The sequence below is a fragment of the Vicugna pacos genome, unplaced genomic scaffold, assembly GCF_048564905.1.
Source record: "Vicugna pacos unplaced genomic scaffold, VicPac4 scaffold_20, whole genome shotgun sequence".
Classification (NCBI taxonomy): domain Eukaryota; kingdom Metazoa; phylum Chordata; class Mammalia; order Artiodactyla; family Camelidae; genus Vicugna; species Vicugna pacos.
Window position 1 is genome coordinate 23223408 of NW_027328741.1, and position 144179 is coordinate 23367586.

The following is a 144179-nucleotide window of genomic DNA, read 5'->3' on the forward strand; positions in this document are numbered from 1 at the left end:
CATACCTATTAGGTGGAAATCGCTCCAGAAATATTTTTTTGTGAAAAATGCACGAATTCGAACCTGGTTTTAGGGAAAGCTTGTGAAAATGTGTACACGTGTCTAGATGAAAATAGTACATTTATAGAGGAGGAAAGATAAGTAATCCAGATGGCCTCAACTCAGGAATGTATATTTGTCGAATCCGTCATGTATGTAGCATGTACGGAACACGTAATATCATGTAGATGGAATCTATGCAAATTACATATGTCTAGGGAAGAATTCGCTCCAAGAGGGTTTTTGTGGGATCAAAGTGTGATTCTTGAAACTGGTGATAGGAAGAAGCTTCAAAGTCAAAGTAAATATTTCAGAGTGCATAGGTAACGTGTTTGGTGGTTGAAACATCAGTCATGCGCATGTTCAAAACTCAGTAATGCATGTTTGAGGAATCCGTGATGCATGAAACATCCTCGTAATACGGAATTCCATGGATATGTAAACAATGTAAATTACATGTGTATTGGTGAGAATTCGCTCAAAGAGTGTTTTCTGGTGCCAAATGTCCGATTTTAGAACCTGGTGATAGGAAAAACCTATGAAGTCAGAGTAAATAGTTCTAAGTGTATATACGCATTGTTTGGTGGATGAAAGGTCAGTAATCCACATGCTCACAAGTCAGAAACGCATGATTGCCAAATCCGTCATACATGTAGAATGTACGGAACCCGGAATGTCATGTTGTTGGAAAACATGTAAATTATATATCTGTTAGGTGGAAATCGTTCCAGAATTATTTTTCTGTGAAAAATTCACGAATTTGTACCTAGTTTTAGGGAAAGCTTGTGAAAATTTCTACACGTGTCTAGATGAAAATATTCCATTATAGAGGATGAAAGATTAGTAATCCACATGCTCTCAACTCTCGAATGCATGTTTGTCAAATCCGTCATACATGTAGCATGTACGGAACCCGGAAAGCCATGTTGATGGAATTCATGTAAATTACATACCTATTAGGTGGAAATAGCTCCAGAACTATTTTTCTGTGAAAAATGCACGAATGCGAACCTGCTGTTAGGGAAAGCTGTGAAAATATGTACACGAGTCTAGATGAATATATTCCTTTTATAGAGGATGAAAGATTAGTAATCCACATGCTCTCAACTCAGGAATGCATGTTTGTCAAAGCCGTCATGTATGTAGCATGTACGGAACACGGAATAACATGTAGATGGAATCTATTCAAATTACATATGTCAAGGGGAGAATTCGCTCCAAGAGGTTTTTTGTGGGATCAAAGTGTGATTCTTGAAACTGGTGATAGGAAGAAGCTACAAAGTCAAAGTAAATATTTCAGAGTGCATAGGTAACTTGTTTGGTGGTTGAAAAATCAGTCATGCGAATGTTCACAACTCAGAAATTCAAGTTTGAGGAATCCGTGATGCATGAAACATGTTCGTAATACGGAATGCCATGGTTATGTAAACAATGTAAATTACATGTGTATTTGTGAGAATTCACTCCAAGAGTGTTTTCTGGTGCCAGATGTCCGATTATAGAACCTGGTGATAGAAAACTCTATGAAGTCAGAGTAAATAATTCTAAGTGTATATACGCATTGTTTGGTGGATGAAAGGTCAGTAATCCACATGCTCACAAGTCAGGACTGCATGATTGCCGAATCCGTTATGCATGTAGCATGTACGGAACCCGGAATGCCATGTTGATGGAATTCATGTAAATTACATACCTATTAGGTGGAAATCGCTCCAGAAATATTTTTTTGTGAAAAATGCACGAATTCGAACCTGGTTTTATGGAAAGCTTGTGAAAATGTGTACACGTGTCTAGATGAATATAGTACTTTTATAGAGGAGGAAAGATTAGTAATCCAGATGCCCTCAACTCAGGAATGTATATTTGTCGAATCCGTCATGTATATAGCATGTTCGGAACACGGAATATCATGTAGATGGAATCTATGCAAATTACATATGTCTAGGGAAGAATTCGCTCCAAGAGGGTTTTTGTGGGATCTAAGTGTGATTCTTGAAACTGGTGATAGGAAGAAACTACAAAGTCAAAGTAAATATTTCAGAGTGCATAGGTAACTTGTTTGGTGGTTGAAACATCAGTCATGCGCATGTTCACAACTCAGAAATTCAAGTTTGAGGAATACGTGATGCATGAAACATGTTCGTAATACGGAATGCCATGGTTATGTAAACAATGTAAATTACATATGTATTGGTGAGAATTCGCTCAAAGAGTGTTTTCTGGTGCCAAATGTCCGATTTTAGAACCTGGTGATAGGAAAAACCTATGAAGTCAGAGTAAATATTTCTAAGTCTTTATACGCCTTGTTCGGAGGGTGAAAGGTCTGTAATCCACATGCTCACAAGTCAGAAACTCATGATTGCCAAATCCGTCATACATGTATAATGTACGGAACCCGGAATGCCATGTTGTTGGAATACATGTATATTACATATCTGTTAGGTGGAAATCGTTCCAGAACTATTTTTCTGTGAAAAAATCACGAATTTGAACCTGGGGTTAGGGAAAGCTTGTGAAAATTTGTACACGTGTCTAGATGAAAATATTCCTTTTTTTAGAGGATGAAAGATTAGTAATCCACATGCTCTCAACTCAGGAATGCATGTTTGTCCAATCCGTCATACATGTAGCATGTACGGAACCCGGAAAGCCATGTTGATGGAATTCATGTAAATTACATACCTATTAGGTGGAAATAGCTCCAGAACTATTTTTCTGTGAAAAATGCACGAATTCGAATCTGGTGTTAGGGAAAGCTTGTGAAAATGTGTACACGGGTCTAGATGAAATTATTCCTTTTATAGAGGATGAAAGATTAGAAATCCACATGCTCTCAACTCAGGAATGCATGTTTGTCAAAGCCGTCACGTATGTAGCATGTAAGGAACACGGAATATCATGTAGATGGAATCTACTCAAATTACATATCTCTAGGGTAGAATTCGCAACAAGAGGGTTTTTCTGGGATCAAAGTGTGATTCTTGAAACTGGTGATAGGAAGAAGCTACGAAGTCAAAGTAAATATTTCAGAGTGCATAAGTAACTTGTTTGGTGGTTGAAATATCAGTCATGCGCATGTTCACAACTCAGAAATGCATGTTTGATGAATCCGTGATGCATGAAACATGCTCGTAATACGGAATTCCATGGTTATGTCAACAATGTAAATTACATGTGTATTGGTGAGAATTCGCTCAAAGAGTGTTTTCTGGTGCCAAATGTCCGATTTTAGAACCTGGTGATAGAAAAATCTGTGAAGTCAGAGTAAATAATTCTAAGTGTATATACGCATTGTTTGGTGGATGAAAGGTCAGTAATCCACATGCTCACAAGTCAGAACTGCATGATTGCCGAATCCATCATGCATGTAGCATGTACGGAACCCGGAATGCCATGTTGATGTAATTCATTTAAATTACATACCTATTAGGTGGAAATCGCTCCAGAAATATTTTTTTGTGAAAAATGCACGAATTCGAACCTGGTTTTAGGGAAAGCTTGTGAAAATGTGTACACGTGTCTAGATGAAAATATTCCTTTCATAGAGGATGAAAGATTAGTAATCCACATGCTCTCAACTCAGGAATGCATGTTTGTCAAAGCCGTCATGTATGTAGCATGTACGGAACACGGAATATAATTTAGATTTAATCTATTCAAATTACATATGTCTAGGGAAGAATTCGCTCCAAGAGAGTTTTTCTGGGATCAAAGTGTGATTCTTGAAACTGGTGATAGGAAGAACCTACGAAGTAAAAATAAATATTTCATAGTGCATAGGTAACTTGTTTGGTGGTTGAAACATCAGTCATGTGCATGTTCACAACTCAGAAATTCAAGTTTGAGGAATCCGTGATGCATGAAACATGTTCGTAATACGGAATGCCATGGTTAATTAAACAATGTAAATTACATGTGTATTTGTGAGAATTCACTCAAAGAGTGTTTTCTGGTGCCAGATGTCCGATTTTAGAACCTGGTGATAGAAAAATCTATGAAGTCAGAGTAAATAATTCTAAGTGTATATACGCATTGTTTGGTGGATGAAAGGTCAGTAATCCACATGCTCACAAGTCAGAACTGCATGATTGTCGAATCCGTCATGCATGAAGCATGTACGGAACCCGGAATGCCATGTTGATGGAATTCATGTAAATTACATACCTATTAGGTGGAAATCGCTCCAGAAATATTTTTTTGTGAAAAATGCACGAATTCGAACCTGGTTTTAGGGAAAGCTTGTGAAAATGTGTACACGTGTCTAGATGAAAATAGTACTTTTATAGAGGAGGAAAGATTAGTAATCCAGATGCCCTCAACTCAGGAATGTATATTTGTCGAATCCGTCATGTATGTAGCATGTACGTAACACGGAATATCATGTAGATGGAATCTATTCAAATTACATATGTCTAGGGAAGGATTCGCTCCAAGAGGGTTTTTGTGGGATCAAAGTGTGATTCTTGAAACTGGTGATAGGAAGAAGATACAAAGTCAAAGTAAATAATTCAAAGTGCATAGGTAACTTGTTTGGTGGTTGAAACATCAGTCATGCGCATGTTCACAAATCAGTAATGCATGTTTGAAGAATCCGTGATGCATGAAACATGCTCGTAATACGGAATACCATGGTTATGTAAACAATGTAAATTACATGTGTATTGGTGAGAATTCACTCAAAGTGTGTTTTCTGGTGCCAGATGTCCGATTTTAGAACCTGGTGATAGGAAAATCTATGAAGTCAGAGTAAATAGTTCTAAGTGTATATACGCATTGTTTGGTGGATGAAAGGTCAGTAATCCACATGCTCACAAGTCAGAAACGCATGATTGCCAAATCCGTCATACATGTAAAATGTACGGAACCCGGAATGTCATGTTGTTGGAATACATGTAAATTATATATCTGTTAGGTGGAAATCGTTCCAGAATTATTTTTCTGTGAAAAATTCACGAATTTGTACCTAGTTTTAGGGAAAGCTTGTGAAAATTTCTACACGTGTCTAGATGAAAATATTCCATTATAGAGGATGAAAGATTAGTAATCCACATGCTCTCAACTCTCGAATGCATGTTTGTCAAATCCGTCATACATGTAGCATGTACGGAACCCGGAAATCCATGTTGATGGAATTCATGTAAGTTACATACCTATTAGGTGGAAATCGCTCCAGAACTATTTTTCTGGGAAAAATGCACGAATTCGAACCTAGTGTTAGGGAAAGATTGTGAAAATGTGTACACGGGTCTAGATGAAAATATTCCTTTTATAGAGGATGAAAGATTTGTAATCCACATGCTCTCAACTCAGGAATGCATGTTTGTCAAAGCCGTCATGTATGTAGCATGTACGGAACACGGAATATCATGTAGATGGAATGTATTCAAATTACATATGTCTAGGGGAGAATTCGCTCCAAGAGGGTTTTTGTGGGATCTAAGTGTGATTCATGAAACTGGTGATAGGAAGAAACTACAAAGTCAAAGTAAATATTTCAGAGTGCATAGGTAACTTGTTTGGTGGTTGAAACATCAGTCATGCGCATGTTCACAACTCAGAAATTCAAGTTTGAGGAATACGTGATGCATGAAACATGTTCGTAATACGGAATGCCATGGTTATGTAAACAATGTAAATTACATATGTATTGGTGAGAATTCGCTCAAAGAGTGTTTTCTGGTGCCAAATGTCCGATTTTAGAACCTGGAGATAGGAAAAACGTATGAAGTCAGAGTAAATATTTCTAAGTCTTTATACGCCTTGTTCGGAGCGTGAAAGGTCTGTAATCCACATGCTCACAAGTCAGAAACTCATGATTGCCAAATCCGTCATACATGTATAATGTACGGAACCCGGAATGCCATGTTGTTGGAATACATGTATATTACATATCTGTTAGGTGGAAATCGTTCCAGAACTATTTTTCTGTGAAAAATTCACGAATTTGAACCTGGGGTTAGGGAAAGCTTGTGAAAATTTGTACACGTGTCTAGATGAAAATATTCCTTTTATAGAGGATGAAAGATTAGTAATCCACATGCTCTCAACTCAGGAATGCATGTTTGTCAAATCCGCCATACATGTAGCATGTACGGAACCCGGAAAGCCATGTTGATGGAATTCATTTAAATTACATATCTGTTAGGTGGAAATCGCCCAAGAAATATTTTTCTGTGAAAAATGCACGAATTCGAATCTGGTGTTAGGGAAAGCTTGTGAAAATGTGTACACGGGTCTAGATGAAATTATTCCTTTTATAGAGGATGAAAGATTTTTAATCCACATGCTCTCACCTCAGGAATGCACGTTTGTCAAAGCCGTCACGTATGTAGCATGTAAGGAACACGGAATATCATGTAGATGGAATCTACTCAAATTACATATCTCTAGGGTAGAATTCGCAAGAAGAGGGTTTTTCTGGGATCAAATTGTGATTCTTGAAACTGGTGATAGGAAGAAGCTACGAAGTGAAAATAAATATTTCAGAGTGCATAGGTAACTTGTTTGGTGGTTGAAACATCAGTCATGCGCATGTTCTCAACTCAGAAATGCATGTTTGAGCAATCCGTGATGCATGAAACATGTTCGTAATACGGAATGCCATGGTTATGTAAACAATGTAAATTACATGTGTATTTGTGAGTATTTACTCAAAGAGTGTTTTCTGGTGCCAAATGTCCGATTTTAGAACCTGGTGATAGAAAAATCTATGAAGTCAGAGTAAATAATTCTAAGTGTATATACGCATTGTTTGGTGGATGAAAGGTCAGTAATCCACATGCTCACAAGTCAGAACTGCATGATTGCCGAATCCGTCATGCATGTAGCATGTACGGATCCCGGAATGCCATGTTGATGGAATTCATGTAAATTATATACCTATTAGGTGGAAACCGCTCCAGAAATATTTTTTTGTGAAAAATGCACGAATTCGAACCTGGTTTTAGGGAAAGCTTGTGAAAATGTGTACACGTGTCTAGATGAAAATAGTACTTTTATAGAGGAGGAAAGATTAGTAATCCAGATGGCCTCAACTCAGGAATGTATATTTGTCGAATCCGTCATGTATGTAGCATGTACGGAACACGTAATATCATGTAGATGGAATCTATGCAAATTACATATGTCTAGGGAAGAATTCGCTCCAAGAGGTTTTTTGTGGGATCAAAGTGTGATTCTTGAAACTGGTGATAGGAAGAAGCTTCAAAGTCAAAGTAAATATTTCAGAGTGCATAGGTAACGTGTTTGGTGGTTGAAACATCAGTCATGCGCATGTTCACAACTCAGTAATGCATGTTTGAGGAATCCGTGATGCATGAAACATGCTCGTAATACGGAATTCCATGGATATGTAAACAATGTAAATTACATGTGTATTGGTGAGAATTCGCTCAAAGAGTGTTTTCTGGTGCCAAATGTCCGATTTTAGAACCTGGTGATAGGAAAAACCTATGAAGTCAGAATAAATATTTCTAAGACTATATACGCCTTGTTCGGAGGGTGAAAGGTCTGTAATCCACATGCTCACAAGTCAGAAACTCATGATTGCCAAATCCGTCATACATGTATAATGTACGGAACCCGGAATGCCATGTTGTTGGAATACATGTATATTACATATCTGTTAGGTGGAAATCGTTCCAGAACTATTTTTCTGTGAAAAAATCACGAATTTGAACCTGGGGTTAGGGAAAGCTTGTGAAAATTTGTACACGTGTCTAGATGAAAATATTCCTTTTTTTAGAGGATGAAAGATTAGTAATCCACATGCTCTCAACTCAGGAATGCATGTTTGTCAAATCCGTCATACATGTAGCATGTACGGAACCCGGAAAGCCATGTTGATGGAATTCATTTAAATTATATATCTGTTAGGTGGAAATCGCCCCAGAAATATTTTTCTGTGAAAAATGCACGAATTCGAATCTGGTGTTAGGGAAAGCTTGTGAAAATGTGTACACGGGTCTAGATGAAATTATTCCTTTTATAGAGGATGAAAGATTTTTAATCCACATGCTCTCAACTCAGGAATGCATGTTTGTCAAAGCCGTCACGTATGTAGCATGTAAGGAACACGGAATATCATGTAGATGGAATCTACTCAAATTACATATCTCTAGGGTAGAATTCGCAACAAGAGGGTTTTTCTGGGATCAAAGTGTGATTCTTGAAACTGGTGATAGGAAGAAGCTACGAAGTCAAAGTAAATATTTCAGAGTGAATAAGTAACTTGTTTGGTGGTTGAAATATCAGTCATGCGCATGTTCACAACTCAGAAATGCATGTTTGATGAATCCGTGATGCATGAAACATGCTCGTAATACGGAATTCCATGGTTATGTCAACAATGTAAATTACATGTGTATTGGTGAGAATTCGCTCAAAGAGTGTTTTCTGGTGCCAAATGTCCGATTTTAGAACCTGGTGATAGAAAAATCTGTGAAGTCAGAGTAAATAATTCTAAGTGTATATACGCATTGTTTGGTGGATGAAAGGTCAGTAATCCACATGCTCACAAGTCAGAACTGCATGATTGCCGAATCCATCATGCATGTAGCATGTACGGAACCCGGAATGCCATGTTGATGTAATTCATTTAAATTACATACCTATTAGGTGGAAATCGCTCCAGAAATATTTTTTTGTGAAAAATGCACGAATTCGAACCTGGTTTTAGGGAAAGCTTGTGAAAATGTGTACACGTGTCTAGATGAAAATATTCCTTTCATAGAGGATGAAAGATTAGTAATCCACATGCTCTCAACTCAGGAATGCACGTTTGTCAAAGCCGTCACGTATGTAGCATGTAAGGAACACGGAATATCATGTAGATGGAATCTACTCAAATTACATATCTCTAGGGTAGAATTCGCAAGAAGAGGGTTTTTCTGGGATCAAATTGTGATTCTTGAAACTGGTGATAGGAAGAAGCTACGAAGTGAAAATAAATAGTTCAGAGTGCATAGGTAACTTGTTTGGTGGTTGAAACATCAGTCATGCGCATGTTCTCAACTCAGAAATGCATGTTTGAGCAATCCGTGATGCATGAAACATGTTCGTAATACGGAATGCCATGGTTATGTAAACAATGTAAATTACATGTGTATTTGTGAGTATTTACTCAAAGAGTGTTTTCTGGTGCCAAATGTCCGATTTTAGAACCTGGTGATAGAAAAATCTATGAAGTCAGAGTAAATAATTCTAAGTGTATATACGCATTGTTTGGTGGATGAAAGGTCAGTAATCCACATGCTCACAAGTCAGAACTGCATGATTGCCGAATCCGTCATGCATGTAGCATGTACGGATCCCGGAATGCCATGTTGATGGAATTCATGTAAATTACATACCTATTAGGTGGAAATCGCTCCAGAAATATTTTTTTGTGAAAAATGCACGAATTCGAACCTGGTTTTAGGGAAAGCTTGTGAAAATGTGTACACGTGTCTAGATGAAAATAGTACTTTTATAGAGGAGGAAAGATTAGTAATCCAGATGGCCTCAACTCAGGAATGTATATTTGTCGAATCCGTCATGTATGTAGCATGTACGGAACACGGAATATCATGTAGATGGAATCTATGCAAATTACATATGTCTAGGGAAGAATTCGCTCCAAGAGGGTTTTTGTGGGATCAAAGTGTGATTCTTGAAACTGGTGATAGGAAGAAGCTTCAAAGTCAAAGTAAATATTTCAGAGTGCATAGGTAACGTGTTTGGTGGTTGAAATATCAGTCATGCGCATGTTCACAACTCAGTAATGCATGTTTGAGGAATCCGTGATGCATGAAACATGCTCGTAATACGGAATTCCATGGATATGTAAACAATGTAAATTACATGTGTATTGGTGAGAATTCGCTCAAAGAGTGTTTTCTGGTGCCAAATGTCCGATTTTAGAACCTGGTGATAGGAAAAACCTATGAAGTCAGAATAAATATTTCTAAGACTATATACGCCTTGTTTGGAGGGTGAAAGGTGTGTAATCCACATGCTCACAAGTCAGAAACGCATGATTGCCAAATCCGTCATACATGTAGCATGTACGGAACCCGGAATGCCATGTTGTTGGAATACATGTACATTACATATCTGTTAGGTGGAAATCGGTCCAGAACTATTTTTATGTGAAAAATTCACGAATTTGAACCTGGGGTTAGGGAAAGCTTGTGAAAATTTGTACACGTGTCTAGATGAAAATATTCCTTTATAGAGGATGAAAGATTAGTAATCCACATGCTCTCAACTCAGGAATGCATGTTTGTCCAATCCGTCATACATGTAGCATGTACGGAACCCGGAAAGCCATGTTGATGGAATTCATGTAAATTACATACCTATTAGGTGGAAATAGCTCCAGAACTATTTTTCTGTGAAAAATGCACGAATTCGAACCTGCTGTTAGGGAAAGCTGTGAAAATATGTACACGAGTCTAGATGAATATATTCCTTTTATAGAGGATGAAAGATTAGTAATCCACATGCTCTCAACTCAGGAATGCATGTTTGTCAAAGAGGTCATGTATGTAGCATGTACGGAACACGGAATATCATGTAGATGGAATCTATTCAAATTACATATGTCTAGGGGAGAATTCGCTCCAAGAGGTTTTTTGTGGGATCAAAGTGTGATTCTTGAAACTGGTGATAGGAAGAAGCTACAAAGTCAAAGTAAATATTTCAGAGTGCATAGGTAACTTGTTTGGTGGTTGAAAAATCAGTCATGCGAATGTTCACAACTCAGAAATTCAAGTTTGAGGAATCCGTGATGCATGAAACATGTTCGTAATACGGAATGCCATGGTTATGTAAACAAAGTAAATTACATGTGTATTTGTGAGAATTCGCTCAAAGAGTGTTTTCTGGTGCCAGATGTCCGATTTTAGAACCTGGTGAAAGAAAAATCTATGAAGTCAGAGGAAATATTTTTAAGTCTATATACACCTTGTTCGGAGGGTGAATGGTCTGTAATCCACATGCTCACAATTCAGAAACGCATGATTGCCAAATCCGTCATACATGTAGCATGTACGGAACCCGGAATGCCATGTTATTGGAATACATGTAAATTACATATCTGTAAGGTGGAAATCGTTCCAGAACTATTTTTCTGTGAAAAATTCACGAATTGAAACCTGGTGTTAGGGTAAGCTTGTGAAAATGTGTACACGTGTCTAGATGAAAATATTCCTTTTATAGAGGATGAAAGATTAGAAATCCACATGCTCTCAACTCAGGAATGCATGTTTGTCAAAGCCGTCATGTATGTAGCATGTAAGGAACACGGAATATCATGTAGATGGAATCTATTCAAATTATATATCTCTAGGGTAGAATTCGCTCCAAGAGGGTTTTTCTGGGATCAAAGTGTGATTCTTGAAACTGGTGATAGGAAGAAGATACGAAGTCAAAATAAATATTTCAGAGTGCATAGGTAACTTGTTTGGTGGTTGAAACATCAGTCATGCACATGTTCACAACTCAGAAATGCATGTTTGAGGAATCCGTGATGCATGAAACATGCTCGTAATACGGAATTCCATGGTTATGTAAACAATGTAAATTACATATGTATTGGTGATAATTCGCTCAAAGAGTGTTTTCTGGTGCCAAATGTCGGATTTTAGAACCTGGTGATAGGAAAAACCTATGAAGTCAGAGTAAATATTTCAAAGTCTTTATAAGCCTTTTTCGGAGGGTGAAAGGTCTGTAATCCACATGCTCACAAGTCAGAAACGCATGATTGTCAAATCCGTCATACATGTAGAATGTACGGAACCCGGAATGCCATGTTGTTGGAATACATGTAAATTACATATCTGTTAGGTGGAAATCGTTCCAGAAATATATTTCTGTGAAATATTCACGAATTTGAAACTGGTGTTAGGGAAAGTTGTGAAAATTTCTACACGTGTCTAGATGAAAATATTCCTTTTATAGAGGATGAAAGATTAGTAATCCAAATGCTCTCAACTCAGGAATGCATGTTTGTCAAATCAGTCATACATGTTGCATGTACGGAACACGGAATATCATGTAGATGGAATCTATTCAAATTACATATGTCTAGGGAAGAATTCGCTCCAAGAGGGTTTTGTGGGATCAAAGTGTGATTCTTGAAACTGGTGATAGAAAGAAACTACAAAGTCAAAGTAAATATTTCAGAGTGCATACGTAACTTGTTTGGTGGTTGAAACATGAGTCATGCGCATGTTCACAACTCAGAAATTCAAGTTTGAGGAATCCGTGATGCATGAAACATGCTCGTAATACGGAATGCCATGGTTATGTAAACAATGTAAATTACATGTGTATTTGTGAGAATTCACTCCAAGAGTGTTTTCTGGTGCCAGATATCCGATTATAGAACCTGGTGATAGAAAAATCTATGAAGTCAGAGTAAATAATTCTAAGTGTATATACGCATTGTTTGGTGGATGAAAGGTCAGTAATCCACATGCTCACAAGTCAGGACTGCATGATTGCCGAATCCGTTATGCATGTAGCATGTACGGAACCCGGAATGCCATGTTGATGGAATTCATGTAAATTACATACCTATTAGGTGGAAATCGCTCCAGAAATATTTTTTTGTGAAAAATGCACGAATTCGAACCTGGTTTTATGGAAAGCTTGTGAAAATGTGTACACGTGTCTAGATGAATATAGTACTTTTATAGAGGAGGAAAGATTAGTAATCCAGATGCCCTCAACTCAGGAATGTATATTTGTCGAATCCGTCATGTATATAGCATGTTCGGAACACGGAATATCATGTAGATGGAATCTATGCAAATTACATATGTCTAGGGAAGAATTCGCTCCAAGAGGTTTTTTGTGGGATCTAAGTGTGATTCTTGAAACTGGTGATAGGAAGAAACTACAAAGTCAAAGTAAATATTTCAGAGTGCATAGGTAACTTGTTTGGTGGTTGAAACATCAGTCATGCGCATGTTCACAACTCAGAAATTCAAGTTTGAGGAATACGTGATGCATGAAACATGTTCGTAATACGGAATGCCATGGTTATGTAAACAATGTAAATTACATATGTATTGGTGAGAATTCGCTCAAAGAGTGTTTTCTGGTGCCAAATGTCCGATTTTAGAACCTGGTGATAGGAAAAACCTATGAAGTCAGAGTAAATATTTCTAAGTCTTTATACGCCTTGTTCGGAGGGTGAAAGGTCTGTAATCCACATGCTCACAAGTCAGAAACTCATGATTGCCAAATCCGTCATACATGTATAATGTACGGAACCCGGAATGCCATGTTGTTGGAATACATGTATATTACATATCTGTTAGGTGGAAATCGTTCCAGAACTATTTTTCTGTGAAAAAATCACGAATTTGAACCTGGGGTTAGGGAAAGCTTGTGAAAATTTGTACACGTGTCTAGATGAAAATGTTCCTTTTTTAGAGGATGAAAGATTAGTAATCCACATGCTCTCAACTCAGGAATGCATGTTTGTCAAATCCGTCATACATGTAGCATGTACGGAACCCGGAAAGCCATGTTGATGGAATTCATTTAAATTACATATCTGTTAGGTGGAAATCGCCCCAGAAATATTTTTCTGTGAAAAATGCACGAATTCGAATCTGGTGTTAGGGAAAGCTTGTGAAAATGTGTACACGGGTCTAGATGAAATTATTCCTTTTATAGAGGATGAAAGATTTTTAATCCACATGCTCTCAACTCAGGAATGCATGTTTGTCAAAGCCGTCACGTATGTAGCATGTAAGGAACACGGAATATCATGTAGATGGAATCTACTCAAATTACATATCTCTAGGGTAGAATTCGCAACAAGAGGGTTTCCTGGATCAAAGTGTGATTCTTGAAACTGGTGATAGGAAGAAGCTACGAAGTCAAAGTAAATATTTCAGAGTGCATAAGTAACTTGTTTGGTGGTTGAAATATCAGTCATGCGCATGTTCACAACTCAGAAATGCATGTTTGATGAATCCGTGATGCATGAAACATGCTCGTAATACGGAATTCCATGGTTATGTCAACAATGTAAATTACATGTGTATTGGTGAGTATTCGCTCAAAGAGTGTTTTCTGGTGCCAAATGTCCGATTTTAGAACCTGGTGATAGAAAAATCTGTGAAGTCAGAGTAAATAATTCTAAGTGTATATACGCATTGTTTGGTGGATGAAAGGTCAGTAATCCACATGCTCACAAGTCAGAACTGCATGATTGCCGAATCCGTCATGCATGTAGCATGTACGGAACCCGGAATGCCATGTTGATGGAATTCATGTAAATTACATACCTATTAGGTGGAAATCGCTCCAGAAATATTTTTTTGTGAAAAATGCACGAATTCGAACCTGGTTTTATGGAAAGCTTGTGAAAATGTGTACACGTGTCTAGATGAATATAGTACTTTTATAGAGGAGGAAAGATTAGTAATCCAGATGCCCTCAACTCAGGAATGTATATTTGTCGAATCCGTCATGTATATAGCATGTTCGGAACACGGAATATCATGTAGATGGAATCTATGCAAATTACATATGTCTAGGGAAGAATTCGCTCCAAGAGGGTTTTTGTGGGATCTAAGTGTGATTCTTGAAACTGGTGATAGGAAGAAACTACAAAGTCAAAGTAAATATTTCAGAGTGCATAGGTAACTTGTTTGGTGGTTGAAACATCAGTCATGCGCATGTTCACAACTCAGAAATTCAAGTTTGAGGAATACATGATGCATGAAACATGTTCGTAATACGGAATGCCATGGTTATGTAAACAATGTAAATTACATATGTATTGGTGAGAATTCGCTCAAAGAGTGTTTTCTGGTGCCAAATGTCCGATTTTAGAACCTGGTGATAGGAAAAACCTATGAAGTCAGAGTAAATATTTCTAAGTCTTTATACGCCTTGTTCGGAGGGTGAAAGGTCTGTAATCCACATGCTCACAAGTCAGAAACTCATGATTGCCAAATCCGTCATACATGTATATTGTACGGAACCCGGAATGCCATGTTGTTGGAATACATGTATATTACATATCTGTTAGGTGGAAATCGTTCCAGAACTATTTTTCTGTGAAAAAATCACGAATTTGAACCTGGGGTTAGGGAAAGCTTGTGAAAATTTGTACACGTGTCTAGATGAAAATGTTCCTTTTTTTAGAGGATGAAAGATTAGTAATCCACATGCTCTCAACTCAGGAATGCATGTTTGTCAAATCCGTCATACATGTAGCATGTACGGAACCCGGAAAGCCATGTTGATGGAATTCATTTAAATTACATATCTGTTAGGTGGAAATCGCCCCAGAAATATTTTTCTGTGAAAAATGCACGAATTCGAATCTGGTGTTAGGGAAAGCTTGTGAAAATGTGTACACGGGTCTAGATGAAATTATTCCTTTTAAAGAGGATGAAAGATTTTTAATCCACATGCTCTCAACTCAGGAATGCATGTTTGTCAAAGCCGTCACGTATGTAGCATGTAAGGAACACGGAATATCATGTAGATGGAATCTACTCAAATTACATATCTCTAGGGTAGAATTCGCAACAAGAGGGTTTTTCTGGGATCAAAGTGTGATTCTTGAAACTGGTGATAGGAAGAAGCTACGAAGTCAAAGTAAATATTTCAGAGTGCATAAGTAACTTGTTTGGTGGTTGAAATATCAGTCATGCGCATGTTCACAACTCAGAAATACATGTTTGATGAATCCGTGATGCATGAAACATGCTCGTAATACTGAATGCCATGGTTATGTAAACAATGTAAATTACATGTGTATTTGTGAGAATTCGCTCAAAGAGTGTTTTCTGGTGCCAGATGTCTGATTTTAGATCCTGGTGATAGAAAAATCTATGAAGTCAGAGTAAATAATTCTAAGTGTATATGTGCATTGTTTGGTGGATGAAAGGTCAGTAATCCACATGCTCACAAGTCAGAACTGCATGATTGCCGAATCCGTCATGCATGTAGCATGTACGGAACCCGGAATCCCATGTTGATGGAATTCATGTAAATTACATACCTATTAGGTGGAAATCGCTCCAGAAATATTTTTCTGTGAAAAATGCACGAATTCGAACCTGGTGTTAGGGAAAGCTTGTGAAAATGTGTACACGTGTCTAGATGAAAATAGTACTTTTATAGAGGAGGAAAGATTAGTAATCCAGATGCCCTCAACTCAGGAATGTATACTTGTCGAATCCGTCATGTATGTAGCATGTACAGAACACGGAATATCATGTAGATGGAATCTATTCAAATTACATAACTCTAGGGAAGAATTCGCTCCAAGAGGTTTTTTGTGGGATCAAAGTGTGATTCTTGAAACTAGTGATAGGAAGAAGCTACAAAGTCAAAGTAAATATTTCAGAGTGCATAGGTAACTTGTTTGGTGGTTGAAACATCAGTCATGCGCATGTTCACAACTCAGAAATGCATGTTTGAGAAATCCGTGATGCATGAAACATGCTCGTAATACGGAATTCCATGGTTATGTAAACAATGTATATTACATGTGTATTGGTGAGAATTCGCTCAAAGAGTGTTTTCTGGTGCCAAATGTCCGATTTTAGAACCTGGTGATGGGAAAAAACTATGAAGTCAGAGGAAATATTTCTAAGTATTTATACGCCTTGTTCGGAGGGTGAAAAGTCTGTAATCCACATGCTCACAAGTCAGAAACGCATGATTGCCAAATCCGTCATACATGTAGCATGTACGGAACCCGGAATGCCATGTTGTTGGAATATATGTAAATTATATATCTGTTAGGTGGAAAACGATCCAGAACTATTTTTTTGTGAAAAATTCACGAATTCGAACCTGGTGTTAGGGAAAGCTTGTGAAAATGTGTACACGTGTCTAGATGAAAATATTCCTTTTATAGAGGAGGAAAGATTATTAATCCACATGCTCTCAACTCAGGAATGCATGTTTGTCAAAGCCGTCACGTATGTAACATGTAAGGAACACGGAATATCATGTAGATGGAATCTACTCTAATTATATATCTCTAGGGTAGAATTCGCAACAAGAGGGTTTTTCTGGGATCAAAGTGTGATTCTTGAAACTGGTGATAGGAAGAAGCTACAAAGTCAAAATATATATTTCAGAGTGCATATGTAACTTGTTTGGTGGTTGAAACATCAGTCAATCGCATGTTCACAACTCAGAAATGCATGTTTGAGGAATCCTTGATGCATGAAACATGCTCGTAATACGGAATTCCATGGTTATGTAAACAATGTAAATTACATGTGTATTGTTGAGAATTCGCTCAAAGAGTGTTTTTTGGTGCCAAATGTCCGATTTTAAAACCTGGTGATAGGAAAAACCTATGAAGTCAGAGTAAATATTTCTAAGTCTATATACGCCTTGTTCGGAGTGTGAAAGATCTGTATCAACATGCTCACAAGTCAGAAACGCATGACTGCCAAATCCATCATACATGTATCATGTACGGAACCCGGAATGCCATGTTGTTGGAATACATGTAAATTACATATCTGTTAGGTGGAAAACGCTCCAGAAAAATTTTTTTGTGAAAAATGCACGAATTCAAACCTGGTTTTAGGGAAAGATTGTGAAAATGTGTACACGTGTCTAGATGAAAATATTCCTTTTATAGAGGATGAAAGATTAGTAATCCACATGCACTCAACTCAGGAATGCATGTTTGTCAAATCCGTCATACATGTAGGATGTACGGATCCCGGAAAGCCATGTTGATGGAATTCATGTAAATTACATACCTATTAGTTGGAAATCGCTCCAGAAATATTTTTCTGTGAAAAATGCACGAATTCGAACCTGGTGTTAGGGAAACATTGTGAAAATGTGTACACGAGTCTAGATGAAAATATTCCTTTTATAGAGGATGAAAGATTATTAATCAACATGCACTCAACTCAGGAATGCATGTTTGTAAAAAACGTCATGTATGTAGCATGTAGGGAACACGGAATATCATGTAGATGAAATGTATTCAAATTACATACGTCTAGGGAAGAATTCGCTCCAAGAGGGCTTTTGTGGGATCAAAGTGTGATTCTTGAAACTGGTGATAGGAAGAAGCTACAAAGTCAAAGTAAATATTTCAGAGTGCATAGGGAAATTGTTTGGTGGTTGAAACATCAGTCATGCGCATGTTCACAACTCAGAAATGCATGTTTGAGGAATCCGTGATGCATGAAACATGCTCGTAATACGGAATTCCATGGTTATGTAAACAATGTAAATTACATGTGTATTGGTGAGAATTCGCTCAAAGAGTGTTTTCTGGTGCCAAATGTCCGATTTTAGAACCTGGTGATAGGAAAAACCTATGAAGTCAGAGTAAATAATTCTAAGTCTTTATACGCCTTGTTCGGAGGGTGAAAGGTCTGTAATCCACATGCTCACAAGTCAGAAACGCATGATTGCCAAATCCGTCATACATGTATAATGTACGGAACCCGGAATGCCATGTTGTTGGAATACATGTAAATTACATATCTGTTAGGTGGAAATCGTTCCAGAAGTATTTTTCTGTGAAAATTTCACGAATTTGAACCTGGTGTTAGGGAAAGCTTGTGAAAATTTGTACACGTGTCTAGATGAAAATATTCCTTTTATAGAGGATGAAAGATTAGTAATCCACATGCTCTCAAGTCAGGAATGCATGTTTGTCAAATCCGTCATACATGTAGCATGTACGGATCCCGGAAAGCCATGTTGATGGAATTCATGTAAATTACATACCTATTAGTTGGAAATCGCTCCAGAAATATTTTTCTGTGAAAAATGCACGAATTCGAACCTGGTGTTAGGGAAACATTGTGAAAATGTGTACACGAGTCTAGATGAAAATATTCCTTTTATAGAGGATGAAAGATTAGTAATCCACATGCTCTCAACTCAGGAATGCATGTTTGTCAAAGCCGTCTTGTATGTAGCATGTACGGAACACGGAATATCATGTAGATGGAATCTATTCAAATTACATATGTCTAGGGGAGAATTCGCTCCAAGAGGGTTTTTGTGGGATCAAAGTGTGATTCTTGAAATTGGTGATAGGAAGAAGCTACAAAGTCAAAGTAAATATTTCAGAGTGCATAGGTAACTTGTTTGGTGGTTGAAACATCAGTCATGCGCAAGTTCACAACTCAGAAACGCATCTTTGAGGAATCCGTGATGCATGAAACATGCTCGTAATACGGAATTCCATGGTTATGTAAACAATGTAAATTACATGTGTATTGGTGAGAATTCGCTCAAAGAGTGTTTTCTGGTGCCACATGTCCGATTTTAGAACCTGGTGATAGAAAAATCTATGAAGTCAGAGTAAATATTTCTAAGTCTATATACGCCTTGTTCGGAGGGTGAAAAATCTGTATCAACATGCTCACAAGTCAGAAACGCATGACTGCCAAATCCATCATACATGTAGCATGTACGGAACCCGGAATGCCATGTTGTTGGAATAAATGTAAATTACATATCTGTTAGGTGGAAATCGTTCCAGAACTATTTTTCTGTGAAAAATTCACGAATTCGAACCTGGTGTTAGGTTAAGCTTGTGAAAATGTGTACACGTGTCTAGATGAAATTATTCCTTTTATAGAGGATGAAAGATTAGAAATCCACATGCACTCAACTCAGGAATGCATGTTTGTCAAAGCCATCATGTATGTAGCATGTAAGGAACACGGAATATCATGTAGATGGAATCTATTCAAATTACATATCTCGAGGGTAGAATTCGCTCCAAGAGGGTTTTTCTGGGATCAAAGTGTGATTCTTGAAACTGGTGATAGGAAGAAGCTACAAAGTCAAAATAAATATTTCAGAGTGCATAGGTAACTTGTTTGGTGGTTGAAACATCAGTCATGCGCATGTTCACAACCCAGAAATGCATGTTTGAGGAATCCGTGATGCATGAAACATGCTCGTAATACGGAATTCCATGGTTATGTAAACAATGTAAATTACATGTGTATTGGTGAGAATTCGCTCAAAGAGTGTTTTCTGGTGCCAAATGTCGGATTTTAGAACCTGGTGATAGGAAAAACCTATGAAGTCAGAGTAAATATTTCAAAGTCTTTATACGCCTTTTTCGGAGGGTGAAAGGTCTGTATCAACATGCTCACAAGTCAGAAACGCATGATTGTCAAATCCATCATACATGTAGAATGTACGAAACCCGGAATGCCATGTTGTTGGAATACATGTAAATTACATATCTGTTAGGTGGAAATCGTTCCAGAACAATTTTTCTGTGAAAAAATCACGAATTTGAACCTGGTGTTAGGGAAAGTTGTGAAAATTTCTACACGTGTCTAGATGAAAATATTCCTTTTATAGAGGATGAAAGATTAGTAATCCACATGCTCTCAACTCAGGAATGCATGTTTGTCTAATCCGTCATACATGTAGCATGTACGGAACCCGGAAAGCCATGTTGATTGAATTCATGTAAATTACATTCCTATTAGGTGGAAATCGCTCCAGAACTATTTTTCTGTGAAAAATGCACGAATTCGAACCTGGTGTTAGGGAAAGCTTGTGAAAATGTGTACACGTGTCTAGATTAAGATAGTACTTTATAGAGGATGAAAGATTAGTAATCCACATGCTCTCAACTCAGGAATGCATGTTTGTCAAAGCCGTCATGTATGTAGCATGTACGGAACACGGAATATCATGTAGATGGAATCTATTCAAATTACATATGTATAGGGAAGAATTCGCTCCAAGAGGGTTTTTGTGGGATCAAAGTGTGATTCTTGAAACTGGTGATAGGAAGAAACTACAAAGTCAAAATAAATATTTCAGAGTGCATATGTAATTTGTTTGGTGGTTGAAACATCAGTCTTGCGCATGTTCACCACTCAGAAATGCATGTTTGAGGAATCCGTGATGCATGAAACATACTCGTAATACGGAATTCCATGGTTATGTAAACAATGTAAATTACATGTGTATTTGTGAGAATTCGCTCAAAGAGTGTTTTCTGGTGCCATATGTCCGATTTTAGAACCTGGTGATAGGAAAAACTTATGAAGTCAGAGTAAATATTTCTAAGTCTATATACGCCTTGTTCGGAGGGTGAAAGGTCTGTATCAACATGCTCACAAGTCAGAAACGCATGACTGCCAAATCCATCATACAAGGAGCATGTACGGAACCCGGAATTCCATGTTGTTGGAATACATGTAAATTACAAATCTGTAAGGTGGAAATAGTTCCAGAACAATTTTTCTGTGAAAAATGCACGAATTCGAACCTGGTGTTAGGGAAAGCTTGTGAAAATGTGTACACGTGTCTAGATGAAAATATTCCGTTTATAGAAGATGAAAGATAAGTAATCCACATGCCCTCAACTCAGGAATGCATGTTTGTCAAAGCCGTCATTTATGTAGCATGTACGGAACACGGAATATCATGTAGATGGAATCTATTCAAATTACGTATATCTAGGGAAGAATTCGCTCCAAGAGGGTTTTTGTGGGATCAAAGTGTGATTCTTGAAACTGGTGATAGGAAGAAGCTACAAAGTCAAAATTAATATTTCAGACTGCAGAGGTAACTTGTTTGGTGGATGAAACATCAGTCTTGCGCATGTTCACAACTCAGAAATTCATGTTTGAGGAATCCGTGATGCATGAAACATGCTCGTAATACGGAATTCCATGCTTATGTTAACAATGTAAATTAAATGTGTATTGGTGAGAATTCGCTCAAAGAGTGTTTTCTGGTGCCATATGTCCGATTTTATAACCTAGTGATAGGAAAAACTTAAGAAGTCAGAGTCAATATTTCTAAGTCTATATACGCCTTTTTCGGAGGGTGAAAGTTCTGTATCAACATGCTCACAAGTCAGAAACGCATGACTGCCAAATCCATCATACAAGGATCATGTACGGAACCCGGAATGCCATGTTTTTGGAATACATGTAAATTACAAATCTGTAAGGTGGAAATCGTTCCAGAACAATTTTTCTGTGAAAAATGCACGAATTCGAACCTGGTGTTAGGGAAAGCTTGTGAAAATGTGTACACGTGTCTAGATGAAAATATTCCGTTTATTGAGGATGAAAGATAAGTAATCCACATGCCCTCAACTCAGGAATGCATGTTTGTCAAAGCCGTCATGTATGTAGCATGTACGGAACACGGAATATCATGTAGATGGAATCTATTCAAATTACGTATATCTAGGGAAGAATTCGCTCCAAGAGGGTTTTTGTGGGATCAAAGTGTGATTCTTGAAACTGGTGATAGGAAGAAGCTACAAAGTCAAAATTAATATTTCAGAGTGCAGAGGTAACTTGTTTGGTGGTTGAAACATCAGTCTTGCGCATGTTCACAACTCAGAAATGCATGTTTGAGCAATCCGTGATGCATGAATCATGCTCGTAATACGGAATTCCATGGTTATGTAAACAATGTAAATTACATGTGTATTGGTGAGAATTCGCTCAAAGAGTGTTTTCTGGTGCCAAATGTCTGATTTTAGAACCTGGTGATAGGAAAAACCTATGAAGTCAGAGTAAATATTTCTAAGTCTTATACGCCTTGTTCGGAGGGTGAAAGGTCTGTAATCCACATGCTCACAAGTCAGAAACGCATGATTGCCAAATCCGTCAATCATGTAGAATGTACGGAACCCGGAATGCCATGTTGTTGGAATACATGTAAATTATATATCTGTTAGGTGGAAATCGTTCCAGATCTATTATTCTGTGAAAAATTCACGAATTTGAACCTGGTGTTAGGGAAAGCTTGTGAAAATGTGTACACGTGTCTAGATGAAAATATTCCTTTTATAGAGGAAGAAAGATTAGTAATCCACATGCTTTCACCTCAGGAATGCATGTTTGTCAAATCCATCATACATGTAGCATGTACGGAACGCGGAAAGCCATGTTAATGGAATTCATGTAAATTACATACCTATTAGTTGGAAATCGCTCCAGAAATATTTTTCTGTGAAAAATGCACGAATTCGAACCTGGTGTTAGGGAAAGCTTGTGAAAATGTGTACACGTGTCTAGATGAAAATATTCCTTTTATAGAGGGTGAAAGATTAGTAATCCACATGCTCTCAACTCAGGAATGCATGTTTGTCAAAGCCGTCATGTATGTAGCATGTACGGAACACGGAATATCATGTAGATGGAATCTATTCAAATTACGTATATCTAGGGAAGAATTCGCTCCAAGAGGGTTTTTGTGGGATCAAAGTGTGATTCTTGAAACTGGTGATAGGAAGAAGCTACAAAGTCAAAGTAAATATTTCAGAGTGCATAGGTAACTTGTTTGGTGGTTGAAACATCAGTCATGCGCATGTTCACAACTCAGAAATGCATGTTTGAGGAATCCGTGATGCATGAATCATGCTCGTAATACGGAATTCCAAGGTTATGTAAAGAATGTAAATTACATGTGTATTGGTGAGAATTCGCTCAAAGAGTGTTTTCTGGTGCCAAATGTCCGATTTTAGAACCTGGTGATAGGAAAAACCTATGAAGACAGAGTAAATATTTCTAAGTCTATATACGCCTTGTTCGGGGTGTGAAAGGTCTGTATCAACATGCTCACAATTCAGAAACGCATGACTGCCAAATCCATCATACATGAATCATGTACGGAACCCGGAATGCCATGTTATGGGAATACATGTAAATTACATATCTGTAAGGTGGAAATCGTTCCAGAACTCTTTTTCTGTGAAAAAATCACGAATTCGAACCTGGTGTTAGGGAAATCTTGTGAAAATGTGTACACGTGTCTAGATGAAAATATTCCTTTTATAGAGGATGAAAGATTAGTAATCCACATGCACTCAACTCAGGAATGCATGTTTGTCAAAGACGTCATGTATGTAGCATGTAGGGAACACGGAATATCATGTAGATGGAATGTATTCAAATTACATACGTCTAGGGAAGAATTCGCTCCAAGAGTGTTTTTCTGGGATCAAAGTGTGATTCTTGAAACTGGTGATAGGAAGAAGCTACAAAGTCAAAGTAAATATTTCAGAGTGCATAGGTAACTTGTTTCGTGGTTGAAACATCAGTCATGCGCATGTTCACAACTGAGAAATGCATGTTTGAGGAATCCGTGATGCATGAAACATGCTCGTAATACGGAATTCCATGGTTATGTAAACAATGTAAATTACATGTGTATTGGTGAGAATTCGCTCAAAGAGTGTTTTCTGGTGCCAAATGTCCGATTTTAGAACCTGGTGATAGGAAAAACCTATGAAGTCAGAGTAAATATTTTTAAGTCTTTATACGGCTTGTTCGGAGCGTGAAAGGTCTGTAATCCACATGTTTACAAGTCAGAAACGCATGATTGCCAAATCCATCATACATGTAGAATGTACCGAACCCGGAATTCCATGTTGTTGGAATAAATGTATATTACATATCTGTTAGGTGGAAATCGTTCCAGAACTATTTTTCTGTGAAAAATTCACGAATTTGAACCTGGTGTTAGGGAAAGCTTGTGAAAATGTGTACACGTGTCCAGATGAAAATATTGCTTTTATAGAGGATGAAAGATTATTAATCCACATGCTCTAAACTCAGGAATGCATGTTTGTCAAATCCGTCATACATGTAGCATGTACGGAACCCATAAAGCCATGTTGACGGAATTCATGTAAATTACATACCTATTAGGTGGAAATCGCTCCAGAACTATTTTTCTGTGAAAAATGCACGAATTCGAACCTGGTGTTAGGGAAAGCTTGTGAAAATGTGTACACGTGTCTAGATGAAAATATTCCTTTTATAGAGGATGAAAGATAAGTAATCCACATGCTCTCAACTCAGGAATGCCTGTTTGTCAAAGCCGTCTTGTATGTAGCATGTACGGAACACGGAATATCATTTAGATGGAATCTATACAAATTACATATGTCTAGGGGAGAATTCGCTCCAAGAGGGTTTTTGTGGGATCAAAGTGTGATTCTTGAAACTGGTGATAGGAAGAAACTACAAAGTCAAAATAAATATTTCAGAGTGCATATGTAATTTGTTTGGTGGTTGAAACATCAGTCTTGCGCATGTTCACCACTCAGAAATGCATGTTTGAGGAATCCGTGATGCATGAAACATGCTCGTAATACGGAATTCCATGGTTATGTAAACAATGTAAATTACATGTGTATTTGTGAAAATTCGCTCAAAGAGTGTTTTCTGGTGCCATATGTCCGATTTTAGAACCTCGTGATAGGAAAAACTTATGAAGTCAGAGTAAATATTTCTAAGTCTATATACGCCTTGTTCGGAGGGTGAAAGGTCTGTATCAACATGCTCACAAGTCAGAAACGCATGACTGCCAAATCCATCATACAAGGAGCATGTACGGAACCCGGAATTCCATGTTGTTGGAATACATGTAAATTACAAATCTGTAAGGTGGAAATAGTTCCAGAACAATTTTTCTGTGAAAAATGCACGAATTCGAACCTGGTGTTAGGGAAAGCTTGTGAAAATGTGTACACGTGTCTAGATGAAAATATTCCGTTTATAGAAGATGAAAGATAAGTAATCCACATGCCCTCAACTCAGGAATGCATGTTTGTCAAAGCCGTCATTTATGTAGCATGTACGGAACACGGAATATCATGTAGATGGAATCTATTCAAATTACGTATATCTAGGGAAGAATTCGCTCCAAGAGGGTTTTTGTGGGATCAAAGTGTGATTCTTGAAACTGGTGATAGGAAGAAGCTACAAAGTCAAAATTAATATTTCAGACTGCAGAGGTAACTTGTTTGGTGGTTGAAACATCAGTCTTGCGCATGTTCACAACTCAGAAATGCATGTTTGAGCAATCCGTGATGCATGAATCATGCTCGTAATACGGAATTCCATGGTTATGTAAACAATGTAAATTACATGTGTATTGGTGAGAATTCGCTCAAAGAGTGTTTTCTGGTGCCAAATGTCCGATTTTAGAACCTGGTGATAGGAAAAACCTATGAAGTCAGAGTAAATATTTCTAAGTCTTATACGCCTTGTTCGGAGGGTGAAAGGTCTGTAATCCACATGCTCACAAGTCAGAAACGCATGATTGCCAAATCCGTCAATCATGTAGAATGTACGGAACCCGGAATGCCATGTTGTTGGAATACATGTAAATTATATATCTGTTAGGTGGAAATCGTTCCAGATCTATTTTTCTGTGAAAAATTCACGAATTTGAACCTGGTGTTAGGGAAAGCTTGTGAAAATGTGTACACGTGTCTAGATGAAAATATTCCTTTTATAGAGGAAGAAAGATTAGTAATCCACATGCTTTCACCTCAGGAATGCATGTTTGTCAAATCCATCATACATGAAGCATGTACGGAACGCGGAAAGCCATGTTAATGGAATTCATGTAAATTACATACCTATTAGTTGGAAATCGCTCCAGAAATATTTTTCTGTGAAAAATGCACGAATTCGAACCTGGTGTTAGGGAAAGCTTGTGAAAATGTGTACACGTGTCTAGATGAAAATATTCCTTTTATAGAGGGTGAAAGATTAGTAATCCACATGCTCTCAACTCAGGAATGCATGTTTGTCAAAGCCGTCATGTATGTAGCATGTACGGAACACGGAATATCATGTAGATGGAATGTATTCAAATTACATATGTCTAGGGAAGAATTCGCTCCAAGAGGGTTTTTGTGGGATCAAAGTGTGATTCTTGAAACTGGTGATAGGAAGAAGCTACAAAGTCAAAGTAAATATTTCAGAGTGCATAGGTAACTTGTTTGGTGGTTGAAACATCAGTCATGCGCATGTTCACAACTCAGAAATGCATGTTTGAGGAATCCGTGATGCATGAATCATGCTCGTAATACGGAATTCCAAGGTTATGTAAACAATGTAAATTACATGTGTATTGGTGAGAATTCGCTCAAAGAGTGTTTTCTGGTGCCAAATGTCCGATTTTAGAACCTGGTGATAGGAAAAACCTATGAAGACAGAGTAAATATTTCTAAGTCTATATACGCCTTGTTCGGAGTGTGAAATGTCTGTATCAACATGCTCACAATTCAGAAACGCATGACTGCCAAATCCATCATACATGAATCATGTACGGAACCTGGAATGCCATGTTATGGGAATACATGTAAATTACATATCTGTAAGGTGGAAATCGTTCCAGAACTCTTTTTCTGTGAAAAAATCACGAATTCGAACCTGGTGTTAGGGAAATCTTGTGAAAATGTGTACACGTGTCTAGATGAAAATATTCCTTTTATAGAGGATGAAAGATTAGTAATCCACATGCACTCAACTCAGGAATGCATGTTTGTCAAAGACGTCATGTATGTAGCATGTAGGGAACACGGAATATCATGTAGATGGAATGTATTCAAATTACATACGTCTAGGGAAGAATTCGCTCCAAGAGTGTTTTTCTGGGATCAAAGTGTGATTCTAGAAACTGGTGATAGGAAGAAGCTACGAAGTCAAAGTAAATATTTCAGAGTGCATAGGTAACTTGTTTCGTGGTTGAAACATCAGTCATGCGCATGTTCACAACTCAGAAATGCATGTTTGAGGAATCCGTGATGCATGAAACATGCTCGTAATACGGAATTCCATGGTTATGTAAACAATGTAAATTACATGTGTATTGGTGAGAATTCGCTCAAAGAGTGTTTTCTGGTGCCAAATGTCGGATTTTAGAACCTGGTGATAGGAAAAACCTATGAAGTCAGAGTAAATATTTTTAAGTCTTTATACGGCTTGTTCGGAGCGTGAAAGGTCTGTAATCCACATGTTCACAAGTCAGAAACGCATGATTGCCAAATCCGTCATACATGTAGAATGTACCGAACCCGGAATTCCATGTTGTTGGAATAAATGTAAATTACATATCTGTTAGGTGGAAATCGTTCCAGAACTATTTTTCTGTGAAAAATTCACGAATTTGAACCTGGTGTTAGGGAAAGCTTGTGAAAATGTGTACACGTGTCCAGATGAAAATATTGCTTTTATAGAGGATGAAAGATTATTAATCCACATGCTCTAAACTCAGGAATGCCTGTTTGTCAAAGCCGTCATGTATGTATCATGTACGGAACACGGAATATCATGTAGATGGAATCTATTCAAATTACATATGTCTAAGGGAGAATTCGCTCCAAGAGGGTTTTTGTGGGATCAAAGTTTGATTCTTGAGACTGGTGATAGGAAGAAGCTACAATGTCAAAGTAAATATTTCAGAGTGCATAGGTAACTTGTTTGGTGGTTGAAACATCAGTCATACGCATGTTCACAACTCAGAAATGCATGTTTGTTGAATCCGTGATGCATGAAACATGCTCATAATACGGAATTCCATGGTTATGTAAACAATGTATATTACATGTGTATTTGTGAGTATTCGCTCAAAGAGTGTTTTCTGGTGCCAAATGTCCGATTTTAGAACCTGGTGATAGGAAAAACCTATGAAGTCAGAGGAAATATTTCTAAGTATTTATACGCCTTGTTCAGAGGATGAAAGGTCTGTTATCCACATGCTCACAAGTCAGAAACGCATGATTGCCAAATCCGTCATACATGTAGCATGTACGGAACCCGGAATGCCATGTTGTTGGAATACATGTAAATTACATATCTGGTAGATGGAAAACGCTCCAGAAATATTTTTCTGTGAAAAATGCACGAATTTCAACCTGGTGTTAGGGAAAGCTTGTGAAAATGTGTACACGTGTCTAGATGAAAATAGTAGTTTTATAGAGGAGGAAAGATTAGTAATCCAGATGCCCTCAACTCAGGAATGTATATTTGTCGGATCCATCCTGTATGTAGCATGTACGTAACACGGAATATCATGTAGATGGAATTTATGCAAATTACATATGTCTAGGGAAGATTTCGCTCCGAGAGGGTTTTTGTGGGATCAAAGTGTGATTCTTGAAATTGGTGATAGGAAGAAGCTACAAAGTCAAAGTAAATATTTCAGAGTGCATAGGTAACTTGTTTGGTGGTTGAAACATCAGTCATGCGCATGTTCACAACTCAGAAACGCATGTTTGATGAATCCGTGATGCATGAAACTTGCTCGTAATACGGAATTCCATGCTTATGTAAACAATGTAAACTACATGTGTATTGGTGAGAATTCGCTCAAAGAGTGTTTTCTGGTGCCAAATGTCCGATTTTAGAACCTGGTGATAGAAAAATCTATGAAGTCAGAGTAAATATTTCTAAGTCTATATACGCCTTGTTCGGAGGGTGAAAAATCTGTATCAACATGCTCACAAGTCAGAAACGCATGATTGCCAAATCCATCATACATGTAGCATGTACGGAACCCGGAATGCCATGTTGTTGGAATAAATGTAAATTACATATCTGTAAGGTGGAAATCGTTCCAGAACTATTTTTCTGTGAAAAATTCACGAATTCGAAACTGGTGTTAGGTTAAGCTTGTGAAAATGTGTACACGTGTCTAGATGAATATATTCATTTTATAGAGGATGAAAGATTAGAAATCCACATGCACTCAACTCAGGAATGCATGTTTGTCAAAGCCGTCATGTATGTAGCATGTACGGAACACGGAATATCATGTAGATGGAATCTAATCAAATTACGTATATCTAGGGAAGAATTCTCTCCAAGAGGGTTTTTGTGGGATCAAAGTGTGATTCTTGAAACTGGTGATAGGAAGAAGCTACAAAGTAAAAATTAATATTTAAGAGTGCAGAGGTAACTTGTTTGGTGGTTGAAACATCAGCATTGCGCATGTTCACAACTCAGAAATGCATGTTTGAGGAATCCGTGATGCACTAAACATGCTCGTAATACGGAATTCCATGCTTATGTTAACAATGTAAATTACATGTGTATTGGTGAGAATTCGCTCAAAGAGTGTTTTCTGGTGCCAAATATCCGATTTTAGAACCTGGTGATAGGAAAAACCTATGAAGTCAGAGTAAATATTTCTAAGTCTTTATACGCCTTGTTCGGATGGTGAAAGGTCTGTAATCCACATGCACGCAAGTCAGAAACGCATGATAGCCAAATCCGTCATACATGTAGCATGTACGGAACCCGGAATTCCATGTTGTTGGAATACATGTAAATTACATATCTGTTAGGTGGAAAACGCTCCAGAACTATTTTTCTGTGAAAAATGAATGAATTCGAACCTGGTGTTAGGGAAAGCTTGTGAAAATGTGTACACGTGTCTAGATGAAAATATTCCTTTTATAGAGGATGAAAGATTAGTAATCCACATGCTCTCAACTCAGGAATGCATGTTTGTCAAATCCGTCATACATGTAGCATGTACGGAACCCGGAAAGCCATGTTGATGGTATTCATGTAAATTACATACCTATTAGGAGGAAATCGCTCCAGAACTATTTTTCTGTGAAAAATGCACGAATTCGAACCTGGTGTTAGGGAAAGCTTGTGAAAATGTGTACACGTGTCTAGATGAAAATATTCCTTTTATAGAGGATGAAAGATTAGTAATCCACATGCACTCAACTCAGGAATGCATGATTGTCAAAGCCGTCATGTATGTAGTATGTAAGGAACACGGAATATCATGTAGATGGAATCTATTCAAATTACATATGTCTAGGGAAGAATTCGCTCCAAGAGGGTTTTTCTGGGATCAAAGTGTGATTCTTGAAACTGGTGATAGGAAGAATCTATTAAGTCAAAATAAATATTTCATAGTGCATAGGTAACTTGTATGATGTTTGAAACATCAGTCATGCGCATGTTCACAACTGTGAAATCAAGATTGAGGAATCCGTGATGCATTAAACATGATCGTAATACGGAATGCCATGGTTATGTAAACAATCTAAATTACATGTGTATTTGTGAGGATTCGCTCAAAGAGTGTTTTCTGGTGCCAGATGTCTGATTTTAGAACCTGGTGATAGAATAATCTATGAAGTCAGAGTAAATAATTCTAAGTGTATATACGCATTGTTTGGTGGATGAAAGTTAAGTAATCCACATGCTCACAAGTCAGAACTGCATGATTGCCGAATCCGTCATGCATGTAGCATGTACGGAACCCGGAATCCCATGTTGATGGAATTCATGTAAATTACATACTTATTAGGTGGAAATCGCTCCAGAACTATTTTTCTGTGAAAAATGCACGAATTCGAACCTGGTGTTAGGGAAAGCTTGTGAAAATGTGTACACGTGTCTAGATGAAAATAGTACTTTTATAGAGGAGGAAAGATTAGTAATCCAGATGCCCTCAACTCAGGAATGTATATTTGTCGAATCCGTAATGTATGTAGCATGTACAGAACACGGAATATCATGTAGAAGGAATCTATTCAATTACATCTGTCTAGGGAAGAATTCGCTCCAAGAGGGTTTTTGTGGGATCAAAGTGTGATTCTTGAAACTGGTGATAGGAAGAAGCTACAAAGTCAAAGTAAATATTTCAGAGTGCATAGGTAACTTGTTTGGTGGTTGAAACATCAGTCATGCGCATGTTCACAACTCAGAAATGCATGTTTGAGGAATCCGTGATGCATGAAACATGCTCGTAATACGGAATTCCATGGTAATGTAAACAATGTATATTACATGTGTATTGGTGAGAATTCGCTCAAAGAGTGTTTTCTGGTGCCAAATGTCCGATTCTAGAACCTGGTGATAGGAAAAACCTATGAAGTCAGAGGAAATACTTCTAAGTATTTATACGCCTTGTTCGGAGGGTGAAAGGTCTGTAATCCACATGCTCACAAGTCAGAAACGCATGATTGCCAAATCCGTCATACATGTAGCATGTACGGAACCCGGAATGCCATGTTGTTTGAATATATGTAAATTATATATCTGTTAGGTGGAAAACGCCGCAGAACTATTTTTCTGTGAAAAATTCACGAATTCGAACCTGGTGTTAGGGAAAGGTTGTGAAAATGTGTACACGTGTCTAGATGAAAATATTCCTTTCATAGAGGATGAAAGATTAGTAATCCACATGCTCTCAACTCAGGAATGCATGTTTGTCAAAGCCGTCATGTATGTAGCATGTACGGAACACGGAATATAATTTAGATTTAATCTATTCAAATTACATATGTCTAGGGAAGAATTCGCTCCAAGAGAGTTTTTCTGGGATCAAAGTGTGATTCTTGAAACTGGTGATAGGAAGAAGCTACGAAGTAAAAATAAATATTTCATAGTGCATAGGTAATTTGTTTGGTGGTTGAAACATCAGTCATGTGCATGTTCACAACTCAGAAATTCAAGTTTGAGGAATCCGTGATGCATGAAACATGTTCGTAATACGGAATGCCATGGTTATGTAAACAATGTAAATTACATGTGTATTGGTGAGAATTCACTCAAAGAGTGTTTTCTGGTGCCAGATGTCCGATTTTAGAACCTGGTGATAGAAAAATCTATGAAGTCAGAGTAAATAATTCTAAGTGTATATACACATTGATTGGTGGATGAAAGGTCAGTAATCCACATGCTCACAAGTCAGAACTGCATGATTGTCGAATCCGTCATGCATGAAGCATGTACGGAACCCGGAATGCCATGTTGATGGAATTCATGTAAATTACATACCTATTAGGTGGAAATCGCTCCAGAAATATTTTTTTGTGAAAAATGCACGAATTCGAACCTGGTTTTAGGGAAAGCTTGTGAAAATGTGTACACGTGTCTAGATGAAAATAGTACTTTTATTGAGGAGGAAAGATTAGTAATCCAGATGCCCTCAACTCAGGAATGTATATTTGTCGAATCCCTCATGTATGTAGCATGTACGTAACACGGAATATAATATAGATGGAATCTATGCAAATTACATATGTTTAGGGAAGAATTGGCTCCAAGAGTGTTTTTGTGGGATCAAAGTGTGATTCTTGAAACTGGTGATAGTAAGAAGCTACAAAGTCAAAGTAAATATTTCAGATTGCATAGGTAAATTGTTTGGTGGTTGAAACATCAGTCATGCGCATGTTCACAACTCAGAAATGCATGTTTGAGGAATCCGTGATGCATGAAACATGCTCGTAATACGGAATTCCTTGGTTATGTAAACAATGTAAATTACATGTGTATTGGTGAGAATTCGCTCAAAGAGTGTTTTCTGGTGCCAAATGTCTGATTTTAGAACCTGGTGATAGGAAAAACCTATGAAGTCAGAGTAAATAATTCTAAGTGTATATACGCATTGTTTGGTGGATGAAAGGTCAGTAATCCACATGCTCACAAGTCAGAAACGCATGATTGCCAAATCCGTCATACATGTAGAATGTACGGAACCCGGAATGCCATGTTGTTGGAATACATGTAAATTATATATCTGTTAGGTGGAAATCGTTCCACAATTATTTTTCTGTGAAAAATTCACGAATTTGAACCTGGTGTTAGGGAAAGCTTGTGAAAATTTGTACACGTGTGTAGATGAAAATATTCCTTTAATAGAAGATGAAAGATTAGTAATCCACATGCTCTCAACTCAGGAATGCATGATTGTCAAATCCGTAATACATGTGGCATGTACGGAACCCGGAATGCCATGTTGATGGAATTCATGTAAATTACATACCTATTAGGTGGAAATCGCTCCAGAAATATTTTTTTGTGAAAAATGCACGAATTCGATCCTGGTTTTAGGGAAAGCTTGTGAAAATGTGTACACATGTCTAGATGAAAATATTCCTTTTATAGAGGATGAAAGATTAGTAATCCACATGCTCTCAACTCAGGAATGCATGTTTGTCAAAGCCGTCATGTATGTAGCATGTACGGAACACGGAATATCATGTAGATGGAATCTATGCAAATTACATATTTCAAGGGAAGAATTCGCTCCAAGGCGGTTTTTCTGGGATCAAAGTGTGATTCTTGAAACTGGTGATAGGAAGAAGCTACGAAGTGAAAATAAATATTTCAGAGTGCATAGGTAACTTGTTTGGTGGTTGAAACATCAGTCATGCGCATGTTCTCAACTCAGAAATGCATGTTTGAGCAATCCGTGATGCATGAAACATGCTCGTAATACGGAATGCCATGGTTATGTAAACAATCTAAATTACATGTGTATTTGTGAGAATTCGCTCAAAGAGTGTTTTCTGGTGCCAGATGTCCGATTTTAGATCCTGGTGATAGAAAAATCTATGAAGTCAGAGTAAATAAGTCTAAGTGTATATACGCATTGTTTGGTGGATGAAAGGTCAGTTATCCACATGCTCACAAGTCAGAACTTCATGATTGCCCAATCCGTCATGCATGTAGCATGTACGGATACCGGAATGCCATGTTGATGGAATTCATGTAAATTACATACCTATTAAGTGGAAATCGCTCCAGAAATATTTTTTTGTGAAAAATGCACGAATTCGAACCTGGTTTTAGGGAAAGCTTGTGAAAATGTGTACACGTGTCTAGATGAAAATAGTACTTTTATAGAGGAGGAAAGATTAGTAATCCAGATGCCCTCAACTCAGGAATGTATATTTGTCGAATCCGTCATGTATGTAGCATGTACGGAACACGGAATATCATGTAGATGGAATTTATGTAAATTACATATGTCTAGGAAAGAATTCGCTCCAAGAGGGGTTTTATGGGATCAAAGTGTGATTCTTGAACCTGGTGATAGGAAGAAGCTACAAAGTCAAATTAAATATTTCAGAGTGCATAGGGAAATTGTTTGGTGGTTGAAACATCAGTCATGCACATGTTCACAACTCAGAAATGCATGTTTGAGGAATCCGTGATGCATGAAACATGTTCGTAATATGGAATGCCATGGTTATGTAAACAATGTAAATTACATGTGTATTTGTGAGAATTCACTCAAAGAGTGTTTTCTGGTGCCAGATGTCCGATTTTAGAACCTGGTGATAGAAAAATCTATGAAGTCAGAGTAAATAATTCTAAGTGTATATACGCATTATTTGGTGGATGAAAGGTCAGTAATCCACATGCTCACAAGTCAGAACTGCATGATTGCCGAATCCGTCATGCATGTAGCATGTACGGATCCCGGAATGCCATTATGATGGAATTCATGTAAATTACATTCCTATTAGGTCGAAATCGCTCCAGAAATATTTTTTTGTGAAAAATGCACGAATTCGAACCAGGATTTAGGGAAAGCTTGTGAAAATGTGTACACGTGTCTAGATGAAAATAGTACTTTTATAGAGGAGGAAAGTTTAGTAATCCAGATGGCCTCAACTCAGGAATGTATATTTGTCAATCCGTCATGTATGTAGCATGTAAGGAACACGTAATATCATGTAGATGGAATCTATGCAAATTACATATGTCTAGGGAAGAATTCGCTCCAAGAGGGTTTTTGTGAGATCAAAGTGTGATTCTTGAAACTGGTGATAGGAAGAAGCTACAAAGTCAAAGTAAATATTTCAGAGTGCATAGGTAACTTGTTTGGTGGTTGAAACATCAGTCATGCGCATGTTCACAACTCAGAAATGCATGTTTGAGGAATCCGTGATGTATGAAACATGCTCATAATACGGAATTCCATGGTTATTTAAACAATGTAAATTACATGTGTATTGGTGAGAATTCGCTCAAAGAGTGTTTTCTGGTGCCAAATGTCCGATTTTAGAACCTGGTGATAGGAAAAACCTATGAAGTCAGAGGAAATACTTCTAAGTATTTATACGCCTTGTTCGGAGGGTGAAAGGTCTGTAATCCACATGCTCACAAGTCAGAAACGCATGATTGCCAAATCCGTCATACATGTATTATGTACGGAACCCGGAATGCCATGTTGTTGGAATACATGTATATTACATATCTTTTAGGTGGAAATCGTTCCAGAATATTTTTTCTGTGAAAAATTCACGAATTCGAACCTGGGGTTAGGGAAAGCTTGTGAAAATTTGTACACGTGTCTAGATGAAAATATTCCTTTTATAGAGGATGAAAGATTAGTAATTCACATGCACTCAACTCAGGAATGCATGTTTGTCAAAGACGTCATGTATGTAGCATGTACGGAACCCGGAAAGCCATGTTGATGGAATTCATGTAAATTACATACCTATTAGGTGGAAATCGCTCCAGAACTATTTTTCTGTGAAAAAAGCACGAATTCGAACCTGATGTTAAGGAAAGCTTGTGAAAATGTGTACACGTGTCTAAATGAAAATGTTCCTTTTATTGAGGATGAAAGATTAGTAATCCACATGCTCTCAACTCAAGAATGCATGTTTGTCAAAGCCGTCATGTATGTAGCATGTACGGAACACGGAATATCATGTAGATGGAATCTATGCAAATTAAATATCTCTAGGGAAGAATTCGATCCAAGAGGGTTTTTGTGGGATCAAAGTGTGATTCTTGAAACTGGTGATAGGAAGAAGCTACAAAGTCAAAATAAATATTTCATAGTGCATAGGTAACTTGTTTGGTGGTGGAAACATCAGTCATGCGAATGTTCACAACTCAGAAATGCATGTTTGAGGAATCCGTGATGCATGAAACATGCTCGTAATACGGAATTCCATGGTTATGTAAACAATGTTAATTACATGTGTATTGGTGAGAATTCGCTCAAAGAATGTTTTCTGGTGCCAGATGTCTGATTTTAGAACCTGGTGTTAGAAAAATCTATGAAGACAGAGTAAATAATTCTAAGTGTATATACGCATTGTTTGGTGGAGAAAAGGTCAGTAATCCACATGCTCACAAGTCAGAACTGCATGATTGCCGAATCCGTCATGCATGTAGCATGTACGGAACCCGGAATGCCATGTTGGTGGAATTCATGTAAATTACATACCTATTAGGTGGAAATCGCTCCAGAAATATTTTTGTGTGAAAAATGCACGAATTCGAACCTGGTTTTAGGGAAAGCTTGTGAAAATGTGTACACGTGTCTATATGAAAATAGTACATTTATAGAGGAGGGAAGATTAGTAATCCAGATGCCCTCAACTCAGGAATGTATATTTGTCGAATCCGTCATGTATGTAGCATGTACGGAACACGGAATATCATGTAGATGGAATCTATGCAAATTACATATGTCTAGGGAAGAATTCGCCCCAAGAGTGTTTTTGTGGGATAAAAGTGTGATTCATGAAACTGGTGATAGGAAGAAGCCACAAAGTCAAAGTAAATATTTCTGAGTGCATATGTAACATGTTTGGTGGTTGAAACATCAGTCATGCCCATGTTCACAATTCAGAAATGCATGTTTGAGGAATCAGAGATGCATGAATCATGCTCGTAATACGGAATGCCATGGTTATGTAAACAATGTAAATTAAATGTGTATTTGTGAGAATTCACTCAAAGAGTGTTTTCTGGTGCCAGATGTCCGATTTTTGAACCTGGTGATAGAAAAATCTATGAAGTCAGAGTAAATAATTCTAAGTGTATATACGCATTGTTTGGTGGATGAAAGGTCAGTAATCCACATGCTCACAAGTCAGAACTGCATGATTGTCGAATCCGTCATGCATGAATCATGTACGGAACCCGGAATGCCATGTTGATGGAATTCATGTAAATTACATACCTATTAGGTGGAAATCGCTCCAGAAATATTTTTTTGTGAAAAATGCACGAATTCGAACCTGGTTTTAGGGAAAGCTTGTGAAAATGTGTACACGGGTCTAGATGAAAATAGTACTTTTATAGAGGAGGAAAGATTACTAATCCAGATGCCCTCAACTCAGGAATGTATATTTGTCGAATCCGTCATGTATGTAGCATGTACGTAACACGGAATATAATATAGATGGAATCTATGCAAATTACATATGTCTAGGGAAGAATTGGCTCCAAGAGGGTTTTTGTGGGATCCAAGTGTGATTCTTGAAACTGGTGATAGGAAGAAGCTACAAAGTCAAAGTAAATATTTCAGAGTGCATAAGTAAATGGTTTGGTGGTTGAAGCATGAGTCATGTGCATGTTCATAACTCAGAAATGCATGTTTGAGAAATCCGTGATGCATGAAACATGCTCGTAATACGGAATTCCATGGTTATGTAAACAATGTAAATTACATGTGTATTGGTGAGAATTCGCTCAAAGAGTGTTTTCTGGTGCCAAATGTTTGATTTTAGAACCTGGTGATAGGAAAAACCTATGAAGTCAGAGTAAATAATTCTAAGTCTTTATATGCCTTGTTCGGAGGGTGAAAGGTCTGTAATCCACATGCTCACCAGTCAGAAACGCATGATTGCCAAATCCGTCATACATGTATAATGTACGGAACCCGGAATGCCATGTTGTTGGAATACATTTCAATTATATATCTGTTAGGTGGAAATCGTTCCAGATCTATTTTTCTGTGAAAAATTCACGAATTTGAACCTGGTGTTAGGGAAAGCTTGTGAAAATTTGTACACGTGTCTAGATGAATATATTCCTTTTATAGAGGATGAAAGATTAGTAATACACATGCTCTCACCTCAGGAATGCATGTTTGTCAAATCCATCATACATGTAGCATGTACGGAACGCGGAAAGCCATGTTAATGGAATTCATGTAAATTACATACCTATTAGTTGGAAATCGCTCCAGAAATATTTTTCTGTGAAAAATGCACGAATTCGAACCTGGTGTTAGGGAAAGCTTGTGAAAATGTGTACACGTGTCTAGATGAAAATATTCCTTTTATAGAGGATGAAAGATTATTAATCCACATGCTCTCAACTCAGGAATGCATGTTTGTCAAAGCCGTCACGTATGTAACATGTAAGGAACACGGAATATCATGTAGATGGAATCTACTCTAATTATATATCTCTAGGGTAGAATTCGCAACAAGAGGGTTTTTCTGGGATCAAAATGTGATTCTTGAAACTGGTGATAGGAAGAAGCTATGAAGTCAAAATATATATTTCAGAGTGCATATGTAACTTGTTTAGTGGTTGAAAAATCAGTCATGCGCATGATCACAACTCAGAAATGCATGTTTGAGGAATCCTTGATGCATGAAACATGCTCGTAATACGGAATTCCATGGTTATGTAAACAATGTAAATTACATGTGTATTGGTGAGAATTCGCTCAAAGAGTGTTTTCTGGTGCCAAATGTCCGATTTTAAAACCTGGTGATAGGAAAAACCTATGAAGTCAGAGTAAATATTTCTAAGTCTATATACGCCTTGTTCGGAGTGTGAAAGATCTATATCAACATGCTCACAAGTCAGAAACGCATGACTGCCAAATCCATCATACATGTATCATGTACGGAACCCGGAATGCCATGTTGTTGGAATACATGTAAATTACATATCTGTAAGGTGGAAATCGTTCCAGAACTTTTTTTCTGTGAAAAATGCACGAATTTGAACCTGGTGTTAGGGAAAGCTTGTGAAAATGTGTACACGTGTCTAGATGAAAATATTCCTTTTATAGAGGATTAAAGATTAGAAATCCACATGCACTCAACTCAGGAATGCATGTTAGTCAAAGCCGTCATGTATGTAGCATGTAGGGAACACGGAATATCATGTAGATGGAATGTATTCAAATTACATAAGTCTAGGGAAGAATTCGCTCCAAGAGTGTTTTTCTGGGATCAAAGTGCGATTCTTGAAACTGGTGATAGGAAGAAGCTACAAAGTCAAAGTAAATATTACAGAGTGCATAGGTAACTTGTTTGATGTTTGAAACATTAGTCATGCGCATGTTCACAACTCAGAAATGCATGTTTGAGAAATCCGTGATGCATGAAACATGCTCGTAATACGGAATTCCATGGTTATGTAAACAATGTAAATTACATGTGTATTGGTGAGAATTCGCTCAAAGAGTGTTTTCTGGTGCCAAATGTCCGATTTTAGAACCTGGTGATAGGAAAAACCTATGAAGTCAGAGTAAATATTTTTAAGTCTTTATGCGCCTTGTTCGGAGCGTGAAAGGTCTATAATCCACATGCTCACAAGTCAGAAACGCATGATTGCCAAATCCGTCATACATGTAGAATGTACCGAACCCGGAATTCCATGTTGTTGGAATAAATGTAAATTACATATCTGTTAGGTGGAAATCGTTCCAGAACTATTTTTCTGAGAAAAATTCACGAATTTGAACCTGGTGTTAGGGAAAGCTTGTGAAAATGTGTACACGTGTCCAGATGAAAATATTCCTTTTATAGAGGATGAAAGATTATTAATCCACATGCTCTCAACTCAGGAATGCATGTTTGTCAAATCCGTCATACATGTAGCATGTACGGAACCCGGAAAGCCATGTTGACGGAGTTCATGTAAATTACATACCTATTAGGTGGAAATCGCTCCAGAAATATTTTTCTGTGAAAAATGCACGAATTCGAACCTGGTGTTAGGGAAAGCTTGTGAAAATGTCGTCACGTGTCTAGATGAAAATATTCCTTTTATAGAGGATGAAAGATTAGTAATCCACATGCTCTCAACTCAGGAATGCATGTTTGTCAAAGCCGTCATTTATGTAGCATGTACGGAACACGGAATATCATGTAGATGGAATCTATTCAAATTACATATGTCTAGGGGAGAATTCACACCGAGAGGGTTTTTGTGGGATCAAAGTGTGATTCTTGAAACTGGTGATAACAAGAAGCTACAAAGTCAAAGTAAATATTTCAGAGTGCATAGGTAACTTGTTTGGTGGTTGAAACATCACTCATGTGCATGTTCACAATTTAGAAATATATGTTTGAGGAATCCGTGATGCATGAAACATGCTCGTAATACGGAATGCCCTGGTTATGTAAACATTGTAAATTACATGTGTATTTGTGAGAATTCGCTAAAAGAGAGTTTTCTGGTGCCAAATGTCCGAATTTAGAACGTGGTGATAGGAAAAACCTATGAAGTCAGAGGAAATATTTCTAAGCCTATATACGCCTTGTTTGGAGGTTGAAAGGTGTGTAATCCACATGCTCACAAGTCAGAAACGCATGATTGCCAAATCCGTCATACATGTAGCATGTACGGAACCCGAAATGCCATGTTGTTGGAATACATGTAAATTACATATCTGTTAGGTGGAAAACGCTCCAGAAAAATTTTTTTGTGAAAAATGCACGAATTCAAACCTGGTTTTAGGGAAAGCTTGTGAAAATGTGTACACGTGTCTAGATGAAAATAGTACTTATATAGAGGAGGAAAGATTAGTAATCCAGATGCCCTCAACTCAGGAATGTATATTTGTCGAATCCATCATGTATGTAGCATGTACGGAACACGGAATATCATTTAGATGGAATCTATGCAAATTACATATGTCTAGGGAAGAATTCGCTCCAAGAGGGCTTTTGTGGGATCAAAGTGTGATTCTTGAAACTGGTGATAGGAAGAAGCTACAAAGTCAAAGTAAATATTTCAGAGTGCATAGGTAACTTGTTTGGTGGTTGAAACATCACTCATGCGCATGTTCACAATTCAGAAATGTATGTATGAGGAATCCGAGATGCATGAAACATGCTCGTAATACGGAATGCCATGGTTATGTAAACATTGTAAATTACATGTGTATTTGTGAGAATTCGCTCAAAGAGTGTTTTCTGGTGCCAAATGTCCGATTTTAGAACCTGGTGATAGGAAAAACCTATGAAGTCAGAGTAAATATTTCTAAGACTTATACGCCTTGTTCGGAGGGTGAAAGGTCTGTAATCCACATGCTCACAAGTCAGAAACGCATGATTGCCAAATCCGTCAAACATGTAGAATGTACGGAACCCGGAATGCCATGTTGTTGGAATACATTTCAATTATATATCTGTTAGGTGGAAATCGTTCCAGATCTATTTTTCTGTGAAAAATTCACGAATTTGAACCTGGTGTTAGGGAAAGCTTGTGAAAATTTGTACACGTGTCTAGATGAATATATTCCTTTTATAGAGGATGAAAGATTAGTAATACACATGCTCTCACCTCAGGAATGCATGTTTGTCAAATCCATCATACATGTAGCATGTACGGAACGCGGAAAGCCATGTTAATGGAATTCATGTAAATTACATACCTATTAGTTGGAAATCGCTCCAGAAATATTTTTCTGTGAAAAATGCACGAATTCGAACCTGGTGTTAGGGAAAGCTTGTGAAAATGTGTACACGTGTCTAGATGAAAATATTCCTTTTATAGAGGGTGAAAGATTAGTAATCCACATGCTCTCAACTCAGGAATGCATGTTTGTCAAATCCGTCATACATGTAGCATGTACGGATCCCGGAAAGCCATGTTGATGGAATTCATGTAAATTACATACCTATTAGGTGGAAATCGCTCCAGAAATATTTTTCTGTGAAAAATGCACGAATTCGAACCTGGTGTTAGGGAAACATTGTGAAAATGTGTACAAGAGTCTAGATGAAAATATTCCTTTTATAGAGGATGAAAGATTAGTAATCCACATGCTCTCAACTCAGGAATGCATGTTTGTCAAAGCCGTCATGTATGTAGCATGTACGGAACACGGAATATCATGTAGATGGAATGTATTCAAATTACATATGTCTAGGGGAGAATTCGCTCCAAGAGTGTTTTTGTGGGATCTAAGTGTGATTCTTGAAACTGGTGATAGGAAGGAACTACAAAGTCAAAGTAAATATTTCAGAGTGCATAGGTAACTTGTTTGGTGGTTGAAACATCAGTCATGCGCATGTTCACAACTCAGAAATTCAAGTTTGAGGAATACGTGATGCATGAAACATGTTCGTAATACGGAATGCCATGGTCATGTAAACAATATAAATTACATATGTATTGGTGAGAATTCGCTCAAAGAGTGTTTTCTGGTGCCAAATGTCCGATTTTAGAACCTGGTGATAGGAAAAACCTATGAAGTCAGAGTAAATATTTCTAAGTCTTTATACGCCTTGTTCGGAGGGTGAAAGGTCAGTAATCCACATGCTCACAAGTCAGAAACTCATGATTGCCAAATCCGTCATACATGTATAATGTACGGAACCCGGAATGCCATGTTGTTGGAATACATGTATATTACATATGTGTTAGGTGGAAATAGTTCCAGAACTATTTTTCTGTGAAAAATTCACGAATTTGAACCTGGGGTTAGGGAAAGCTTGTGAAAATTTGTACACGTGTCTAGATGAAAATATTCCTTTTATAGAGGATGAAAGATTAGTAATCCACATGCTCTCAACTCAGGAATGCATGTTTGTCAAATCCGTCATACATGTAGCATGTACGGAACCCGGAAAGCCATGTTGATGGAATTCATTTAAATTACATATGTATTAGGTGGAAATCGCCCCAGAAATATTTTAATGTGAAAAATGCACGAATTCGAATCTGGTGTTAGGGAAAGCTTGTGAAAATGGGTACACGGGTCTAGATGAAATTATTCCTTTTATAGAGGATGAAAGATTTTTAATCCACATGCTCTCAACTCAGGAATGCATGTTTGTCAAAGCCGTCACGTATGTAGCATGTAAGGAACACGGAATATCATGTAGATGGGATCTACTCAAATTACATATCTCTAGGGTAGAATTCGCAACAAGAGGATTTTTCTGGGATCAAAGTGTGATTCTTGAAACTGGGGATAGGAAGAAGCTACGAAGTCAAAGTAAATATTTCAGAGTGCATAGGTAACTTGTTTGGTGGTTGAAACATCAGTCATGCGCATGTTCACAACTCAGAAATGCATGTTTGAGGAATCCGTGATGCATGAAACATGCTCGTAATACGGAATTCCATGGTTATGTAAACAATGTAAATTACATGTGTATTGGTGAGAATTCGCTCAAAGAGTGTTTTCTGGTGCCAGATGTCCGATTTTAGAACCTGGTGATAGGAAAAACCTATGAAGTCAGAGTAAATATTTTTAAGTCTTTATGCGCCTTGTTCGGAGCGTGAAAGGTCTGTAATCCACGTGCTCACAAGTCAGAAACGCATGATTGCCAAATCCGTCATACATGTAGAATGTACCGAACCCGGAATTCCATGTTGTTGGAATAAATGTAAATTACATATCTGTTAGGTAGAAATCGTTCCAGAACTATTTTTCTGTGAAAAATTCACGAATTTGAACCTGGTGTTAGGGAAAGCTTGTGAAAATGTCTACACGTGTCCAGATGAAAATATTCCTTTTATAGAGGATGAAAGATTATTAATGCACATGCTCTCAACTCGGGAATGCATGTTTGTCAAATCCGTCATATATGTAGCATGTACGGAACCCATAAAGCCATGTTGACGGAATTCATGTAAAGTACATACCTATTAGGTGGAAATCGCTCCAGAACTATTTTTCTGTGAAAAATGCACGAATTCGAACCTGGTGTTAGGGAAAGCTTGTGAAAATGTGTACACGTGTCTAGATGAATATATTCCTTTTATAGAGGATGAAAGATTAGTAATCCACATGCTCTCAACTCAGGAATGCATGTTTGTCAAATCCGTCATGTATGTAGCATGTACGGAACACGGAATATCATGTAGATGGAATCTATTCAAATTACATATGTCTAGGGGAGAATTCGCTCCAAGAGGGTTTTTGTGGGATCAAAGTGTGATTCTTGAAACTGGTGATAGGAAGAAGCTACAGAGTCAAATTAAATATTTCAGAGTGCATAGGTAACTTGTTTGGTGGTTGAAACATCAGTCATGCGCATGTTCACATCTCAGAAATGCATGTTTGAGGAATCCGTGATGCATGAAACATGCTCATAATACGGAATTCCATGGTAATGTAAAAAATGTATATTACATGTGTATTTGTGAGAATTCGCTCAAAGAGTGTTTTCTGGTTCCAAATGTCCGATTTTAGAACCTGGTGATAGGAAAAACCTATGAAGTCAGAGGAAATATTTCTAAGTATTTATACGCCTTGTTCAGAGGGTGAAAGGGCTGTTATCCACATGCTCACAAGTCAGAAACGCATGATTGCCAAATCCGTCATACATGTAGCATGTACGGAACCCGGAATGCCATGTTGTTGGAATACATGTAAATTACATATCTGTAAGTTGGAAAACGTTCCAGAACTATTTTTCTGTGAAAAATTCACGAATTCGAACCTGGTGTTAGGTTAAGCTTGTGAAAAAGTGTACACGTGTCTAGATGAAAATATTCCTTTTATAGAGGTTGAAAGATTAGAAATCCACATGCACTCAACTCAGGAATGCATGTTTGTCAAAGCCGTCATGTATGTAGCATTTAAGGAACACGGAATATCATGTAGATGGAATCTATTCAAATTACATATCTCTAGGGTAGAATTCGCTCCAAGAGTGTTTTTCTGGGATCAAAGTGTGATTCTTGAAACTGGTGATAGGAAGAAGCTACGAAGTCAAAATAAATATTTCAGAGTGCATAGGTAACTTGTTTCGTGGTTGAAACATCAGTCATGCGCATGTTCACAACCCAGAAATGCATGTTTGAGGAATCAGTGATGCATGAAACATGCTCGTAATACGGAATTCCATGGTTATGTAAACAATGTAAATTACATGTGTATTGGTGAGAATTCGCTCAAAGAGTGTTTTCTGGTGCCAAATGTCGGATTTTAGAACCTGGTGATAGGAAAAACCTATGAAGTCAGAGTAAATATTTCAAAGTCTTTATACGCCTTTTTCGGAGGGTGAAAGGTCTGTAATCCACATGCTCACAAGTCAGAAACGCATGATTGTCAAATCCGTCATACATGTAGAATGTACGGAACCCGGAATGCCATGTTGTTGGAATACATGTAAATTACATATCTGTTAGGTGGAAATCGTTCCAGAACTATTTTTCTGTGAAAAAATCACGAATTTGAACCTGGTGTTAGGGAAAGTTGTGAAAATTTCTACACGTGTCTAGATGAAAATATTTCTTTTATAGAGGATGAAAGATTAGTAATCCACATGCTCTCAACTCAGGAATGCATGTTTGTCTAATCCGTCATACATGTAGCATGTACGGAACCCGGAAAGCCATGTTGATGGAATTCATGTAAATTACATTCCTATTAGGTGGAAATCGCTCCAGAACTATTTTTCTGTGAAAAATGCATGAATTCGAACCTGGTGTTAGGGAAAGTTTGTGAAAATGTGTACACGTGTCTACATTAAAATAGTACTTTATAGAGGATGAAAGATTTGTAATCCACATGCTCTCAACTCAGGAATGCATGTTTGTCAAAGCCGTCATGTATGTAGCATGTACGGAACACGGAATATCATGTAGATGGAATCTATTCAAATTACATATGTCTAGGGGAGAATTCGCTCCAAGAGGGTTTTTGTGGGATCAAAGTGTGATTCTTGAAACTGGTGATAGGAAGAACCTACAAAGTCAAATAAATATTTCAGAGTGCATAGGTAACTTTTTTGGTGGTTGAAACATCAGTCATGCGCATGTTCACAACTCAGAAATGCATATTTGAGGAATCCGTGATGCATGAATCATGCTCATAATACGGAATTCCATGGTTATGTAAACAATGTATATTACATGTGTATTTGTGAGAATTCGCTCAAAGAGTGTTTTCTGGTGCCAAATGTCCGATTTTAGAACCTGGTGATAGGAAAAACCTATGAAGTCAGAGGAAATAATTCTAAGTATTTATGCGCCTTGTTCAGAGGGTGAAAGGTCTGTTATACATATGCTCACAAGTCAGAAACGCATGATTGCCAAATCCGTCATACATGTAGCATGTACTAAACCCGGAATGCCATGTTGTTGGAATACATGTAAATTACATATCTGGTAGATGGAAAACGCTCCAGAATTATTTTTCTGTGAAAAATTCACGAATTTGAACCTGGTTTTAGGGAAAGCTTGTGAAAATGTGTACACGTGTCTAGATGAAAATATTCCGTTTAAAGAGGATGAAAGATAAGTAATCCACATGCCCTCAACTCAGGAATGCATGTTTGTAAAAGCCGTCATGTATGTAGCATGTACGGAACACGGAATATCATGTAGATGGAATCTATTCAAATTACGTATATCTAGGGAAGAATTCGCTCCATGAGGGTTTTTGTGGGATCAAAGTGTGATTCTTGAAACTGGTGATAGGAAGAAGCTACAAAGTCAAAATAAATATTTCAGAGTGCATAGGTAACTTGTTTGGTGGTTGAAACTTCAGTCTTGCGCATGTTCACAATTCAGAAATGCATGTTTGAGGAATCCGTGATGCATGAAACATGCTCGTAAAACGGAATTCCATGCTTATGTTAACAATGTAATTTACATGTGTATTGGTGAGAATTCGCTCAAAGAGTGTTTTCTGGTGCCAAATGTCCGATTTTAGAACCTGGTGATAGGAAAAAACTATGAAGTCAGAGTAAGTAATTCTAAGTATTTATACGCCTTGTTCGGAGGGTGAAAGGTCTGTAATCCACATGCTCACAAGTCAGAAATGCATGATTGCCAAATCCGTCATACATGTAGAATGTACGGAACCCGGAATGCCATGTTGTTGGAATACATGTAAATTACATACCTGTTATGTGAAAATCGTTCCAGAAATATTTTTCCGTGAAAAATTCAGGAATTTGAACCTGTTGATAGGGAAAGCTTGTGAAAATTTGTACACGTGTATAGATGAATATATTCCTTTTATAGAGAATGAAAGATTAGTAATCCACATGCTCTCAACTCAGGAATGCATGTTTGTCAAATCCGTCATTCATGTAGCATGTACGGAATCCGGAAAGCCATGTTGATGAAATTCATGTAAATTATATATCTGTTAGGTGGAAAACGCTCCAGAACTATTTTTCTATGAAAAATGCACGAATTCGAACCTGGTGTTAGGGAAAGCTTGTGAAAATGTGTACACGTGTCTAGATGAAAATAGTAATTTTATAGAGGAGGAAAGATTAGTAATCCACATGTTCTCAACTCAGGAATGCATGTTTGTCAAAGCCGTCATGTATATAGCATGTAAGGAACACGGAATATCATGTAGATGGAAGCTATTCAAATTACATATGTCTAGGGAAGAATTCGCTCCAAGAGGGTTTTTGTGGGATCAAAGTGTGATTCTAAAAACTGGTGACAGGAAAAAACTACAAAGTCAAAGTAAATATTTCAGAGTGCATAGGTAACTTGTTTGGTGGTTGAAACATCAGTCTTGCGCATGTTCACAACTCAGAAATTCATGTTTGAAGAATCCGTGATGCATGAAACATGCTCGTAATACGGAAATCCATGGTTATGTAAACAATGTAAATTACATGTGTATTGGTGAGAATTCGCTCAAAGAGTGTTTTCTGGTGACATATGTCCGATTTTAGAACCTGGTGATAGGAAAAACTTATGAAGTCAGAGTAAATATTTCTAAGTCTATATACGCCTTGTTCGGAGGGTGAAAGGTCTGTATCAACATGCTCACAAGTCAGAAACGCATGACTGCCAAATCCATCATACATGTAGCATGTACGGAACCCGGAATGCCATGTTGTTGGAATACATGTAAATTACAAATCTGTAAGGTGGATATCGTTCCAGAACAATTTTTCTGTGAAAAATGCACAAATTCGAACCTGGTGTTAGGGAAAGCTTGTGAAAATGTGTACACGTGTCTAGATGAAAATATTCCGTTTAAAGAGGATGAAAGATAAGTAATCCACATGCCCTCAACTCAGGAATGCATGTTTGTCAAAGCCGTCATGTATGTAGCATGTACGGAACACGGAATATCATTTAGATGGAATCTATTCAAATTACGTATATCTAGGGAAGAATTCGCTCCATGAGGGTTTTTGTGGGATCAAAGTGTGATTCTTGAAACTGGTGATAGGAAGAAGCTACAAAGTCAAAATAAATATTTCAGAGTGCATAGGTAACTTGTTTGGTGGTTGAAACATCAGTCTTGCGCATGTTCACAATTCAGAAATGCATGTTTGAGGAATCCGTGATGCATGAAACATGCTCGTAATACGGAATTCCATGCTTATGTTAACAATGTAATTTACATGTGTATTGGTGAGAATTCGCTCAAAGAGTGTTTTCTGGTGCCAAGTGTCCGATTTTAGAACCTGGTGATAGGAAAAACCTATGAAGTCAGAGTAAGTAATTCTAAGTATTTATACGCCTTGTTCGGAGGGTGAAAGGTCTGTAATCCACATGCTCACAAGTCAGAAATGCATGATTGCCAAATCCGTCATACATGTAGAATGTACGGAACCCGGAATGCCATGTTGTTGGAATAAATGTAAATTACATACCTGTTATGTGGAAATCGTTCCAGAAATATTTTTCCGTGAAAAATTCAGGAATTTGAAACTGTTGATAGGGAAAGCTTGTGAAAATTTGTACACGTGTATAGATGAATATATTCATTTTATAGAGAATGAAAGATTAGTAATCCACATGCTCTCAACTCAGGAATGCATGTTTGTCAAATCCGTCATACATGTAGCATGTACGGAATCCGGAAAGCCATGTTGATGAAATTCATGTAAATTACATATCTTTTAGGTGGAAAACGCTCCAGAACTATTTTTCTATGAAAAATGCACGAATTCGAACCTGGTGTTAGGGAAAGCTTGTGAAAATGTGTACACGTGTCTAGATGTAAATAGTACTTTTATAGAGGAGGAAACATTAATAATCCACATGTTCTCAACTCAGGAATGCATGTTTGTCAAAGCCGTCATGTATATAGCATGTAAGGAACACGGAATATCATGTAGATGGAATCTATTCAGATTACATATGTCTAGGGAAGAATTCGCTCCAAGAGGGTTTTTGTGGGATCAAAGTGTGATTCTTGAAACTGGTGATAGGAAGAAGCTACGAAGTCAAAATAAATATTTCATATTGTATAGGTAACTTGTTTGGTGTTTGAAACATCAGTCATGCGCATGTTCACAACTCAGAAATTCTAGTTTGAGGAATCCGTGATTCATGAAACATGTTCGTAATACGGAATGCCATGGTTATGTAAACAATGTAAATTACATGTGTCTTTCTGAGAATTCGCTCAAAGAGTGTTTTCTGGTGCCAGATGTCCGATTTTAGATCCTGGTGATAGAAAAATCTATGAAGTAACTGTAAATAATTCTAAGTGTATATACGCATTGTTTGGTGGATGAAAGGTCAGTAATCCACATGCTCACAAGTCAGAAATGCATGATTACCGAATCCGTCATGCATGAAGCATGTCGGAACCCGGAATGCCATGTTGATGGAATTCATGTAAATTACATACCTATTAGGTGGAAATCGCTCCAGAAATATTTTTTTGTGAAAAATTCACGAATTTGAACCTGGTGTTAGGGAAAGCTTGTGAAAATGTGTACACGTGTCTAGATGAAAATATTCCTTTTATAGAGGATGAAAGATTAGTAATCCACATGCTCTCAACTCAGGAATGCATGTTTGTCAAATCCGTCATACATGTAGCAAGTACGGTACCCGGAAAGCCATGTTGATGGAATTCATGTAAATTACATACCTATTAGGTGGAAATCGCTCCAGAACTATTTTTCTGTGAAAAATTCACGAATTCGAACCTGGTGTTAGGGAAAGCTTCTGAAAATGTGTACACGTGTCTAGATGAAAATATTCCTATTATACAGTGTGAAAGATTAGTAATCCACATGCTCTCAACTCAGGAATGCATGTTTGTCAAAGCCGTCATGTATGTAGCATGTACGAAACACGGAATATCATGTAGATGGAATCTATTCAAATTACATATGTCTAGGGAAGAATTCGCTCCAAGAGGGTTTTTGTGGGTCAAAGTGGGATTCTTGAAACTGGTGATAGGAAGAAGCTACAAAGTCAAAATAAATATTTCAGAGTGCATAGGTAACTTGTTTGGTGGTTGAAACATCAGTCATGTGCATGTTCACAACTCAGAAATTCAAGTTTGAGGAATCCGTGATGCATGAAACATGTTTGTAATACGAAATGCCATGGTTATGTAAACAATGTAAATTACATGTGTATTGGCTGAGAATTCGCTCAAAGAGTGTTTTCTGGTGCCAGATGTCCGATTTTACAACCTGGTGAGAAAAAATCTATGAAGTCAGAGTAAATAATTCTAAGTGTATATACGCATTGTTTGGTGGATGAAAGGTCAGTAATCCAAATGCTCACAAGTCAGAACTGCATGATTGTCGAATCCGTCATGCATGTAGCATGTACGGTCCCCGGAATGCCATGTTGATGTAATTCATTTAAATTACATACCTATTAGGTGGAAATCGCTCCAGAAATATTTTTTTTGTGAAAAATGCACGAATTCGAACCTGGTTTTAGGGAAAGCTTGTGAAAATGTGTACACGTGTCTAGATGAAAATATTCCTTTCATAGAGGATGAAAGATTAGTAATCCACATGCTCTCAACTCAGGAATGCATGTTTGTCAAAGCCGTCATGTATGTAGCATGTACGGAACACGGAATATAATTTAGATTTAATCTATTCAAATTACATATGTCTAGGGAAGAATTCGCTCCAAGAGAGTTTTTCTGGGATCAAAGTGTGATTCTTGAAACTGGTGATAGGAAGAAGCTACGAAGTAAAAATAAATATTTCATAGTGCATAGGTAACTTCTTTGGTGTTTGAAACATCAGTCATGTGCATGTTCACAACTCAGAAATTCAAGTTTGAGGAATCCGTGATGCATGAATCATGTTTGTAATACGGAATGCCATGGTTATGTAAACAATGTAAATTACATGTGTATTTGTGAGAATTCACTCAAAGAGTGTTTTCTGGTGCCAGATGTCCGATTTTAGAACCTGGTGATAGAAAAATCTATGAAGTCAGAGTAAATAATTCTAAGTGTATATACGCATTGTTTGGTGGATGAAAGGTCAGTAATCCACATGCTCACAAGTCAGAACTGCATGATTGTCGAATCCGTCATGCATGAAGCATGTACGGAACCCGGAATGCCATGTTGATGGAATTCATGTAAATTACATACCTATTAGGTGGAAATCGCTCCAGAAATATTTTTTTGTGAAAAATGCACGAATTCGAACCTGGTTTTAGGGAAAGCTTGTGAAAATGTGTACACATGTCTAGATGAAAATATTCCTTTTATAGAGGATGAAAGATTAGTTTTCCACATGCTCTCAACTCAGGAATGCATGTTTGTCAAAGCCGTCATGTATGTAGCATGTACGAAACACGGAATATCATGTAGTTGGAATCTAGGCAAATTACATATTTCTAGGGAAGAATTCGCTCCAAGGCGGTTTTTCTGGGATCAAAGTGTGATTCTAGAAACTGGTGATAGGAAGAAGCTACAAAGTTAAAGTAAATATTTCAGAGTGCATAGGTAACTTGTTTGGTGGTTGAAACATCAGTCATGTGCATGTTCACCACTCAGAAATGCATGTTTGAGGAATCCGAGATGCATGAAACATGCTCGTAATACGGAATTCCAAGGATATGTAAACAATGTAAATTACATGTGTATTGGTGAGAATTCGCTCAAAGAGTGTTTTCTGGTGCGAAATGTCCGATTTTAGAACCTGGTGATAGGAAAAACATATGAAGTCAGAGTAAATATTTCTAAGACTATATACGCCTTGTTCGGAGTGTGAAAGGTCTGTATCAACATGCTCAAAAGTCAGAAACGCATGACTGCCAAATCCATCATACATGAATCATGTACGGAACCCGGAATGCCATGTTATTGGAATACATGTAAGTTACATTTCTGTAAGGTGGAAATCGTTCCAGAACTCTTTTTCTTTGAAAAATACACGAATTCGAACCTGGTGTTAGGGAAAGCTTCTGAAAATGTGTACATGTGTCTAGATGAAAATATTCCTTTTATAGAGGATGAAAGATTAGTAATCCACATGCACTCAACTCAGGAATGCATGTTTGTCAAAGACGTCATTTATGTAGCATGTAGGGAACACGGAATATCATGTAGATGGAATGTATTCAAATTACATACGTCTAGGGAAGAATTCGCTCCAAGAGTGTTTTTCTGCGGTCAAAGTGTGATTCTTGAAACTGGTGATAGGAAGAAGCTACAAAGTCCAAGTAAATATTTCAGAGTGCATAGGTAACTTGTTTCGTGTTTGAAACATCAGTCATGCGCATGTTCACAACTCAGAAATGCATGTTTGAGGAATCCGTGATGCATGAAACATGCTCGTAATACGGAATTCCATGGTTATGTAAACAATGTAAATTACATGTGTATTGGTGAGAATTCGCTCAAAGAGTGTTTTCTGGTGCCAAATGTCCGATTTTAGAACCTGGTGATAGGAAAAACCTATGAAGTCAGAGTAAATATTTTTAAGTCTTTATGCGCCTTGTTCGGAGCGTGAAAGGTCTGTAATCCACATGCTCACAAGTCAGAAACGCATGATTTCCAAAACCGTCATACATGTAGAATGTACCCAACCCGGAATTCCATGTTGTTGGAATAAATGTAAATCACATATCTGTTAGGTGGAAATCGTTCCAGAACTATTTTTCTGTGAAAAATTCACGAATTTGAACCTGGTGTTAGGGAAAGCTTGTGAAATTGTGTACACGTGTCTAGATGAAACTATTCCTTTTATAGAGGGTGAAAGATTAGTAATCCACATGCTCTCAACTCAGGAATGCATGTTTGTCAAAGCCGTCATGTATGTAGCATGTACGGAACACGGAATATCATGTAGATGGTATCTATTCAAATTACATATGTCTAGGGAAGTATTCGCTCCAAGAGGGTTTTTGTGGGATCAAAGTGTGATTCTTGAAACTGGTGATAGGAAGAAGTTACAAAGTCAAAGTAAATATTTCAGAGTGCATAGTTAACTTGTTTGGTGGTGGAAACATCAGTCATGCGCATGTTCACAACTCAGAAATGCATGTTTGAGGAATCCGTGATGCATGAATCATGCTCGTAATACGGAATTCCATGGTTATGTAAACAATGTAAATTACATGTGTATTGGTGAGAATTCGCTCAAAGAGAGTTTTCTGGTGCCAAATGTCCGATTTTAGAACCTGGTGATAGGAAAAACCTATGAAGTCAGAGTAAATATTTCTAAGTTTTTATACGCCTTGTTCGGAGGGTGAAAGGTCTGTAATCCGCATGCTCACAAGTCAGAAACGCATGATAGCCAAATCCTTCATACATGTAGCATGTACGGAACCCGGAATGCCATGTTGTTGGAATACATGTAAATTACATATCTGTTAGGTGGAAAACGCTCCAGAATTATTTTTCTGTGAAAAATGAATGAATTCGAACCTGGTGTTAGGGAAAGCTTGTGAAAATGTGTACACGTGTCTAGATGAAAATATTCCTTTTATAGAGGATGAAAGATTATTAATCCACATGCTCTCAACTCAGGAATGCATGTTTGTCAAATCCGTCATACATGTAGCATGTACGGAACCCGGAAAGCCATGTTGATGGTATTCATGTAAATTACATACCTATTAGGTGGAAATCGCTCCAGAACTATATTTCTGTGAAAAATGCACGAATTCGAACCTGGTGTTAGGGAAAGCTTGTGAAAATGTGTACACGTGTCTAGATGAAAATATTCCTTTTATAGAGGATGAAAGATTAGTAATCCACATGCACTCAACTCAGGAATGCATGTTTGTCAAAGCCGTCATGTATGTAGTATGTAAGGAACACGGAATATCATGTAGATGGAATCTATTCAAATTACATATGTCTAGGGAAGAATTCGCTCCAAGAGGGTTTTTGTGGGATCAAAGTGTGATTCTTGAAACTGGTGATAGGAAGAAGCTACAAAGTCAAAGTAAATATTTCAGAGTGCATAGGTAACTTGTTTGGTGGTTGAAACATCAGTCATGCGCATGTTCACCACTCAGAAATGCATGTTTGAGGAATCCGAGATGCATGAAACCTGCTCGTAATACGGAATTCCAAGGATATGTAAACAATGTAAATGACATGTGTATTGGTGAGAATTCGCTCAAAGAGTGTTTTCTGGTGCCAAATGTCCGATTTTAGAACCTGGTGATAGGAAAAACCTTTGAAGTCAGAGTAAATATTTCTAAGACTATATACGCCTTGTTTGGAGGGTGAAAGGTGTGTAATCCACATGCTCACAAGTCAGAAACGCATGATTGGCAAATCCGTCATACATGTAGCATGTACGAAACCCGGAATGCCATGTTGTTGGAATACATGTATATTACATATCTGTTAGGTGGAAATCGGTCCAGAACTATTTTTCTGTGAAAAATTCACGAATTCGAACCTGGTGTTAGGGAAAGCTTCTGAAAATGTGTACACGTGTCTAGATGAAAATATTCCTTTTATAGAGGATGAAAGATTAGTAATCCACATGCACTCAACTCAGGAATGCATGTTTGACAAACACGTCATGTATGTAGCATGTAGGGAACTCGGAATATCATGTAGATGGAATGTATTCAAATTACATACGTCTAGGGAAGAATTCGCTCCAAGAGTGTTTTTCTGGGATTAAAGTGTGATTCTTGAAACTGGTGATAGGAAGAAGCTACAAAGTTAAAGTAAATATTTCAGAGTGCATAGGTAACTTGTTTCCTGGTTGAAACATCAGTCATGCGCATGTTCACAACTCAGAAATTCATGTTTGAGGAATCCGTGATGCATGAAACATGCTCGTAATACGGAATTCCATGGTTATGTAAACAATGTAAATTACATGTGTATTGGTGAGAATTCGCTCAAAGAGTGTTTTCTGGTGCCAAATGTCCGATTTTAGAACCTGGTGATAGGAAAAACCTATGAAGTCAGAGTAAATATTTTTAAGTCTTTATACGCCTTGTTCGGAGCGCGAAAGGTCTGTAATCCACATGCTCACAAGTCAGAAACGCATGATTGCCAAATCCTTCATACATGTAGAATGTACCGAACCCGGAATTCCATGTTGTTGGAATACATGTAAATTACATATCTGTTAGGTGGAAATCGTTCCAGAACTATTTTTCTGTGAAAAATTCACGAATTTGAACCTGGTGTTAGGGAAAGGTTGTGAAAATGTGTACACGTGTCCAGATGAAAATATTACTTTTATAGAGGATGAAAGATTATTAATCCACATGCTCTCAACTCAGGAATGCATGTTTGTCAAATCCGTCATACATGTAGCATGTACGGAACCCATAAAGCCATGTTGACGGAATTCATGTAAATTACATACCTATTAGGTGGAAATCGCTCCAGAAATATTTTTCTGTGAAAAATGCACGAATTAGAACCTGGTGTTAGGGAAAGCTTGTGAAAATGTGGTCACGTGTCTAGATGAAAATATTCCTTTTATAGAGGATGAAAGATTAGTAATCCACATGCTCTCAACTCAGGAATGCATGTTTGTCAAAGCCGTCATGTATGTAGCATGTACGGAACACGGAATATCATGTAGATGGAATCTATTCAAATTACATTTGTCTAGGGGAGAATTCGCTCCAAGAGGGTTTTTGTGGGATCAAAGTGTGATTCTTGAAACTGGTGATAACAAAAAGCAACAAAGTCAAATTAAATATTTCAGAGTGCATAGGTAACTTGTTTGGTGGTTGAAACATCACTCATGCGCATGTTCACAATTTAGAAATTTATGTATGAGGAATCCGTGATGCATGAAACATGCTCGTAATACGGAATGCCATGGTTATGTAAACATTGTAAATTACATGTGTATTTGTAAGAATTCGCTCAAAGAGTGTTTTCTGGTGCCAAATGTCCGATTTTAGAACGTGGTGATAGGAAAAACCTATGAAGTCAGAGGAAATATTTCTAAGCCTATATACGCCTTGTTTGGAGGGTGAAAGGTGTGTAATCCACATGCTCACAAGTCAGAAACGCATGATTGCCAAATCCGTCATACATGTAGCATGTACGGAACCCGAAATGCCATGTTGTTGGAATACATGTAAATTACATATCTGTTAGGTGGAAAAAGCTCCAGAAAAATTTCTTTGTGAAAAATGCACGAATTCAAACCTGGTTTTAGGGAAAGCTTGTGAAAATGTGTACCCGTGTCTAGATGAAAATATTCCTTTTATAGAGGAGGAAAGATTAGTAATCCAGATGCCCTCAACTCAGGAATGTATATTTGTCGAATCCATCATGTATGTACCATGAAAGGAACACGGAATATCATTTAGATGGAATCTATGCAAATTACATATGTCTAGGGAAGAATTCGCTCCAAGAGGGCTTTTGTGGGATCAAAATGTGATTCTTGAAACTGGTGATAGAAAGAAGCTACAAAGTCAAAGTAAATATTTCAGAGTGCATAAGTAACTTGTTTGGTGGTTGAAACATCACTCATGCGCATGTTCACAATTTAGAAATGTATGTATGAGGAATCCGAGATGCATGAAACATGCTCGTAATACGGAATGCCATGGTTATGTAAACATTGTAAATTACATGTGTATTTGTGAGAATTCGCTCAAAGAGTGTTTTCTGGTGCCAAATGTCCGATTTTAGAACCTGGTGATAGGAAAAACAGATGAAGTCACAGTAAATATTTCTAAGTCTATATACGCCTTGTTCGGAGTGTGAAAGGTCTGTATCAACATGCTCACAACTCAGAAACGCATGACTACCAAATCCATCATACATGAATCATGTACGGAACCCGGAATGCCATGTTATTGGAATACATGTAAATTACATATCTGTAAGGTGGAAATCGTTCCAGAACTCTTTTTCTTTGAAAAATTCACGAATTCGAACCTGGTGTTAGGGAAAGCTTCTGAAAATGTGTACACGTGTCTAGATGAAAATATTCCTTTTATAGAGGATGAAAGATTAGTAATCCACATGCACTCAACTCAGGAATGCATGTTTGTCAAAGACGTCATGTATGTAGCATGTAGGGAACACGGAATATCATGTAGATGGAATGTATTCAAATTACATACGTCTAGGGAAGAATTCGCTCCAAGAGTTTTTTTCTGGGATCAAAGTGTGATTCTTGAAACTGGTGATAGGAAGAAGCTACAAAGTCCAAGTAAATATTTCAGAGTGCATAGATAACTTGTTTCGTGTTTGAAACATCAGTCATGCGCATGTTCACAACTCAGAAATGCATGTTTGAGGAATCCGTGATGCATGAAACATGCTCGTAATACGGAATTCCATGGTTATGTAAACAATGAAAATTACATGTGTATTGGTGAGAATTCGCTCAAAGAGTGTTTTCTGGTGCCAAATGTCCGATTTTAGAACCTGGTGATAGGAAAAACCTATGAAGTCAGAGTAAATATTTTTAAGTCTTTATGCGCCTTGTTCGGAGCGTGAAAGGTCTGTAATCCACATGCTCACAAGTCAGAAACGCATGATTTCCAAAACCGTCATACATGTAGAATGTACCCAACCCGGAATTCCATGTTGTTGGAATAAATGTAAATTATATATCTGTTAGGTGGAAATCGTTCCAGAACTATTTTTCTGTGAAAAATTCACGAATTTGAACCTGGAGTTAGGGAAAGCTTGTGAAAATGTGTACACGTGTCCAGATGAAAATATTCCTTTTATAGAGGATGAAAGATTATTAATCCACATGCTCTCAACTCAGGAATGCATGTTTGTCAAATCCGTCATACATGTAGCATGTACGGAACCCATAAAGCCATGTTGACGGAATTCATGTAAATTACATACCTATTAGGTGGAAATTGCTCCAGAACTATTTTTCTGTGAAAAATGCACGAATTCGAACCTGGTGTTAGGGAAAGCTTGTGAAAATGTGTACACGTGTCTAGATGAAAATATTCCTTTTTTAGAGGATGAAAGATTAGTAATCCACATGCTCTCAACTCAGGAATGCATGTTTGTCAAATCCATCATGTATGTAGCATGTACGGAACACGGAATATCATGTAGATGGAATCTATTCAAATTACATATCTAGGGGAGTATTCGCTCCAAGAGGGTTTTTGTGGGATCAAAGTGTGATTCTTGAAACTGGTGATAGGAAGAAGCTACAAAGTAAAAGTAAATATTTCAGAGTGCATAGGTAACTTGTTTGGTGGTTGAAACATCTGTCATGCGCATGTTCACAACTCAGAAATGCATGTTTGAGGAATCCGTGATGCATGAAACATGCTCATAATGCGGAATTCCATGGTTATGTAAACAATGTATATTACATGTGTATTTGTGAGAATTCGCTCAAAGAGTGTTTTCTGGTGCCAAATGTCCGATTTTAGAACCTGGAGATAGGAAAAACCTATGAAGTCAGAGGAAATATTTCTAAGTATTTATACGCCTTGTTCAGAGGGTGAAAGGGCTGTTAACCACATGCTCACAAGTCAGAAACAAATGATTGCCAAATCCGTCATACATGTAGCATGTACGGAACCCGGAATGCCATGTTGTTGGAATACATGTAAATTACATATCTGTAAGTTGGAAATCGTTCCAGAACTATTTTTCTGTGAAAAATTCACGAATTCGAACCTGGTGTTAGGGAAAGCTTGTGAAAATGTGTACACGTGTCTAGATGAAAATATTCCTTTTATAGAGGATGAAAGATTAGAAATCCACATGCACTCAACTCAGGAATGCATGTTTGTCAAAGCCGTCATGTATGTAGCATGTAAGGAACACGGAATATCATGTAGATGGAATCTGTTCAAGTTACATATCTCTAGGGTAGAATTCGCTCCAAGAGTGTTTTTCTGGGATCAAAGTGTGATTCTTGAAACTGGTGATAGGAAGAAGCTACGAAGTCAAAATAAATATTTCAGAGTGCATAGGTAACTTGTTTCGTGGTTGAAACATCAGTCATGCGCATGTTCACAACCCAGAAATGCATGTTTGAGGAATCCGTGATGCATGAAACATGCTCGTAATACGGAATTCCATGGTTATGTAAACAATGTAAATTACATGTGTATTGGTGAGAATTCGCTCAAAGAGTGTTTTCTGGTGCCAAATGTCGGATTTTAGAACCTGGAGATAGGAAAAACCTATGAAGTCAGAGTAAATATTTCAAAGTCTTTATACGCCTTTTTCGGAGGGTGAAAGGTCTGTAATCCACATGCTCACAAGTCAGAAACTCATGATTGTCAAATCCGTCATACATGTAGAATGTACGGAACCCGGAATGCCATGTTGTTGGAATACATGTAAATTACATATCTGTTAGGTGGAAATCGTTCCAGAACTATTTTTCTGTGAAAAAATCACGAATTTGAACCTGGTGTTAGGGAAAGTTGTGAAAATTTGTATACGTGTCTAGATGAAAATATTCCTTTTATAGAGGATGAAAGATTAGTAATCCACATGCTCTCAACTCAGGAATGCATGTTTGTCTAATCCGTCATACATGTAGCATGTACGGAACCCGGAAAGCCATGTTGATAGAATTCATGTAAATTACATTCCTATTAGGTGGAAATCGCTCCAGAACTATTTTTCTGTGAAAAATGCATGAATTCGAACCTTGTGTTAGGGAAAGCTTGTGAAAATGTGTACACGTGTCTAGATGAAAATATTCCTTTTATAGAGGATGAAAGATAAGTAATCCACATGCCCTCAACTCAGGAATGCATGTTTGTCAAAGACGTCATGTATGTAGCATGTACGGAACACGGAATATCATGTAGATGGAATCTATTCAAATTACGTATATCTAGGTAAGAATTCGCTCCAAGAGGGTTTTTGTGGGATCAAAGTGTGATTCTTGAAACTGGTGATAGGAAGAAGCTACAAAGTCAAAATTAATATTTCAGAGTGCAGAGGTAACTTGTTTGGTGGTTGAAACATCAGTCTTGCGCATGTTCAAACTCAGAAATGCATGTTTGAGGAATCCGTGATGCATGAAACATGCTCGTAATACGGAATTCCATGGTTATGTAAACAATGTAAATGACATGTGTATTGGTGAGAATTCGCTCAAAGAGTGTTTTCTGGTGCCAAATGTCCGATTTTAGAACCTGGTGATAGGAAAAACCTATGAAGTCAGAGTAAATATTTCTAAGTCTATATACGCCTTGTTCGGAGGGTGAAAGGTCTGTATCAACATGCTCACAAGTCAGAAATGCATGACTGCCAAATCCATCATACATGAATCATGTACGGAACCCGGAATGCCATGTTATTGGAATACATTTAAATTACATATCTGTAAGTTGGAAATCGTTCCAAAACTCCTTTTCTGTGAAAAATTCACGAATTCGAACCTGGTGTTAAGGAAAGCTTGTGAAAATGTGTACACGTGTCTAGATGAAAATATTCCTTTTATAGAGAATGAAAGATTAGTAATCCACATGCACTCAACTCAGGAATGCATGTTTGTCAAAGACGTCATGTATGTAGCATGTAGGGAACACGGAATATCATGTAGATGGAATGTATTCAAATTACATACGTCTAGGGAAGAATTCGCTCCAAGAGTGTTTTTCTGGGATCAAAGTGTGATTCTTGAAACTGGTGATAGGAAGAAGCTACAAAGTCAAATTAAATATTTCAGAGTGCATAGGTAACTTGTTTGGTGGTTGAAACATCAGTCTTGCGCATGTTCACAACTCAGAAATGCATGTTTGAGGAATCCGTGATGCATGAAACATGCTCGTAATACGGAATTCCATGCTTATGTTAACAATGTAAATTACATGTGTATTGGTGAGAATTCGCTCAAAGAGTGTTTTCTGGTGCCAAATGTCCGATTTCAGAACCTAGTGATAGGAAAAACCTATGAAGTCAGAGTAAATATTTCTAAGTCTTATATGCCTTGTTCGGAGGGTGAAAGGTCTGTAATTCATATGCTCACAAGTCAGAAACGCATGATTGCCAAATCCGTCAAACATGTAGAATGTACGGAACCCGGAATGCCATGTTGTTGGAATACATGTAAATTATATATCTGTTAGGTGGAAATCGTTCCAGAACTATTTTTCTGTGAAAAATTCACGAATTTGAACCTGGTGTTAGGGAAAGCTTGTGAAAATGTGTACACGTTTCTAGATGAAAATATTCCTTTTATAGAGGATGAAAGATTAGTAATCCACATGCTCTCACCTCAGGAATGCATGTTTGTCAAATCCATCATACATGTAGCATGTACGGAACCCGGAAAGCCATGTTAATGGAATTCATGTAAATTACATACCTATTAGGTGGAAATCGCTCCAGAAATATTTTTCTGTGAAAAATGCACAAATTCGAACCTGGTGTTAGGGAAAGCTTGTGAAAATGTGTACACGTGTCTAGATGAAAATATTCCTTTTATAGAGGGTGAAAGATTAGTAATCCACATGCTCTCAACTCAGGAATGCATGTTTGTCATAGCCGTCATGTATGTAGCATGTACGGAACACGGAATATCATGTAGATGGTATCTATTCAAATTACATATGTCTAGGGAAGTATTCGCTCCAAGAGGGTTTTTGTGGGATCAAAGTGTGATTCTTGAAACTGGTGATAGGAAGAAGTTACAAAGTCAAGGTAAATATTTCAGAGTGCATAGTTAACTTGTTTGGTGGTGGAAACATCAGTCATGCGCATGTTCACAACTGAGAAATGCATGTTTGAGGAATCCGTGATGCATGAATCATGCTCGTAATACGGAATTCCATGGTTATGTAAACAATGTAAATTACATGTGTATTGGTGAGAATTCGCTCAAAGAGTGTTTTCTGGTGCCAAATGTCCGATTTTAGAACCTGGTGATAGGAAAAACCTATGAAGTCAGAGTAAATATTTCTAAGTTTTTATACGCCTTGTTCGGAGGGTGAAAGGTCTGTAATCCGCATGCTCACAAGTCAGAAACGCATGATAGCCAAATCCTTTATACATGTAGCATGTACGGAACCCGGAATTCCATGTTGTTGGAATACATGTAAATTACATATCTGTTAGGTGGAAAACGCTCCAGAATTATTTTTCTGTGAAAAATGAATGAATTCGAACCTGATGTTAGGGAAAGCTTGTGAAAATGTGTACACGTGTCTAGATGAAAATATTCCTTTTATAGAGGATGAAAGATTAGTAATCCACATGCTCTCAACTCAGGAATGCATGTTTGTCAAATCCGTCATACATGTAGCATGTACGGAACCCGGAAAGCCATGTTGATGGTATTCATGTAAATTACATACCTATTAGTTGGAAATCGCTCCAGAACTATATTTCTGTGAAAAATGCACGAATTCGAACCTGGTGTTAGGGAAAGCTTGTGAAAATGTGTACACGTGTCTAGATGAAAATATTCCTTTTATAGAGGATGAAAGATTAGTAATCCACATGCACTCAACTCAGGAATGCATGTTTGTCAAAGCCGTCATGTATGTAGTATGTAAGGAACACGGAATATCATGTAGATGGAATGTATTCAAATTACATATGTCTAGGGAAGAATTCGCTCCAAGAGGGTTTTTGTGGGATCAAAGTGTGATTCTTGAAACTGGTGATAGGAAGAAGCTACAAAGTTAAAGTAAATATTTCAGAGTGCATAGGTAACTTGTTTGGTGGTTGAAACATCAGTCATGCGCATGTTCACCACTCAGAAATGCATGTTTGAGGAATCCGAGATGCATGAAACCTGCTCGTAATACGGAATTCCAAGGATATGTAAACAATGTAAATTACATGTGTATTGGTGAGAATTCGCTCAAAGAGTGTTTTCTGGTGCCAAATGTCCGATTTTAGAACCTGGTGATAGGAAAAACCTTTGAAGTCAGAGTAAATATTTCTAAGACTATATACGCCTTGTTTGGAGGGTGAAAGGTGTGTAATCCACATGCTCACAAGTCAGAAACGCATGATTGGCAAATCCGTCATACATGTAGCATGTACGAAACCCGGAATGCCATGTTGTTGGAATACATGTATATTACATATCTGTTAGAAGGAAATCGGTCCAGAACTATTTTTCTGTGAAAAATTCACGAATTCGAACCTGGTGTTAGGGAAAGCTTCTGAAAATGTGTACACGTGTCTAGATGAAAATATTCCTTTTATAGAGGATGAAAGATTAGTAATCCACATGCACTCAACTCAGGAATGCATGTTTGTCAAAGACGTCATGTATGTAGCATGTAGGGAACACGGAATACCATGTAGATGGAATGTATTCAAATTAAATACGTCTAGGGAAGAATTCGCTCCAAGAGTGTTTTTCTGGGATTAAAGTGTGATTCTTGAAACTGGTGATAGGAAGAAGCTACAAAGTTAAAGTAAATATTTCAGAGTGCATAGGTAACTTGTTTCCTGGTTGAAACATCAGTCATGCGCATGTTCACAACTCAGAAATTCATGTTTGAGGAATCCGTGACGCATGAAACATGCTCGTAATACGGAATTCCATGGTTATGTAAACAATGTAAATTACATGTGTATTGGTGAGAATTCGCTCAAAGAGTGTTTTCTGGTGCCAAATGTCCGATTTTAGAACCTGGTGATAGGAAAAACCTATGAAGTCAGAGTAAATATTTTTAAGTCTTTATACGCCTTGTTCGGAGCGTGAAAGGTCTGTAATCCACATGCTCACAAGTCAGAAACGCATGATTGCCAAATCCGTCATACATGTAGAATGTACCGAACCCGGAATTCCATGTTGTTGGAATAAATGTAAATTACATACCTATTAGGTGGAAATCGCTCCAGAACTATTTTTCTGTGAAAAATGCACGAATTCGAACCTGGTGTTAGGGAAAGCTTGTGAAAATGTGGTCACGTGTCTAGATGAAAATATTCCTTTTATAGAGGATGAAAGATTAGTAATCCACATGCTCTCAACTCAGGAATGCATGTTTGTCAAAGCCGTCATGTATGTAGCATGTACGGAACACGGAATATCATGTAGATGGAATCTATTCAAATTACATATGTCTAGGGGAGAATTCGCTCCAAGAGGGTTTTTGTGGGATCAAAGTGTGATTCTTGAAACTGGTGATAACAAGAAGCAACAAAGTCAAAGTAAATATTTCAGAGTGCATATGTAACTTGTTTGGTGGTTGAAACATCACTCATGCGCATGTTCACAATTTAGAAATGTATTTATGAGGAATCCGTGATGCATGAAACATACTCGTAATACGGAATGCCATGGTTATGTAAACATTGTAAATTACATGTGTATTTGTAAGAATTCGCTCAAAGAGTGTTTTCTGGTGCCAAATGTCCGATTTTAGAACGTGGTGATAGGAAAAACCTATGAAGTCAGAGGAAATATTTCTAAGCCTATATACACCTTGTTTGGAGGGTGAAAGGTGTGTAATCCACATGCTCACAAGTCAGAAACGCATGATAGCCAAATCCTTCATACATGTAGCATGTACGGGACCCGGAATTCCATGTTGTTGGAATACATGTAAATTACAAATCTGTTAGGTGGAAAACGCTCCAGAAAAATTTCTTTGTGAAAAATGCACGAATTCAAACCTGGTTTTAGGGAAAGCATGTGAAAATGTGTACCCGTGTCTAGATGAAAATAGTACTTTTATAGAGGAGGAAAGATTAATAATCCACATGTTCTCAACTCAGGAATGCATGTTTGTCAAAGCCGTCATGTATATAGCATGTAAGGATCACGGAATATCATGTAGATGGGATCTATGCAAATTACATATGTCTAGGGAAGAATTCGCTCCAAGAGGGTTTTTGTGGGATCAAAGTGTGATTCTTGAAACTGGTGATAGGAAGAAGCTACGAAGTCAAAATAAATATTTCATATTGCATAGGTAACTTGTTTGGTGTTTGAAACATCAGTCATGCGCATGTTCACAACTCAGAAATTCAAGTTTGAGGAATCCGTGATGCATGAAACATGTTCGTAATACGGAATGCCATGGTTATGTAAACAATGTAAATTACATGTGTATTTCTGAGAATTCGCTCAAAGAGTGTTTTCTGGTGCCAGATGTCCGATTTTAGATCCTGGTGATAGAAAAATCTATGAAGTCACTGTAAATAATTCTAAGTGTATATACGCATTGTTTGGTGGATGAAAGGTCAGTAATCCACATGCTCACAAGTCAGAAATGCATGATTACCGAATCCGTCATGCATGAAGCATGTCGGAACCCGGAAAGCCATGTTGATGGAATTCATGTAAATTACATACCTATTAGGTAGAAATCGCTCCAGAAATATTTTTTTGTGAAAAATTCACGAATTTGAACCTGGTGTTAGGGAAAGCTTGTGAAAATGTGTACACGTGTCTAGATGAAAATATTCCTTTTATAGAGGATGAAAGATTAGTAATCCACATGCTCTCAACTCAGGAATGCATGTTTGTCAAATCCGTCATACATGTAGCATGTACGGTACCCGGAAATCCATGTTGATGGAATTCATGTAAATTACATACCTATTAGGTGGAAAACGCTCCAGAAATATTTTTCTGTGAAAAATGCACGAATTCGAACCTGGTGTTAGGGAAAGCATGTGAAAATGTGTACACGTGTCTAGATGAAAATATTCCTTTTATAGAGTGTGAAAGATTAGTAATCCACATGCTCTCAACTCAGGAATGCATGTTTGTCAAAGCCGTCATGTATGTAGCATGTACGGAACACGGAATATCATGTAGATGGAATCTATTCAAATTACATATGTCTAGGGAAGAATTCGCTCCAAGAGGGTTTTTGTGGGATCAAAGTGTGATTCTTGAAACTGGTGATAGGAAGAAGCTACAAAGTCAAAGTAAATATTTCAGAGTGCATAGGTAAATTGTTTGGTGTTTGAAACATCAGTCATGTGCATGTTCACAACTCAGAAATTCAAGTTTGAGGAATCCGTGATGCATGAAACATGTTTGTAATACGGAATGCCATGGTTATGTAAACAATGTAAATTACATGTGTATTGGCTGAGAATTCGCTCAAAGAGTGTTTTCTTGTGCCAGATGTCCGATTTTACAACCTGGTGAGAAAAAATCTATGAAGTCAGAGTAAATAATTCTAAGTGTATATACGCATTGTTTGGAGGATGAAAAGTCAGTAATCCACATGCTCACAAGTCAGAACTGCATGATTGCCGAATCCGTCATGCATGTAGCATGTACGGAACCCGGAATGCCATGTTGATGGAATTCATGTAAATTACATACCTATTAGGTGGAAATCGCTCCAGAAATATTTTTTTGTGAAAAATGCACGAATTCGAACCTGGTTTTAGGAAAAGCTTGTGAAAATGTGTACACGTGTCTAGATGAAAATAATACTTTTATAGAGGAGGAAAGATTAGTAATTCAGATGACCTCAACTCAGGAATGTATATTTGTCGAATCCGTCATGTATGTAGCATGTACGGAACACGGAATATCATGTAGATGGAATCTATGCAAATTAAATATGTCAAGGGAAGAATTCGCTCCAAGAGTGTTTTTGTGGGATCAAAGTGTGATTCTTGAAACTGGTGATAGGTAGAAGCTACAAAGTCAAAGTAAATATTTCAGAGTGCATAGGTAACTTGTTTGGTGGTTGAAACATCAGTCATGCGCATGTTCACAACTCAGAAATGCATGTTTGAGGAATCCGTGATGCATGAAACATGCTCGTAATACGGAATTCCATGGTTATGTAAACAATGTAAATTACATGTTTATTGGTGAGAATTCGCTAAAAGAGCGTTTTCTGGTGCCAAATGTCCGATTTTAGAACCTGCTGATAGGAAAAATCTATGAAGTCATAGTAAATATTTCTAAGTGTTTATACGCCTTGTTCGGAGGGTGAAAGGTCTGTAATCCACATGCTCACAAGTCAGAAACGCATGATTGCCGAATCCGTCATGCATGTATCATGTACGGAACCCGGAATGCCATAATGATGGAATTTATGTAAATTACATACCTACTAGGTGGAAATCGCTCCAGAAATTTTTTTTTGTGAAAAATGTACGAATTCGAACCTGGTTTTAGGGAAAGCTTGTGAAAATGTGTACACGTGTCTAGATGAAAATAGTACTTTTATAGAGGAGGAAAGATTACTAATCCAGATGCCCTCAACTCAGGAATGTATATTTGTCGAATCCGTCATGTATGTAGCATGTACGGAACACGGAATATCATGTAGATGGAATCTACGCAAATTACATATGTCTAGGGAAGAATTCGCTCCAAGAGGGTTTTTGTGGGATCAAAGTGTGATTCTTGAAACTGGTGATAGGAAGAAGCTACAAAGTCAAAGTAAATAGTTCAGAGTGCATAGGTAACTTGTTTGGTGGTTGAAACATCAGTCATGCGCATGTTCACAATTCAGAAATGCATGTTTGAGGAATCTGAGATGCATGAAACATGCTCGAAATACGGAATGCCATGGTTATGTAAACAATGTAAATTACATGTGTATTTGTGAGAATTCGCTCAAAGAGTGTTTTCTGGTGCCAAATGTCCGAATTTAGAACCTGGTAATAGGAAAAACTTATGAAGTCAGAGTAAATATTTCTCAGTCTTTATACGCATTGTTCGGAGTGTGAAAATTCTGTATCAACATGTTCACAAGTCAGAAACGCATGACTGCCAAATCCATCATACATGTAGCATGTACGGAACCCGGGATGCCATGTTGTTGGAATACATGTAAATTACATATCTGTAAGGTGGAAATCGTTCCAGAAATATTTTTCTGTGAAAAATCCACGAATTCGAACCTGGTGTTAGGGAAAGCTTGTGAAAATGTGTACACGTGTCTAGATGAAATTATTCCTTTTATAGAGGATGAAAGATTAGAAATCCACATGCACTCAACTCAGGAATGCATGTTTGTAAAAGCCGTCATGTATGTAGCATGTAAGGAACACGGAATATCATGTAGATGGAATCTATTCAAATTAAATATCTCTCGGGTAGAATTCGCTCCAAGAGGTTTTTTCTGGGATTAAAGTGTGATTCTTGAAACTGGTGATAGGAAGAAGCTACGAAGTCAAAATAAATATTTCATAGTGCACAAGTAACTTGTTAGGTGTTTGAAACATTAGTCATGCGCATGTTCACAACTCAGAAATTCAAGTTTGAGTAATCCGTGATGCATGAAACATGTTCGTAATACGGAATGCCATGGTTATGTAAACAATGTAAATTACATGTGTATTTGTGAGAATTCGCTCAAAGATTGTTTTCTGGTGCCAGATGTCTGATTTTAGAACCTGGTGATAGAAAAATCTATGAAGTCAGAGTAAATAATTCTAAGTGTATATACGCATTGTTTGGTTGAGGAAAGGTCAGTAATCCACATGCTCACAAGTGAGAACTGCATGATTGCCGAATCTGTCATGCATGTAGCATGTACGGAACCCGGAATGCCATGTCGTTTGAATACATGTAAATTACATATCTGTTAGGTGGAAATCGCTCCAGAACTATTTTTCTGTGAAAAATGCACGAATTCGAACCTGGTGTTAGGGAAAGCTTGTGAAAAGGTGTACACGTGTCTAGATGAAATTAGTACTTTTATAGAGGATGAAAGATTAGTAATCCACATGCTCTCAACTCAGGAAGGCATGTTTGTCAAAGCCGTCATATATGTAGCATGTACGGAACACGGAATATCATGTAGATGGAATCTATTCAAATTACATATGTCTAGGTAAGAATTCGCTCCAAGAGGGTTTTTGTGGGATCAAAGTGTGATTCTTGAAACTGGTGACAGGAAGAAACTACAAAGTCAAAGTAAATATTTCAGAGTGCATAGGTAATTTGTTTGGTGGTTGAAACATCAGTCTTGCGCATGTTCACAACTCAGAAATTCATGTTTGAAGAATCCGTGATGCATGAAACATGCTCGTAATACGGAATGCCATGGTTATGTAAACAATGTAAATTACATGTGTATTTGTGAGAATTCGCTCAAAGAGTGTTTTCTGGTGCCAGATGTCCGATTTTAGAACCTGGTGATAGGAAAAACTTATGAAGTCACAGTAATTATTTCTAAGTCTATATACGCCTTGTTCGGAGGGTGAAAGGTCTGTATCAACATGCTCACAAGTCAGAAACGCATGACTGCCAAATCCATCAGACATGTAGCATGTACGGAACCCGGAATGCCATGTTGTTGGAATACATGTAAATTACACACCTGTTATGTGAAAATCGTTCCAGAAATATTTTTCCGTGAAAAATTCAGGAATTTGAACCTGTTGATAGGGAAAGCTTGTGAAAATTTGTACACGTGTATAGATGAATATATTCCTTTTATAGAGAATGAAAGATTAGTAATCCACATGCTCTCAACTCAGGAATGCATGTTTGTCAAATCCGTCATACATGTAGCATGTACGGAATCCGGAAAGCCATGTTGATGAAATTCATGTAAATTACATATCTGTTAGGTGGAAAACGCTCCAGAACTATTTTTCTATGAAAAATGCACGAATTCGAACCTGGTGTTAGGGAAAGCTTGTGAAAATGTGTACACGTGTCTAGATGAAAATAGTACATTTATAGAGGAGGAAAGATTAGTAATCCACATGTTCTCAACTCAGGAATGCATGTTTGTCAAAGCCGTCATGTATATAGCATGTAAGGAACACGGAATATCATGTAGATGGAAGCTATTCAAATTACATATGTCTAGGGAAGAATTCGCTCCAAGAGGGTTTTTGTGGGATCAAAGTGTGATTCTTGAAACTGGTGACAGGAAGAAACTACAAAGTCAAAGTAAATATTTCAGAGTGCATAGGTAACTTGTTTGGTGTTTGAAACATCAGTCTTGCGCATGTTCACAACTCAGAAATTCATGTTTGAAGAATCCGTGATGCATGAAACATGCTCGTAATACGGAATTCCATGGTTATGTAAACAATGTAAATTACATGTTTATTTGTGAGAATTCGCTCAAAGAGTGTTTTCTGGTGACATATGTACGATTTTAGAAACTGGTGATAGGAAAAACTTATGAAGTCAGAGTAAATATTTCTAAGTCTATATACGCCTTGTTCGGAGGGTGAAAGGTCTGTATCAACATGCTCACAAGTCAGAAACGCATGACTGCCAAATCCATCATACATGTAGCATGTACGGAACCCGGAATGCCATGTTGTTGGAATACATGTAAATTACAAATCTGTAAGGTGGAAATGGTTCCAGAACAATTTTTCTGTGAAAAATGCACGAATTCGAACCTGGTGTTAGGGAAAGCTTGTGAAAATGTGCACACGTGTCTAGATGAAAATATTCCGTTTATAAAGGATGAAAGATAAGTAATCCACATGCCCTCAACTCAGGAATCCATGTTTGTCAAAGCCGTCATGTATGTAGCATGTACGGAACACGGAATATCATGTAGATGGAATCTATTCAAATTACGTATATCTAGGGAAGAATTCGCTCCAAGAGGGTTTTTGTGGGATCAAAGTGTGATTCTTGAAACTGGTGATAGGAAGAAGCTACAAAGTCAAAATAAATATTTCAGAGTGCATAAGTAACTTGTTTGGTGGTTGAAACATCAGTCTTGCGCATGTTCACAATTCAGAAATGCATGTTTGAGGAATCCGTGATGCATGAAACATGCTCGTAATACGGAATTCCATGCTTATGTTAACAATGCAAATTACATGTGTATTGGTGAGAATTCGCTCAAAGAGTGTTTTCTGGTGCCAAATGTCCGATTTTAGAACCTGGTGATAGGAAAAACCTATGAAGTCAGAGTAAATAATTCTAAGTATTTATACGCCTTGTTCGGAGGGTGAAAGGTCTGTAATCCACATGCTCACAAGTCAGAAATGCATAATTGCCAAATCCGTCATACATGTAGAATGTACGGAACCCGGAATGCCATGTTGTTGGAATACATGTAAATTACATACCTGTTATGTGGAAATCGTTCCAAAACTATTTTTCCGTGAAAAATTCAGGAATTTGAACCTGTTGATAGGGAAAGCTTGTGAAAATTTGTACACGTGTATAGATGAATATATTCCTTTTATAGAGAATGAAAGATTAGTAATCCACATGCTCTCAACTCAGGAATGCATGTTTGTCAAATCCGTCATACATGTAGCATGTACGGAATCCGGAAAGCCATGTTGATGAAATTCATGTAAATTACACATCTGTTAGGTGGAAAACGCTCCAGAACTATTTTTCTATGAAAAATGCACGAATTCGAACCTGGTGTTAGGGAAAGCTTGTGAAAATGTGTACACGTGTCTAGATGAAAATAGTACTTTTATAGAGGAGGAAAGATTAATAATCCACATGTTCTCAACTCAGGAATGCATGTTTGTCAAAGCCGTCATGTATATAGCATGTTAGGAACACGGAATATTATGTAGATGGAATCTATTCAAATTACATATGTCTAGGGAAGAATTCGCTCCAAGAGGGTTTTTGTGGGATCAAAGTGTGATTCTTGAAACTGGTGATAGGAAGAAGCTACGAAGTCAAAATAAATATTTCATATTGCATAGGTAACTTGTTTGGTGTTTGAAACATCAGTCATGCGCATGTTCACAACTCAGAAATTCAAGTTTGAGGAATCCGTGATGCATGAAACATGTTCGTAATACGGAATGCCATGGTTATGTAAATTACATGTGTATTTCTGAGAATTCGCTCAAAGAGTGTTTTCTGGTGCCAGATGTCCGATTTTAGATCCTGGTGATAGAAAAATCTATGAAGTCACTATAAATAATTCTAAGTGTATATACGCATTGTTTGGTGGATGAAAGGTCAGTAATCCACATGCTCACAAGTCAGAAATGCATGATTACCGAATCCGTCATGCATGAAGTATGTCGGAACCCGGAATGCCATGTTGATGGAATTCATGTAAATTACATACCTATTAGGTGGAAATCGCTCCAGAACTATTTTTTTGTGAAAAATTCACGAATTTGAACCTGGTGTTAGGGAAAGCTTGTGAAAATGTGTACACGTGTCTAGATGAAAATATTCCTTTTATAGAGGATGAAAGATTAGTAATCCACATGCTCTCAACTCAGGAATGCATGTTTGTCAAATCCGTCATACATGTAGCATGTACGGTACCCGGAAAGCCATGTTGATGAAATTCATGTAAATTACATACCTATTAGGTGGAAATCGCTCCAGAACTATTTTTCTGTGAAAAATGCACGAATTCGAACCTGGTGTTAGGGAAAGCATGTGAAAATGTGTACACGTGTCTAGATGAAAATATTCCTTTTATAGAGTGTGAAAGATTAGTAATCCACATGCTCTCAACTCAGGAATGCATGTTTGTCAAAGCCGTCATGTATGTAGCATGTACGGAACACGGAATATCATGTAGATGGAATCTATTCAAATTACATATGTCTAGGGAAGAATTCGCTCCAAGAGGGTTTTTGTGGGATCAAAGTGTGATTCTTGAAACTGGTGATAGGAAGAAGCTACAAAGTCAAAGTAAATATTTCAGAGTGCATATGTAAATTGTTTGGTGGTTGAAACATCAGTCATGTGCATGTTCACAACTCAGAAATTCAAGTTTGAGGAATCCGTGATGCATGAAACATGTTTGTAATACGGAATGCCATGGTTATGTAAACAATGTAAATTACATGTGTATTGGCTGAGAATTCGCTCAAAGAGTGTTTTCTGGTGCCAGATGTCCGATTTTACAACCTGGTGAGAAAAAATCTATGAAGTCAGAGTAAATAATTCTAAGTGTATATACGCATTGTTTGGTGGATGAAAAGTCAGTAATCCACATGCTCACAAGTCAGAACTGCATGATTGCCGAATCCGTCATGCATGTATCATGTACGGAACCCGGAATGCCATAATGATGGAATTTATGTAAATTACATACCTACTAGGTGGAAATCGCTCCAGAAATATTTTTTTGTGAAAAAAGCACGAATTCGAACCTGGTTTTAGGGAAAGTTTGTGAAAATGTGTACACGTGTCTAGATGAAAATAGTACTTTTATAGAGAAGGAAAGATTACTAATCCAGATGCCCTCAACTCAGGAATGTATATTTGTCGAATCCGTCATGTATGTAGCATGTACGGAACACGGAATATCATGTAGATGGAATCTACGCAAATTACATTTTTCTAGGGAAGAATTCGCTCCAAGAGGGTTTTTGTGGGATCAAAGTGTGATTCTTGAAACTGGTGATAGGAAGAAGCTACAAAGTCAAAGTAAATAGTTCAGAGTGCATAGGTAACTTGTTTGGTGGTTGAAACATCAGTCATGCGCATGTTCACAATTCAGAAATGCATGTTTGAGGAATCTGAGATGCATGAAACATGCTCGAAATACGGAATGCCATGGTTATGTAAACAATGTAAATTACATGTGTATTTGTGAGAATTCGCTCAAAGAGTTTTTTCTGGTGCCAAATGTCCGAATTTAGAACCTGGTAATAGGAAAAACTTATGAAGTCAGAGTAAATATTTCTAAGTCTTTATACGCATTGTTCGGAGTGTGAAAATTCTGTATCAACATGTTCACAAGTCAGAAACGCATGACTGCCAAATCCATCATACATGTAGCATGTACGGAACCCGGAATGCCATGTTGTTGGAATACATGTAAATTACATATCTGTAAGGTGGAAATCGTTCCAGAAATATTTTTCTGTGAAAAATCCACGAATTCGAACCTGGTGTTAGGGAAAGCTTGTGAAAATGTGTACACGTGTCTAGATGAAAGTATTCCTTTTATAGAGGATGAAAGTTTAGAAATCCACATGCACTCAACTCAGGAATGCATGTTTGTAAAAGCCGTCATGTATGTAGCATGTAAGGAACACGGAATATCATGTAGATGGAATCTATTCAAATTAAATATCTCTAGGGTAGAATTCGCTCCAAGAGGTTTTTTCTGGGATCAAAGTGTGATTCTTGAAACTGGTGATAGGAAGAAGCTACGAAGTCAAAATTAATATTTCAGAGTGCAGAGGTAACTTGTTTGGTGGTTGAAACATCAGTCATGCGCATGTTCACAATTCAGAAATGCATGTTTGAGGAATCTGAGATGCATGAAACATGCTCGAAATACGGAATGCCATGGTTATGTAAACAATGTAAATTACATGTGTATTTGTGAGAATTCGCTCAAAGAGTGTTTTCTGGTGCCAAATGTCCGAATTTAGAACCTGGTAATAGGAAAAACTTATGAAGTCAGAGTAAATATTTCTAAGTCTTTATACGCATTGTTCGGAGTGTGAAAATTCTGTATCAACATGTTCACAAGTCAGAAACGCATGACTGCCAAATCCATCATACATGTAGCATGTACGGAACCCGGGATGCCATGTTGTTGGAATACATGTAAATTACATATCTGTAAGGTGGAAATCGTTCCAGAAATATTTTTCTGTGAAAAATCCACGAATTCGAACCTGGTGTTAGGGAAAGCTTGTGAAAATGTGTACACGTGTCTAGATGAAATTATTCCTTTTATAGAGGATGAAAGATTAGAAATCCACATGCACTCAACTCAGGAATGCATGTTTGTAAAAGCCGTCATGTATGTAGCATGTAAGGAACACGGAATATCATGTAGATGGAATCTATTCAAATTAAATATCTCTCGGGTAGAATTCGCTCCAAGAGGTTTTTTCTGGGATTAAAGTGTGATTCTTGAAACTGGTGATAGGAAGAAGCTACGAAGTCAAAATAAATATTTCATAGTGCACAAGTAACTTGTTAGGTGTTTGAAACATTAGTCATGCGCATGTTCACAACTCAGAAATTCAAGTTTGAGTAATCCGTGATGCATGAAACATGTTCGTAATACGGAATGCCATGGTTATGTAAACAATGTAAATTACATGTGTATTTGTGAGAATTCGCTCAAAGATTGTTTTCTGGTGCCAGATGTCTGATTTTAGAACCTGGTGATAGAAAAATCTATGAAGTCAGAGTAAATAATTCTAAGTGTATATACGCATTGTTTGGTTGAGGAAAGGTCAGTAATCCACATGCTCACAAGTGAGAACTGCATGATTGCCGAATCTGTCATGCATGTAGCATGTACGGAACCCGGAATGCCATGTCGTTTGAATACATGTAAATTACATATCTGTTAGGTGGAAATCGCTCCAGAACTATTTTTCTGTGAAAAATGCACGAATTCGAACCTGGTGTTAGGGAAAGCTTGTGAAAAGGTGTACACGTGTCTAGATGAAATTAGTACTTTTATAGAGGATGAAAGATTAGTAATCCACATGCTCTCAACTCAGGAAGGCATGTTTGTCAAAGCCGTCATATATGTAGCATGTACGGAACACGGAATATCATGTAGATGGAATCTATTCAAATTACATATGTCTAGGTAAGAATTCGCTCCAAGAGGGTTTTTGTGGGATCAAAGTGTGATTCTTGAAACTGGTGACAGGAAGAAACTACAAAGTCAAAGTAAATATTTCAGAGTGCATAGGTAATTTGTTTGGTGGTTGAAACATCAGTCTTGCGCATGTTCACAACTCAGAAATTCATGTTTGAAGAATCCGTGATGCATGAAACATGCTCGTAATACGGAATGCCATGGTTATGTAAACAATGTAAATTACATGTGTATTTGTGAGAATTCGCTCAAAGAGTGTTTTCTGGTGCCAGATGTCCGATTTTAGAACCTGGTGATAGGAAAAACTTATGAAGTCACAGTAATTATTTCTAAGTCTATATACGCCTTGTTCGGAGGGTGAAAGGTCTGTATCAACATGCTCACAAGTCAGAAACGCATGACTGCCAAATCCATCAGACATGTAGCATGTACGGAACCCGGAATGCCATGTTGTTGGAATACATGTAAATTACACACCTGTTATGTGAAAATCGTTCCAGAAATATTTTTCCGTGAAAAATTCAGGAATTTGAACCTGTTGATAGGGAAAGCTTGTGAAAATTTGTACACGTGTATAGATGAATATATTCCTTTTATAGAGAATGAAAGATTAGTAATCCACATGCTCTCAACTCAGGAATGCATGTTTGTCAAATCCGTCATACATGTAGCATGTACGGAATCCGGAAAGCCATGTTGATGAAATTCATGTAAATTACATATCTGTTAGGTGGAAAACGCTCCAGAACTATTTTTCTATGAAAAATGCACGAATTCGAACCTGGTGTTAGGGAAAGCTTGTGAAAATGTGTACACGTGTCTAGATGAAAATAGTACATTTATAGAGGAGGAAAGATTAGTAATCCACATGTTCTCAACTCAGGAATGCATGTTTGTCAAAGCCGTCATGTATATAGCATGTAAGGAACACGGAATATCATGTAGATGGAAGCTATTCAAATTACATATGTCTAGGGAAGAATTCGCTCCAAGAGGGTTTTTGTGGGATCAAAGTGTGATTCTTGAAACTGGTGACAGGAAGAAACTACAAAGTCAAAGTAAATATTTCAGAGTGCATAGGTAACTTGTTTGGTGGTTGAAACATCAGTCTTGCGCATGTTCACAACTCAGAAATTCATGTTTGAAGAATCCGTGATGCATGAAACATGCTCGTAATACGGAATTCCATGGTTATGTAAACAATGTAAATTACATGTTTATTTGTGAGAATTCGCTCAAAGAGTGTTTTCTGGTGACATATGTACGATTTTAGAAACTGGTGATAGGAAAAACTTATGAAGTCAGAGTAAATATTTCTAAGTCTATATACGCCTTGTTCGGAGGGTGAAAGGTCTGTATCAACATGCTCACAAGTCAGAAACGCATGACTGCCAAATCCATCATACATGTAGCATGTACGGAACCCGGAATGCCATGTTGTTGGAATACATGTAAATTACAAATCTGTAAGGTGGAAATGGTTCCAGAACAATTTTTCTGTGAAAAATGCACGAATTCGAACCTGGTGTTAGGGAAAGCTTGTGAAAATGTGCACACGTGTCTAGATGAAAATATTCCGTTTATAAAGGATGAAAGATAAGTAATCCACATGCCCTCAACTCAGGAATCCATGTTTGTCAAAGCCGTCATGTATGTAGCATGTACGGAACACGGAATATCATGTAGATGGAATCTATTCAAATTACGTATATCTAGGGAAGAATTCGCTCCAAGAGGGTTTTTGTGGGATCAAAGTGTGATTCTTGAAACTGGTGATAGGAAGAAGCTACAAAGTCAAAATAAATATTTCAGAGTGCATAAGTAACTTGTTTGGTGGTTGAAACATCAGTCTTGCGCATGTTCACAATTCAGAAATGCATGTTTGAGGAATCCGTGATGCATGAAACATGCTCGTAATACGGAATTCCATGCTTATGTTAACAATGCAAATTACATGTGTATTGGTGAGAATTCGCTCAAAGAGTGTTTTCTGGTGCCAAATGTCCGATTTTAGAACCTGGTGATAGGAAAAACCTATGAAGTCAGAGTAAATAATTCTAAGTATTTATACGCCTTGTTCGGAGGGTGAAAGGTCTGTAATCCACATGCTCACAAGTCAGAAATGCATAATTGCCAAATCCGTCATACATGTAGAATGTACGGAACCCGGAATGCCATGTTGTTGGAATACATGTAAATTACATACCTGTTATGTGGAAATCGTTCCAAAACTATTTTTCCGTGAAAAATTCAGGAATTTGAACCTGTTGATAGTGAAAGCTTGTGAAAATTTGTACACGTGTATAGATGAATATATTCCTTTTATAGAGAATGAAAGATTAGTAATCCACATGCTCTCAACTCAGGAATGCATGTTTGTCAAATCCGTCATACATGTAGCATGTACGGAATCCGGAAAGCCATGTTGATGAAATTCATGTAAATTACACATCTGTTAGGTGGAAAACGCTCCAGAACTATTTTTCTATGAAAAATGCACGAATTCGAACCTGGTGTTAGGGAAAGCTTGTGAAAATGTGTACACGTGTCTAGATGAAAATAGTACTTTTATAGAGGAGGAAAGATTAATAATCCACATGTTCTCAACTCAGGAATGCATGTTTGTCAAAGCCGTCATGTATATAGCATGTTAGGAACACGGAATATTATGTAGATGGAATCTATTCAAATTACATATGTCTAGGGAAGAATTCGCTCCAAGAGGGTTTTTGTGGGATCAAAGTGTGATTCTTGAAACTGGTGATAGGAAGAAGCTACGAAGTCAAAATAAATATTTCATATTGCATAGGTAACTTGTTTGGTGTTTGAAACATCAGTCATGCGCATGTTCACAACTCAGAAATTCAAGTTTGAGGAATCCGTGATGCATGAAACATGTTCGTAATACGGAATGCCATGGTTATGTAAATTACATGTGTATTTCTGAGAATTCGCTCAAAGAGTGTTTTCTGGTGCCAGATGTCCGATTTTAGATCCTGGTGATAGAAAAATCTATGAAGTCACTGTAAATAATTCTAAGTGTATATACGCATTGTTTGGTGGATGAAAGGTCTGTAATCCACATGCTCACAAGTCAGAAATGCATGATTACCGAATCCGTCATGCATGAAGCATGTCGGAACCCGGAAAGCCATGTTGATGGAATTCATGTAAATTACATACCTATTAGGTAGAAATCGCTCCAGAAATATTTTTTTGTGAAAAATTCACGAATTTGAACCTGGTGTTAGGGAAACCTTGTGAAAATGTGTACACGTGTCTAGATGAAAATATTCCTTTTATAGAGGGTGAAAGATTAGTAATCCACATGCTCTCAACTCAGGAATGCATGTTTGTCAAATCCGTCATACATGTAGCATGTACGGTACCCGGAAAGCCATGTTGATGGAATTCATGTAAATTACATACCTATTAGGTGGAAAACGCTCCAGAACTATTTTTCTGTGAAAAATGCACGAATTCGAACCTGGTGTTAGGGAAAGCATGTGAAAATGAGTACACGTGTCTAGATGAAAATATTCCTTTTATAGAGTGTGAAAGATTAGTAATCCACATGCTCTCAACTCAGGAATGCATGTTTGTCAAAGCCGTCATGTATGTAGCATGTACGGAACACGGAATATCATGTAGATGGAATCTATTCAAATTACATATGTCTAGGGAAGAATTCGCTCCAAGAGGGTTTTTGTGGGATCAAAGTGTGATTCTTGAAACTGGTGATAGGAAGAAGCTACAAAGTCAAAGTAAATATTTCAGAGTGCATAGGTAAATTGTTTGGTGTTTGAAACATCAGTCATGTGCATGTTCACAACTCAGAAATTCAAGTTTGAGGAATCCGTGATGCATGAAACATGTTTGTAATACGGAATGCCATGGTTATGTAAACAATGTAAATTACATGTGTATTGGCTGAGAATTCGCTCAAAGAGTGTTTTCTTGTGCCAGATGTCCGATTTTACAACCTGGTGAGAAAAAATCTATGAAGTCAGAGTAAATAATTCTAAGTGTATATACGCATTGTTTGGAGGATGAAAAGTCAGTAATCCACATGCTCACAAGTCAGAACTGCATGATTGCCGAATCCGTCATGCATGTAGCATGTACGGAACCCGGAATGCCATGTTGATGGAATTCATGTAAATTACATACCTATTAGGTGGAAATCGCTCCAGAAATATTTTTTTGTGAAAAATGCACGAATTCGAACCTGGTTTTAGGAAAAGCTTGTGAAAATGTGTACACGTGTCTAGATGAAAATAATACTTTTATAGAGGAGGAAAGATTAGTAATTCAGATGACCTCAACTCAGGAATGTATATTTGTCGAATCCGTCATGTATGTAGCATGTACGGAACACGGAATATCATGTAGATGGAATCTATGCAAATTAAATATGTCAAGGGAAGAATTCGCTCCAAGAGTGTTTTTGTGGGATCAAAGTGTGATTCTTGAAACTGGTGATAGGTAAAAGCTACAAAGTCAAAGTAAATATTTCAGAGTGCATAGGTAACTTGTTTGGTGGTTGAAACATCAGTCATGCGCATGTTCACAACTCAGAAATGCATGTTTGAGGAATCCGTGATGCATGAAACATGCTCGTAATACGGAATTCCATGGTTATGTAAACAATGTAAATTACATGTTTATTGGTGAGAATTCGCTAAAAGAGCGTTTTCTGGTGCCAAATGTCCGATTTTAGAACCTGCTGATAGGAAAAATCTATGAAGTCATAGTAAATATTTCTAAGTGTTTATACGCCTTGTTCGGAGGGTGAAAGGTCTGTAATCCACATGCTCACAAGTCAGAAACGCATGATTGCCGAATCCGTCATGCATGTATCATGTACGGAACCCGGAATGCCATAATGATGGAATTTATGTAAATTACATACCTACTAGGTGGAAATCGCTCCAGAAATTTTTTTTTGTGAAAAATGTACGAATTCGAACCTGGTTTTAGGGAAAGCTTGTGAAAATGTGTACACGTGTCTAGATGAAAATAGTACTTTTATAGAGGAGGAAAGATTACTAATCCAGATGCCCTCAACACAGGAATGTATATTTGTCGAATCCGTCATGTATGTAGCATGTACGGAACACGGAATATCATGTAGATGGAATCTACGCAAATTACATATGTCTAGGGAAGAATTCGCTCCAAGAGGGTTTTTGTGGGATCAAAGTGTGATTCTTGAAACTGGTGATAGGAAGAAGCTACAAAGTCAAAGTAAATAGTTCAGAGTGCATAGGTAACTTGTTTGGTGGTTGAAACATCAGTCATGCGCATGTTCACAATTCAGAAATGCATGTTTGAGGAATCTGAGATGCATGAAACATGCTCGAAATACGGAATGCCATGGTTATGTAAACAATGTAAATTACATGTGTATTTGTGAGAATTCGCTCAAAGAGTGTTTTCTGGTGCCAAATGTCCGAATTTAGAACCTGGTAATAGGAAAAACTTATGAAGTCAGAGTAAATATTTCTAAGTCTTTATACGCATTGTTCGGAGTGTGAAAATTCTGTATCAACATGTTCACAAGTCAGAAACGCATGACTGCCAAATCCATCATACATGTAGCATGTACGGAACCCGGGATGCCATGTTGTTGGAATACATGTAAATTACATATCTGTAAGGTGGAAATCGTTCCAGAAATATTTTTCTGTGAAAAATCCACGAATTCGAACCTGGTGTTAGGGAAAGCTTGTGAAAATGTGTACACGTGTCTAGATGAAAGTATTCCTTTTATAGAGGATGAAAGATTAGAAATCCACATGCACTCAACTCAGGAATGCATGTTTGTAAAAGCCGTCATGTATGTAGCATGTAAGGAACACGGAATATCATGTAGATGGAATCTATTCAAATTAAATATCTCTCGGGTAGAATTCGCTCCAAGAGGTTTTTTCTGGGATCAAAGTGTGATTCTTGAAACTGGTGATAGGAAGAAGCTACGAAGTCAAAATAAATATTTCATAGTGCACAAGTAACTTGTTAGGTGTTTGAAACATGAGTCATGCGCATGTTCACAACTCAGAAATTCAAGTTTGAGGAATCCGTGATGCATGAAACATGTTCGTAATACGGAATGCCATGGTTATGTAAACAATGTAAATTACATGTGTATTTGTGAGAATTCGCTCAAAGATTGTTTTCTGGTGCCAGATGTCTGATTTTAGAACCTGGTGATAGAAAAATCTATGAAGTCAGAGTAAATAATTCTAAGTGTATATACGCATTGTTTGGTTGAGGAAAGGTCAGTAATCCACATGCTCACAAGTGAGAACTGCATGATTGCCGAATCTGTCATGCATGTAGCATGTACGGAACCCGGAATGCCATGTCGTTTGAATACATGTAAATTACATATCTGTTAGGTGGAAATCGCTCCAGAACTATTTTTCTGTGAAAAATGCACGAATTCGAACCTGGTGTTAGGGAAAGCTTGTGAAAATGTGTACACGTGTCTAGATGAAATTAGTACTTTTATAGAGGATGAAAGATTAGTAATCCACATGCTCTCAACTCAGGAAGGCATGTTTGTCAAAGCCGTCATATATGTAGCATGTACGGAACACGGAATATCATGTAGATGGAATCTATTCAAATTACATATGTCTAGGTAAGAATTCGCTCCAAGAGGGTTTTTGTGGGATCAAAGTGTGATTCTTGAAACTGGTGACAGGAAGAAACTACAAAGTCAAAGTAAATATTTCAGAGTGCATAGGTAATTTGTTTGGTGGTTGAAACATCAGTCTTGCGCATGTTCACAACTCAGAAATTCATGTTTGAAGAATCCGTGATGCATGAAACATGCTCGTAATACGGAATGCCATGGTTATGTAAACAATGTAAATTACATGTGTATTTGTGAGAATTCGCTCAAAGAGTGTTTTCTGGTGCCAGATGTCCGATTTTAGAACCTGGTGATAGGAAAAACTTATGAAGTCACAGTAATTATTTCTAAGTCTATATACGCCTTGTTCGGAGGGTGAAAGGTCTGTATCAACATGCTCACAAGTCAGAAACGCATGACTGCCAAATCCATCATACATGTAGCATGTACGGAACCCGGAATGCCATGTTGTTGGAATACATGTAAATTACACACCTGTTATGTGAAAATCGTTCCAGAAATATTTTTCCGTGAAAAATTCAGGAATTTGAACCTGTTGATAGGGAAAGCTTGTGAAAATTTGTACACGTGTATAGATGAATATATTCCTTTTATAGAGAATGAAAGATTAGTAATCCACATGCTCTCAACTCAGGAATGCATGTTTGTCAAATCCGTCATACATGTAGCATGTACGGAATCCGGAAAGCCATGTTGATGAAATTCATGTAAATTACATACCTATTAGGTGGAAAACGCTCCAGAACTATTTTTCTATGAAAAATGCACGAATTCGAACCTGGTGTTAGGGAAAGCTTGTGAAAATGTGTACACGTGTCTAGATGAAAATAGTACATTTATAGAGGAGGAAAGATTAGCAATCCACATGTTCTCAACTCAGGAATGCATGTTTGTCAAAGCCGTCATGTATATAGCATGTAAGGAACACGGAATATCATGTAGATGGAAGCTATTCAAATTACATATGTCTAGGGAAGAATTCGCTCCAAGAGGGTTTTTGTGGGATCAAAGTGTGATTCTTGAAACTGGTGACAGGAAGAAACTACAAAGTCAAAGTAAATATTTCAGAGTGCATAGGTAACTTGTTTGGTGGTTGAAACATCAGTCTTGCGCATGTTCACAACTCAGAAATTCATGTTTGAAGAATCCGTGATGCATGAAACATGCTCGTAATACGGAATTCCATGGTTATGTAAACAATGTAAATTACATGTTTATTTGTGAGAATTCGCTCAAAGAGTGTTTTCTGGTGACATATGTACGATTTTAGAAACTGGTGATAGGAAAAACTTATGAAGTCAGAGTAAATATTTCTAAGTCTATATACGCCTTGTTCGGAGGGTGAAAGGTCTGTATCAACATGCTCACAAGTCAGAAACGCATGACTGCCAAATCCATCATACATGTAGCATGTACGGAACCCGGAATGCCATGTTGTTGGAATACATGTAAATTACAAATCTGTAAGGTGGAAATGGTTCCAGAACAATTTTTCTGTGAAAAATGCACGAATTCGAACCTGGTGTTAGGGAAAGCTTGTGAAAATGTGCACACGTGTCTAGATGAAAATATTCCGTTTATAAAGGATGAAAGATAAGTAATCCACATGCCCTCAACTCAGGAATCCATGTTTGTCAAAGCCGTCATGTATGTAGCATGTACGGAACACGGAATATCATGTAGATGGAATCTATTCAAATTACGTATATCTAGGGAAGAATTCGCTCCAAGAGGGTTTTTGTGGGATCAAAGTGTGATTCTTGAAACTGGTGATAGGAAGAAGCTACAAAGTCAAAATAAATATTTCAGAGTGCATAAGTAACTTGTTTGGTGGTTGAAACATCAGTCTTGCGCATGTTCACAATTCAGAAATGCATGTTTGAGGAATCCGTGATGCATGAATCATGCTCGTAATACGGAATTCCATGCTTATGTTAACAATGCAAATTACATGTGTATTGGTGAGAATTCGCTCAAAGAGTGTTTTCTGGTGCCAAATGTCCGATTTTAGAACCTGGTGATAGGAAAAACCTATGAAGTCAGAGTAAATAATTCTAAGTATTTATACGCCTTGTTCGGAGGGTGAAAGGTCTGTAATCCACATGCTCACAAGTCAGAAATGCATAATTGCCAAATCCGTCATACATGTAGAATGTACGGAACCCGGAATGCCATGTTGTTGGAATACATGTAAATTACATACCTGTTATGTGGAAATCGTTCCAAAACTATTTTTCCGTGAAAAATTCAGGAATTTGAACCTGTTGATAGTGAAAGCTTGTGAAAATTTGTACACGTGTATAGATGAATATATTCCTTTTATAGAGAATGAAAGATTAGTAATCCACATGCTCTCAACTCAGGAATGCATGTTTGTCAAATCCGTCATACATGTAGCATGTACGGAATCCGGAAAGCCATGTTGATGAAATTCATGTAAATTACACATCTGTTAGGTGGAAAACGCTCCAGAACTATTTTTCTATGAAAAATGCACGAATTCGAACCTGGTGTTAGGGAAAGCTTGTGAAAATGTGTACACGTGTCTAGATGAAAATAGTACTTTTATAGAGGAGGAAAGATTAATAATCCACATGTTCTCAACTCAGGAATGCATGTTTGTCAAAGCCGTCATGTATATAGCATGTTAGGAACACGGAATATTATGTAGATGGAATCTATTCAAATTACATATGTCTAGGGAAGAATTCGCTCCAAGAGGGTTTTTGTGGGATCAAAGTGTGATTCTTGAAACTGGTGATAGGAAGAAGCTACGAAGTCAAAATAAATATTTCATATTGCATAGGTAACTTGTTTGGTGTTTGAAACATCAGTCATGCGCATGTTCACAACTCAGAAATTCAAGTTTGAGGAATCCGTGATGCATGAAACATGTTCGTAATACGGAATGCCATGGTTATGTAAATTACATGTGTATTTCTGAGAATTCGCTCAAAGAGTGTTTTCTGGTGCCAGATGTCCGATTTTAGATCCTGGTGATAGAAAAATCTATGAAGTCACTATAAATAATTCTAAGTGTATATACGCATTGTTTGGTGGATGAAAGGTCAGTAATCCACATGCTCACAAGTCAGAAATGCATGATTACCGAATCCGTCATGCATGAAGTATGTCGGAACCCGGAATGCCATGTTGATGGAATTCATGTAAATTACATACCTATTAGGTGGAAATCGCTCCAGAACTATTTTTTTGTGAAAAATTCACGAATTTGAACCTGGTGTTAGGGAAAGCTTGTGAAAATGTGTACACGTGTCGAGATGAAAATATTCCTTTTATAGAGGATGAAAGATTAGTAATCCACATGCTCTCAACTCAGGAATGCATGTTTGTCAAATCCGTCATACATGTAGCATGTACGGTACCCGGAAAGCCATGTTGATGAAATTCATGTAAATTACATACCTATTAGGTGGAAATCGCTCCAGAACTATTTTTCTGTGAAAAATGCACGAATTCGAACCTGGTGTTAGGGAAAGCATGTGAAAATGTGTACACGTGTCTAGATGAAAATATTCCTTTTATAGAGTGTGAAAGATTAGTAATCCACATGCTCTCAACTCAGGAATGCATGTTTGTCAAAGCCGTCATGTATGTAGCATGTACGGAACACGGAATATCATGTAGATGGAATCTATTCAAATTACATATGTCTAGGGAAGAATTCGCTCCAAGAGGGTTTTTGTGGGATCAAAGTGTGATTCTTGAAACTGGTGATAGGAAGAAGCTACAAAGTCAAAGTAAATATTTCAGAGTGCATATGTAAATTGTTTGGTGGTTGAAACATCAGTCATGTGCATGTTCACAACTCAGAAATTCAAGTTTGAGGAATCCGTGATGCATGAAACATGTTTGTAATACGGAATGCCATGGTTATGTAAACAATGTAAATTACATGTGTATTGGCTGAGAATTCGCTCAAAGAGTGTTTTCTGGTGCCAGATGTCCGATTTTACAACCTGGTGAGAAAAAATCTATGAAGTCAGAGTAAATAATTCTAAGTGTATATACGCATTGTTTGGTGGATGAAAAGGCAGTAATCCACATGCTCACAAGTCAGAACTGCATGATTGCCGAATCCGTCATGCATGTAGCATGTACGGAACCCGGAATGCCATGTTGATGGAATTCATGTAAATTACATACCTATTAGGTGGAAATCGCTCCAGAAATATTTTTTTGTGAAAAATGCACGAATTCGAACCTGGTTTTAGGGAAAGCTTGTGAAAATGTGTACACGTGTCTAGATGAAAATAATACTTTTATAGAGGAGGAAAGATTAGTAATTCAGATGACCTCAACTCAGGAATGTATATTTGTCGAATCCGTCATGTATGTAGCATGTACGGAACACGGAATATCATGTAAATGGAATCTATGCAAATTAAATATGTCAAGGGAAGAATTCGCTCCAAGAGAGTTTTTGTGGGATCAAAGTGTGATTCTTGAAACTGGTGATAGGAAGAAGCTACAAAGTCAAAGTAAATATTTCAGAGTGCATAGGTAACTTGTTTGGTGGTTGAAACATCAGTCATGCGCATGTTCACAACTCACAAATGCATGTTTGAGGAATCCGTGATGCATGAAACATGCTCGTAATACGGAATTCCATGGTTATGTAAACAATGTAAATTTCATGTTTATTGGTGAGAATTCGCTAAAAGAGCGTTTTCTGGTGCCAAATGTCCGATTTTAGAACCTGCTGATAGGAAAAATCTATGAAGTCATAGTAAATATTTCTAAGTCTTTATACGCCTTTTTCGGAGGGTGAAAGGTCTGTAATCCACATGCTCACAAGTCAGAAACGTATGATTGCCGAATCCGTCATGCATGTATCATGTACGGAACCCGGAATGCCATAATGATGGAATTTATGTAAATTACATACCTACTAGGTGGAAATCGCTCCAGAAATATTTTTTTGTGAAAAAAGCACGAATTCGAACCTGGTTTTAGGGAAAGTTTGTGAAAATGTGTACACGTGTCTAGATGAAAATAGTACTTTTATAGAGAAGGAAAGATTACTAATCCAGATGCCCTCAACTCAGGAATGTATATTTGTCGAATCCGTCATGTATGTAGCATGTACGGAACACGGAATATCATGTAGATGGAATCTACGCAAATTACATTTTTCTAGGGAAGAATTCGCTCCAAGAGGGCTTTTGTGGGATCAAAATGTGATTCTTGAATCTGGTGATAGAAAGAAGCTACAAAGTCAAAGTAAATATTTCAGAGTGCATAAGTAACTTGTTTGGTGGTTGAAACATCACTCATGCGCATGTTCACAATTTAGAAATGTATGTATGAGGAATCCGAGATGCATGAAACATGCTCGTAATACGGAATGCCATGGTTATGTAAACATTGTAAATTACATGTGTATTTGTGAGAATTCGCTCAAAGAGTGTTTTCTGGTGCCAAATGTCCGATTTTAGAACCTGGTGATAGGAAAAACAGATGAAGTCAGAGTAAATATTTCTAAGTCTATATACGCCTTGTTCGGAGTGTGAAAGGTCTGTATCAACATGCTCACAAGTCAGAAACGCATGACTGCCAAATCCATCATACATGAATCATGTACGGAACCCGGAATGCCATGTTATTGGAATACATGTAAATTACATATCTGTAAGGTGGAAATCGTTCCAGAACTCTTTTTCTTTGAAAAATTCACGAATTCGAACCTGGTGTTAGGGAAAGCTTGTGAAAATGTGTACACGTGTCTAGATGAAAATATTCCTTTTATAGAGGGTGAAAGATTAGTAATCCACATGCTCTCAACTCAGGAATGTATGTTTGTCAAAGACGTCATGTATGTAGCATGTAGGGAACACGGAATATCATGTAGATGGAATGTATTCAAATTACATACGTCTAGGGAAGAATTCGCTCCAAGAGTGTTTTTCTGGGATCAAAGTGTGATTCTTGAAACTGGTGATAGGAAGAAGCTACAAAGTCAAAGTAAATATTTCAGAGTGCATAGGTAACTTGTTTCGTGGTTGAAACATCAGTCATGCGCATGTTCACAACTCAGAAATGCATGTTTTAGGAATCCGTGATGCATGAAACATGCTCGTAATACGGAATTCCATGGTTATGTAAACAATGTAAATTACATGTGTATTGGTGAGAATTCGCTCAAAGAGTGTTTTCTGGTGCCAAATATCCGATTTTAGAACCTGGTGATAGGAAAAACCTATGAAGTCAGAGTGAATATTTTTAAGTCTTTATATGGCTTGTTCGGAGCGTGAAAGGTCTGTAATCCACATGCTCACAAGTCAGAAACGCATGATTGCCAAATCCGTCATACATGTAGAATGTACCGAACCCGGAATTCCATGTTGTTGGAATAAATGTAAATTACATATCTGTTAGGTGGAAATCGTTCCAGAAATATTTTTCTGTGAAAAATTCACGAATTTGAACCTGGTGTTAGGGAAAGCTTGTGAAAATGTGTACACGTGTCCAGATGAAAATATTCCTTTTATAGAGGATGAAAGATTATTAATCCACATGCTCTCAACTCAGGAATGCATGTTTGTCAAATCCGTCATACATGTAGCATGTACGGAACCCATAAAGCCATGTTGACGGAATTCATGTAAATTACATACCTATTAGGTGGAAATCGCTCCAGAACTATTTTTCTGTGAAAAATGCACGAATTCGAACCTGGTGTTAGGGAAAGCTTGTGAAAATGTGTACACGTGTCTAGATGAAAATATTCCTTTTATAGAGGATGAAAGATTAGTAATCCACATGCTCTCAACTCAGGAATGCATGTTTGTCAAAGCCGACATGTATGTAGCTTGTACGGAACACGGAATATCATGTAGATGGAATCTATTCAATTTACATATGTCTAGGGGAGAATTCGCTCCAAGAGGGTTTTTGTGGGATCAAAGTGTGATTCTTGAAACTGGTGATAGGAAGAAGCTACAAAGTCAAAGTAAATATTTCAGAGTGCATAGGTAACTTGTTTGGTGGTTGAAACATCAGTCATGCGCATGTTCACCACTCAGAAATGCATGTTTGAGGAATCCGAGATGCATGAAACCTGCTCGTAATACGGAATTCCAAGGATATGTAAACAATGTAAATTACATGTGTATTGGTGAGAATTCGCTCAAAGAGTGTTTTCTGGTGCCAAATGTCCGATTTTAGAACCTGGTGATAGGAAAAACCTTTGAAGTCAGAGTAAATATTTCTAAGACTATATACGCCTTGTTTGGAGGGTGAAAGGTGTGTAATCCACATGCTCACAAGTCAGAAACGCATGATTGGCAAATCCGTCATACATGTAGCATGTACGAAACCCGGAATGCCATGTTGTTGGAATACATGTATATTACATATCTGTTAGGTGGAAATCGGTCCAGAACTATTTTTCTGTGAAAAATTCACGAATTCGAACCTGGTGTTAGGGAAAGCTTCTGAAAATTTGTACACGTGTCTAGATGAAAATATTCCTTTTATAGAGGATGAAAGATTAGTAATCCACATGCACTCAACTCAGGAATGCATGTTTGTCAAAGACGTCATGTATGTAGCATGTAGGGAACACGGAATATCATGTAGATGGAATGTATTCAAATTACATACGTCTAGGGAAGAATTCGCTCCAAGAGTGTTTTTCTGGGATTAAAGTGTGATTCTTGAAACTGGTGATAGGAAGAAGCTACAAAGTTAAAGTAAATATTTCAGAGTGCATAGGTAACTTGTTTCCTGGTTGAAACATCAGTCATGCGCATGTTCACAACTCAGAAATTCATGTTTGAGGAATCCGTGATGCATGAAACATGCTCGTAATACGGAATTCCATGGTTATGTAAACAATGTAAATTACATGTGTATTGGTGAGAATTCGCTCAAAGAGTGTTTTCTGGTGCCAAATGTCCGATTTTAGAACCTGGTGATAGGAAAAACCTATGAAGTCAGAGTAAATATTTTTAAGTATTTATACGCCTTGTTCGGAGCGTGAAAGGTCTGTAATCCACATGCTCACAAGTCAGAAACGCATGATTGCCAAATCCGTCATACATGTAGAATGTACCGAACCCGGAATTCCATGTTGTTGGAATAAATGTAAATTACATATCTGTTAGGTGGAAATCGTTCCAGAACTATTTTTCTGTGAAAAATTCACGAATTTGAACCTGGTGTTAGGGAAAGGTTGTGAAAATGTGTACACGTGTCCAGATGAAAATATTACTTTTATAGAGGATGAAAGATTATTAATCCACATGCTCTCAACTCAGGAATGCATGTTTGTCAAATCCGTCATACATGTAGCATGTACGGAACCCATAAAGCCATGTTGACGGAATTCATGTAAATTACATACCTATTAGGTGGAAATCACTCCAGAACTATTTTTCTGTGAAAAATGCACGAATTCGAACCTGGTGTTAGGGAAAGCTTGTGAAAATGTGGTCACGTTTCTAGATGAAAATATTCCTTTTATAGAGGATGAAAGATTAGTAATCCACATGCTCTCAATTCAGGAATGCATGTTTGTCAAAGCCGTCATGTATGTAGCATGTACGGAACACGGAATATCATGTAGATGGAATCTATTCAAATTACATATGTCTAGGGGAGAATTCGCTCCAAGAGGGTTTTTGTGGGATCAAAGTGTGATTCTTGAAACTGGTGATAACAAGAAGCAACAAAGTCAAAGTAAATATTTCAGAGTGCATAGGTAACTTGTTTGGTGGTTGAAACATCACTCATGCGCATGTTCACAATTTAGAAATTTATGTATGAGGAATCCGTGATGCATGAAACATGCTCGTAATACGGAATGCCATGGTTATGTAAACATTGTAAATTACATGTGTATTTGTAAGAATTCGCTCAAAGAGTGTTTTCTGGTGCCAAATGTCCGATTTTAGAACGTGGTGATAGGAAAAACCTATGAAGTCAGAGGAAATATTTCTAAGCCTATATACGCCTTGTTTGGAGGGTGAAAGGTGTGTAATCCACATGCTCACAAGTCAGAAACGCATGATTGCCAAATCCGTCATACATGTAGCTTGTACGGAACCCGAAATGCCATGTTGTTGGAATACATGTAAATTACATATCTGTTAGGTGGAAAAAGCTCCAGAAAAATTTCTTTGTGAAAAATGCACGAATTCAAACCTGGTTTTAGGGAAAGCTTGTGAAAATGTGTACACGTGTCTAGATGAAAATATTCCTTTTATAGAGGAGGAAAGATTAGTAATCCAGATGCCCTCAACTCAGGAATGTATATTTGTCGAATCCATCATGTATGTACCATGAACGGAACACGGAATATCATTTAGATGGAATCTATGCAAATTACATATGTCTAGGAAGAATTCGCTCCAAGAGGGCTTTTGTGGGATCAAAATGTGATTCTTGAATCTGGTGATAGAAAGAAGCTACAAAGTCAAAGTAAATATTTCAGAGTGCATAAGTAACTTGTTTGGTGGTTGAAACATCACTCATGCGCATGTTCACAATTTAGAAATGTATGTATGAGGAATCCGAGATGCATGAAACATGCTCGTAATACGGAATGCCATGGTTATGTAAACATTGTAAATTACATGTGTATTTGTGAGAATTCGCTCAAAGAGTGTTTTCTGGTGCCAAATGTCCGATTTTAGAACCTGGTGATAGGAAAAACAGATGAAGTCAGAGTAAATATTTCTAAGTCTATATACGCCTTGTTCGGAGTGTGAAAGGTCTGTATCAACATGCTCACAAGTCAGAAACGCATGACTGCCAAATCCATCATACATGAATCATGTACGGAACCCGGAATGCCATGTTATTGGAATACATGTAAATTACATATCTGTAAGGTGGAAATCGTTCCAGAACTCTTTTTCTTTGAAAAATTCACGAATTCGAACCTGGTGTTAGGGAAAGCTTCTGAAAATGTGTACACGTGTCTAGATGAAAATATTCCTTTTATAGAGGATGAAAGATTAGTAATCCACATGCACTCAACTCAGGAATGCATGTTTGTCAAAGCCGTCATGTATGTAGCATGTACGGAACACGGAATATCATGTAGATGGAATCTATTCAAATTACATATGTCTAGGGAAGAATTCGCTCCAAGAGGGTTTTTGTGGGATCAAAGTGTGATTCTTGAAACTGGTGATAGGAAGAAGCTACAAAGTCAAAGTAAATATTTCAGAGTGCATAGGTAAATTGTTTGGTGTTTGAAACATCAGTCATGTGCATGTTCACAACTCAGAAATTCAAGTTTGAGGAATCCGTGATGCATGAAACATGTTTGTAATACGGAATGCCATGGTTATGTAAACAATGTAAATTACATGTGTATTGGCTGAGAATTCGCTCAAAGAGTGTTTTCTTGTGCCAGATGTCCGATTTTACAACCTGGTGAGAAAAAATCTATGAAGTCAGAGTAAATAATTCTAAGTGTATATACGCATTGTTTGGAGGATGAAAAGTCAGTAATCCACATGCTCACAAGTCAGAACTGCATGATTGCCGAATCCGTCATGCATGTAGCATGTACGGAACCCGGAATGCCATGTTGATGGAATTCATGTAAATTACATACCTATTAGGTGGAAATCGCTCCAGAAATATTTTTTTGTGAAAAATGCACGAATTCGAACCTGGTTTTAGGAAAAGCTTGTGAAAATGTGTACACGTGTCTAGATGAAAATAATACTATTATAGAGGAGGAAAGATTAGTAATTCAGATGACCTCAACTCAGGAATGTATATTTGTCGAATCCGTCATGTATGTAGCATGTACGGAACACGGAATATCATGTAGATGGAATCTATGCAAATTAAATATGTCAAGGGAAGAATTCGCTCCAAGAGTGTTTTTGTGGGATCAAAGTGTGATTCTTGAAACTGGTGATAGGTAGAAGCTACAAAGTCAAAGTAAATATTTCAGAGTGCATAGGTAACTTGTTTGGTGGTTGAAACATCAGTCATGCGCATGTTCACAACTCAGAAATGCATGTTTGAGGAATCCGTGATGCATGAAACATGCTCGTAATACGGAATTCCATGGTTATGTAAACAATGTAAATTACATGTTTATTGGTGAGAATTCGCTAAAAGAGCGTTTTCTGGTGCCAAATGTCCGATTTTAGAACCTGCTGATAGGAAAAATCTATGAAGTCATAGTAAATATTTCTAAGTGTTTATACGCCTTGTTCGGAGGGTGAAAGGTCTGTAATCCACATGCTCACAAGTCAGAAACGCATGATTGCCGAATCCGTCATGCATGTATCATGTACGGAACCCGGAATGCCATAATGATGGAATTTATGTAAATTACATACCTACTAGGTGGAAATCGCTCCAGAAATTTTTTTTTGTGAAAAATGTACGAATTCGAACCTGGTTTTAGGGAAAGCTTGTGAAAATGTGTACACGTGTCTAGATGAAAATAGTACTTTTATAGAGGAGGAAAGATTACTAATCCAGATGCCCTCAACTCAGGAATGTATATTTGTCGAATCCGTCATGTATGTAGCATGTACGGAACACGGAATATCATGTAGATGGAATCTACGCAAATTACATATGTCTAGGGAAGAATTCGCTCCAAGAGGGTTTTTGTGGGATCAAAGTGTGATTCTTGAAACTGGTGATAGGAAGAAGCTACAAAGTCAAAGTAAATAGTTCAGAGTGCATAGGTAACTTGTTTGGTGGTTGAAACATCAGTCATGCGCATGTTCACAATTCAGAAATGCATGTTTGAGGAATCTGAGATGCATGAAACATGCTCGAAATACGGAATGCCATGGTTATGTAAACAATGTAAATTACATGTGTATTTGTGAGAATTCGCTCAAAGAGTGTTTTCTGGTGCCAAATGTCCGAATTTAGAACCTGGTAATAGGAAAAACTTATGAAGTCAGAGTAAATATTTCTAAGTCTTTATACGCATTGTTCGGAGTGTGAAAATTCTGTATCAACATGTTCACAAGTCAGAAACGCATGACTGCCAAATCCATCATACATGTAGCATGTACGGAACCCGGGATGCCATGTTGTTGGAATACATGTAAATAACATATCTGTAAGGTGGAAATCGTTCCAGAAATATTTTTCTGTGAAAAATCCACGAATTCGAACCTGGTGTTAGGGAAAGCTTGTGAAAATGTGTACACGTGTCTAGATGAAAGTATTCCTTTTATAGAGGATGAAAGTTTAGAAATCCACATGCACTCAACTCAGGAATGCATGTTTGTAAAAGCCGTCATGTATGTAGCATGTAAGGAACACGGAATATCATGTAGATGGAATCTATTCAAATTAAATATCTCTCGGGTAGAATTCGCTCCAAGAGGTTTTTTCTGGGATCAAAGTGTGATTCTTGAAACTGGTGATAGGAAGAAGCTACGAAGTCAAAATAAATATTTCATAGTGCACAAGTAACTTGTTAGGTGTTTGAAACATTAGTCATGCGCATGTTCACAACTCAGAAATTCAAGTTTGAATAATCCGTGATGCATGAAACATGTTCGTAATACGGAATGCCATGGTTATGTAAACAATGTAAATTACATGTGTATTTGTGAGAATTCGCTCAAAGATTGTTTTCTGGTGCCAGATGTCTGATTTTAGAACCTGGTGATAGAAAAATCTATGAAGTCAGAGTAAATAATTCTAAGTGTATATACGCATTGTTTGGTTGAGGAAAGGTCAGTAATCCACATGCTCACAAGTGAGAACTGCATGATTGCCGAATCTGTCATGCATGTAGCATGTACGGAACCCGGAATGCCATGTCGTTTGAATACATGTAAATTACATATCTGTTAGGTGGAAATCGCTCCAGAACTATTTTTCTGTGAAAAATGCACGAATTCGAACCTGGTGTTAGGGAAAGCTTGTGAAAAGGTGTACACGTGTCTAGATGAAATTAGTACTTTTATAGAGGATGAAAGATTAGTAATCCACATGCTCTCAACTCAGGAAGGCATGTTTGTCAAAGCCGTCATATATGTAGCATGTACGGAACACGGAATATCATGTAGATGGAATCTATTCAAATTACATATGTCTAGGTAAGAATTCGCTCCAAGAGGGTTTTTGTGGGATCAAAGTGTGATTCTTGAAACTGGTGACAGGAAGAAACTACAAAGTCAAAGTAAATATTTCAGAGTGCATAGGTAATTTGTTTGGTGGTTGAAACATCAGTCTTGCGCATGTTCACAACTCAGAAATTCATGTTTGAAGAATCCGTGATGCATGAAACATGCTCGTAATACGGAATGCCATGGTTATGTAAACAATGTAAATTACATGTGTATTTGTGAGAATTCGCTCAAAGAGTGTTTTCTGGTGCCAGATGTCCGATTTTAGAACCTGGTGATAGGAAAAACTTATGAAGTCACAGTAATTATTTCTAAGTCTATATACGCCTTGTTCGGAGGGTGAAAGGTCTGTATCAACATGCTCACAAGTCAGAAACGCATGACTGCCAAATCCATCATACATGTAGCATGTACGGAACCCGGAATGCCATGTTGTTGGAATACATGTAAATTACACACCTGTTATGAGAAAATCGTTCCAGAAATATTTTTCCGTGAAAAATTCAGGAATTTGAACCTGTTGATAGGGAAAGCTTGTGAAAATTTGTACACGTGTATAGATGAATATATTCCTTTTATAGAGAATGAAAGATTAGTAATCCACATGCTCTCAACTCAGGAATGCATGTTTGTCAAATCCGTCATACATGTAGCATGTACGGAATCCGGAAAGCCATGTTGATGAAATTCATGTAAATTACATATCTGTTAGGTGGAAAACGCTCCAGAACTATTTTTCTATGAAAAATGCACGAATTCGAACCTGGTGTTAGGGAAAGCTTGTGAAAATGTGTACACGTGTCTAGATGAAAATATTCCGTTTATAGAGGATGAAAGATAAGTAATCCACATGCCCTCAACTCAGGAATGCATGTTTGTCAAAGCCGTCATGTATGTAGCATGTACGGAACACGGAATATCATGTAGATGGAATCTATTCAAATTACGTATATCTAGGGAAGAATTCGCTCCAAGAGGGTTTTTGTGGGATCAAAGTGTGATTCTTGAAAATGGTGATAGGAAGAAGCTACAAAGTCAAAATAAATATTTCAGAGTGCATAGGTAACTTGTTTGGTAGTTGAAACATCAGTCTTGCGCATGTTCACAATTCAGAAATGCATGTTTGAGGAATCCGTGATGCATGAAACATGCTCGTAATACGGAATTCCATGCTTATGTTAACAATGTAATTTACATGTGTATTGGTGAGAATTCGCTCAAAGAGTGTTTTCTGGGGCCAAATGTCCGATTTTAGAACCTGGTGATAGGAAAAACCTATGAAGTCAGAGTAAATAATTCTAAGTATTTATACGCCTTGTTCGGAGGGTGAAAGGTCTGTAATCCACATGCTCACAAGTCAGAAACGTATGATTGCCGAATCCGTCATGCATGTATCATGTACGGAACCCGGAATGCCATAATGATGGAATTTATGTAAATTACATACCTACTAGGTGGAAATCACTCCAGAAATATTTTTTTGTGAAAAATGCACGAATTCGAACCTGGTTTTAGGGAAAGCTTGTGAAAATGTGTACACGTGTCTAGATGAAAATAGTACTTTTATAGAGGAGGAAAGATTACTAATCCAGATGCCCTCAACTCAGGAATGTATATTTGTCGAATCCGTCATGTATGTAGCATGTACGGAACACGGAATATCATGTAGATGGAATCTACGCAAATTACATTTTTCTAGGGAAGAATTCGCTCCAAGAGGGTTTTTGTGGGATCAAAGTGTGATTCTTGAAACTGGTGATAGGAAGAAGGTACAAAGTCAAAGTAAATAGTTCAGAGTGCATAGGTAACTTGTTTGGTGGTTGAAACATCAGTCATGCGCATGTTCACAATTCAGAAATGCATGTTTGAGGAATCTGAGATGCATGAAACATGCTCGAAATACGGAATGCCATGGTTATGTAAACAATGTAAATTACATGTGTATTTGTGAGAATTCGCTCAAAGAGTTTTTTCTGGTGCCAAATGTCCGAATTTAGAACCTGGTAATAGGAAAAACTTATGAAGTCAGAGTAAATATTTCTAAGTCTTTATACGCATTGTTCGGAGTGTGAAAATTCTGTATCAACATGTTCACAAGTCAGAAACGCATGACTGCCAAATCCATCATACATGTAGCATGTACGGAACCCAGAATGCCATGTTGTTGGAATACATGTAAATTACATACCTGTTATGTGGAAATCGTTCCAGAAATATTTTTCCGTGAAAAATTCAGGAATTTGACCCTGTTGATAGGGAAAGATTGTGAAAATTTGTACACGTGTATAGATGAATATATTCCTTTTATAGAGAATGAAAGATTAGTAATCCACATGCTCTCAACTCAGGAATGCATGTTTGTCAAATCCGTCATACATGTAGCATGTACGGAATCCGGAAAGCCATGTTGATGAAATTCATGTAAATTACATATTTGTTAGGTGGAAAACGCTCCAGAACTATTTTTCTATGAAAAATGCACGAATTCGAACCTGGTGTTAGGGAAAGCTTGTGAAAATGTGTACACGTGTCTAGATGTAAATAGTACTTTTATAGAGGAGGAAAGATTAATAATCCACATGTTCTCAACTCAGGAATGCATGTTTGTCAAAGCCGTCATGTGTATTGCATGTAAGGAACACGGAATATCATGTAGATGGAATCTATTCAAATTACATATGTCTAGGGAAGAATTCGCTCCAAGAGGGTTTTTGTGGGATCAAAGTGTGATTCTTGAAACTGGTGATAGGAAGAAGCTACGAAGTCAAAATAAATATTTCATATTGCATAGGTAACTTGTTTGGTGTTTGAAACATCAGTCATGCGCATGTTCACAACTCAGAAATTCAAGTTTGAGGAATCCGTGATGCATGAAACATGTTCGTAATACGGAATGCCTTGGTTATGTAAACAATGTAAATTACATGTGTATTTCTGAGAATTCGCTCAAAGAGTGTTTTCTGGTGCCACATGTCCGATTTTAGAACCTGGTGAAAGAAAAATCTATGAAGTCACTGTAAATAATTCTAAGTGTATATACGCATTGTTTGGTGGATGAAAGGTCAGTAATCCACATGCTCACAAGTCAGAAATGCATGATTACCGAATCCGTCATGCATGAAGCATGTCGGAACCCGGAATGCCATGTTGATGGAATTCATGTAAATTACATACCTATTAGGTGGAAATCGCTCCAGAAATATTTTTTTGTGAAAAATTCACGAATTTGAACCTGGTGTTAGGGAAAGCTTGTGAAAATGTGTACACGTGTCTAGATGAAAATATTCCTTTTATAGAGGATGAAAGATTAGTAATCCACATGCTCTCAACTCAGGAATGCATGTTTGTCAAATCCGTCATACATGTAGCATGTACGGTACCCGGAAAGCCATATTGATGAAATTCATGTAAATTACATACCTATTAGGTGGAAATCGCTCCAGAACTATTTTTCTGTGAAAAATGCACGAATTCGAACCTGGTGTTAGGGAAAGCATGTGAAAATGTGTACACGTGTCTAGATGAAAATATTCCTTTTATAGAGTGTGAAAGATTAGTAATCCACATGCTCTCAACTCAGGAATGCATGTTTGTCAAAGCCGTCATGTATGTAGCATGTACGGAACACGGAATATCATGTAGATGGAATCTATTCAAATTACATATGTCTAGGGAAGAATTCGCTCCAAGAGGGTTTTTGTGGGATCAAAGTGTGATTCTTGAAACTGGTGATAGGTAGAAGCTACAAAGTCAAAGAAAATATTTCAGAGTGCATATGTAAATTGTTTGGTGGTTGAAACATCAGTCATGTGCATGTTCACAACTCAGAAATTCAAGTTGGAGGAATCCGTGATGCATGAAACATGTTTGTAATACGGAATGCCATGGTTATGTAAACAATGTAAATTACATGTGTATTGGCTGAGAATTCGCTCAAAGAGAGTTTTCTGGTGCCAGATGTCCGATTTTACAACCTGGTGAGAAAAAATCTATGAAGTCAGAGTAAATAATTCTAAGTGTATATACGCATTGTTTGGTGGATGAAAAGTCAGTAATCCACATGCTCACAAGTCAGAACTGCATGATTGCCGAATCCGTCATGCATGTAGCATGTACGGAACCCGGAATGCCATGTTGATGGAATTCATGTAAATTATATACCTATTAGGTGGAAATCGCTCCAGAAATATTTTTTTGTGAAAAATGCACGAATTCGAACCTGGTTTTAGGGAAAGATTGTGAAAATGTGTACACGTGTCTACATGAAAATAATACTTTTATAGAGGAGGAAATATTAGTAATTCAGATGACCTCAACTCAGGAATGTATATTTGTCGAATCCGTCATGTATGTAGCATGTACGGAACACGGAATATCATGTAGATGGAATCTATGCAAATTACATATGTCTAGGGAAGAATTCGCTCCAAGAGGGTTTTTGTGGGATCAAAGTGTGATTCTTGAAACTGGTGATAGGAAGAAGCTACAAAGTCAAAGTAAATATTTCAGAGGGCATAGGTAACTAGTTTGGTGGTTGAAACATCACTCATGTGCATGGTCACAATTCAGAAATGCATGTTTGATGAATCCGAGATGCATGAATCATGCTCGTAATACGGAATGCCATGGTTATGTAAACAATGTAAAGTACATGTCTATTAGTGAGAATTCGCTCAAAGAATGTTTTCTGGTGCCAAATGTTCGATTTTAAATCCTGGTGATAGGAAAAACCTATGAAGTCGGAGTAAAAATTTCTAATTCTATATACGCCTTGTTCAGAGGGTGAAAGTTCTGTATCAACATGCTCACAAGTCAAAAATGCATGACTGCCAAATCCATCATACATGTAGCATGTACGGAACCGAGAATGCCATGCTGTTAGAATACATGTAAATTAAATATCTGTAAGATGAAAATCGTTCCAGAACTCTTTTTCTGTGAAAAATTCACGAATTCGAACCTGGTGTTAGGAAAAGCTTCTGAAAATGTGTACACGTGTCTAGATGAAAATATTCCTTTTATAGAGGATGAAAGATTAGTAATCCACATGCACTCAACTCAGGAATGCATGTTTGTCAAATCCGTCATGTATGTAGCATGTAAGGAACACGGAATATAATGTAGATGGAATCTATTCAAATTACATATGTCTAGGGAAGAATTCGCTCCAAGATTGTTTTTCTGGGATCAAAGTGTGATTCTTCAAACTGGTGATATGAAGAAGCTACAAAGTCAAAATAAATATTTCATAGTGCATTTGTAACTTGTTTGGTGTTTGAAACATCAGTCATGCGCATATTCACAACTCAGAAATCAAGTTTGAGGAATCCGTGATGCATGAAACATGTTCGTATTAAGGAATGCTATGGTTATGTAAACAAGGTAAACTACCTGTGTATTTGTGAGAATTCATTCAAAGAGTGTTTTCTGGTGCCAGATGTCTGATTTTAGAACCTGGTGATAGAAAAATCTATGAAGTCAGAGTAAATAATTCTAAGTGTATATACGCATTGTTTGGTGGATGAAAGGTCAGTAATCCACATGCTCACAAGTCAGATCTGCATGATTGCCGAATCCGTCATGCATGAAGCATGTACGTAACCCGGAATGCCATGTTGATGGAATTCATGTAAATTACATACCTATTAGGTGGAAATCGCTCCAGAACTATTTTTCTGTGAAAAATGCACGAATTCGAACCTGGTGTTAGGGAAAGCTTGTGAAAATGTGTACACGTGTCTAGATGAAAATATTCCTTTTATAGAGGATTAAAGATTAGTAATCCACATGCCCTCAACTCAGGAATGCATGTTTGTCAAATCCGTCATATATGTAGCATGTACGGAACACGGAATATCATGTAGATGGAATCTATTCATATTACGTATGTCAAGGGAAGAATTCGCTCCAAGAGGCTTTTTGTGTTAACAAAGTGTGATTCTTGAAACTGGTGATAGGAAGAAGCTACAAAGTCAAAGTAAATATTTCAGAGTGCATTGGTAACTTGTTTGGTGGTTGAAACATCAGTCATGCGCATGTTCACAACTCAGAAATGCATGTTTGAGGAATCCGTGATGCATGAAACATGCTCGTAATACGGAATTCCATGGTTATGTAAACAATGTAAATTACATGTGTATTGTTGAGAATTTGCTCAAAGAGTGTTTTCTGGTGCCAAATGTCCGATATTAGAACCTGGTTATAGGAAAAACCTATGAAGTCAGAGTAAATATTTCTAAGTCTTTATAAGCCTTGTTCGGAGTGTGAAAGGTCTGTAATCCACATGCTCACAAGTCAGAAATGCATGATTGCCAAATCCGTCATACATGTAGAATGTACGGAACCCGGAATGCCATGTTGTTGGAATACATGTAAATTACATATCTGTTAGGTGGAAATCGTTCCAGAACTATTTTTCCGTGAAAAATTCAGGAATTTGAACCTGGTGATAGGGAAAGCTTGTGAAAATTTGTACACGTGTCTAGATGAATATATTCCTTTTATAGAGGAAGAAAGATTAGTAATCCACATGCTCTCAGCTCAGGAATCCATGTTTGTCAAAGCCGTCATATATGTAGCATGTACGGAACACGGAATATCATGTAGATGGAATCTATTCATATTACATATGTCTAGGGAAGAATTCGCTCCAAGAGGTTTTTTGTAGGATCAAAGTGTGATTCTTGATACTGGTGATAGGAAGAAGCTACAATGTCAAAGTAAATATTTCAGTGTGCATTGGTAACTTGTTTGGTGTTTGAAATATCAGTCATGCGCATGTTCACAACTCAGAAATGCATGTTTGAGGAATCTGTGATGCATGAAACATGCTCGTAATACGGAATTCCATGCTTATGTTAACAATGTAAATTACATGTGTATTGGTGAGAATTCGCACAAAGAGTGTTTTCTGGTGCCAAATGTCCGATTTTTGAACCTGGTGATAGGAAAAACCTATGAAGTCAGAGTAAACATTTCTAAGTTTTTATATGCCTTGTTCGGAGTGTGAAAGGTCTGTAATCCACATGCTCACAAGTCAGAAATTCATGATTGCCAAATCCTTCATACATGTAGAATATACGGAACCCGGAATGCCATGTTGTTGGAATACATGTAAATTACATATCTGTTAGGTGGAAATCGTTCCAGAACACTTTTTCCGTGAAAAATTCAGGAATTTGAACCTGGTGATAGGGAAAGCTTGTGAAAATTTGTACACGTGTCTAGAAGAATATATTCCTTTTATAGAGGATGAAAGATTAGTAATCCACATGCTCCCAACTCAGGAATGCATGTTTGTCAAATCCGTCATACATGTAGCATGTACGGAACCCGGAAAGCCATGTTGATGGAATTCATGTAAATTACATACCTATTAGGTGGAAATCGCTCCAGAAATATTTTTCTGTGAAAAATGCACGAATTCAAACCTGGTGTTAGGGAAAGCTTGTGAAAATGTGTACACGTGTCTAGATGAATATATTCCTTTTATAGAGGGTGAAAGATTAGTAATCCACATGCTCTCAACTCAGGAATGCATGTTTGTCAAAGCCGTCATGTATGTAGCATGTACGGAACACGGAATATCATGAAGATGGGATCTATTCAAATTAAATATGTCTAGGGAAGTATTCACTCCAAGAGGGCTATTGTTGGATCAAAGTCTGATTCTTGAAACTGGTGATAGGAAGAAGCTACGAAGTCAAAATAAATATTTCAGAGTGCATAGGTAAATTGTTTGGTGGTTGAAACATCAGTCATGCGCATGTTCACAACTCAGAAATTCAAGTTTGAGGAATCCGTGATGCATGAAACATGTTCGTAATACGGAATGCCATGGTTAGGTAAACAATGTAAATTACATGTGTATTTGTGAGAATTCGCTCAAAGAATATTTTCTGGTGCCAGATGTCCGATTTTAGAACCTGGTGATAGAAAAATCTATGAAGTCAGTGTAAATAATTCTAAGTGTATATACGCATTGTTTGGTGGATGAAAGGTCAGTAATCAACATGCTCACAAGTCAGAACTGCATGATTGCCAAATCCGTCATGCATGTAGCATGTATGGAACCCGGAATGCCATGTTCATGGAATTCATGTAAATTACATACCTATTAGGTGGAAATCGCTCCAGAACTATTTTTCTGTGAAAAATGCCCGAATCCGAACCTGGTGTTAGGGAAAGCTTGTGAAAATGTGTACACGTGTCTAGATGAAAGTATTCCCTTTATAGAGGATGAAAGATTAGTAATCCACATGCTTTCAACTCAAGAATGCATGTTTATCAAAGCCGTCATGTATGTAGCATGTACGGAACACGGAATATCATGAAGATGGAATCTATGCAAATTACATATGTCTAGGGAAGAATTCGCTCCAAGAGGGTTTTTGTGGGATCAAAGTGTGATTCTTGAAACTGGTGATAGGAAGAAGCTACAAAGTCAAAGTAAATATTTCAGAGGGCATAGGTAACTAGTTTGGTGGTTGAAACATCAGTCATGTGCATGGTCACAATTCAGAAATGCATGTTTGATGAATCCGAGATGCATGAATCATGCTCGTAATACGGAATGCCATGGTTATGTAAACAATGTAAAGTACATGTGTATTAGTGAGAATTCGCTCAAAGAAAGTTTTCTGGTGCCAAATGTTCGATTTTAAAACCTGGTGATAGGAAAAACCTATGAAGTCAGAGTAAAAATTTCTAATTCTATATACGCCTTGTTCAGAGGGTGAAAGTTCTGTATCAACATGCTCACAAGTCAGAAATGCATGACTGCCAAATCCATCATACATGTAGCATGTACGGAACCCAGAATGCCATGCTGTTAGAATACATGTAAATTACATATCTGTAAGATGAAAATCGTTCCAGAACTCTTTTTCTGTGAAAAATTCACGAATTCGAACCTGGTGTTAGGAAAAGCTTCTGAAAATGTGTACACGTGTCTAGATGAAAATATTCCTTTTATAGAGGATGAAAGATTAGTAATCCACATGCACTCAACTCAGGAATGCATGTTTGTCAAATCCGTCATGTATGTAGCATGTAAGGAACACGGAATATACTGTAGATGGAATCTATTCAAATTATATATGTCTAGGGAAGAATTCGCTCCAAGATGGTTTTTCTGGGATCAAAGTGTGATTCTTCACACTGGTGATAGGAAGAAGCTACAAAGTCAAAATAAATATTTCATAGTGCATTTGTAACTTGTTTGGTGTTTGAAACATCAGTCATGCGCATATTCACAACTCAGAAATCAAGTTTGAGGAATCCGTGATGCATGAAACATGTTCGTATTAAGGAATGTTATGGTTATGTAAACAAGGTAAACTACCTGTGTATTTGTGAGAATTCATTCAAAGAGTGTTTTCTGGTGCCAGATGTCTGATTTTAGAACCTGGTGATAGAAAAATCTATGAAGTCAGAGTAAATAATTCTAAGTGTATATACGCATTGTTTGGTGGATGAAAGGTCAGTAATCCACATGCTCACAAGTGAGAACTGCATGATTGCCGAATCCGTCATGCATGAAGCATGTCGTAACCCGGAATGCCATGTTGATGGAATTCATGTAAATTACATATTTATTAGGTGGAAATCGCTCTAGAAATTTTTTTTGGGATCAATGCACGAATTCGAAACTGGTTTTAAGGAAATCTTGTGAAAATGTGTACACGTGTCTAGATGAAAATAGTACTTTTATAGAGGAGGAAAGATTAGTAATCAAGATGACCTCAACTCAGGAATGTATATTTGTCGAATCCTTCATGTATGTAGCATGTACAGAACACGGAATATCATGTGGATGGAATCTATTCAAATTCCATATGTCTAGGCAGGAATTCGCTCCAAGAGGGTTTTTGTTGTATCAAAGTGTGATTCTTGAAACTGGTGATAGGAAGAAGCTACAAAGTCAAAGTAAATATTTCAGAGTGCATAGGTAACTTGTTTGGTGGTTGAAACATCAGTCATGCACATGTTCACAACTCAGAAATGCATGTTTGAGGAATCCGTGATGCATGAATCATGCTCGTAATACGGAATTCCATGCTTATGTAAACAATGTAAATTACATGTGTATTGGTGAGAATTCGCTCAAAGAGTGTTTTCAGGTGCCAAATGTCCGATTTTAGAAACTGGTGATAGGAAAAATCTATGAAGTCATAGTAAATATTTCTAAGTATATATACGCCTTGTTCAGAGTGTGAAAGGACTGTAATCCACATGCTCACAAGTCAGAAACGCATGATTGCCAAATCCGTCATATATGTAGCATGTACGGAACCCGGAATGCCATGTTGTTGGAATACATGTAAATTACATATCTGTTAGGTGGAAAACGCTCCAAAAATATTTTTCTGTGAAAAATGCACGAATTCGAACCTGGTGTAAGGGAAAGCTTGTGAAAATATGTACACGTGTCTAGATGAAAATATTCCTTTTATAGAGGATGAAAGATTATTAATCCACATGCTCTCAACTCAGGAATGCATGTTTGTCAAAGCCGTCATATATGTAGCATGTACGGAACACGGAATATCATGTAGATGGAATGTATGCAAATTACATATGTCTAGGGAAGAATTCGCTCCAAGAGGTTTTTTGTGGGATCAAAGTGTGATTCTTGAAACTGGTGAGAGGAAGAATCTACAAAGTCAAATTAAATAATTCAGAGTGCATAGGTAACGTGTTTGGTGGTTGAAACATCACTCATGCGCATGTTCACAATTCAGAAATGCATGTTTGAGGAATCCGAGATGCATGAACCATGCTCGTAATACGGAATGCCATGGTTATGTAAACAATGTAAATTACATGTGTATTGGTGAGAATTCGCTCAAAGAGTGTTTTCTGGTGCCAAATGTCCGATTTTAGAACCTGGTGATAGAAAAATCTATGAAGTCAGAATAAATAATTCTAAGTGTTTATAAGCATTGTTTGGTGGATGAAAGTTTAGTAATCCACATGCTCTCAAGTCAGAACTGCATGATTGCCAAATCCGTCATGCATGTAGCATGTACGGAACCCAGAATGCCATGATGATGGAATTCATGTAAATTGCATACCTATTAGGTGGAAATCGTTCCAGAAATATTTTTTTGTAAAAAAAGCACGAATTCGAACCTGGTTTTAGGGAAAGCTTGTGAAAATGTGTACACGTGTCTAGATGAAAATAGTACTTTTTAGAGGAGGAAAGATTGGTAATCCAGATGCTCTCAACTCAGGAATGCATGTTTGTCAAATCCGTCATACATGTAGCATGTACGGAACCCGGAAAGCCATGTTGATGGAATTCATGTAAATTACATACCTATTAGGTGGAAATCGCTCCAGAACTATTTTTCTGTGAAAAATGCACGAATTCGAACCTGGTGTTAGGGAAAGCTTGTGAAAATGTGTACACGAGTCTAGATGAAAATATTCCTTTTATAGAGGATGAAAGATTAGAAATCCACATGCACTCAACTCAGGAATGCATGTTCGTCAAAGCTGACATGTATGTAGCATGTAAGAACACGGAATATCATGTAGATGGAATCTATGCAAATTACATATGTCTAGGGAAGAATTCGCTCCAAGAGGTTTTTTGTGGGATCAAAGTGTGATTCTTGAAACTGGTGATAGGAAGAAGCTACAAAGTCAAAGTAAATATTTCAGAGTGCATAGGTAACTTGTTTGGTGTTTGAAACATCACTCATGCGCATGTTCACAATTCAGAAATTCATGTTTAAGGAATCCAAGATGCATGAATCATGTTCGAAATACGGAATGCCATGGTTATGTAAACAGTGTAAATTACATGTGTGTTTGTGAGAATTCGCTCCAAGAGTGTTTCCTGGAGCCAGATGTCTGATTTTAGAACCTGGTGATAGAAAAATCTATGAAGTCAGAATAAATAATTCTAAGTGTTTATACGCATTGTTTGGTGGATGAAAGTTTAGTAATCCACATGCTCTCAAGTCAGAACTGCATGATTGCCGAATCCGTCATGCATGTAGCATGTACGGAACTCAGAATGCCATGTTGATGGAATTCATGTAAATTGCATACCTATTAGGTGGAAATCGCTCCAGAAATATTTTTTTGTAAAAAAAGCACGAATTCGAACCTGGTTTTAGGGAAAGCTTGTGAAAATGTGTATACGTGTCTAGATGAAAATAGTACTTTTTAGAGGAGGAAAGATTAGTAATCCAGATGCCCTCAACTCAGGAATGTAAATTTGTCGAATCCGTCATGTATGTAGCATGTACGGAACACGGAATATCATGTAGATGCAATCTATGCAAATTACATATGTCTAGGGAAGAATTCGCTCCAAGAGGGTTTTTGTGGGATCAAAGTGTGATTCTTGAATCTGGTGATAGGAAGAAGCTACAAAGTCAAAGTACATATTTCAGAGTGCATAGGTAACGTGTTTGGTGTTTGAAACATCAGTCATGCGCATGTTCACAACTCAGAAATGTATGTTTGAGGAATCTGTGATGCATGAAACATGCTCGCAATACGGAATGCCATGGTTATGTAAACAATGTAAATTACATGTGTATTTGTGAGAATAAGCTCAAAGAGTGTTTTCTGGTGCCAAATGTCCGATTTTAGAACCTGGTGATAGGAAAAACCTATGAAGTCAGAGTAAATATTTCTTAGTCTATTTACGCCTTGTTCGGAGGGTGAAAATTCTGTATCAACATGCTCACAAGTCAGAAACCCATGACTGCCAAATCCATCATACATGTAGCATGTACGGAACCCAGAATGCCATGTGGTTGTAATACATGTAAATTACATATCTGTAAGGTGGAAATCGTTCCAGAACTATTTTTATGTGAAAAATTCACGAATTCGAAATTGGTGTTAGGGAAAGCTTGTGAAAATGTGTACACGTGTCTAGATGAAAATATTCCTTTTATAGAGGATGAAAGATTAGAAATCCACATGCACTCAACTCAGGAATGCATGTTTGTCAAAGCCGTCATGTATGTAGCATGTAAGAACACGGAATATCATGTAGATGGAATCATTTCAAATTACATATCTCTAGGGTAGAATTCGCTCCAAGAGGTTTTTTCTGGGATCAAAGTGTGATTCTTGAAACTGGTGATAGGAAGAAGCAACGAAGTCAAAATAAATATTTAATAGTGCAAAAGTAACTTGTTTGGTGGTTGAAATATCAGTCATGCGCATGTTCACAACTCAGAAATTCAAGTTTGAGGAATCCGTGATGCATGAAACATGTTCGTAATACGGAATGCCATGGTTATGTAAACAATGTAAATTACATGTGAATTTGTGAGAATTCGCTCAAAGAGTGTTTTCTGGTGCCAGATGTCTGATTTTAGAACCTGGTGATAGAAAAATCTATGAAGTCAGAGGAAATAATTCTAAGTGTATATACGCATTGTTTGGTGGAGGAAAGGTCAGTAATCCACATGCTCACAAGTCAGAACTGCATGACTGTCGAATCCGTCATGCATGTAGCATGTACGGTACCCGGAATGCCATGTTGAAGGAATTCATGTAAATTACATATCTGTTAGTTGGAAATCGTTCCAGAAATATTTTTCTGTAAAAAATGCACGAATTCGAACCTGGTGTTAGGGAAATTTTGTGAAAATTTGTACACGTGTCTAGATGAAAATATTCCTTTTATAGAAGATGAAAGATTAGTTATCCACATACTCTCAACTCAGGAATACATTTTTGTCAAATCCGTCATACATGTAGCATGTACGGAACCCGGAAAGCCATGTTGATGGAATTCATGTAAATTACATACCTATTAGGTGGAAATCGCTCCAGAATTATTTTTCTGTGAAAAATGCACGAATTCGAACCTGGTGTTAGGGAAAGCTTGTGAAAATGTGTACACGAGTCTAGATGAAAATATTCCTTTTATAGAGGATGAAAGATTATAAATCCACATGCACTCAACTCAGGAATGCATGTTTGTCAAAGCAGTCATGTATGTAGCATGTAAGAACACGGAATATCATTTAGATGGAATCTATGCAAATTACATATGTCTAGGGAAGAATTCGCTCCAAGACGGTTTTTGTGGGATCAAAGTGTGATTCTTGAAACTGGTGATAGGAAGAAGCTACAAAGTCTAAGTAAATATTTCAGAATGCATATGTAACTTGTTTGGTGGTTGAAACATCACTCATGCGCATGTTCACAATTCAGAAATTCATGTTTGAGGAATCCGAGATGCATGAAACATGTTCGAAATACGGAATGCCATGGTTATGTAAACAGTGTAAATTACATGTGTATTTGTGAGAATTCGCTCCAAGAGTGTTTCCTGGAGCCAGATGTCTGATTTTAGAACTTGGTGATAGAAAAATCTATGAAGTCAGAGTAAATAATTCTAAGTGTATATACGCATTGTTTGGTGGATGAAAGGTTAGTAATCCACATGCTCACAAGTCAGAACTGCATGATTGCCGAATCCGTCATGTATGTAGCATGTACGGAACCCAGAATGCCATGTTGATGGAATTCATGTAAATTACATACCTATTAGGTGGAAATCGCTCCAGAAATATTTTTTTGTAAAAAAAGCACGAATTTGAACCTGGTTTTAGGGAAAGCTTGTGAAAATGTGTACACGTGTCTAGATGAAAATAGTACTTTTTAGAGGAGGAAAGATTAGTTATCCAGATGCCCTCAACTCAGGAATGTATATTTGTCGAATCCGTCATGTATGTAGCATGTACGGAACACGGAATATCATGTAGATGGAATCTATGCAAATTACATATGTCTAGGGAAGAATACGCTCCAAGAGGGTTTTTGTGGGATCAAAGTGTGATTCTTGGAACTGGTGATAGGAAGAAGCTACAAAGTCAAAGTAAATATTTCAGAGTGAATAGGTAACTTGTTTGGTGGTTGAAACATCAGTCATGCACAAGTTCACAACTCAGAAATTCAAGTTTGAGGAACACTTGATGCATGAAACATGTTCGTAATACGGAATGCCATGGTTATGTAAACAATGTAAATTACATGTGTATTGGTGAGAATTCGCACAAAGAGTGTTTTCTGGTGCCAAATGTCCGATTTTAGAACCTGGTGATAGGAAAAACCTATGAAGTCATAGTAAATATTTCTAAGTATATATACGCCTTGTCCGGAGGGTGAAAATTCTGTATCAACATGCTCACAAGTCAGAAACGCATGACTGCCAAATCCATCATACATGTAGCATGTACGGATCCAGGAATGCCGTGTTGTTGGAATACATGTAAATTACATATCTGTAAGGTGGAAATCGTTCCAGAACAATTTTTCTGTGAACAATCCACGAATTCGATCTTGGTGTTAGGGAAAGCTTGTGAAAATGTCTACACGTGTCTAGATGAAAATATTCTTTTTATAGAGGATGAAATATTAGAAATCCACATGCTCTCAACTCAGGAATGCATGTTTGTCAAATCCGTCATACATGTAGCATGTACGGAACCCGGAAAACCATGTTGAAGGAATTCATGTAAATTACATACCTATTAGGTGGAAATCGCTCCAGAACTATTTTTCTGTGAAAAATGCACGAATTCGAACCTGGTGTTAGGGAAAACTTGTGAAAATGTGTACACGTGTCTAGATGAAAATAGTACTTTTATAGAGGAGGAAAGATTAGTAATCCAGATGCCCTCAACTCAGGAATGTGTACTTGTCAAATCCGTCATTTATGTAGCATGTACGGAACACGGTATATCATGTAGATGGAATGTATGCAAATTACATATGTCTAGGGAAGAATTCGCTCCAAGAGATTTTTTGTGGGTTCAAAGTGTGATTCTTGAAACTGGTGATAGGAAGAAGCTACAAAGTCAAAGTAAATATTTCAGAGTGCATAAGTAACTTGTTTGGTGGTTGAAACATCAGTCATGCGCATGTTCACAACTCAGAAATGCATGTTTGAGGAATCCGTGATGCATGAAACATGTTCGTAGTACGGAATGCCATGGTTATGTAAACAATGTAAATTACATGTGTATTTGTTAGAATTCGCTCAAAGAGTGTATTCTGGTGCCAGATTTCCGATTTAAGAACCTGGTGATAGAAAAATCTATGAAGTCAGAGTAAATAATTCTAAGTGTATATACGCATTGTTTGGTGGATGAAAGATCCGTAATCCACATGCTCACAAGTCAGAACTGCATGATTGCCGAATCCGTCATGCATGTAGCATGTACGGAACCGGGAATGCTATGTTGATGGAATTCATGTAAATTACATACTTATTAGGTGGAAATCACTCCAGAAATATTTTTTTCTGAAAAATGCACGAATTCGAACCTGGTTTTAGGGAAAGCTTGTGAAAATGTGTACACGTGTCTAGATGAAAATTGTACTATTATAGAGGAGGAAAGATTAGTAATCAGGATGACCTCAACTCAGGAATGTATATTTGTCGAATCCGTCATGTATGTAGCATGTACGGAACACGGAATATCATGTAGATGGAATCTATGCAAATTACATATGTCTAGGGAAGAATTCGCTCCAAGAGGGTTTTTGTGGGATCAAAGTGTGATTCTTCAAACTGGTGATAGGAAGAAGCTACAAAGTCAAAGTAAATAATTCAGAGTGCATAGGTAACTTGTTTGGTGGTTGAAACATCAGTCATGCGCATGTTCACAACTCAGAAATGCATGTTTTAGGAATCCGTGATGCATGAAACATGTTCGTAGTACGGAATACCATGGTTATGTAAACAATGTAATTTACATGTGTATTTGTTAGAATTCGCTCAAAGAGTGTTTTCTGGTGTCAGATATCCGATTTTACAACCTGGTGTTAGAAAAATCTATGAAGTCAGGGTAAATAATTCTAAGTGTATATACGCATAGTTTGGTGGATGAAAGGTCAGTAATCCACATGCTCACAAGTCAGTACTGCATGATTGCCGAATCCGTCATGCATGTAGCATGTACGGAACCCGGAATGCCATGTTGATGGAATTAATGTAAATTACATACCTATTAGGTGGAAATCGTTCCAGAAATATTTTTCAGTGAAAAATGCACGAATTCGAACCTGGTGTTAGGGAAAGGTTTTGAAAATGTGTACACGTGTCTAGATGAAAATATTCCTTTTATAGAGGATGAAAGATTAGTAATCCACATGCTCTGAACTCAGGAATGAATGTTTGTCAAAGCCGTCATGTATGTAGCATGTAAGGAACACGGAAAACCATGTAGATGGAATCTATTCAAATCACATATGTCTAGGGAAGAATTCGCTCCAAGATGGTTTTTCTGTGATCAAAGTGTGATTCTTGAAACTGGTGATAGGAAGAAGCTACAAAGTCAAAATAAATATTTCATAGTGCATATGTAACTTGTTTGGTGATTGAAACATCAGTCATGCGCATGTTCACACCTCAGAAATGCATGTTTGAGGAATCCGTGATGCATGAAACATGTTGGTAATACGGAATGCCATTGTTATGTAAACAATGTAAGTTACATGTGTATTTGTTAGAATTCGCTCAAAAAGTATTTTCTGGTACCAGATGTCCGATTTTAGAACCTGGTGATAGAAAAATCTATGAAGTCAGAGTAAATAATTCTAAGTGTATATACGCATTGTTTGGTGGATGAAAGGTCAGTAATCCACATGCTCACAAGTCAGAACTGCATGATTGCCGAATCCGTCATGCATGTAGCATGTACGGAACCCGGAATGCCATGTTGATGGAATTCATGTAAATTACACACTTATTAGGTGGAAATCGCTCCAGAAATATTTTTTTTGTGAAAAATGCACGAATTCGAACCTGGTTTTAGGGAATGCTTGTGAAAATGTGTACACGTGTCTAGATGAAAATATTACTTTTAAAGAGGAGGAAAGATTAATAATACAGATGACCTCAACTCAGGAATGTATATTTGTCGAATCCGTCATGTATGTAGCATGTACGGAACACGGAATATCATGTAGATGGAATCTATGCAAATTACATATGTCTAGGGAAGAATTCGCTCCAAGAGGTTTTTTGTGGGATCAAAGTGTGATTCTTGAAACTGGTGATAGGAAGAAGCTACAAAGTCAAAGTAAACATTTCACAGTGCCTAAGTAAAATTTGGTGGTTGAAACATCAGTCATGCGCATGTTCACAACTCAGAAATGCATGTTTGAGGAATCCGTGTTGCAAGAAACATGCTCGTAATACGGAATTCCATGGTTATGTAAACAATGTAAATTACATGTGTATTGGTGAGAATTCGCTCAAAGAGTGTTTTCTGGTGCCAAATGTCCGATTTTAGAACCTGGTTATAGGAAAAAGCTATGAAGTCAGAGTAAATATTTCTAAGACTTTACGCCTTGTTCGGAGGGTGAAAGGTCTGTAATCCACATGCTCACAAGTCAGAAACGCATGATTGTCAAATCCGTCATTCATGTATAATGTACGGAACCCGGAATGCCATGTTGTAGGAATACATGTAAATTACATATCTATTAGGTGGAAATCGTTCCAGAACTATTTTTCTGTGAAAAATTCACGAATTTAAACCTGGTGTTAGGGAAAGTTGTGAAAATTTCTACACGTGTCTAGATGAAAATATTACTTTTATAGAGGATGAAAGATTAGTAATCCACATGCTCTGAACTCAGGAATGAATGTTTCTCAAAGCCGTCATGTATGTAGCATGTAAGGAACACGGAAAATCATGTAGATGAAATCTATTCAAATCACATATGTCTAGGGAAGAATTCGCTCCAAGATGGTTTTCCTGTGATCAAAGTGTGATTCTTGAAACTGGTGATAGGCAGAAGCTACAAAGTCAAAATATATATTTCATAGTGCATATGTAACTTTTTTGGTGATTGAAACATCAGTCATGCGCATGTTCTGAACTCAGAAATGCATGTTTGAGGAATCCGTGATGAATGAAACATGTTGGTAATACGGAATGCCATGGTTATTTAAACAATGTAAGTTACATGTGTATTTGTTAGAATTCGCTCAAAGAGTATTTTCTGGTACCAGATGTCCGATTTTAGAACCTGGTGATAGAAAAATCTATGAAGTCAGAGTAAATAATTCTAAGTGTATATACGCATTGTTTGGTGGATGAAAGGTCAGTAATCCACATGCTCACAAGTCAGAACTGCATGATTGCCGAATCCGTCATGCATGTAGCATGTACGGAACCCGGAATGCCATGTTGATGGAATTCATGTAAATTACACACTTATTAGGTGGAAATCGCTCCAGAAATAGTTTTTTGTGAAAAATGCACGAATTCGAACCTGGTTTTAGGGAATGCTTTTGAAAATGTGTACACGTGTCTAGATGAAAATATTACTTTTAAAGAGGAGGAAAGATTAATAATCCAGATGACCTCAACTCAGGAATGTATATTTGTCGAATCCGTCATGTATGTAGCATGTACGGAACACGGAATATCATGTAGATGGAATCTATGCAAATTACATATGTCTAGGGAAGAATTCGCTACAAGAGGGTTTTTGTGGGATCAAAGTGTGATTCTTGAAACTGGTGATAGGAAGAATCTACAAAGTCAAAGTAAATATTTCAGAGTGCATATGTAACTTGTCTGGTGGTTGAAATATCAGTCATGCGCATGTTCACAATTCAGAAATGCATGTTTGAGGAATCCGAGATGCATGAACCATGTTCGTAATACGGAATGCCATGGTTATGTAAACAATGTAAATTACATGTGTATTGGTGAGAATTCGCTCAAAGAGAGTTTTCTGGTGCCAAATGTCCGATTTTAGAACCTGGTGATAGGAAAAACCTATGAAGTCAGAGGAAATATTTCTAAGTATATATACGCCTTGTTCAGAGTGTGAAAGGTCTGTAATTCACATGCTCACAAGTCAGAAACGCATGATTGCCAAATCCGTCATACATGTAGCATGTACGGAACCCGGAATGCCATGTTGATGGAATTCATGTAAATTACATATCTGAAAGTTGGAATTCGTTCCAGAACTATTTTTCTGTGAAAAATTCACGAATTTGAACCTGGTGTTAGGGAAAGCTTGTGAAAATGTGTACACGTGTCTAGATGAAAATATTCCATTTATACAGGATGAAAGATTAGAAATCCACATGCACTCAACTCAGGAATGCATGTTTGTCAAAGCCGTCATGTATGTAGCAAGTAAGGAACACAGAATATCATGTAGATGGAATCTATTCAAATTACATATCTCTAGGGTAGAATTCGCTCCAAGAGGGTTTTTCTGGGATCAAAGTGTGATTCTTGAAACTGGTGATAGGAAGAACCTACGAAGTCAAAATAAATATTTCATAGTGCATAAGAAATTGTTTGGTGGTTAAAACATCAGTCATGCGCATATTTACAACTCAGAAATTCAAGGTGGAGGAATCCGTGATGCATGAAACATGTTCGTAATACGGAATGCCATGGTTATGTAAACAATGTAAATTACATGTGTATTGGTGAGAATTCGCTCAAAGAGTGTTTACTGGTGCCAGATGTCTGATTTTAGAACCTGGTGATAGAAAAATCTATGAAGTCAGAGTAAATAATTCTAAGTGTATATACGCATTGTTTGGTGGATGAAAGGTCAGTAATCCACATGCTCACAAGTCAGAACTGCATGATTGCCGAATCCGTCATGCATGTAGCATGTACGGAACCCGGAATGCCATGTTGATGGAATTCATGTAAATTACATACCTATTAGGTGGAAATCGCTCCAGAAATATTTTTTTGTGAAAAATGCACGAATTCGAACCTGGTTTTAGGGAAAGCTTCTGAAAATGTGTACACGTGTCTAGATGAAAATAGTACTTTTATAGAGGAGGAAAGATTAGTAATCCAGATGCCCTCAACTCAGGAATGTATATTTGTCAAATCCGTCATGTATGTAGCATGTACGGAACACGGAATATCATGTAGATGGAATCTATGCAAATTACATATGTCTAGGGAAGAATTCGCTCCAAGAGGGTTTTTGTGGGATCACAGTGTGATTCTTGAAACTGGTGATAGGAAGAAGTTACAAAGTCAAAGTAAATATTTCAGAGTGCATAGGTAACTTGTTTGGTGGTTGAAACATCACTCATGCGCATGTTCACAACTCAGAAATGCATGTTTGAGGAATCCGAGATGCATGAACCATGCTCGTAATACGGAATGCCATGGTTATGTAAACAATGTAAATTACATGTGTATTGGTGAGAATTCGCTCAAAGAGTGTTTTCTGGTGCCAAATGTCCGATTTTAGAACCTGGTGATAGGAAAAACCTATGAAGTCAGAGTAAATATTTCTAAGTATATATACGCCTTTTTCGGAGGGTGAAAGCTCTGTATCAACATGCTCACAAGTCAGAAACGCATGACAGCCAAATCCATCATACATGTAGCATGTACGGAACCCGGAATGCCATGCTGTTGGAATACATGTAAATTACATATCTGTTAGGTGGAAATCGTTCCAGAACTATTTTTCTGTGAAAAATTCACGAATTTGAACCTGGTGTTAGGGAAAGCTTGTGAAAATTTCTACACGTGTCTAGATGAAAATATTCCTTTTATAAAGTGTGAAAGATTAGTAATCCACATGCTCTCAACTCAGGAATGCATGTTTGTCAAATCCGTCATACATGTAGCATGTACGGAACCCGGAAAGCCATGTTGATGGAATTCATGTAAATTACATACCTATTAGGTGGAAATCGCTCCAGAACTATTTTTCTGTGAAAAATGCACGAATTCGAACCTGGTGTTAGGGAAAGTTTGTGAAAATGTGTACACGTGTCTAGATGAAATTATTCCTTTTATAGAGGATGAAAGATTAGTATTCCACATGCTCTCAACTCAGGAATGCATGTTTGTCAAAGCCGTCATGTATGTAGCATGTACGGAACACGGAATATCATGTAGATGGATTCTATGCAAATTACATATGTCTAGGGAAGGATTCGCTCCAAGAGGGTTTTTGTGGAATCAAAGTGTGATTCTTGAAACTAGTGATAGGAAGAAGCTACAAAGTCAAAGTAAATATTTCAGAGTGCATAAGTAACTTGTTTGGTGTTTGAAACATCAGTCATGCGCATGTTCACAACTCAGAAATGCATGTTTGAGAAATCCGTGATGCATGAAACATGCTCGTAATACGGAATTCCATGGTTATGTAAACAATGAAAATTACATGTGTATTGGTGAGAATTCGCTCAAAGAGTGTTTTCTGGGGCCAAAAGTCCGACTTTAGAACCTGGTGGTAGGAAAAAACTATGAAGCCAGAGGAAATATTTCTAAGTCTATATACGCCTTGTTCAAAGGGTGAAAGGTCTGTAATCCACATGCTCACAAGTCAGAAACGCATGATTGCCAAATCCGTCATACATGTAGCATGTATGGAACCCGGAATGCCATGTTGTTGGAATACATATAAATTACATATCTGAAAGGTGGAAATCGTTCCAGAACTATTTTTCTGTGAAAAATTCACGAATTCGAACCTGGTGCTATGGAAAGCATGTGAAAATGTGTACACGTGTCTAGATGAAAATATTCCTTTTATAGAGGATGAAAAATTAGTAATCCACATGCTCTGAACTCAGGAATGCATGTTTGTCAAAGCCGTCATGTATGTAGCATGTAAGAACACGGAATATCATGTAGATGGAATGTATTCAAATTACATATCTCTAGGGTAGAATTCGCTCCAAGAGGTTTTTTCTGGGATCAAAGTGTGATTCATGAAACTGGTGATAGGAAGAAGCAACGAATTCAAAATAAATATTTCATAGTGCAATGTAACTTGTTTGGTGTTTGAAATATCAGTCATGCGCATGTTCACAACTCAGAAATTCACGTTTGAGGAATCCGTGATGCATGAGACATGTTCGTAATACGGAATGCCATGGTTATGTAAACAATGTAAATTACATGTGTATTTGTGAGAATTCGCTCAAAGAGTGTTTTCTGGTTCCAGATGTCTGATTTTAGATCCTGGTGATAGAAAAATCTATGAAGTCAGAGTAAATAATTCTAAGAGTATATACGCAATGTTTGGTGGAGGAAAGGTCAGTAATCCACATGCTCACAAGTCAGAACTGCATGATTGCCGAATCCGTCATGCATGTAGCATGTACGGAACCCGGAATGCCATGTTGATGGAATTCATGTAAATTACATACCTATTAGGTGGAAATCGCTCCAGAAATATTTTTTTGTGAAAAATGCACGAATTCGAACCTGGTGTTAGGGAAAGCTTGTGAAAATGTGTACACGTGTCTTGATGAAAATTGTACTTTTATAGAGGAGGAAAGATTAGTAATCCAGATGCCCTCAACTCAGGAATGTATACTTGTCGAATCCGTCATGTATGTAGCATGTACCGAACACGGAATATCATGTAGATGGAATGTATGCAAATTACATATGTCTAGGGAAGAATTCGCTCCAAGAGGTTTTTTGTGGGATCAAAGTGTGATTCTTGAAACTGGTGATAGGAAGAAGCTACAAAGTCAAAGTAAATATTTCAGAGTGCATAGGTAACTTATTTGGTGTTTGAAACATCAGTCATGCGCATGTTCACAATTCAGAAATGCATGTTTGAGGAATCCGAGATGCATGAAACATGCTCGAAATACGGAATGCCATGGTTATGTAAACAATGTAAATTACATGTGTATTGGTGAGAATTCGCTCAAAGAGTGTTTTCTGGTGCCAAATGTCCGATTTTAGAACCTGGTGATAGGAAAAACCTATGAAGTCAGAGGAAATATTTCTAAGTCTATATACGCCTTGTTCGGAGTTTGAAAGGTCTGTATCAACATGCTGACAAGTCAGAAACGCATGACTGCCAAATCCATCATACATGTAGCATGTACGGAACCCGGAATGCCATGTTGTTGAAATACATGTAAATTACATATCTGTAAGGTGGAAATCGTTCCAGAACTATTTTTCTGTGAAAAATTCACGAATTCGAACCTCGTGTTATGGAAAGCATGTGAAAATGTGTACACGTGTCTAGATGAAAATATTCCTTTTATAGAGGATGAAAGATTAGTAATCCACATGCTCCCAACTCAGGAATGCATGTTTGTCAAATCCGTCATACATGTAGCATGTACAGAACCCGGAAAGCCATGTTGATGGAATTCATGTAAATTACATACCTATTAGGTGGAAATCGCTCCAGAACTATTTTTCTGTGAAAAATGCACGAATTAGAATCTGGTGTTAGGGAAAGCTTGTGAAAATGTGTACACGAGTCTAGATGAAAATATTCCTTTTATAGAGGATGAAAGATTAGTAATCCACATGCTCTGAACTCAGGAATGCATGTTTGTCAAAGCCGTCATGTATGTAGCATGTAAGAACACGGAATATCATGTAGATGGAATGTATTCAAATTACATATCTCTAGGGTAGAATTCGCTCCAAGAGGTTTTTTCTGGGATCAAAGTGTGATTCATGAAACTGGTGATAGGAAGAAGCAACGAAGTCAAAATAAATATTTCATAGTGCAAAGTAACTTGTTTGGTGTTTGAAATATCAGTCATGCGCATGTTCACAACTCAGAAATTGAAGTTTGAGGAATCCTTGATGCATGAAACATGTTCGTAATACGGAATGCCATGGTTATGTAAACAATGTAAATTACATGTGTATTGGTGAGAATTTGCTCAAAGAGTGTTTTCTGGTGCCAGATGTCTGATTTTAGAACCTGGTGATAGAAAAATTTATGAAGTCAGAGTAAATAATTCTAAGTGTATATACGCATTGTTTGGTGGAGGAAAGGTCAGTAATCCACATGCTCACAAGTCAGAACTGCATGATTGTCGAATCCGTCATGCATGTAGCATGTACAGAACCCAGAATGCCATGTTGAAGGAATTCATGTAAATTACATACTTATTAGGTGGAAATCGCTCCAGAAATATTTTTTTGTGATAAATGCACGAATTCGAACCTGGTTTTAGGGAATGCTTGTGAAAATGTGTACACGTGTCTAGATGAAAATATTACTTTTAAAGAGGAGGAAAGATTAATAATCCAGATGACCTCAACTCAGGAATGTATATTTGTCGAATCCGTCATGTATGTAGCATGTACGGAACACGGAATACCATGTAGATGGAATCTATGCAAATTACATATGTCTAGGGAAGTATTCGCTCCAAGAGGGTTTTTGTGGGATCAAAGTGTGATTCTTGAAACTGGTGATAGGAAGAAGCTACAAAGTCAAAGTAAATATTTCAGAGTGCCTATGTAAAATTTGGTGGTTGAAACATCAGTCATGCGCATGTTCACAACTCAGAAATTCATGTTTGAGGAATCCGTGATGCATGAAACATGCTCGTAATACGGAATTCCATGGTTATGTAAACAATGTAAATTACATGTGTATTTGTGAGAATTCGCTCAAAGAGTGTTTTCTGGTGCCAAATGTCCGATTTTAGAATCTGATGATAGGAAAAAGCTATGAAGTCAGAGTAAATATTTCTAAGTCTTTATACGCCTTGTTCGGAGGGTGAAAGGTCTGTAATCCACATGCTCACAAGTCAGAAACGCATGATTGACAAATCCGTCATACATGTATAATTTACGGAACCCGGAATGCCATGTTGTAGGAATACATGTAAATTACATATCTGTTAGGTGGAAATCGTTCCAGAACTATTTTTCTGTGAAAAATTCACGAATTTAAACCTGGTGTTAGGGAAAGTTGTGAAAATTTCTACACGTGTCTAGATGAAAATATTCCTTTTGTAGAGGATGAAAGATTAGTAATCCACTTGCTCTCAACTCAGGAATGTATATTTGTCGAATCCGTCATTTATGTAGCATGTACCGAACACGGAATATCATGTAGATGGAATCTATGCAAATTACATATGTCTAGGGAAGAATTCGCACCAAGAGGGTTTTTGTGGGATCAAAGGGTGATTCTTGAAACTGGTGATAGGCAGAAGCTACAAAGTCAAAATATATATTACATAGTGCATAGGTAACTAGTTTGGTGGTTGAAACAACAGTCATGCGCATGTTCACATCTCAGAAATGCATGTTTGAGGAATCCGAGATGCATGAAACATGTTCGTAGTACGGAATGCCATGGTTATGTAAACAATGTACGTTACATGTGTATTTGTTAGAATTCGCTCAAAGAGTGTTTTCTGGTGCCAGATGTCCGATTTTAGAACCTGGTGATAGAAAAATCTATGAAGTCAGAGTATATAATTCTAAGTGTATATACGCATTGTTTGGTGGATGAAAGGTCAGTAATCCACATGCTCACAAGTCAGAACTGCATGATTGCCGAATCCGTCATGCATGTAGCATGTACGGAATCCGGAATGCCATGTTGATGGAATTCATGTAAATTACATACTTATTAGGTGGAAATCGCTCCAGAAATATTTTTTTGTGAAAAATGCACGAATTCGAACCTGGTTTTAGGGAAAGCTTGTGAAAATGTGTACACGTGTCTAGATGAATATTGTTCTTTTATAGAGGAGGAAAGATTAGTAATCAGGATGACCTCAACTCAGGAATGTATATTTGTCGAATCCGTCATGTATGTAGCATGTACGGAACACCGAATATCATCTAGATGGAATCTATTCAAATTACATATGTCTAGGGAAGTATTCGCTCCAAGAGTGTTTTTGTGGGATCAAAGTGTGATTCTTGAAACTGGTGATAGGAAGAAGCTACAAAGTCAAAGTAAATAATTCAGAGTGCATAGGTAACTTGTTTGGTGGTTGAAACATCAGTCATGCGCATGTTCACAACTCAGAAATGCATGTTTGAGGAATCCGTGATGCATGAAACATGTTCGTAGTACGGAATACCATGGTTATGTAAACAATGTAAGTTACATGTGTATTTGTTAGAATTCGCTCAAAGAGTGTTTTCTGGTGCCAGATATCTGATTTTAGAACCTGGTGATAGAAAAATCTATGAAGTCAGTGAAAATAATTCTAAGTGTATATACGCATTGTGTGGTGGATGAAAGGTCAGTAATCCACATGCTCACAAGTCAGAACTGCATGATTGCCGAATCCGTCATGCATGTAGCATGTACGGAACCCGGAATGCCATGTTGATGGAATTCATGTAAATTAAATACCTATTAGGTGGAAATCGCTCCAGAAATATTTTTCAGTGAAAAATGCACGAATTCGAACCTGGTGTTAGGGAAAGGTTTTGAAAATGTGTACACGTGTCTAGATGAAAATATTCCTTTTATAGAGGATGAAAGATTAGTAATCCACATGCTCTGAACTCAGGAATGAATGTTTGTCAAAGCCGTCATGTATGTAGCATGTAAGGAACACGGAAAATCATGTAGATGAAATCTATTCAAATCACATATGTCTAGGGAAGTATTCGCTCCAAGATGGTTTTTCTGTGATCAAAGTGTAATTCTTGAAACTGGTGATAGGCAGAAGCTACAAAGTCAAAATAAATATTTCATAGTGCATATGTAACTTGTTTGGTGGTTGAAACATCAGTCATGCGCATGTTCACAACTCAGAAATGCATGTTTGAGGAAACCGTGATGCATGAAACATGTTGGTAATACGGAATGCCATGGTTATTTAAACAATGTAAGTTACATGTGTATTTGTTAGAATTCGCTCAAAGAGTATTTTCTGGTACCAGATGTCCGATTTTAGAACCTGGTGATAGAAAAATCTATGAAGTCAGAGTAAATAATTCTAAGTGTATATACGCATTGTTTGGTGGATGAAAGGTCAGTAATCCACATGCTCACAATTCAGAACTGCATGATTGCCGAATCCGTCATGCATGTAGCATGAACGGAACCCGGAATGCCATGTTGATGGAATTCATGTAAATTACATACTTATTAGGTGGAAATCGCTCCAGAAATATTTTTTTGTGAAAAATGCACGAATTCGAACCTGGTTTTAGGGAAAGCTTGTGAAAATGTGTACACGTGTCTAGATGAAAATTGTACATTTATAGAGGAGGAAAGATTAGTAATCAGGATGACCTCAACTCAGGAATGTATATTTGTCGAATCCATCATGTATGTAGCATGTACGGAACACCGAATATCATGTAGATGGAATCTATTCAAATTACATATGTCTAGGGAAGAATTCGCTCTAAGAGTGTTTTTGTGGGATCAAAGTGTGATTCTTGAAACTGGTGATAGGAAGAAGCTACAAAGTCAAAGTAAATAATTCAGAGTGCATAGGTAACTTGTTTGGTGGTTGAAACATCAGTCATGCGCATGTTCACAACTCTGAAATGCATGTTTGAGGAATCCGTGATGCATGAAACATGTTCGTAGTACGGAATACCATGGTTATGTAAACAATGTAAGTTACATGTGTATTTGTTAGAATTCGCTCAAAGAGTGTTTTCTGGTGCCAGATATCCGATTTTAGAACCTGGTGATAGAAAAATCTATGAAGTCAGAGTAAATAATTCTAAGTGTATATACGCATTGTTTGGTGGAGGAAAGGTCAGTAATCCACATGCTCTCAAGTCAGAACTGCATGATTGCCGAATCCGTCATGCATGTAGCATGTACGGAACCCGGAATGCCATGTTGATGGAATACATGTAAATTACATATCTGTTAGGTGGAAAACGCTCCAGAACTATTTTTCTGTGAAAAATGCACGAATTCGAACCTGGTGTTAGGGAAAGCTTGTGAAAATGTGTACACGTGTCTAGATGAAAATATTCCTTTTATAGAGGATGAAAGATTAGTAATCGACATGCTCTCAACTAAGGAATGCATGTTTGTCAAAGCCGTCATGTATGTAGCATGTAAGGAACACGGTATATCATGTAGATGGAATCTATTCAAATTACATATGTCTAGGGAAGAATTCGTTCCAAGAGGGTTTTTCTGGGATCAAAGTGTGATTCTTGAAACTGGTGATAGGAAGAAGCTACGGATTCAAAATAAATATTTCCGAGTGCATAGGTAACTTGTTTGGTGGTTGAAATATCAGTCAAGCGCATGTTCACATCTCAGAAATGCATGTTTGAGGAATCCGTGATGCATGAAACATGCTCGTAATATGGAATTCCATGGTTATTTAAACAATGTAAATTACATGTGTATTGGTGAGAATTCACTCAAAGAGTGTTTTCTGGTGCCATATGTCCGATTTTAGAACCTGGTGATAGGAAAAACCTATGAAGTCAGAGTAAATATTTCTAAGTCTATATACGCCTTGTTCGGAGGGTAAAAGGTCTGTATCAACATGCTCACAGGTCAGAAACGCATGACTCCCAAATCCATCATACATGTAGTATGTACGGGACCCGGAATGCCATGTTGATGGAATTCATGTAAATTACATATCTGTAAGGTGGAATTCGTTCCAGAACTATTTTTCTGTGAAAAATCCACGAATTCGAACCTGGTGTTAGGGAAAGCTTGTGAAAATGTGTACACGTGTCTAGATGAAAATATTCCTTTTATAGAGGATGAAAGATTAGAAATCCACATGCACTCAACTCAGGAATGCATGTTTGTCAAAGCCGTCATGTATGTAGCATGTAAGAACACGGAATATCATGTAGATGGAATGTATTCAAATTACATATCTCTAGGGTAGAATTCGCTCTAAGAGGTTTTTTCTGGGTTCAAAGTGTGATTCTTGAAACTGGTGATAGGAAGAAGCAACGAAGTCAAAATAAATATTACATAGTGCAAAGTAACATGTTTGGAGGTTGAAATATCAGTCATGCGCATGTTCACAACTCAGAAATTGAAGTTTGAGGAATCCGTGATGCATGAAACATGTTCGTAATACGGAATGCCATGGTTATGTAAACAATGTAAATTACATGTGTATTTGTGAGAATTCGCTCAAAGAGTGTTTTCTGGTGCCAGATGTCTGATTTTAGAACATGGTGATAGAAAAATTTATGAAGTCAGAGTAAATAATTCTAAGTGTATATACGCATTGTTTGGTGGAGGAAAGGTCAGTAATCCACATGCTCACAAGTCAGAACTGCATGATTGTCGAATTCGTCATGCATGTAGCATGTACGGCACCCGGAATGCCATAATGATGGAATTAATGTAAATTACATACCTATTAGGTGGAAATCGCTCCAGAAATATTTTTTTGTGAAAAATGCACGAATTCGAACCTGGTTTTAGGGAAAGCTTGTGAAAATGTGTACACGTTTCTAGATGAAAATATTACTTTTATAGAGGAGGAAAGATTAGTAATCCAGATGCCCTCAACTCAGGAATGTATACTTGTCGAATCCGTCATTTATGTAGCATGTACGGAACACGGAATATCATGTAGATGGAATGTATGCAAATTACATATGTCTAGGGAAAAATTCGCTCCAAGAGGTTTTTTGTGGGATCAAAGTGTGATTTTTGAAACTGGTGATAGGAAGAATCTACAAAGTCAAAGTAAATATTTCAGAGTGCATAGGTAACTTGTTTGGTGGTTGAAACATCAGTCATGCGCATGTTCACAATTCAGAAATGCATGTTTGAGGAATCAGAGATGCATGAAACATGCTCGTAATACGGAATGCCATGGTTATGTAAACAATGTAAATTACATGTGTATTTGTGAGAATTCGCTCAAAGAGGGTTTTCTGGTGCCAAATGTCCGATTTTAGAACCTGGTGATAGGAAAAACCTATGAAGTCAGAGTAAATATTTCTAAGTTTTTATACGCCATGTTCGGAGGGTGAAAGGTATTTAATCCACATGGTCACAAGTCAGAAACGCATGATTGTCAATTCCATCATACATGTAGCATGTACGAAACCCGGAATGCCATGTTGTTGGAATACATGTAAATTACATATCTGTTAGGTGGAAATCGTTCCAAAACTATTTTTCTGTGAAAAATTCACGAATTTGAACCTGGTGTTAGGGAAAGCTTGTGAAAATTTCTACACGTGTCTAGATGAAAATATTCCTTATATAGCGAATGAAAGATTAGTAATCCACATGCACTCAACTCAGGAATGCATGTTTGTCAAATCCGTCATACATGTAGCATGTACGGAACCCGGAAAGCCATGTTGATGGAATTCATGTAAATTACATACCTATTAGGTGGAAATCGATCCAGAAATATTTTTCTGTGAAAAATGCACGAATTCAAACCTGGTGTTAGGGAAAGCTTGTGAAAATGTGTACACGTGTCTAGATGAAAATATTCCTTTTATTGAGTATGAAAGATTAGTAATCCACATGCTCTCAACTCAGGAATGCATGTTTGTCAAAGCCGTCATATATGTAGCATGTACGGAACACGGAATATCAAGTAGAAGGAATCTATTCAAATTACATATGTCAAGGGAAGAATTCGCTCCAAGAGGGTTTTTGTGGGATCAAAGTTTGATTCTTGAAACTGGTGATAGGAAGAAGCTACAAAGTCAAAGTAAATATTTCAGAGTGCATAAGTAACTTGTTTGGTGGTTGAAACATCAGTCATGCGCATGTTCACAACTGAGAAATGCATGTTTGAGGAATCCGTGATGCATGAATCATGCTCGTAATACGAAATTCCGTGGTTATGTAAACAATGTAAATTACATGTGTATTGGTTAGAATTCGCTCAAAGAGAGTTTTCTGGGGCCAAATGTCCGATTTTAGAACCTGGTGGTAGGAAAAAACCATGAAGTCAGAGGAAATATTTCTAAGTCTATATACGCCTTGTTCGGAGGGTGAAAGGTCTGTAATCCACATGCTCACAAGTCAGAAACGCATGATTTCCAAATCCGTCATACATGTATAATGTACGGAACCCGGAATGCCATGTTATTGGAATACATGTAAATTACATATCTGTTAGGTGGAAAACGTTCCAGAACAATTTTTCTGTGAAAAATGCACGAATTCGAACCTGGTGTTAAGGAAAGCTTGTGAAAATGTGTACACGTGTCTAAATGAAAATATTCCTTTTATAGAGGATGAATGATTAGTAATCCACATGCTCTCAACTCAGGAATGCATGTTTGTCAAATCCGTCATGTATGAATCATGTAAGGAACACGGAATATCATGTAGATAGAATCTATTCAAATTACATATGTCTAGGGAAGAATTCACTCCAAGAGGGTTTTTCTGGGATCAAAGTGTGATTCTTGAAACTGGTGATAGGAAGAAACTACGAAGTCAAAATAAATATTTCAGAGTGCATAGGTAACTTGTTTGGTGGTTGAAACATCAGTCATGCGCATGTTCACAACTGAGAAATGCATGTTTGAGGAATCCGTGATGCATGAAACATGCTCGTAATACGGAATGCCATGGTTATGTAAACAATGTAAATTACATGTGTATTGGTGAGAATTTGCTCAAAGAGTGTTTTCTGGTGCCAGATGTCCGATTTTAGAACCTGGTGATAGAAAAATCTATGAAGTCAGAGTAAATAATTCTAAGTGTATATACGCCTTTTTTGTTGGATGAAAGGTCAGTAATCCACATGCTCACAAGTCAGAACTGCATGATTGCCGAATCCGTCATGCATGTAGCATGTACGGAACCCAGAATGCCATGTTGATGGAATTCATGTAGATTACATACATATGAGGTGGAAATCGCTCCAGAAATATTTTTTTGTGATAAATGCACGAATTCAAACCTGGTTTTAGGGAAAGCTTGTGAAAATGTGTACACGTGTCTAGATGAAAATAGTACTTTTATAGAGGAAGAAAGATTAGTAATCCAGATGCCCTCAACTCAGGAATGTATATTTGTCGAATCAGTCATGTATGTAGCATGTACGGAACACGGAATATCATGTAGATGGAATCTATGCAAATTACATATATCTAGGGAAGAATTCACTCCAAGACGGTTTTTGTGCGATCAAAGTGTGATTCTTGAAACTGGTGATAGGAAGAAGCTACAAAGTCAAAGTAAATATTTCAGAGTGCATATGTAAATTGTTTGGTGGTTGAAACATCAGTCATGCGCATTATCACAACTCAGAAATGCATGTTTGAGGAATCCGTGATGCATGAAACATGCTCGTAATACGGAATGCCATGGTTATGTAAACAATGTAACTTACATGTGTAGTGGTGAGAATTCGCTCAAAGAGTGTCTTCTGGTGCCAAATGTCCGATTTTAGAACCTGGTGATAGGAAAAACCTATGAAGTCAGAGTAAATATTTCTAAGTTTTTATACGCCTTGTTCGGAGGGTGAAAGGTCTTTAATCCACATGCTCACAAGTCAGAAACGCATGATTGTCAAATTCATCATACATGTAGAATGTACGGAACCCGGAATGCCATGTTGTTGGAATACATGTAAATTACATATCTGTTAGGTGGAAATCGTTCCAGAAATATTTTTCTGTGAAAAATTCACGAATTTGAACCTGGTGTTAAGGAAAGCTTGTGAAAATTTCTACACGTGTCTAGATGAAAATATTCCTTTTATAGAGAATGAAAGATTAGTAATCCACATGCTCTCAACTCAGGAATGCATGTTTGTCAAATCCGTCATACATGTAGCATGTACGGAACCCGGAAAGCCATGTTGATGGAATTCATGTAAATTACATACCTATTAGGTGGAAATCGCTCCAGAACTATTTTTCTGTGAAAAATGCACGAATTCGAACCTGGTATTAGAGAAAGCTTGTGAAAATGTGTACACGAGTCTAGATGAAAATATTCCTTTAATAGAGGATGAAAGATTAGTATACCACATGCTCTCAACACAGGAATGCATGTTTGTCAAAGCCGTCATGTATGTAGCATGTACGGAACACGGAATATCATGTAGATGGAATCTATTCAAATTACATATGTCTAGGGAAGAATTCGCTCCAAGAGTGTTTTTGTGGGATCAAAGTGTGATTCTTGAAACTGGTGATAGGAAGAAACGACAAAGTCAATGTAAATATTTCAGAGTGAATAAGTAACTTGTTGGGTGGTTGAAACATCAGTCATGCGCATGTTCACAACTCAGAATTTCAAGTTTGAGGAATCCGTGATGCATGAAACATGTTCGTAATACGGAATGCCATGGTTATGTAAACAATGTAAATTACATGTGTATTGGTGAGAATTCGCTCAAAGAGTGTTTTCTGGTGCCAGATATCCGATTTTAGAACCTGGTGATAGAAAAATCTATGAAGTCAGAGTAAATAATTCTAAGTGTATATACGCATTGTTTGGTGGATGAAAGGTCAGTAATCCACATGCTCACAAGTCAGAACTGCATGATTGCCGAATCCGTCATGCATGTAGCATGTACGGAACGCGGAATGCCATGTTGATGGAATTCATGTAGATTACATACATATGAGGTGGAAATCGCTCCAGAAATATTTTTTGTGAAAAATGCACGAATTCGAACCTGGTTTTAGGGAAAGCTTGTGAAAATGTGTACACGTGTCTTGATGAATATAGTACTATTATAGAGGAGGAAAGATTAGTAATCCAGATGCCCTCAACTCAGGAATGTATATTTGTCGAATCCATCATGTATGTAGCATGTACGGAACACGGAATATCATGTAGATGGAATCTATGCAAATTACATATGTCTAGGGAAGAATTCGCTCCAAGAGGGTTTTTGTGGGATCAAAGTGTGATTCTAGAAACTGGTGATAGGAAGAAGCTACAAAGTCAAAATAAATATTTCAGAGTGCATAGGTAACTTGTTTGGTGGTAGAAACATCAGTCATGTGCATGTTCACAACTCAGAAATGCATGTTTGAGGAATCCGTGATGCATGAAACATGCTCGTAATACGGAATGCCATGGTTATGTAAACAATGTAAATTACATGTGTATCTGTGAGAATTCGCTCAAAGAGTGTTTTCTGGTGCCAACTGTCCGATTTTAGAACCTGGTGATAGGAAAAACCTATGAAGTCAGAGTAAATATTTCTAAGTCTTTATACGCCTTGTTCGGAGGGTGAAAGGTCTGTAATCCACATGCTCACAAGTCAGAAACACATGATTGCCAAATCCGTCATACATGTATAATGAACGGAACCCGGAATGCCATGTTGTTGGAATACATGTAAATTACATATCTGTTAGGTGGAAATCGTTCCAGAACTATTTTTCTGTGAGAAATTCACGAATTTGAACTTGGTGTTATGGAAAGCTTGTGAAAATTTCTACACGTGTCTAGATGAAAATATTCCTTTTATAGAGGATGAAAGATTAATAATCCACATGCTCTCAACTCAGGAATGCATGTTTGTCAAATCCGTCATACATGTAGCTTGTATGGAACCCGGAAAGCCATATTGATGGAATTCATGTAAATTACATACCTATTAGGTGGAAATCGCTCCAGAACAATTTTTCTGTGAAAAATGCACGAATTCGAACCTGGTGTTAGGGAAAGCTTGTGAAAATGTGTACACGAGTCTAGATGAAAATATTCCTTTTATAGAGGATGAAAGATTAGTAATACACATGCTCTCAACTCAGGAATGCATGTTTGTCAAAGCCGTCATGTATGTAGCATGTACGAAACACGGAATATCATGTAGATGGAATCTATTCAAATTACATATGTCTAGGAGAGAATTCGCTCCAAGAGGGTTTTTGTGGGATCAAAGTGTGATTCTTGAATCTGGTGATAGGAAGAAGCTACAAAGTCAAAGTAAATATTTCAGAGTGCATAGTTAACTTGTTTGGTGGTTGAAACATTAGTCATACGCATGTTCACAACTCAGAAATTCAAGTTTGAGGAATCTGTGATGCATGAAACATGTTCGTAATACGGAATGCCATGGTTATGTAAAAAATGTAAATTACATGTGTATTGGTGAGAATTCGCTCAAAGAGTGTTTTCTGGTGCCAGATGTCCGATTTTAGAACCTGCTGATAGAAAAATCTATGAAGTCAGAGGAAATATTTCTAAGTTTATATACACCTTGTTCGGAGGGTGAAAGGTCTGTAATCCACATGCTCACAAGTCAGAAACGCATGATTGCCAAATCGGTCATACATGTAGCATGTACGGAACCCGTAATGCTATGTTGTTGGAATACATGTAAATTACATATCTGTTAGGTGGAAAACGATCCAGAACTATTTTTCTGTGAAAAATGCACGAATTCGAACCTGGTGTTAAGGAAAGCTTGTGAAAATGTGTACACGTGTCTAGATGAAAATATTCCTTTTATAGAGAATGAAAGATTAGTAATCCACATGCTCTCAACTCAGGAATGCATGTTTGTCCAAGCCGTCATGTATGTAGCATGTACGAAACACGGAATATCATGTAGATGGAATTTAATCAAATTATATATGTCTGGGGGAGAATTCGCTCCAAGAGGGTTTTTGTGGGATCAAAGTGTGATTCTTGAAACTGGTGATAGGTAGAATCTACAAAGTCAAAATAAATATTTCAGAGTGCATAAGTAACTTGTTTGGTGGTTGAAACATCAGTCATGCGCATGTTCACAACTCAGAAATTCAAGTTTGAGGAATCCGTGATGCATGAAACATGTTCGTAATACGGAATGCCATGGTTATGTAAACAATGTAAATTACATGTGTATTGGTGAGAATTCGCTCAAAGAGTGTTTTCTGGTGCCAGATGTCCGATTTTAGAACCTGGTGATAGAAAAATCTATGAAGTCAGAGTAAATAATTCTAAGTGTATATACGCATTGTTTGGTGGATGAAAGGTCAGTAATCCACATGCTCACAAGTCAGAACTGCATGATTGCCGAATCCGTCCTGCATGTAGCATGTACGGAACCCAGAATGCCATGTTGATGGAATTCATGTAGATTACATACATATGAGGTGGAAATCGCTCCAGAAATATTTTTTTGTGATAAATGCACGAATTCAAACCTGGTTTTAGGGAAAGCTTGTGAAAATTTGTACACGTGTCTAGATGAAAATAGTACTTTTATAGAGGAAGAAAGATTAGTAATCCAGATGCCCTCAACTCAGGAATGTATATTTGTCGAATCCGTCATGTATGTAGCATGTACGGAACACGGAATATCATGTAGATGGAATCTATGCAAATTACATATATCTAGGGAAGAATTCACTCCAAGAGGGTTTTTGTGCGATCAAAGTGTGATTCTTGAAACTGGTGATAGGAAGAAGCTACAAAGTCAAAGTAAATATTTCAGAGTGCATAGGTAAATTGTTTGGTGGTTGAAACATCAGTCATGCGCATTTTCACAACTCAGAAATGCATGTTTGAGGAATCCGTGATGCATGAAACATGCTCGTAATACGGAATGCCATGGTTATGTAAACAATGTAACTTACATGTGTAGTGGTGAGAATTCGCTCAAAGAGTGTTTTCTGGTGCCAAATGTCCGATTTTAGAACCTGGTGATAGGAAAAACCTATGAAGTCAGAGTAAATATTTCTAAGTTTTTATACGCCTTGTTCGGAGGGTGAAAGGTCTTTAATCCACATGCTCACAAGTCAGAAACGCATGATTGTCAAATTCATCATACATGTAGAATGTACGGAACCCGGAATGCCATGTTGTTGGAATACATGTAAATTACATATCTGTTAGGTGGAAATCGTTCCAGAAATATTTTTCTGTGAAAAATTCACGAATTTGAACCTGGTGTTAAGGAAAGCTTGTGAAAATTTCTACACGTGTCTAGATGAAAATATTCCTTTTATAGAGAATGAAAGATTAGTAATCCACATGCTCTCAACTCAGGAATGCATGTTTGTCAAATCCGTCATACATGTAGCATGTACGGAACCCGGAAAGCCATGTTGATGGAATTCATGTAAATTACATACCTATTAGGTGGAAATCGCTCCAGAACTATTTTTCTGTGAAAAATGCACGAATTCGAACCTGGTATTAGAGAAAGCTTGTGAAAATGTGTACACGTGTCTAGATGAAAATATTCCTTTAATAGAGGATGAAAGATTAGTATTCCACATGCTCTCAACACAGGAATGCATGTTTGTCAAAGCCGTCATGTATGTAGCATGTACGGAACACGGAATATCATGTAGATGGAATCTATTCAAATTACATATGTCTAGGGAAGAATTCGCTCCAAGATTTTTTTTGTGGGATCAAAGTGTGATTCTTGAAACTGGTGATAGGAAGAAACGACAAAGTCAATGTAAATATTTCAGAGTGAATAAGTAACTTGTTGGGTGGTTGAAACATCAGTCATGCGCATGTTCACAACTCAGAATTTCAAGTTTGAGGAATCCGTGATGCATGAAACATGTTCGTAATACGGAATGCCATGGTTATGTAAACAATGTAAATTACATGTGTATTGGTGAGAATTCGCTCAAAGAGTGTTTTATGGTGCCAGATATCCGATTTTAGAACCTGGTGATAGAAAAATCTATGAAGTCAGAGTAAATAATTCTAAGTGTATATACGCATTGTTTGGTGGATGAAAGGTCAGTAATCCTCATGCTCACAAGTCAGAACTGCATGATTGCCGAATCCGTCATGCATGTAGCATGTACGGAACGCGAAATGCCATGTTGATGGAATTCATGTAGATTACATACATATGAGGTGGAAATCGCTCCAGAAATATTTTTTGTGAAAAATGCACGAATTCGGAGCTGCTTTTAGGGAAAGCTTGTGAAAATGTGTACAAGTGTCTAGATGAAAATAGTACTTTTATAGAGGAGGAAAGATTAGTAATCCAGATGCCCTCAACTCAGGAATGTATACTTGTCAAATCCATCATGTATGTAGCATGTACGAAACACGGAATATCATGTAGATGGAATCTATGCAAATTACATATGTCTAGGAAAGAATTCGCTCCAAGAGGGTTTTTGTGGGATCAAAGTGTGATTCTTGAAACTGGTGAAAGGAAGAAGCTATAAAGTCAAAGTAAATATTTCAGAGTGCATAGGTAACTTGTTTGGTGGTTGAAACATCAGTCATGCGCATGTTCACAACTCAGAAATGCATGTTTGAGGAATCCGTGATGCATGAAACATGCTCGTAATACGGAATGTCATGATTATGTAAACAATGTAAATTACATGTGTATTGGTGAGAATTCGCTCAAAGAGTGTTTTCTGGTGCCAAATGTCCGATTTTATAACCTGGTGTTAGGAAAAACTTATGAAGTCAGAGTAAATATTTCTAAGCCTTTATACACCTTGTTCGGAGGGTGAAAGGTCTGTAATCCACATGCTCACAAGTCAGAAACGCATGATTGCCAAATCCGTCATACATGTATAATGTACAGAACCCGGAATGCCATGTTGTTGGAATACATGTAAATTACATATCTGTTAGGTGGAAATCGTTCCAGAACTATTTTTCTGTGAAAAATTCACGAATTTGAACCTGGTGTTAGGGAAAGCTTGTGAAAATTTCTACACGTGCCTAGATGAAAATATTCCTTTTTTAGAGGATGAAAGATTAGTAATCCACATGCTCTCAACTCAGGAATGCATGTTTGTCAAATCCGAAATACATGTAGCATGTACGGAACCCGGAAAGCCATGTTGATGGAATTCATGTAAATTACATACCTATTAGGTGGAAATCGCTCCAGAAGTATTTTTCTGTGAAAAATGCACGAATTCGAACCTGGTGTTAGGGAAAGCTTGTGAAAATGTGTACACGAGTCTAGATGAAAATATTCCATTTATAGAGGATGAAAGATTAGTAATCCACATGCTCTGAACTCAGGAATGCATGTTTGACCAAGCCGTCATGTATGTAGCATGTACGAAACAGGGAATATCATGTAGATGGAATCTAATCAAATTATATATGTCTGGGGGAGAATTCGCTCCAAGAGGGTTTTTGTGGGATCAAAGTGTGATTCTTGAAACTGGTGATAGGAAGAAGCTACAAAGTCAAAATAAATATTTCAGAGTGCATAGGTAACTTGTTTGGTGGTTGAAACATCAGTCATGCGCATGTTCACAACTCAGAAATTCAAGTTTGAGGAATCCGTCATGCATGAAACATGTTCGTAATACGGAATGCCATGGTTATGTAAACAATGTAAATTACATGTGTATTGGTGAGAATTCGCTCAAAGAGTGTTTTCTGGTGCCAGATGTCCGATTTTAGAACCTGGTGATAGAAAAATCTATGAAGTCAGAGTAAATAATTCTAAGTGTATATACGCATTGTTTGGTGGATGAAAGGTCAGTAATCCACATGCTCACAAGTCAGAACTGCATGATTGCCGAATCCGTCATGCATGTAGCATGTACGGAACCCGGAATGCCATGTTGATGGAATTCATGTAAATTACATACTTATTAGGTGGAAATCGCTCCAGAAATATTTTTTTGTGAAAAATGCACGAATTCGAACCTGGTTTTAGGGAAAGCTTGTGAAAATGTGTACACGTGTCTAGATGAATATTGTTCTTTTATAGAGGAGGAAAGATTTTTAATCAGGATGACCTCAACTCAGGAATGTATATTTGTCGAATCCGTCATGTATGTAGCATGTACGGAACACCGAATATCATCTAGATGGAATCTATTCAAATTACATATGTCTAGGGAAGTATTCGCTCCAAGAGTGTTTTTGTGGGATCAAAGTGTGATTCTTGAAACTGGTGATAGGAAGAAGCTACAAAGTCAAAGTAAATAATTCAGAGTGCATAGGTAACTTGTTTGGTGGTTGAAACATCAGTCATGCGCATGTTCACAACTCAGAAATGCATGTTTGAGGAATCCGTGATGCATGAAACATGTTCGTAGTACGGAATACCATGGTTATGTAAACAATGTAAGTTACATGTGTATTTGTTAGAATTCGCTCAAAGAGTGTTTTCTGGTGCCAGATATCCGATTTTAGAACCTGGTGATAGAAAAATCTATGAAGTCAGTGTAAATAATTCTAAGTGTATATACGCATTGTGTGGTGGATGAAAGGTCAGTAATCCACATGCTCACAAGTCAGAACTGCATGATTGCCGAATCCGTCATGCATGTAGCATGTACGGAACCCGGAATGCCATGTTGATGGAATTCATGTAAATTAAATACCTATTAGGTGGAAATCGCTCCAGAAATATTTTTCAGTGAAAAATGCACGAATTCGAACCTGGTGTTAGGGAAAGGTTTTGAAAATGTGTACACGTGTCTAGATGAAAATATTCCTTTTATAGAGGATGAAAGATTAGTAATCCACATGCTCTGAACTCAGGAATGAATGTTTGTCAAAGCCGTCATGTATGTAGCATGTAAGGAACACGGAAAATCATGTAGATGAAATCTATTCAAATCACATATGTCTAGGGAAGTATTCGCTCCAAGATGGTTTTTCTGTGATCAAAGTGTAATTCTTGAAACTGGTGATAGGCAGAAGCTACAAAGTCAAAATAAATATTTCATAGTGCATATGTAACTTGTTTGGTGGTTGAAACATCAGTCATGCGCATGTTCACAACTCAGAAATGCATGTTTGAGGAAACCGTGATGCATGAAACATGTTGGTAATACGGAATGCCATGGTTATTTAAACAATGTAAGTTACATGTGTATTTGTTAGAATTCGCTCAAAGAGTATTTTCTGGTACCAGATGTCCGATTTTAGAACCTGGTGATAGAAAAATCTATGAAGTCAGAGTAAATAATTCTAAGTGTATATACGCATTGTTTGGTGGATGAAAGGTCAGTAATCCACATGCTCACAATTCAGAACTGCATGATTGCCGAATCCGTCATGCATGTAGCATGAACGGAACCCGGAATGCCATGTTGATGGAATTCATGTAAATTACATACTTATTAGGTGGAAATCGCTCCAGAAATATTTTTTTGTGAAAAATGCACGAATTCGAACCTGGTTTTAGGGAAAGCTTGTGAAAATGTGTACACGTGTCTAGATGAAAATTGTACATTTATAGAGGAGGAAAGATTAGTAATCAGGATGACCTCAACTCAGGAATGTATATTTGTCGAATCCGTCATGTATGTAGCATGTACGGAACACCGAATATCATGTAGATTGAATCTATTCAAATTACATATGTCTAGGGAAGAATTCGCTCTAAGAGTGTTTTTGTGGGATCAAAGTGTGATTCTTGAAACTGGTGATAGGAAGAAGCTACAAAGTCAAAGTAAATAATTCAGAGTGCATAGGTAACTTGTTTGGTGGTTGAAACATCAGTCATGCGCATGTTCACAACTCAGAAATGCATGTTTCAGGAATCCGTGATGCATGAAACATGTTCGTAGTACGGAATACCATGGTTATGTAAACAATGTAAGTTACATGTGTATTTGTTAGAATTCGCTCAAAGAGTGTTTTCTGGTGCCAGATATCCGATTTTAGAACCTGGTGATAGAAAAATCTATGAAGTCAGAGTAAATAATTCTAAGTGTATATACGCATTGTTTGGTGGAGGAAAGGTCAGTAATCCACATGCTCACAAGTCAGAACTGCATGATTGCCGAATCCGTCATGCATGTAGCATGTACGGAACCCGGAATGCCATGTTGATGGAATACATGTAAATTACATATCTGTTAGGTGGAAAACGCTCCAGAACTATTTTTCTGTGAAAAATGCACGAATTCGAACCTGGTGTTAGGGAAAGCTTGTGAAAATATGTACACGTGTCTAGATGAAAATATTCCTTTTATAGAGGATGAAAGATTAGTAATCGACATGCTCTCAACTAAGGAATGCATGTTTGTCAAAGCCGTCATGTATGTAGCATGTAAGGAACACGGTATATCATGTAGATGGAATCTATTCAAATTACATATGTCTAGGGAAGAATTCGTTCCAAGAGGGTTTTTCTGGGATCAAAGTGTGATTCTTGAAACTGGTGATAGGAAGAAGCTACGGATTCAAAATAAATATTTCCGAGTGCATAGGTAACTTGTTTGGTGGTTGAAATATCAGTCAAGCGCATGTTCACATCTCAGAAATGCATGTTTGAGGAATCCGTGATGCATGAAACATGCTCGTAATATGGAATTCCATGGTTATTTAAACAATGTAAATTACATGTGTATTGGTGAGAATTCACTCAAAGAGTGTTTTCTGGTGCCATATGTCCGATTTTAGAACCTGGTGATAGGAAAAACCTATGAAGTCAGAGTAAATATTTCTAAGTCTATATACACCTTGTTCGGAGGGTGAAAGGTCTGTATCAACATGCTCACAAGTCAGAAACGCATGACTCCCAAATCCATCATACATGTAGTATGTACGGGACCCGGAATGCCATGTTGATGGAATTCATGTAAATTACATATCTGTAAGGTGGAATTCGTTCCAGAACTATTTTTCTGTGAAAAATCCACGAATTCGAACCTGGTGTTAGGGAAAGCTTGTGAAAATGTGTACACGTGTCTAGATGAAAATATTCCTTTTATAGAGGATGAAAGATTAGAAATCCACATGCACTCAACTCAGGAATGCATGTTTGTCAAAGCCGACATGTATGTAGCATGTAAGAACACGGAATATCATGTAGATGGAATGTATTCAAATTACATATCTCTAGGGTAGAATTCGCTCTAAGAGGTTTTTTCTGGGTTCAAAGTGTGATTCTTGAAACTGGTGATAGGAAGAAGCAACGAAGTCAAAATAAATATTACATAGTGCAAAGTAACATGTTTGGAGGTTGAAATATCAGTCATGCGCATGTTCACAACTCAGAAATTGAAGTTTGAGGAATCCGTGATGCATGAAACATGTTCGTAATACGGAATGCCATGGTTATGTAAACAATGTAAATTACATGTGTATTTGTGAGAATTCGCTCAAAGAGTGTTTTCTGGTGCCAGATGTCTGATTTTAGAACATGGTGATAGAAAAATTTATGAAGTCAGAGAAAATAATTCTAAGTGTATATACGCATTGTTTGGTGGAGGAAAGGTCAGTAATCCACATGCTCAAAAGTCAGAACTGCATGATTGTCGAATTCGTCATGCATGTAGCATGTACGGAACCCGGAATGCCATAATGATGGAATTAATGTAAATTACATACCTATTAGGTGGAAATCGCTCCAGAAATATTTTTTTGTGAAAAATGCACGAATTCGAACCTGGTTTTAGGGAAAGCTTGTGAAAATGTGTACACGTTTCTAGATGAAAATAGTACTTTTATAGAGGAGGAAAGATTAGTAATCCAGATGCCCTCATCTCAGGAATGTATACTTGTCGAATCCGTCATTTATGTAGCATGTACGGAACACGGAATATCATGTAGATGGAATGTATGCAAATTACATATGTCTAGGGAAAAATTCGCTCCAAGAGGTTTTTTGTGGGATCAAAGTGTGATTTTTGAAACTGGTGATAGGAAGAATCTACAAAGTCAAAGTAAATATTTCAGAGTGCATAGGTAACTTGTTTGGTGGTTGAAACATCAGTCATGCGCATGTTCACAATTCAGAAATGCATGTTTGAGGAATCAGAGATGCATGAAACATGCTCGTAATACGGAATGCCATGGTTATGTAAACAATGTAAATTACATGTTTATTTGTGAGAATTCGCTCAAAGAGGGTTTTCTGGTGCCAAATGTCCGATTTTAGAACCTGGTGATAGGAAAAACCTATGAAGTCAGAGTAAATATTTCTAAGTTTTTCTACGCCATGTTCGGAGGGTGAAAGGTATTTAATCCACATGGTCACAAGTCAGAAACGCATGATTGTCAATTCCATCATACATGTAGCATGTACGAAACCCGGAATGCCATGTTGTTGGAATACATGTAAATTACATATCTGTTAGGTGGAAATCGTTCCAGAAATATTTTTCTGTGAAAAATTCACGAATTCGAACCTGGTGTTAAGGAAAGCTTGTGAAAATTTCTACACGTGTCTAGATGAAAATATTCCTTTTATAGAGAATGAAAGATTAGTAATCCACATGATCTCAACTCAGGAATGCATGTTTGTCAAATCCGTCATACATGTAGCATGTACGGAACCCGGAAAGCCATGTTGATGGAATTCATGTAAATTACATACCTATTAGGTGGAAATCGCTCCAGAACTATTTTTCTGTGAAAAATGCACGAATTCGAACCTGGTATTAGAGAAAGCTTGTGAAAATGTGTACACGAGTCTAGATGAAATTATTCCTTTAATAGAGGATGAAAGATTAGTATTCCACATGCTCTCAACACAGGAATGCATGTTTGTCAAAGCCGTCATGTATGTAGCATGTACGGAACACGGAATATCATGTAGATGGAATCTATTCAAATTACATATGTCTAGGGAAGAATTCGCTCCAAGAGTGTTTTTGTGGGATCAAAGTGTGATTCTTGAAACTGGTGATAGGAAGAAACGACAAAGTCAATGTAAATATTTCAGAGTGAATAAGTAACTTGTTGGGTGGTTGAAACATCAGTCATGCGCATGTTCACAACTCAGAATTTCAAGTTTGAGGAATCCGTGATGCATGAAACATGTTCGTAATACGGAATGCCATGGTTATGTAAACAATGTAAATTACATGTGTATTGGTGAGAATTCGCTCAAAGAGTGTTTTCTGGTGCCAGATATCCGATTTTAGAACCTGGTGATAGAAAAATCTATGAAGTCAGAGTAAATAATTCTAAGTGTATATACGCATTGTTTGGTGGATGAAAGGTCAGTAATCCACATGCTCACAAGTCAGAACTGCATGATTGCCGAATCCTCATGCATGTAGCATGTACGTAACGCGGAATGCCATGTTGATGGAATTCATGTAGATTACATACATATGAGGTGGAAATCGCTCCAGAAATACTTTTTTGTGAAAAATGCACGAATTCGAAGCTGGTTTTAGGGAAAGCTTGTGAAAATGTGTACACGTGTCTAGATGAAAATAGTACTTTTATACAGGAGGAAAGATTAGTAATCCAGATGCCCTCAACTCAGGAATGTATATTTGTCAAATCCATCATGTATGTAGCATGTACGAAACACGGAATATCATGTAGATGGAATCTATGCAAATTACATATGTCTAGGGAAGAATTCGCTCCAAGAGGGTTTTTGTGGGATCAAAGTGTGATTCTTGAAACTGGTGAAAGTAAGAAGCTATAAAGTCAAAGTAAATATTTCAGAGTGCATAGGTAACTTGTTTGGTGGTTGAAACATCAGTCATGCGCATGTTCACAACTCAGAAATGCATGTTTGAGGAATCCGTGATGCATGAAACATGCTCGTAATACGGAATGTCATGATTATGTAAACAATGTAAATTACATGTGTATTGGTGAGAATTCGCTCAAAGAGTGTTTTCTGGTGCCAAATGTCCGATTTTATAACCTGGTGTTAGGAAAAACCTATGAAGTCAGAGTAAATATTTCTAAGCCTTTATACGCCTTGTTCGGAGGGTGAAAGGTCTGTAATCCACATGCTCACAAGTCAGAAACGCATGATTGCCAAATCCGTCATACATGTATAATGTACAGAACCCGGAATGCCATGTTGTTGGAATACATGTAAATTACATATCTGTTAGGTGGAAATCGTTCCAGAACTATTTTTCTGTGAAAAATTCACGAATTTGAACCTGGTGTTAGGGAAAGCTTGTGAAAATTTCTACACGTGCCTAGATGAAAATATTCCTTTTTTAGAGGATGAAAGATTAGTAATCCACATGCTCTCAACTCAGGAATGCATGTTTGTCAAATCCGTAATACATGTAGCATGTACGGAACCCGGAAAGCCATGTTGATGGAATTCATGTAAATTACATACCTATTAGGTGGAAATCGCTCCAGAAGTATTTTTCTGTGAAAAATGCACGAATTCGAACCTGGTGTTAGGGAAAGCTTGTGAAAATGTGTACACGAGGCTAGATGAAAATATTCCATTTATAGAGGATGAAAGATTAGTAATCCACATGCTCTGAACTCAGGAATGCATGTTTGACCAAGCCGTCATGTGTGTAGCATGTACGAAACAGGGAATATAATGTAGATGGAATCTAATCAAATTATATATGTCTGGGGGAGAATTCGCTCCAAGAGGGTTTTTGTGGGATCAAAGTGTGATTCTTGAAACTGGTGATAGGAAGAAGCTACAAAGTCAAAATAAATATTTCAGAGTGCATAGGTAACTTGTTTGGTGGTAGAAACATCAGTCATGCGCATGTTCACAACTCAGAAATGCATGTTTGAGGAATCCGTGATGCATGAAACATGCTCGTAATACGGAATGCCATGGTTATGTAAACAAGGTAAATTACATGTGTATCTGTGAGAATTCGCTCAAAGAGTGTTTTCTGGTGCCAACTGTCCGATTTTAGAACCTGGTGATAGGAAAAACCTATGAAGTCAGAGTAAATATTTCTAAGTCTTTATACGCCTTGTTCGGAGGGTGAAAGGTCTGTAATCCACATGCTCACAAGTCAGAAACGCATGATTGCCAAATCCGTCATACATGTATAATGAACGGAACCCGGAATGCCATGTTGTTGGAATACATGTAAATTACATATCTGTTAGGTGGAAATCGTTCCAGAACTATTTTTCTGTGAAAAATTCACGAATTTGAACTTGGTGTTATGAAAAGCTTGTGAAAATTTCTACACGTGTCTAGATGAAAATATTCCTTTTATAGAGGATGAAAGATTAATTATCCACATGCTCTCAACTCAGGAATGCATGTTTGTCAAATCCGTCATACATGTAGCTTGTATGGAACCCGGAAAGCCATATTGATGGAATTCATGTAAATTACATACCTATTAGGTGGAAATCGCTCCAGAACAATTTTTCTGTGAAAAATGCACGAATTCGAACCTGGTGTTAGGGAAAGCTTGTGAAAATGTGTACACGAGTCTAGATGAAAATATTCCTTTTATAGAGGATGAAAGATTAGTATTCCACATGCTCTCAACACAGGAATGCATGTTTGTCAAAGCCGTCATGTATGTAGCATGTACGGAACACGGAATATCATGTAGATGGAATCTATTCAAATTACATATGTCTAGGGAAGAATTCGCTCCAAGAGTGTTTTTGTGGGATCAAAGTGTGATTCTTGAAACTGGTGATAGGAAGAAACGACAAAGTCAATGTAAATATTTCAGAGTGAATAAGTAACTTGTTGGGTGTTTGAAACATCAGTCATGCGCATGTTCACAACTCAGAATTTCAAGTTTGAGGAATCCGTGATGCATGAAACATGTTCGTAATACGGAATGCCATGGTTATGTAAACAATGTAAATTACATGTGTATTGGTGAGAATTCGCTCAAAGAGTGTTTTCTGGTGCCAGATGTCCGATTTTAGAACCTGGTGATAGAAAAATCTATGAAGTCAGAGGAAATATTTCTAAGTTTATATACACCTTGTTCGGAGGGTGAAAGGTCTGTAATCCACATGCTCACAAGTCAGAAACGCATGATTGCCAAATCGGTCATACATGTAGCATGTACGGAACCCGTAATGCTATGTTGTTGGAATACATGTAAATTACATATCTGT